A 141,032-nucleotide genomic window follows, 5' to 3' on the forward strand; every position below is an offset into this window, starting at 1 on the left:
ATCGTTATCATCAAACACTTCAAAACCTAAAAAAACCCAGAAAATTAATTCAACATGAAATCAAACAATAACACCATTGCCTCTTCTCCCTTCTACCCCTAACAAATCCAACTCCAATATCTACTATTCCTCTCAATCTACCTCTCTGTCACGACGTGGTCTCTTCGTCGTGACTAGGTTTACATAAAAACAAATCCATGTTCACTTTTCCACTAAGACAGAGGCGTTGTGTATGCCTATTAGACCCTTGGATTATGATCCTTTCAGACTTTGAGATCTCTAATTGACGGTGATGAATGACCTTTGAGTGGAGGTCCTATGTCAACAAAATCCTTTTTTTTTACGGAGGGGGTGGTGTACCTGCACACAATATGACAATCAAATCAACAAGTGGCGTGGGTGATTGAGATATCTAGGCTAAAGAGCGAGCTTTCCTGGATCAACCCCCATGAGTTAGTATTTATAGGAAAAGTTTAGGGTTTTGGTCCTTGAACCTTTACCTAAACCTTTGTGCTCAAGGGACATATGTGAGCAAATTATGAAAAGTCATCATTGAATTCAGAATGAACAATCCATATAATTGTTTGGGGCCTTGATCCAGTGATATCTAGGGTGAGGTCATGTTGAGGTCCAATGTTGTATAAGTTGTGAGAGACACCCGAATCCAATCATGGATTAGGCCTTGATTCAGTCCAGAACATATTCGATGTACATAAAACCTTAGCGCGTATGTGTGACAACAATTAACTATTGAGAAAACGTTGAATGTAACTACAAGGAGCATCACTTGTAAAAACTTAACCCCAAACTTGTCTCATGATAAAGGGCATTTATTGCAAAATTCTCATGTTATGTTGGTGAAAACTTAATCTCTCACTCCTTATATCACCCAAAATTCTCAATCTCTAACCCTTCACACTCCACTTTCTCAATTTTCTAAAATGAGTTTCACTCAATATGAAGATCAATCAACAAACTTAAACACCTGAAACCAAAACAAATTCGTACATTTCCAAATACAATCCAACTCTTTTCTTAATCATCCATATTGGGTTAGTTTGTCTTTGCATGTTCAACAATCTCTCAGGTTTATATGTATTTATTTAATTTTGTTGGAGATAGAGCTGTTAGGGGTAGAAGGAAGATTATGTAATGGTGTTATTGTTTGACTCCTTGTTGAATTAATTTTTTGGATTCCTTTTTAGGTTTAGATGTTTTGATGATGAATATGAGGAAGGAAAAGAGAAAGAAAATAAATTAATAATATATATTTAATTTAATTATTTTAAAAAATGTTGAGTCAAAATATTATTTTATGTTTGAATCTCCACATCAACGCCATATGTGATAAATATCAACTTTTACCAATAAGATGGGTGAAAATAACTAAGCTAACACAATTTAATCAAATTAAGGATTCATATGATTGTTTTTTTGTTAGGGACCAGTATGAACAGAGAACTTAAAATCAGAGACTACTGATGGTTACTCGGTAAAGGATGTTTATCATATTCTTACTCGGATCGAGTATCCCATCGTTGATATTTATTCATACATAATTTGGAATAAATCATACCCCTAAAAGTGTTTTTATTTGCGTGAAGACTTCCCAATAAAAGGATCCATACTATGAATGATCTAATTCGTCGTGGTGTGGTGCCTTCTGGTTCGTTACTTTGCTCTAAAGGGTGTGGTAAGGAAGAAACAATTAACATTTTTCTTGGTTGTGACTTCTTTGGTGGTATATGGAACTTGATTCGTTAGTGGGTGGACAATATTTTTGTTAATTTTGCTGTCATACGGGAACAAACTTTGTAGTTTGGTGGATCTCATTTGTTCGGGAAGGAGTAATGCTCTTGTATTCATGTTATCTGGATGATTTCTATTTGGATTATGTGGAAAGATCGTAATGCCATAATATTCGATAATAAAGACCTTTCGCCAGAGTAGTTACTTGGTCGTATAAAACTTCATTCTTAGTGGTAGTTGAAGATCCACAAACCTAATAATTTCGTCGATTTTTATACCTGGTGGTTGAATATACTGCAATGCTTTGGTTTAATCGCTATGTAATATGTAATTTGTTTTTAGCTTTTAACTTTTAGCTTTTTCTTTGAATTCTTGTAATATATCACTCTTTTTTCCCTTCTAGGTACTCCTTTTATGTCGAACGGAGGTTTATTAATCTATATTTCGATTTTGGTCTTAAAAAAAAACTAAAATGTGTTTGTGTCAAACTTGGTTTGATAGTTTTTTTTTTACTTTTGTTTCAAAAAGAAACATATATTTATTAAAGATTTTTTCTACCAATTAAAACTTCCATAAGAAGTCTTTTTTTCTACCAATTAAAACTTCCATAAGAAGTCTTTTTTTTTGGTAGTGGCCGAGGTTTGAACCCCAGACCTTGCATATTTTATGCATTGTCCCAACCAACTGAGCTAAGCTTACGAGGACAAGAAGTCTAAATTCATCTTCAAATTTATGTATTTTATATTAAAATACAGAATTTTAAAATAAATAATTATTGTTTTTACTAAAAAAAAAAAATTACCATTATTTTTAGGACAAAAAAATTACTACCATTTTTAATTGTCTTATTTATGCGCATATTGCTTGAATAGAATAGACAAACCCAACATTTTTTTCTTCCCAAAAGAAAAGTTTGTCTTGAATTTGATGTGAGCTTCTTCTTCACATTCACACATAAACACAATCTCACGTTACCTTCAATATTCCATTCCTTACAGAACCGACAAAAACATCACAAAAAGCACAATTCATTCTTAATCCATCCAAATTCCGCATCGCATTGGACACATACTATTGCCTACTCCGAACTTGCTCACAATCTCGCCATAAAGGTTTCTCCTTTTCATCAATCCCGTGATCCAAATTAATTTTTCATTCATTTATTTTTTTGGGTTTTTCAATTTCATCTAGATTTTATTCAAAAAATTTGTTTTTTCTTGATGGGTATCAAAATTTGTATGATGATTAACTTGTATATTATTGAATGTAACAGGGTTGATCTTGGTGATTGATCTCATCATCTCAGGAACCACTTACCTGAATCTCCTATGTGGTTTTGCTATGTTCTATAATTGACATTTAGATATTAGATATTTTTCTATGGTTTTGAAGATTACAGTGTTGAGTGTAGCTAGAGTTTGATTGAATGACATGAATTGGGGTACACCTAAAGATTCACCCAAAATGTCTTACCATCCAAGACCACTTTCTTGGATTGTTGTTTTAGTAGGAGCACTTGCAATTTTCTTAATCTATGCTTCATTTGTTCTTGTTTCATCGCCGATTGGTGCCACGTTTCATGGATATTTTTACGGTATAGGTAGTTCTGAGAAGTTAGATGTATCTGGATCTCCTATAAATGTTGCTTCTATTGATAATAAACCGTCTTTAGATTCACAATCTTCCACTGGTACTAGTGATAGCAATATAGAAAAAACCGATACCACTTCAAACTCGGAAGTAGACAATAGTAAGTCTAGTTCTGTGGAACTTCCAACGAGCGAGGATGTCAATAAAACTTCTGATGTGAAACTTCCACCAAAACCCACGACTTCGTTTGGCAATAGTGTAGATACGGCCAATACTAGTTTGCCTGCTCAAGCAAATTCACAAGTTGATTCAACTTCAAGTGCAACTGTTTCGGTTGAAGCAGGTGCCGGTTCTTCCAATTTGACGGGTGGTATTAGAACTGAAGAACCCCCTTCTACGGTTTCAAATGACCAGTCCGGTGGTGTGATTATAGCACCAAAGGAAACCTCCACGACTTCTGATAATTCCACATTAACAGCTGTTCCAGAATCAGTAAAGAAGCCTGACAACGCATCCAATGCCGGTTCAGTTAATTCAGGTTACTGTTGCAATCTTTCACCTACACTAGCTTGTTTTTTAAATGCTTCATGGTATAATATTTACCATTCTTGTTTTGTACTACTATAATATACAATAACATAAATTGTCTGTTTTTCTTTACTTCACTCTCTTTTGGAAGCACATTGTGTTTAGTAAAATAGTCTCATTTTATTAATCTTAACTCACTACTTGTTATATCCTAGAGAAACTGAAATGAACAGAAGATAGAAAAAAATAAAGAGAATAGAAGTGTATTATTGCAAACTGAACTGGAATTGTAGAAATGTAATTCAACCCAAGAGTTTTCCCTTTGTAAAGGATATCTCTTTTCACTTTCCATGTACAACTATCAAATTGACATCTCCTCCTTTCCATTCCCATATTCTCTTTTTAATTTTTATAACTCATTCTAACTATTACTACTAAATTTACAATTTTATTCTACCCCAACATTACTATTTTATCTAACTTCAAACTGTGATTAGGATTTAACCACCTAACAAAAAAACACTCATAGCTATTTGTCTAGTTAATGTATTACATGAAAAGTCTGAGGGAGGGATATATTTCGTCTTTAAACATGCATACATATGTCCTGCTTCATGCATTTGAAGGATTCAGGTTGAGAGAGAGATTTTTCTTACAGTAGACACTAATATAGCAAAGAGATGATGTTGTCTATATTTTTCTCCGAGGGCTTTAATGAGATTTCCTTGCATCCACCACTTTAGCTTGTTTTTAGTACAATTGTCGAGTAACCTCTATTTTATTTTGGTCTTTGTTTCAGTTATCAATTGGGCTAATTAAGTGGTTGTTAGACTTAAGCCCATGAGGATAGCCCAACTCAAAAGACCAGTCCATTAGGTTGGAGAGCCTCATGGCTTAGTACCACACTGAGCACTTTTATCTAGTTTATGTGGGACTCCAAACATTGCCATCACCCCCTTTAAGAGCCGACTTCTACGTCAGTTTCACTCTATCGGCACTGACCCAACGGTAGCCCTTTCCTCTTTGGCGGCTTCACTCACCAATCGGTATTTAGTTGAGTACCTTAATCGGTAGCCCTTTCTGTGACCCAACTCTCAATGACAGCATCATTTATTAGGACTTATGTCCATGAGGAGAGTCCAACCCAAAAGACTAGTTTATTAAGTGGGAGAGCATCATAGCTTAAGTACCGCACTCGGCCCTTTTATCTACTGGAATTTTGGTGTGTTTGTTTGGTAGGGTATCTGTTTGTTAACTCTCTAAATCATCAGAATTTTTTTTTTCTTTTTTCTTCCGAACCATTACTTCTGTCCTGGCCTTCTGGGATAGTTTGCACTCGAGTCTGGTGACTCTCTAATCACCATGACAGGAGTGGTATTGTCATGATGATGTTTGGTTGTTCACTGTTCCTTGTTTCTTGTTACTAAGCACATAATTGAGTTGTTAATTAGCAACTGAATCAACGGATTTAATTTTGCTTTTGTACTTCTGGGCAAGGATCTGAATTTCATTGTCAACAACACTAAATCGCTTATAAAGAATTGTAACAGAAAAAACCCACTTGAGTTGGTCTGGTGGTGTTGGCTTGGGACCTCGGAGTGTGCTCCTCTCAAGGTCTCAGGTTTGATTCTCTCCGGTGCCAATTTCGGTGGGCTAGTTTGGCTTATTCTAAAAAAAAAAATTGTAACTGAAATATTTCGTTGTAGTATATACAAAATGAATAAATTGAAACATGAAACCAATTATTCAAATTTTTAAAAAGTTGAATTCACAGTAGTTTCAGGTGTATGGATTACTGACTGCAAATATGATGTATAATTCAAAGTTTTGGTTGGCAGATATGACACAGCCTCACATATACATGCACTCACACGAGCCCGCACACATACATACTCACACTCACCGACACACTCACACTTGTGTTGCTATATATGTTTGGAAAATTCTCAAACATATGTAAATTATTAGTAGCTGTATCTTGTTACTAAAAATTTCTTATTGTAAACAGGTGACGGTTTTATAATAATATTGTTTGAAATTACTCTGTGTGAGGCTTTTAATTGGTATTGTCCATTCTGTTGTGTAGGCTGTGATCTGTACCATGGGAATTGGGTACATGATCCATTGGGACCACTTTACACAAACAATACATGTCCTGTATTGACACAGATGCAGAATTGCCAGGGTAATGGGAGGCCTGACAAAGATTATGAGAATTGGCGATGGAAGCCCTTTCAGTGTGACATCCCACGATTTGATCCTAGAAAATTTTTGGAGCTGATGAGAGGGAAGACCTTGGCTTTCATTGGAGATTCAGTAGCTCGAAACCAAATGGAATCAATGTTGTGTATTCTGTGGCAGGTTATTTCTTTATTTTATTCCTTATTGATCTGTTTTGCATGGAAAATAAAATGATTTAGAGATTATGGAAATATTATCAGTTTTACTGTCGTCATTGTTGCTGCATATTGTTTGTGATTATGAACTCTCTAACAATAGGGCTGGAAATATTTGAACTTTGAATTTGACTAGTTAAGATGTACGAGATTGTTTGTAAGTTTTATCCGAGACACGCATAATCGAATCATTTACAGTTTGCTTTGTTTGGTAGTAAATTAGTCCAATAAAGTAAATTCACATCTCAACAGAAAGACTTCAACATGATAAAGCTTTCAACCTGTTTGTATTTTATATTTGTTTGGTTTGGCTTCATCTAAATAAATAGAGTAACTCTTATTATTATTGTATTATGGATGCTTAATTTATTGACATTTATTTGAGAACCATAAATGTTAATAAAAAGAAAAATTGTTTTGCTTTGAAACAACTTCTGCAACATGTGGATTTATTATTATTATTATTAGGTAAAAGAGGATGGGGAGGTGATTTATTAGGTAAACCAGGAAGTAAATGAGAATGAAATCAGGAAACAAATTGATATGCATCCAGTACAACAATTTCTGCATTTATAATCTAGTTTCTCATATAAACATTTCTTTATTAGGTAAAAGAGGAACGTAATCAAATTGATTTGGCGAGAAACTAAGTATATTTTTCTCAACATTTCTTTTCTTAGTTTGGCTTTGAAATTTTATGCCTTTCCCAGCCAAAGTATATTCCAATAAAAAGAAAAATGCATGTTTTGCCTCTTGGCACTGCATCAAAAATTGTTTTATGTGGCTTTAATGCTGCATATGCACCATACCCGGTTCATAATGAAATGGTTTTTAGCCGTTCAACAGCATGCATTTGATTGCAAGTATTCATTTACACATACATAGGGTTTTCCATATCCATGCTTGTGTGTGCATGGTGCATGTGATTAAGCATCCATTTTATCATAGCTAGAAGCTTAACTGAAAATATGGTATTTTCAGGTAGAGGTACCAAAGAATCGGGGAAATCGTAATATGCAAAGATATTATTTTAGGTCCGCATCTGTAATGATAGTCCGGATATGGTCCTCATGGCTTGTCAAAGTGACGTCTGAACCATTTGATTATGCTCCAGCTGGTGTGGATAAGCTCCATCTTGATGCCCCTGACCCGAAGTTAATGGAACATATCCCAAATTTTGACGTGGTTGTCCTTTCTTCCGGTCATTGGTTTGCTAAGCAGTCTGTGTATATCTTGAATAACGAGATAGTGGGAGGACAGTTATGGTGGCCAGACAAGTCCAAGCAGATGAAGGTCAACAACATTCAAGCATATGCTATATCTGTAGAAACAATTCTTACTGCTCTTGCTACACATCCAACTTACAAAGGTGTCGCAATTGTTCGGTCCTATTCACCAGATCATTATGAGGGTGGAGCCTGGAACACCGGTGGGTCATGCACTGGGAAGGTTAAGCCTGTTGCACTTGGTGAACTGGTAGAAAACGGGCACACAAATACGATGCATGAGCAACAGGTTACAGGTTTTAACCGCGCCATGGAAAAGGCTACAAATAAATCGAAGTTGACGTTAATGGACATTACTCAAGCGTTTCAATACCGACATGATGGTCATCCTGGGCCTTACAGGAGCCCTGACCCAAATAAGATCACTAAACGTGGCCCAGATGGAAGGCCACCGCCACAGGATTGCTTGCACTGGTGCATGCCAGGTCCTGTCGATACCTGGAATGAACTTGTCTTGGAAATCATCAAGAGAGAATATGAAGGTGGAAGTGCATCATGAGATATTAAGCTCACCTCTCATGAGATATGATTAAATAGCGCAAACATCCCTTCTATTTTTCAAATGACCACTTACCCCCCCATATTTGTTGGGAGATTGCACTCACACCTTTGGTTCTGTTTACTTTACATGATAGATAGGATGTGTGTAATTAAGGGAAGTTCAAGGTCTTATACGGTATATAGAGGTGATGAATGTGTCATTTAAGAAAAGCATACTATAGAGGTGGGGGTGTAATATCCTCTTTATTTTATTTTGTTTCTGATGACATTCAAGCTGCATGTTGTGCTTCTGCACTCATGAGATTGACTTGTGTAGACTTTATAGAGAGAGGTAAAAATAGGTCTCGGCTGTATCTTTTATCACAGAATAATATTAGTATATCATAGAGAAATTTATTTATTTATTTTTAAGGACTGGGATGGTAAGCTGCTAGCTTATCAAATGTGTTCATGAGCAATTCCAGGTTTTTTAAATGTCATTTTACCAAGTATGTGATTGTGATTGTGTTTATCGCTTTTTAGCTAGCTAGTTCTGAATATATGTTTCTACTTTCTAGCATTAGCAAGCCAATTTGGTTCATCATTTGAAGTGTTTCTTTGTCATTAAGGTTATTGATAAACATGGAATTTCATGCTGTTTGAAGTTCAAGCCTAACATCTATCACTTTTTGGTATTTATGGTTTTATGATGGAAACTAGGACAGAACCTCTGTTTGAATGAAGGTGTGCTAAAAAATAGATAAAATGTTAGTTTGAAATTTTTTCACTGTTTTTATATCAAATTCATTTGAAATATTTTTTAACGAGTTAGATGACTTCAGTGATTCACAAAACTCATGCACCCTGGGTTCCACAAATCAAGTGTTAACTCGTAAACTCGGATGAATTGTGTTAACGAGCTGAGGTAAACTCTCGGGTTGTAACACCTTACAACCTATGAAGTTTAGATACATGATACGGTACGGATACGGGAAAATTTTAAAATTCAAGATACGATACGGCTGAGATACTTCAATAAAAAATTAAATTTAAACAACATATTAAAACTCAAAATACAAAATATAGACTAAAACTCAAGCAAAAAAATTGGCACAAAACCGAGACCAAACAGACATAGAAAAACGATAAGAACAACGATGAAATTGCTTTCATACAACAATCAACAATATCATTGTTCTCAAACAGACAGAGACACAAAACAGAAGACGGTAACAATAGAAATATAAATGTAAGTAATATTGATAATAAAGAAAGCGACAATTAGTCAATTACATATATGATATATCCTAAATTGAAAACATCATTACTTAGTCAATTACATATATACCAAATATAATAGAAACATCAGATAGCCCGCAAATATAGGTTTTCCACAACCTATCCTCACAATACCATATTAAAAGGCTCACAATTTTTTCTATCCTAACGAGTGAGACAATGATATGATTGGTAGCAATTGAAAAGAAAAAAAACAAGAGAAAACAAATATGAGTACCTCAAAACTCAACTCATTCATTCTCCTTTGTTTATGTTGAATGGGAATCAATGGTACCTGTCTTATGAGAATGAAGATGAATCATTCGTTTTTATTTCCAAAGGATGACAATGGTTGTTAGTATTTTGAGTGATTTTCAAATGTTAGTATCGAAGCCGTTTTATCAAAGTGGTGAAATTCTAATCATTATACTACTCGTTAAAAAACAAAAGTAAAATAACCTTTTTAATTATTTTTTAAATATATTTTTTGGTAGTAAAAACAACCTTTTTCAATTATCTGGCGTGGGTTTAATTAGTTATGTATTTTTAGAAAATGGATCTTTTACAGCAGTTTTATGGTGATATCATTTAATCAAATTGGTATTTTTTTTGAGGTACAAAGTTTATCCTAACTAGACCATCGACCCGTGCTAACGCATGGGTCATATGGAATGTAATATTTGACGGTAATAGGTAACAAAATAGTTTAGATGAATGTCATGATTGTCATATAGTATTTCATAATATTAAGAAGCATAGACGTTGGTACTGTACCATAACATAACATAATATATTTCCATGACATCGTTCGTGATATCGTAATGTAACATAATAAATTAAGTATAGCGAGACGAGTTCACATTTATAAGTAAGAGATTATGTTAAGTATAGCGAGACAGGTTAACAGTTATTCCTTTCCAAAAAGTAGCATATAATTAGGAACATAATTTTATTTTACTTTAGATAAACATTAAATGCAAAAGTGTGGAGGGAAAAATTATGTTAAAATTAGGTTAAATATAACGAGACGGGTTAATATTTATAAGTAAGAGATACATTTTTTTTTTAATAAAAGTTTATCCTAATACATACGTGTTTGTTTTAAGAGTAATGATATTTTAACATCCATTTGATGACAACCTTGTTTTTCTCACTTCTTATTGGTCAAAAACAATGGAGAGAGAAAAAGGAAGAGAGAGGATAACAACATCATGTGAGTAAGAGAGAGAAAGTTGTTAAAAAGTGGTTGTCAAAATATCATTTCTCTTGTTTTAACTCATAGTCACATGTTATGTCACTGACGTTTGTCTCTCTTGTAAATTTGAAATTTGAAAAGTTTGTTTCCAATTTTAGGACTATCTTACATCATCAATTCAAGGCTTTTTCTTTCATGATTCTGAAGGCCACCAATAGCCCAGCCTGGCCCGTCCGTACACCATTTTAATTAAAAAAAATAAAATAAATGTGAATCGAAATCAAATGGAGATCGAGCGGTTTTGAACGTCAACGGTAACCTTTTTCCTTAAAACTAAAACGGCTACATACATCTATTCTGAATTCAAAATTGAAAGTTCGAAATCACTTATTTCTCATCAAAAAGAAAAGTTCAAAATCACTTACTCTCAAAAATCAAGTGATTCTTCATTTCATTTCCTAAATAGGTCAGTACATTTCGCTCCTCAGATTCCCACGAATCTTAACTATATTCAATTTAATTTCTATTCCTTTTATACAAACTTTCTATTTTCTCTTGTAGCTATTTCCAGCTAAGATCTATGTTAGTACCATTTCTCTCAATCACACATTAATTCAATCAATTTCTCTACTGTTTCCCCCCAAATTTGAGTTACAATTCATTTTTTAACAATTTAGGGTTCGATGAATTTTAGTTAAATAAATTGAATTTAGGGTTTCAAGTAATTCAAATTATGTTTCTATGTTTGCACCTCTTTAATCGCTTAAATGTGTTGGTATTCTCTATATCTATGATGAGTAAATTTCCAGCTGAATTTTGAAGTGATTGTGTTTGGCAGATAATGTCTAATCCTCAAAACGATCCCCTTTCGCAAGCCGAAACAACTTGTGGATCTCTTCTGTATGAACTTCAGGTATTCATTAAGTTTTTCTTCAATCATCTTTTCTATAATTCTAAAAAAGTTCATGACTGAAAAACTTTGAGAATTCATTATTGTTTGTTACAACTTGTTTATTAGATAATTTGGGACGAAGTTGGCGAGGCTGAGCCTGATAGAGACAGAATGCTGTTTGAGCTTGAACAAGAGTGTCTTGAAGTGTACCGAAGGAAGGTCGATCAGGCGAATAAGTCTAGAGCTCAATTAAGGCAGGCGATTGCTGATTGTGAGGCGGAACTTGCAGCTATCTGTTCTGCAATGGGAGAGCGACCTGTGCACATTAGACAGGTTAGATATTTTAATAACTGCAATAATTTGCTCATTTTTGTGCATGTTTGTTCCCTGAATACAATGGAAGAAGTGCTTAATTTGAAAATAATTTGAAGTTACTAACAAGTTCCCTCAAGGCATTGTTTAAGTAGTGAAAAGTAGTATGTTTAATACTTTTTCATGTGATTTAATTGGTGTTTTCAAAACAAAATTTCTTTTTATGGATTCTTGAAACAATGCCCTTAGGTATTTTGTTAGAACGACCCTTTAAAAAATGAGCAGATTGCTACCCTATTCTAGCAGAACATATTTCACAATCCTGGGAGAGATAGCTCACTAATAACAGATCAAAGGGTAAGTTGTTCGATTCATCCACATTCACGTGGTAAACAATTGGACCATATACTATTACAAGGAGACATTGCCGTTGCTAATTCAAATGGAAAGTTGATATGTAATTGGTCTATTTTTGACATCATATCCATAGATAGCGAACTCACTGTAGTTATAAGATCCATATCCACATCAATGTTGCGTCTGATATAGTCACCCTATTTAATGCATAATTTGCTATTTTCGTGTGTCTTTTTTCTGCCAAGAGAACATGTTATTGAGTTAGAGTACTAATTGGATTGGTATTTTGTCTCATTCTCGTTTTTCTAGTCCGATCAAAATGCTGGAAGCCTGAAGGAAGAGTATGCAAGAATTCTTCCACAGCTGGAGGAGATGAAAAAGCATAAGTTGGAGCGGAGAAATCAATTTACAGAAGTTCAAGAGCAGATTCAAAGCCTCTCAATGGAAATTTATGGCCCCAAAGAGTACAGTCCTTCCCTTGTAGATGAAACTGATTTGTCCCTGAGAAAACTTGAAGATTTGCACAGACAGCTAAATGCACTTCAAAATGAAAAGGTCAATAATTTACCACTATCCATCATTTTTTCTGTTTCATCAAATTAACAACATATTTTTTTGTACTCTGTGTCTCTATAACTAATTACTTATTATGGTTGTTCGTTCTTTTCATGCAGATTGGGCGCCTAAAGACGGTTCAAGAGCACCTGTGTACTTTAAATTCTCTTTGTTTAGTGCTCGGTTTTGACTTTAAGCAGACAGTCCTTGGAATTCATCCCAGTTTAGGAGATGAAGGACCTAAGAGTGTAAGTAATGATACCATCCAGCAACTGGCTGCTGTTATACAACAACTACGGGAAATTAAATTACAGAGAATGCAGAAGGTAAACAATGATTAAAAAATAAATTCTGCCACTTTATTTTTTGAATTTTCTGTTCTTTCCCTTGGTTGATAGTTGTAAATCATTTATGTTTGGCAGCTCCAAGATCTTGCAACAACAATGCTGGAGCTCTGGAACCTGATGGATACACCTATTGAAGAGCAGCAGATGTTTCAGAATGTTACTTGTAATATTGCTGCCTCAGAAGATGAAATAACTGAACCAAACACCTTGTCCGAGGACTTCATCAATTGCGTGAGTTACAAGTTGCTTGAGTATAATATGGACTATATTTCTTTATTTTATACGGTTCAGAATTCACGAAGAAGTATTAATGCCATGCAGGTGGAGGTCGAAGTATCTAGGTTAGAAGAGTTAAAATCCAGCAAAATGAAGGAGCTTGTGCTAAAGAAGAGAACAGAGCTGGAGGAAATTTGTCGAAAGACTCATTTAGTTCCAGAAATAGATGGTGCAGTCGAATATGCCGTTGAAGCTATAGAATCTGGTAATATTCTATCTATTTTAATTTGCAAGGTTTTTCTGGACATGATTGCAATTATTTCTTTTGCACACTTCAAACTCTGCCTGTTCCTTGATGCAGGAATTGTGGACCCTGCATGTGTGCTTGAACAGTTTGAGCGCCAGGTTGCCCAAGTTAAAGAGGAAGCTTTGGGTCGAAAAGACATACTTGAAAAGGTTGAGAAATGGTTGGCAGCATGTAATGAAGAGTCTTGGCTTGAGGAATATAACAGGGTTAGTTGTTTGTATTCTCCATTTTGACTTCCATTTTTTCAGTCATACTCATACTTGCAAATAAGCTCAATGTTCATTTTGTTCATTTTCCAGGATGACAATCGATATAATGCTGGAAGAGGTGCTCATCTTACTCTCAAGCGAGCTGAGAAAGCACGTGGGTTGGTTAACAAAATTCCAGGTATTTTTATAGATCTTAATTGTTACGCATATGTTATGGCTCAACGATATGAACACATCAAACTGAATCATGAACCTGTATTCACAAGTGTCTGATTTAATAATTCTTAATATTCAGCAAAGGTGTCAATTTCAGTGTGTAGCGATAATTCTTAATAGTTCCAAAAGCAAGAATGGGATAATTAACAATAGTTTGGTTGTTTTCTTTGATCGATACCATTTTTCTTCAAAATTTTGTTCCACTGTGACTTCATTTGTAATCTGCCAAGCCATCTACACCATTATTTACGCATGGTTGTGATATCTCCCCCTTTTTATCTATAGGAATGGTAGATGCATTGACTTCAAAAACTATAGCATGGGAAAAGGAAAAAGGTTTCGAATTCACATATGATGGTGTAAGTTCTTTCTTTAAGATTTCTGTTAAGTCTCATACTAAAATTTTGATTTTTTACTTGTTAACTATTATTAGCTGGTTGCACAAGTGAATTTTCTTCAAAATGATTCCGTCCTTTTTTGGTTTTTTAGATTCGTCTACTCTCAATGATTGAAGAGTACAATATATTACGACAAGAGAAAGAGCAGGAACGTCGTAGGCAGCGGGTATAGTCCTCTTATTTCATTTGAATAGGCAATCAAAATGAATTCTAATTGCACAACCCTAGTATATTGTCTTAGACATTGGGTTTCGTAATCCAGGCAACATTTTATTTATCTGTATATTCACCAACAAATAGATGTTGTGTGTAATTTCTCCAAAACTTATTAAATGATACTTTTCTGTTGCAGGACCTGAAGAAGCTTCAGGGACAAATGATAGCAGAACAGGAGGCACTATATGGATCAAAACCAAGCCCATCAAAGCCCCAGAGTGTAAAGAAGGGACCTAGGATGTCAACCGGAGGGGCAGCTAGTCGAAGAGTCTCCATGGGAGGAGCAATGCTTCAAACTCCAAAACCTGATTCAAAAGCTACTCATTCACGTGCCGTGAGAAAGGTTGACAAAGTGCCTCAGTTTGATCAACTAAGTTACCCGGATGATGGTGTTTCTTGTTTATCATCAGGTAGTTTAACTCTGCTTTTGGTTATACTTTTGTGGTTGCAGATTCCTTGCTAAGTAATAAGAGTTTTAATTGTGTTTTTCCTGTTTGACTCAAAAAGATCATAGATCAATCAGGTCTCTTGGTTTGTGGCTAAAGTGGCAAGGGGTTGTTTGCTGGGGTGGGGATAGGTTTTCTCTAGGTCCAGACTATTGATTCAAAAGAAAATTGGTTAAAACCACATTTATTTTCTCTTCTTATTTCAATCTGTAAATTTTCTTTTCAAAATTAAGATGACACAAGAGTCTTGCTCAATGTAATTATGATGTCCAACTTTTGACTAGTGTATCTAGTTCCTCTGACATGAGCATGAGTGAATTACTTAAGACCATGTACAATGGGAAAACAATTTCAATACCCTTCAACACCCACTTTTTCAATTCCCAACACTCCACATCATTTTCTCTCTCTTAATTCAACACCCATTCAATTTTTACCACTCCAATGGTAAACATTCAACACCCTACCCCACCACTTTTTATTTCTTATTCTTATTTAATTTTTGTTTTTATAATTACATAAAATTATAATTATCGATTTAAATTAAATTAAAATAATACAATTAATTTTTTTAAAAAACAATATTTATTTAAATGGGTAATCAGAAGAATTTTGGGTGTTGAATTGATTGTTATTGGGATCCATTTCACTAATCAAAGACTAAAACTTTAAAAGAAAGACTAATAATGAGATTAAGAGAGTGAAAAACTTAATTTTTTTTCTGTGTCCAAATGAAATGATCCAAGTCTCATTTTATAGAGAAAAAAAAATGACGAATTTTGGTAAAAAAAAAAATAAAAAAAAATTATTTGCAATGAAATAATTGAGTCCAAATTATTAAGAAGATAAAAATTCAAGCAGCCAATCGTAGCAAGCCACGTGGCAATGTTTTTATCACTTCCTCTTTCTCTTTCCGCCTTTCCTGTTCCTCACACTCTCCTGTCGGCGCGTGCACGTCACGCGCCAGTTTTGGCCAATCTCGAGCTTCCACGTGGCAGGTCGGACAGCATTTCAACAAGTTGAATTAATTCACCCTCTCTTTCCTCAAAGTGATATTCAACAGGGGCATTGCAATGGCTTCAACATATTGAATATGGGATTCAATAACCCATTGTAAGTGGTCTAAGAGGAAAATGTTGGCCATATCAGTCATTGAGGAAGACATCAACTGCTGATATAGCTGGCATAGCTCTTTCCTAAATTGTACAAAGAGTCATATATATGATGTATAACTCCCAACTCATTCACACATTCACTCATACGCACATTCTCGTGTACCATATGGATTTAGAACTCTAACATGTTTTTTTTTCCTTTCTTTTTTTCCCATGTGAAGCTCGAAGAGGACTGGATATTGCTGGGATTCCTGCAAAAAAGCACTCACTTGGTGCTGCTAGTGCCTATGAATTAGAATCTCCTCTGACAAGGCAACCTTTTTCTCCCCTCTCATCTAATAATGTATCATCAAAAGCAAATGTAGCGAATGCTGCAAATGAGCATATCATACCGAGTGAAAAGTTGCCGAAAACAATGGCACTTAACAATATGCCCTTTGTTAGTCCCTGCAAGGCAATGACTGCGGCTGATCAAGAGAATAGAACTCCAAAGACAGTGCCTATTCCTATCCCTGCAACACCTTCAACAGCATCAATTCCTATGAATATGGCCATGACTCCAGTTCCGTCGTCAGTTTCTATGAATGTGGCCGTGACTCCAGTTCCGTCGTCAGCTACTGTTGGAGTATGCGACGGGATTCCAGTCCAAGAGATTGAATATTCCTTTGAGGAAAGACGGCTCGCTTATTATATGTTAGCATGATTACTTTGTTTGGCTGAGAGATTATGTTAAAGTGATGAATAATCATAAGTCAATTGTAATTGGCTTCCTGATTGTGTACATTGCAAGAAGTGAACCTAGACTAGGATGTGGAACAGACTTATTGATGAGATTTTTGTGGTTTAATGCGATTTAATTTTCTTACTTCTTTCTGATTGTTTCATCTGGAAATGGTCTTAGCTGTATTGGATCCCACCTATATGAAGAATTATTGTCGTTACTATTTTAAATGAATTTGAAATATTTTACCATGTACCAGCAAAACCATGCTTTTCATTATTGTAATCCTCCTTAAATTACTTTCAAATTAACTCATCATTCTCTCGCTTTTTCTCTTGCTCTTATAGAGCCACAATTGCTTTTAATTTTAATATATTATTATTAAGCTTTAATTACGATTAAAAAAATAAATTGATTGTTTTTTTGTCTTGTGTAGAGAATCATTTTTCTCTTCTGTGATTTTGTTCACATATTGACAACTAAGTCTACTGTTTTGAGAATGAGGAATATTAGGATGAGCAAATTAATAGCTGGCATTGATTTTGTGTATGTGTTTAACAGAGCATGAATATGTTAAAATAAATAACTCTTTTTTTTTTAGTCTCTATTCAGCAAGTATAGTCAAATCCATGATTACTTATAAAGCCCCATTTTTATCAAATTAACTAGAAAAAAGGAGATAAATATGATGAAGACAAAAAAAAAAACAGGTTTTGTGCATCATAATTAAGTTGAAGAATATAACAGGACTTGGTTGCTAAATTTCAACACAATTTCTTGAGAACCATGATATCATCTTCTACTTTTTCTGTCAAAAAAAAATCTACTTATATTTTATTTTCATGCGTTGATTAAAAGGACAAAGTGGGTTTTAGGACATAGTCCTTGTGGTCAAACACTCAACATAAGGCGTGAGCAATTAAAGGAAAATGGTACAAAAAGAAGACTTACGCGTTTACATTAGAGCAAACATTACTCCTTCCGTTCCATTTTAAATAACTTAAATTAAAAATGTGTACTATTTACGTTAGATACTTTTAAAGATTAAATAGACTATCCAAAATCAATTTGAAAACTAAAATGTCCATAAAAGAATTATTTGTAAATATGTTTATAATTTCGATACATTTAAAAATTACAATGACATCAACATTCAACACATATATTCAAAAATCAAAATAATTGTGTACAAGTTCACATTAGAATGGCATCCTATGTATATTCACCAAACAAAGAGGGCATTTCTAATTTTATTATTCTTTTTTTCTTTTAAATTTTTCTATTTGAGTTTCTTGGTCAACTTTAATTTAATTTAACTGAAAAGACAAAAGAACTTGTCAGTAGTTGGGAAAATGAAATGGTTCCATTCTTAACTTTACAGCTTTGAATATTTTTTTAAAAGAAAAACTTTAAATAAATAAATACCATTTACATTAAAAAATTGCCAATTTCTTTCCTTTTCAAAAATGCTACCTATTTTTTTAATGTATTCAAATTAAGTATCTGCATTCACAGTCATTTATTAAATCAACTTTATTAAATTTCCAAGACGGACGTGAACCATTTTATTAACCAAAATTTATACTTTCAATTTTACAATTAAAATATTAATTCATAATTAAAATCCGAATATTTAATTACTTTATTTTAATATTTATTTAATTTTCCTCATTTTTTTATCAACTTTATTTATTTACTCAACCTTTTCCACCAAAACCCTAAATTCACAAATCACACATGAGATTTTCTTAACCAAAGTTTGTATTATTTTCTTAGTAATTCTAGAATTTTTTCCAAAATTTCTGTGGTAATTTCAAAATTTTTTGTGTTCTTGCAATGGTGCTGATTTGAGCTCACAATACTGCGATTTTCTCGGAGATCAATTTCAACTGTTCCAATTCAATTTCTAGGTCTTCATCTTTCTACAATTTCATACAAAAATTTCTCACTTTTTATAGTTTAATCTCTGATTGTAAAATTTTCTGTACCAAACTCTGTTTTCTGAAGTAATTTTTTACCCCTTTTGAAAAAAATTCATTTTTCTCTGAAATTTTTAGTGTGATTACGGGTTGAAAACGTTTGAATCTTCAATGGGTAGGGTTTAAGCTAAATTTAGAATTTTGGGGTGTCTTAGTTTTCTTTGATTTGCATAAAAATGGAAGAAAGAGAGAATTTTGGTGCTGTGAATGTAGTGGGTGGTAATGAGGTTCCTGTGAGCTTTCAAGCTGCTCCAAGGATTGATAACAACTTGGATTTTTCCATGGCAACGGTGCCGGTGTCGTTGCCGGAGACAGCGTTGAAGAAGAAGAGGGGGAGACCAAGGAAGTATGGGCCAGATGGTAAGCCTGCTCCCGGAGCTGTGACTGCGCTTTCGCCTATGCCGATTTCATCGTCGATTCCGTTGACTGGAGAGTTCTCAGCTTGGAAAAGGGGTAGAGGGAAGCCTGTTGAATCTATGAAGAAATCATCTTTTAAGTTTGATTTTGAAAGTCCACCTGTGCAAGGTATTATTTATAGTTCTGTGATCTTTGAATTGTTTTTGAAATTTTCATTTTAGTTAGTATTTGTGTTTATTTTCCTTTTTTTTCTTATAATTTTCTTTGACTGTTACTATGTTTCTAAGGTTTTGTTTTTACTGTTACATTTGCAGTTTTTGAGAAATGAGAGTGGAATTCATTATTATTCAGGAAAATAAACAGTGAAATTTATAATGAATCAATTAATCCTCTTGTTATTTTTTCAACATAATTGATTTTTGTTTTCATTTTAATTTTTGTTTTTTGAGTTCTAATTGTTATGGAGGTAGTTATTTTCTCTGATCTGTGTTTATAGTGTGAATTTGTATTTTTGATTTTGTGATAGAGTTTATATTTAGGGGGTGGGGGGAGTGGACCCTTAGCTGAGATTCCTTTTCAGATCTGAATACAAAGTGTGAGGTGGATGTGGATATTTTTGTGGTTGAAAGTGAGGTTGTATTTGTTCTGTTTAGGGTAGCTTATGATGCTCCTTATTTTCCTTTATAAGAAGAAGAAAAGTATTGCATTATATGACAATGGAAATGGTTAGAGTAAATGAAGGGACCAACTAGAATGAGTCTAATAGTTATAGCTAGTTTGTCGTGTAGAACTGGTCTAAATCTAATCTAATAACAATAATTAATTTTAACATCTTACTAATCACCTTGTTGGTTGGTTTGAATAATAGGCTGCAAAATAGGAATTTCAGTCTGAAATATTTCCAAATTTTAACTTGTTCTTAATCATGGATATATTATTAAGAGCAATCTCCTAGGAACCCGATGATTAAGACAAAAAAATGTGATCTTCTTGTAAAAAATAGAGTGGTCTCTTAGAATGGTAGTATCCATCAGTATTTTAATCAAAGGCATTGATATATATTTTAAAGTTTGCAGAAGAGATTTTTGGTTGCATATAGTATAAGGTATGCTTGGATGAAGAGATTTATAGAACGTATTAGGTAGAAATTTCTGTGTGAAGAAGAGGACCAACAAAATGAGGGACTTTAATAAGATCATTTTAAAACGCTACCTTTGTTTTTTTTTTTTTTAACATTCACATGTTCTGCCATTTTTTTGGCATAGTTATTATCAATCCATGATAGCGACGCATAGTGGCTGACCCTAAACATGCTATATTCAGAGAACGTATTCTGAATTTCATATACATATTAAATTAAATTATTAATAATACAATATATACAAATGCCAATAATTTACATAATACTTAAAATTTAACAAATACTCTTTAAGTAACAATAATAAGTCATAGTTCTTAATCAAAACACTAGTAAATACCAAAAAACTCGTAAAACAAACAAGTTTAAGCATCTAAATGCTTAATGTAACTAAACATCAAAATTTGATGTTTATATCCCAATATTAGACGAATAAAACCCTAAAACATCCCTAATACCACATTTTTCTGAAACTTTTAGTTGCTGGAACCACTGCCATTTTGGCCTCTAAAGTGGGCACAACAGCGACAGAAGAAAACCGCTCTGCTACATACTTCCAATAGTGGCCAGTGGCCGGAGAAGGGACAAAGATCATTACTTAATACTGGCATTTTCTTCCCTTTTCTTTATCTTGCAACATCCAAGTAAGACGAATGCGGACATTGAATTGTGTGTTGTTTAACATGGTAGACAACATGCATATGTTACGTTTTGCATGCAAGTGAACATGCTGACTTGGTGACTTCTATATCTGAACAAGATCTGGGTTCTTTAATTGTTTAAGAGGGTTGGCACTCTGTCTTTGAAGGTTATGAATTAAGGCCCAGAAAGCCGTAAAGTATGGAACACAATTATTTATGGACTCGGTTATGTGGATACTGTTGTAATCGCTTCTGCACTATGTCATAGTATGTGGTTGTAAGTCAGAACTCTATAAGCAACATATAGAAGAGAAGACACTTAATTGTTTTGACTACACAATGTTGATCCAGGGCAGTAAAGAATCTTCTAAAATTAGGACCATAATAGGGTGGCCAATTTACTGCCATGTATTGTTGCGATGTGTGAGGATGTTGAGTTTGCTGTCTAATTAAATACATGAATTGAGCTGGAGTTAAGACTTTCAAATATGGTTATTGAATTTTTCATCGTTCTAAAAATTCTTTATGCTTAATTTGCTGTTTCTATTATTGAAGTCTCTTGGAAAATAAATCATTTTCCTTCAAATCTACCTCATCCTTTAAAAGATGGATCTGACCGAATGATACATAAGCTTCTTCTTTTCTTTATTTTTTATTTTATTTTTATATTTAATGGGTTGCTTTTATATAATGAATGAACTGGTTATTGTTTCTATTTTTGTGAACTATAAAGGAAGTTCCTCTCTAGAATTTCTTTATTACATTCTTGCATTTCCTGTCTTTCTCCATCAATTGATCTTGCTTATACGTATTTTATGTAGTTGTAGGTGGAGGTGTAAGTGAGGGAATTGCATACTCAGTAGGTGCCAACTTCACAGCTTATGTGCTTACAGTGAATTCTGGCGAGGTAATCTGTTCCTTTCCTTTTATCATATTTTATATGGTATGGATCAAGTGGTTGTGTATGTTGTCATTATTGAAGTAAATTATTGACTCTGGATTGTAGTTTTTGAATTTCATTTTTGGTGTTCCACATGCTCATTTTAGCATTTATGATTTTCTATGCTCTGTCTCAGGATGTTACCATGAAAATTATGTCCTCCCAACAAGGATCACGTGCAATATGTATTCTCTCTGCCACTGGCACAATTTCAAATGTTACACTTCGTCAATCGACTTCTTCAGGGGGTACCTTAACGTATGAGGTGAGTTTAATCTTGTTCATCTACATAAAAAAAATAGAGTTCAGTCATTTGTTTCTCTATCATATTGGAATATGTACCATAAAGTCCTTCGTTTATATGCAGCCATGTCTGTCTTGTATTATATGTATTGATGTGTTGACTCTACACATATCAAATATTAATTAATTTTGAGTTTCCCTTCTATGGAATCGACTCACTAACTCCATACTGAATCGGTGTTACATATATCTTTCAATTTCATTTATGCCCTTGTTGAATGGAATTACAGGGGCGGTTTGAGATTCTTTCCTTGTCTGGTTCCTTTATGCCAACTGAGAATGGAATTACAAGAAGCAGATCTGGTGGGATGAGTGTCTCTTTGGCAGGCCCAGATGGCCGAGTATTGGGTGGTGGACTCGCTGGTTTGCTTATAGCTTCCGGTCCCGTGCAGGTAAACTCTGGAGTAGGTTTTATAAAAAAAAATGTTAGCAACACTCAACAACACTCTCTTTCCAACACTCACTATGTTGTGCATTCATTAGGTCGTTGTGGGAAGTTTTCTTCCTGGTCACCATCTGGAGCAAAACAGCAAGAAGCAGAGGGTGGAGCATAATATATCGACTATTACACATAATAATCCTCCTCCGCATGTTAATCATCATGTGTCTAATGAAGTAAGTTTCGGTGGAGTGAAGCCTTTTATGACACCTGCTGCATTTCAAGAAGAGAATATTGTTTCTTTCAACAACAATGCTCAAGACTCTAGGAACACCTCATCTGCTGAAGACAGAGATCCTTTACCTGAAAAGGACTCTAATCATAGTCAATCAACTACTTGAGTTGAATGAACCTCATGCTTTTACTGATGCTGTCAAAATTAACTTACCAGGACAGAATTGTGGTTGTCTTGTATCAAAAGTTGCAATGTTTAGTGTTAGATGTTAGTTGGTTTGTTAGTTTTCCACGTGGTTGTTTTGTTCATCTCTAGTGATGTTTACTCATCATTGTAGCAAATAGATGTAGGGTACATGTGCTATTATTTTTGTCCTTGTTAAGAATTCTATTCTCTATATATATGGATGCTATAATTAAGTGTGATTGGATGTGATGTGAACTGTAACTTTAAATCAAGTTATTCTGTTGTGAATGGAGAATTTTCATGTCAGCTTCTTAGGCTTACCTTCTCTTGTTGATAAAAGGTCACTACATTTTTATAAATCATATACTAGTAGTATGTAGTTTTCAATCTAAATAATTAATTGATGGTTATAGCTGTTTCTGTAACTACAACTGTTGCCATCATCACTGTCACAATAATATTTTTTTTTGAAGCACCCTAAATTTAAAATAGAATAGTTAATTTAATTAATGTTTTTCTTTCTGAATGTTAAATTGAGAAAAGTTTTATAATTTAAATAGTTAAATGATGAGATATATATTATGCATGAGAGCTATGCATAATTTTTTTAGAGTTCTGCATGAGTCTCAAAGAAGTAGAAGATGCCTTCAATAAGAATTTGGGTCAAATAGAGACATTTTCAATGTAAAATTGCAGGCAGCAAGAATACTGTTACAATTTTATTATTGTTACACAATTGATATCATTATTTTAGTAGCAAATTAAACATTTTCATATGTTTGTATATTGTTTTATTGAATTTCTGAGTTCCTCATGCTCCGAATGTGTTAGTCTACCTTTTGTGTTTGGTGTAAAACAAGGGCATACTCCAAGTTAATCTACCTTTTAGAAAAATACTCTTTTATATAATTTAAACATTATCATTATTTTAGTAGCAAATTAAACATTTTCATATGTTTGTATATTGTTTTATTGAATTTCTGAGTTCCTCATGCTCCGAATGTGTTAGTCTACCTTTTGTGTTTGGTGTAAAACAAGGGCATACTCCAAGTTAATCTACCTTTTAGAAAAATACTCTTTTATATAATTTAAACATAATTTTAAAAAAATTGTTGTTGGATATATACCGCGAACACATATGGTTAATATTTTGATACCAAGTATTTTTTTTTTGTGGTGGTCGGGATTTGAACTCTGGATCTTGTATATTTTTATGCATTGTTCATACCAACTGAGCTATCACGAGGACTAATACCAAGTTATCATTACTCTAATCTAAATGATACACTTAAACTTCTTTTATTTAAGAAATAAAGAGGATTCAAACTCAAACAAACGGGCTCTTCATTTATAGCTTTCTCAATTTGTTTCATTTAGAGAGAAAAGACACGCAAAAAGTAAAAAATAATTAATGATGGTGTGACCTATTTAATGTTGGGACCCACCACCTATTTTTTATGTCTATCTCTTTCCAAATTGCATCTTCTATTTATTTTTTTATAAATGGAGAAGATCTTTACCTCAAACAAACCAAGAAGATAAATCAACAACTTCTACAGCTTCAAGATGCACATGTCCCACATAATGCTATGAAGAAGAGAGTAGTAATAAGGGTGTCCATTGTCCAACCCCACAAGCATTAGACATTCATATTAATTAAGGTCATAAGGGTGTACTATAGAATAGATAGACCAAACTCCTAAGGTCAATCATCTCATAGCCAAACAAAAACTCCCCATTTTCATTTCACGCAGCACTCCTTCTTTTCAAAGTGAAACCAACCACAAACCTCCTTCAATATTAAGGTATGCCACTCAATTCTATTTCTAGTATTATGCTATCCACATAAATAAATTATTAATAATACTCTAAAATATTGGACGTACACTTTTTAGTTTCAAATATCAAATTATTACACACCAGATAAATATTGTTTCCAATTCATCTAATAGCTCATAATAATATAAACCAATTTCATATCATTCATTTTCCTAAGATTAGTTCATAGGTTCATTTTAATGGAGAAAGTGAAACCGTTTATTATATTATCACCAACACAAACTCACAGGTGCTGGAGCCATTGGAATTGTATTCCTTCATCATCATCATCATCATTTCATTCACATTTTGTTTCTTTTACTCTTTCAACAACCTGCAGGGTTAACTCTCTGTTCCAACAACGTTGTATTCATCAATCAACACTAGCCAATCATCATTCCCAAATACTAGGTATCCCTTATATCATTAATGTTGTTATCATGATTATGTATATGCACGCGTGTTTGATTTTGCAGCGACAAAAATTCATTCTAGTTAAAAGTAAGTTGAACGGTCCCTTGAACATACCTCAGTTCAAAGGAACATTGTGATATGCAGGTCGGAGTTTGAACCCTGGATTCCCTGCTTATTCACCTCAAGTGGTGAATTTCTAGCACTAGGCTAATTGATAAAAAAAATAAAAAAAATAAAGTGAGTTGAACAATAAATTTGAATGTAGAGGGAAAAACTCCAAATTCTAGCTTCATGTTAGAATCAATATTGGAGGCGAAAATCAATTCTACTTGAGAACAATCAAACGTGTCAAAATCAATTCTACACCATTATAATTGATTTTGCCTCTTCCAAAAGTGAAACCAAACATACACTTCATATGTTAGTTAGTACGTATGCATGTATAATGTATGATAAAATGTCACATAAAAAGTGACAATTGGGTAAAGTTACTTAAGGATAGGATGTACAGTTGCACTTGTTTGCAGCCTTTTCTTAGGACTCTTACTTTATGAGTAAATTACATTGTAACTGAACTGAAATGTATATTTATATCAGAAGAAGAAGCAATGGCAAGTAGTAGATCACAGTTGGTGAGATTCCCTTTGTTGATGGATGATACTGGTACTACCAAATACTCAGCATGCACCATTCCTTGGAGGTTCCCTTCTGATGATCCACGTGTCGTCACTCCCACTGAGTTATCGTGGATTAATCTTCTACACAGTGGTATCCCCTCCTACAAGTAAGATCTCTCGAAACAAAATTGAGCATGTCGTTCAAGGATTTTATCATTTCAATGTCTCTTGTTTATATTAATTTTTAGCTTTTATTTGGTACAGGAAGCGTGCTGAGAGTGATACTTCTGTTCCTGATGCTGCAAATAAAGCCGAAATTTTTGCTCAAAGGTTAGGTGGTCTCTTATTACTTCATTCTTCCCTTTTCGTTTACTTTGAGAGGTTTTTTTTTGTATTTGAGACCTGTTTCTCATAAACATCAGGCTTGCACTGTCTTTATCCTAGGTAATTCAAATTGTTGTTAATTGCAATATTGCATTTTCTTTTGTGCATTCATTTCAAAAAGGTATGCTGAAATACTTGAAGATTTGAAGAAAGATCCTGCAAGTCATGGCGATCCTCTTGATATCCTTGTATGTTCTTTATCTGGACTCTATATGCAAATGAGAAAAATTACCAATACTAAAATGTTTGATATATGTATGTTTTCCCCTTCTGTGTTTTCCCTTATTCTCTTTATTCGTTGTGTTTTTGCTCTAGCTTCTATGTAGACTTCGTGAGGAAGTTCTTAAAGAACTGGGGTTCAGAGATATCTTCAAGAAAGTCAAGGTAAGATTAAGAAAACAATCTGCGGTTCTAAGTTATAATTGCTAATACTATTCAGCCAAATTTTGGAAGAATTGTATGTGTATATCTGGTTATTGAGGTTGAAACAATTTAACATCTTGCAGAAAGAATATGGGGAATTCAAATGCATTCTTTTCATGATTTGGCAAAAGTTGAACAAATTTAACACTGTTACTTTTCAATGTCATTAAGATAGGGGATGGAGTGGACTATCAATAAATCATATAGTTCCATTTTGCCAAGATTTATAATAATTCATATATGATTTGAATGCAACAGGCTGAAGAGAACGCAAAGGCAATCTCCCTATTTGAGAATGTTGTTCGTCTTAATGATGCTATTGAAGATGAAGGCAAGCGACTTGAGAATTTAGTTAGAGGAATTTTTGCAGGGAACGTATTTGATCTTGGTTCTCCCCAGGTAGTTTGATTTTCTCTATGTAATTTTGTTCAATTCTGGTGTTATGGTAGCTAACAGCCTAACACTTGCTTAAAAATCTGAACAAAATCGTACTCACAAACCGAGAAAGAGATGGTTATAAAATTAACCGGAACTATATGAATAGTTGATTCAGTACAACCATATACTGACAATTTGTAAGGAAACCTTTTCTCAAAATGAATTTATTTTCCTACTAGAAGACATTTATTTATTTATTACAATCATATGCCAATGTTTGGAGGATTATATATAAGTAGTTGTCGTTTATGTGTTACTTTTTTTTCCCCTCAATTTCTTGAAGCTTGCAGAAGCTTTCTCTAGGGATGGAATGTCGTTTTCGGCAACTTGTGAAAATCTTCTCCCTCGACCATGGATTATCGATGACCTTGACATTTTGAAAATCAGATGGAGTAAGAAGTCGTGGAAAAAGGCAAGTGTCATATGGTTAGAAATATATAATTCTTATAATGCACTTTATGTCTTCTGACGAATTTTGGCCAAGAGTAGTGTCATAATCAATTTATTTTTCATGGCAGGTTATCATATTTGTTGATAACTCGGGTGCAGATATAATTTTAGGTATTTTGCCATTTGCAAGGGAGTTCCTTCGGCGTGGGAGTCAGGTTTGCACGCATTAATTTATTTATCTTTCAAACGTATTTTCTGGTATGGAAGTTTGAGACCAACTGCCAAAACAAAGTTATATGTTCTTTTGTTGAAGTGTCTATATTTGTGGACAGAGGCAACAACTGTTGAACCACTTAAATTATGTGGCTTTTTTTGTCTGTTCCATATGACGTGTTTTGCACGTGCAATTTTGTGTTTTAGCAGTGGGGGAAGGATGAGGTGGATAATGGTAGCTTTTTTGTTATTGAACACAATAGATCAATGTGTTGCAGGCAATACCTGGAATTCATTTCGCTTTATAAAGAACTTAGAGGAACTTCAGATTTTTTAATTTGTTTTAAGTACTTTAATTTGATTCACTGAACTCTTATTTGTAAAAGACATGATTCATAGTCCACTTTTAAAGCTTTTTGAAATCTCGAATTGCTTTGAGTGCAGGTTGTTTTGGCTGCTAATGACTTACCTTCTATCAATGATGTGACTTACTCTGAGCTAATTGAAATTATATCAAAGGTAACAAAAATTAATATCAACAAATTTTTGGTATAACCAAAGTTTTTTCCTAACTCTGTCATGTTGATTGCCAGTTAAAGGATGAAGAAGGACGTCTCTTGGGTGTCAGCACTTCAAATCTTTTAATTGCCAACTCTGGAAATGATTTACCTGTAAGATTGTTTTTCAGAAACATTTTGTTTGCTATATTAGGAAGTTCTGGTTTCTTTATAGTTTATGGCCGATGCTGTCAAATAGTTGACTTGTATGATGATTACTTTCTTGCAGGTTATTGATCTTACAAAGGTGTCACAAGAGCTTGCTTCCCTTACCAGTGATGTAGATCTCGTCATTTTAGAAGGGATGGTATAAGTTCTTTCTTAGACATTGTATGCTTTTTCTATTTGGGATTAGACAATGAAGCATTCTCATATTTACTCCCTTTTTTCCCCTTTCTACAAAGCCTAGCGGCGAAATTCACACAACATATCCTTTCGTTCCTTTCTGTCACTTTTATAAATCAATATTGACTGTGGTTTTGTTAATAATACATGTAACTATTTACTTCTGAGAGAGAAATATGTGGATGATGTAATAAATAATTAAGTGTATTATAGTAAAAGGCAAATAATTCTATTAAAAGTACGAAGTTTATTGGTTTTCTTAGTATGTGTAAATAGCCTTAAAAGAAACTAGAAAGGAACAGAGGGAGTAGTTGATTGGGCAAGCTGTAAGCTGTAACTAAGCTCTATTGTTTAGTTCACATTTTCTCCAATTTTTCCTTCAATAGGTGTATTTAGTTATTCAATAATTCTTGTCAGAAATTGGTCTTTGAGTTTTAAACACTGACACATCTCTTATGACAGGGGCGCGGAATAGAAACAAATCTCTATGCTCAATTTAAATGTGATTCTATGAAGATTGCAATGGTAATTTTTTGTATCATTTTCAACTTCTTAAAATACGAGAAATTGAATACTGATGATGTTATTTTCTTATATTTTTCTGTCATTATTTTTCTTACAGGTGAAACATCCTGAGGTTGCAGAATTTCTTGAGTCACGGATGTATGACTGTGTAATCAAATACAATGAAGTTTAGAGCTTATAGTTAAGCCTGATTCTTTTACAAGGCAGAATTTTCATTCAAGATTTGTTCTCTAATACCATTTGATCATATACAGATTAGTGTTTTTAAATTGAATTGAGAATTTCATGGCCTCTGAGAATTAACTATTTGAGGTAATGTTGTTTTAGGAATAAGAGGGTTCTTGAATGTGTATATGAGTTGTATGTGTTTGTTCATTCTTTTGATGAATTTGTTTGATTATCAAGGGATTGACAGATTATTTTTGCTTAATTGTCTCCATATTTTATCCAATTAAGGTTTTTGATCCCTCCAGACTATAAATCCGAGATTTTAGTCTCCCAATTTTTCAAATCATTGACTTTTTTCTTTTTTGTGAAATTGGAATAGAAATATGGCAATGTGACAAATGATATGATATTGTGCAATAATTTCATGATCATTTTAAATGAAAATGAGCCAAAACTGAAAAGGAAAAAAAAAGTATTATAAATTGTTCGCAAATCATCATTTGGTAAATCATAATATCACTCATGAGTTCATCATCGTATCATTTCACTTGCCAAATTATCATACCACTCACCCGATCATCATATCACGTGTCACATCATCAAATTTCGGTCACAAAATTTTTAAACTAGACAAAATGACAAAGTTATAAAGAATTGGAGACTATAATAATGAACTTAAAACGAGGGGATCAAAATTCCGTATTAGAAAAACTGAGGATAAGGAAAAAAACTGCAATTAAATCAATTACTGTTTTAGTTAGAACGGGTAATTTTGTTTACAATAGAACAACTTTTCACAATTGCTTAAACACATGACAATACAACAGCTTGTTCAAGACTCTAGGAGCAACTCATCTGCTTAAGACAGAGATCCTTTACCTGAAAAGGACTCTACTTATAGCCAATCAAATAATGCTTGAGTTGAATGAACCTCATGCTTTTACTGTTGCTGTCAAAATTAACTTACCAGGACAGAATTGTGGTTGTCTTGTGTCAAAAGTTGCAATGTTTAGTGTTAGATGTTAGTTGGTTTGTTAGTTTTCCACGTGTTTGTTTTGTTCCCATGATGTATCTCTAGTGATGTTTATTCATCATTGTAGCAAATATATGTAGGGTACGTACATGTGCTATTATTTTTGTCCTTGTTATGAATTCTATTCTATATGTGTGATTGGATTACAATGTGATGTGAACTGTAACTTTAAATCAAGTTAGACATCCCACTTATTCATCTTTAAGGTGAATTTCTCTAGCCACTAGACTATTTGAGAAAAATAAAATAAAATAGGTCAGTCTACATTTTTATAAATCATATACAAATAGTATGTGGTTTTCAATCTAAATAAATAATTAATTGATGGTTATAGCTGTTTCTGTAACTACAACTGTTGCCATCATCACTGTCACTATAGTCTTTATTTTTGAAGCACCCTAAATTTAAAATATAATAGTTAATTGAGAAAAGTTTTATAATTTAAAATAGTTAAATAATAGGATATATATTATGCATGAGGGCTATTCATAAAATTTTAGAGTGCTGTATGAATCTAAAAACGAGTAGAAGATACCTTCAATAAGAATTTAGGTCAAATAGGGACATTTTCAAAGTACAATTGCAGGCAGCAAGAATATTGTTACAATTTAATTATTTTGTTATGCAATTGATACTATTATTTAAGTAACAAATGAAACATTTTAAGGTGTGTGTATATGGATTGTTTTATTAAATTTCTAAGTTCCTCATGCACCGAATGTGTTAGTCTACCATTTATTTTAGGTAAAAAAGAAGGGCATACCTCAAACAAAGAAATGAACAAGAGAAAAAGAATACAAGCCTCTAATGAGATAAAATTAGGGGCAACAACAAAACCAGCATATGAGACCCATCAAGAGTTGGTTTGAATACTCACACCCACCACAGCTTTGTATGGATGTCAACAACACTCACGTTGATATTGAGCTCGCATCGGTTTTTGTGCATGACCCACACACTTTGTCTCATCTTTGTTGTTGGATACGATGTCGACAATTGCTGTGTTCAAAGAGCACAACTTCTTTGGCTTCAAGGTGCACACCCAAGAACCTAATGAATGCCATGAAGAAGAGTGTAGAAATAATGGTGCCCAACCCCACATGCATAATGCATTAGATAGTAATTAACGTCATTCTAAAGGGGCCTCTATATATAGTCTATAGATAGACCTAACTTCTAAGGCCAGGCACAGCCAAACAAAAACTTCCCATTTTCATTTTACACAAGCAAGCAAGCACTCCGTCTTTTCCAAGTGAACTACAAACCTCCATCAACATTGAGAAACTAGATAGGTATTAAGGTATGCCACTCAAACTTGATATTAAATATCATATCATTCATTTTCCTAAGATTAGTTGATAGCTATATATGAAGCACAAACACTCTTTGAATTAGGCGTGTCATGTCCACAACCGACACATATAATTACACTAAATTATGTGATTTTATCAAATTATTAACGGTGTTAGCGTATCAATGTCCGTGTCATGTCCGATGTTTGTGTCCATATCCAGCTTCATTTTAATAGAGACAGTGAAACCATTTATTATAGGCTTAATTGCACTTTTGGCCCCCTATCTTTCCAAAACTTGCGGTTACAGCCCCCTAACTAATTTAAATACAAAACAGCCCCCTAAGTATTGAATCTTTGGTAGTTTTGGCCCCCAACGCTGACGTGGCACCCTAAATGAGGTGTCACGTGTCACTTTTTTATATTTTTTTTGGCATTGGGGGGCCAAAACTGCCAATGATTCAATACTTAGGGGGCTGTTTTGTATTTAAATTAGTTAGGGGGCTGTAACCGCAAGTTTTGGAAAGATAGGGGGCCAAAAGTGCAATTAAGCCTTTATTATATTATCACCAACTCAAACTCATAGATGCTGCAGCCATTGGAGTTATATTCCCTCATCATCATCATCATTTCATTCACATTTTGTTTCTTTTACTCTTTCAACAACCTGCAGGGTTAACTCTCTATCCCAACAACATTGCATTCATCAATCAGCACTAGCCAATCATCATTCCCAAACACTAGGTATCCCTTATATCATTAATGTTGTTATCATGGTTACATTATATGATTAATGTTATCATGGTTATGTTTATGCGCGTGTGTTTGAGTGTTGTTGTTCTTGATGCTGGTGAAGGTATAGTGATTAGATGATGTTGAATTGTTGATGCTGATGACGACGACGACGACAATGATGATGTGTTTTATGGTTGTTGTTTATGGATTTTTTTCCTTGGATTTTTATGAATGTTGATGAATGTGGTGTTAAAGATGATGAAGATAAAGATGAAGAAGAAATAGAAGGATGATGATGAAGAAAAGGAAAGAAAAATCAATGTTGGTGGTCTGTTACATTCATTGATTTTGCATGATTGAAGGGTTGGTTTTGTTTCAAAATGTTAAAATTAAATAAATTAATATGGTCGGACCACATACAATGTTGGTCCACCTTAAACATTTTAGGCTAAAATTAACATAGCTGACTAAATTGGTTGACGAAAACATATTTGAGCGACCAAAACGGAATTTTTAATAATCAAAGGACCAAAATGAAACTTAGAAATTGTTGAGGGGACCAAATGCCAATTAAGCCTAGTTATTTTTAGGGATCCAATCAAGCTAGTTAGTACCATATAGATATACTCCCTCCGTTTCAAAATGAGTGTCGTTTTAGGTGTTTACACACATATTAAGAAATGCAATGATTAAAAGAAAGAGAAAGGTTATTTTACCAAATTATCCTTATTAACTATTGGTTAGTTTAAAAGTAATACTTTGGAAGTAATGTGCTGAGTATTAATTGGAGGGTACAATTGAAAAGAAAAAGTTATTATTGCATTGGAAACTGAAAGTGACACTCATTTTAATTTTTTTTTTTTGCTAAAGCGACACTCATTATGAAACGGAGGGAGTATTTCTTTTTAACCTGCTTTGATTAATTCTATTGAAAAAATATAATTCTATTGAAAAATATTTTCAATATAATTAAAAAGAAAGACATTTTCTGACAAAAAAAAAAAGAAAGACATTCAAATAAGCCCAGTTAGTGCCATATAAATATATTTTTTTTTAACTCGTTTTGATTAATTCTATTGAAATCTTTTTAGAGAACCATTTGATTGAATGATTCTTCTGCAATAAAAAGAAAGGCATTCAAATAATTAAAGGGGCATAACTTTATTGATCCGAATAGAACACCAAAACTCTTTGATTATGCAGCAACAAAACATGATTTTAGTTAAAAGCGAATTGAATATAAAGTGATTTATATTTGGATATATTCATGTAAAAATGAGTTGAACAATAAATTTCACAATAAAAATAAAATTTAGAGGCAACAACTCCAAGTTCAGAATCAATTCTGAAGGCGAAATCAATTCTAATTAAGTATAATCAAACGTGTCAAAATATATTCTACACCATTATAATTAATTTTGCCTCTTCTAAATGTGAAACCAAACAAACATATGTTCATATTTATGTATGTATAATGTATGATAAGGATAGTATGTTCAGTTGCACTTATTTGCATGAGTGAATTACATTGTGGCTGAACTGAAATGTATATTTATCAGAAGAAGAAGCAATGGCAATTAGTACACCACAGTTGGTGAGATTCCCTTTGTTGATGGATGATACTGATACTACCAATTATTCAGCATGCACCATTCCTTGGAGGCTCCCTTCTGATGATCCAAAAGTCCCCACTCCCACCGAGTTACCTTGGATTAATCTCTTTTGCAGTGGTATCCCCTCCTACAAGTATGTTCTCTCAAAACAAAATTGGGGCATGTGGTTCACGTACGAATTTTATTATTTCAATGTTTCTTGTTTATTTATATTAATTTTTAGCTTTGATTTGGTACAGGAAGCGTGCTGAGAGTGATACTTCTGTTCCTGATGCTGCAAATAAAGCCGAAATTTATGCTCAAAGGTTAGGTGGTCTCTTATTATTTCATTGGTTAGGAAAGCCTAATGTTTCTATGAACATCAGGCTTGTAATGTCTGTCTTTATCCTAAGTAATTCAAATTGTTGTTAATTGTAATATGGAATCTTATTTTGGTTCATTTGTTTCAAAAAGGTATGCTAAAATACTTGAAGATATGAAGAAAGATCCTGCAAGTCATGAAAATCCTCTTGATATCCTTGTATGTTCTTTACCTGAACTTCATATGCAAAAGTGAAAAATAACAAAAATACAATGTTTGATATATGTCTAATTTCCCCTTATGTGATTTACCTCATTTTCTCCTTATTCTTTTGGTTTTTGTTCTAGCTTCTATGCAGACTTCGCGAGGAACTCCTTAAAGAACTAGGGTTTAGAGATATCTTCGAGAAAGTCAAGGTAAGTTAAAACGAACAATCTACGGTTCTATATGATAAATGCTATTCCGCTAAAATGTGGAAGAATGGTATGTGTATATCTGGTTATTGAGGTTGAAGCAATTTAACATCTTACAGCAAGAATAGGTGGAAGTTTAACTGCCTTCTTTTCATAATTTTGTTGGCCAAAGTTGAACAAATTTAACACCATTACCTATCAATCTCATTAAGATAGGAGATGGAGTGGACTATCAATAATCATTTTGACCAAGATTTGTAATAATTCGTATATGATTTGAATGCAACAGAATGAAGAGAATGCAAAGGCCATCTCCCTATTTGAGAAAGTTGTTCGTCATAATGATGCAATTAAAGATGAAGGCAAGCGACTTGAGAATTTAGTTAGAGGAATTTTTGCGGGGAACGTATTTGATCTTGGTTCTCCCCAGGTAGTTTGATTTTGTCCGTGTAATTTTGTTCACTTCTCGTGTTATGGTAGCTAACACTTTCTTAAAAATACAAACAAAATCGCGGTGAAATAATTCTCACAAAATGAGAATGAGGTTAGTTATAAAATCAAGCAAGATATATGAATAGTTGATTCAGTATGGAAACCTTAGCTCAAAATAAATTATTTGCTTACTAGAAGACAGTTATTTATTACAATCATTATGCCAATGTTTGAATGATTATATATAAGTAGCTGTAGTTATGTGTTACCTTTTTCTTCCCTCAATTTGTTGAAGCTTGCAGAAGCTTTCTCTAGGGTTGGGGGAATGTCGTTTTCAGCTACTTGTGAAAATCTCCAACCTCGACCATGGATTATCGATGACCTTGACACTTTGAAAATGAGCTGGAGCAAGAAGTCCTGGAAGAAGGCAAGTGTCATATGGCAAAAGAAATATAAGTCTTACGATGTATTTTGGCCAAGAGTAGTGCCATAATCAATTTCTTTTTCATGGCAGGTTATCATATTTGTTGATAACTCTGGTGCAGATATTATTTTAGGTGTTTTGCCATTTGCAAGGGAGCTCCTTCGGCGTGGGAGTCAGGTATGCACGCTTTAGTCTATTTCTATTTCAACCATGTTTTCTTATCTGGAAGTTTGAAACCAATTGCAAAAACAAAGTTATATGTTCTTTTGTGAAATTTCGAATTGCTTTGAATGCAGGTTATTTTGGCTGCTAATGACTTACCTTCTATCAATGATGTGACTTATTCTGAGTTAATTGAAATTGTATCAAAGGTAACAAAAATTAATTTCAACAAATTTTTGGTATAACCGAAGTTCTTTCCTAACTCTGTCAAGTTGGTTTCCAGTTAAAGGATGAAGAAGGACGTCTCTTGGGTGTCAGCACTTCAAATCTATTAATTACTAACTCTGGAAATGATTTACCTGTAAGATTTTTTTCAGAAACATTTTGTTTGTTATATTAGGAAATTCTGGTTTCTTTATAGTTTATGGCCTGTACTGTCAAATCATTGACTTGTATGATGATTACATTCTTGCATGTTTCTTTGTTGTTTTGTTCCTTGGATTGCAGGCTATTGATCTTACAAAGGTGTCACAAGAGCTTGCTTGCCTTGCCAGTGATGTAGATCTTGTCATTTTAGAAGGAATGGTATAAATTCTTTCCTTGACATTGCATGTTTTTTCTCTTGGGGTTAGAAAATGCAGCATTCTCCTATTTACTCCCTTTGTTTTTTTTGTTTTTGTTTTTGGGTTCTAAATGTTAAATGAGCGTGTTAAAAGGATGAAGGTGTCCAAACACATTTATATATCCAAATCCAACGATTTGGGAACCTGAGTAATGTAAGACTCCAATATAACTTCAATCAACCTCACGTCTATCATGGATCCTATGTTCAATTTTCACATTACAATCCTTTGGATTTGATACCGTGTTTAATGGAATTGAATCTCATCCCATAAGTTGGTTCAAAATATGAAGATGCACAAACACATTTATACATTCAACAACTCGGAAACCTGACCAATGTGAGACTCCAATACAACTTCAATACTAAAGAGCCTAGCAACGAAGTTCACACACCCCTTCATTGTTTTTTATTTATCGCTTTCATAAAATGAAAATTTGTTTAAATTAAGCAAAAGAAGCAAACAAATAGACAAGTTTCACCAAAAAGCACAAGTAGTGAGCACATACAAACTCGCTCAAAAAAGGGTGTAGTGAAAAGTAATCCCAAATATTTGTGATTAGAGGATTAGGATGGTTTGATACTCTAAGATTCCACATAACTGCTGTTGTGTCTGTTTAGATTTCTTTAGGGTATTCTTGCAGTCATTTGCTTTTTTGGCAGGCTCCTCTTTGCTTTTTGTTGCTTTAGGACAGCCTTAGGCTTCCCTTCTTTCTTGTGTAAATAGGTTCAGGCCTTAATCCTGGTTTGCATTTTATTTTCATTGCCTTGATCAAAAAAAAAAATTTGTCGATTTCAAAGTTTAATGCAATATTAAGTTATTAACTATGGTGTTGTCAATAATATCTTTAACTATTTACTGCTGAGAGAGAAATATGTGGATGAGATGATAAATATAGTATTATAGAAAGAAAAAAAGACAAATAATTTCATCAAAAGTACAATGCTTATTGGTTTTCTTAGCATGTGTAAATAAAATTAAGCGACAACTAAAAAGGTATCAAGGGAGTAGTTGATTGAACAAGTTGCAATACTAAGATCTATTGTTCGGATTGAGATTCGGTGATTATAAGGTGGAAAAGTCACAATGACTTTAATGTAATTTTGTATGTTTTACGGAAGATAGATGAAAGAGAAATAATAAAAAGATGACATAGAAAGTAATACAAGACTTTCCCACCTTAAAATCACGGGATTTCGATCCATATTGTTGAGTTCTCATTGTCTTTAGTTAATCCTCCAATGAGGCCTATACTAGTACAGTTATGCGCTAAACCTAGTCAGTTTTTCCTAGTGAAATTTAAACGCTGACACATTTATTATGACAGGGTCGTGGAATAGAAACAAATTTCTATGCTCAATTTAAATGTGATTCTATGAAGATTGCAATGGTAATTCTTTTTATCATATTTTAACTTGCTTCTTAAAATACGAGAAATTGGATACTGGTGATGTTATTTTTTTTTTATATTTTTCTTTGTTGTCGTTTTTCTTTTACAGGTGAAAAATACCGGAGTTGCAAAATTTCTTAAATCGCGGATGTATGACTGTGTAATTAAATACGATGCAGCTTAGAGCTTATAGTTAAGACTATTGTTGTTAAAATACCTATTAGAATCTTAAAATCCTACGATTTGCGATTTTGCTCTACCTTACTGATCTCAATCCTGAGTAGAATCCTAAAATATGCAAAATCCGTTCAAAATTGTTTATGTTTTAGTGATTTTTCTCTGCCTGATAATTGGCGTGTTCTTTATGTGATGTAGACTTGTAGCTATATGTTTTGGGAATTTTGTGAACTTTGTTTTATATTTAAGATTTGAGTCGTTTATTTTTAAGCTTTGTTATTAGTTTGTTTTATATTTAAGATTTGGAACTTTGAGTCTTTATGTTAAGAAGACTTGGTTATTTTATGTCTGCTTTAAGATTTCAAGTTTTAAGTAGTTTAAGTATTTTATTGTATATAATTTAATATTATGTGAGTTGAATCCTTCAATTTTGTTTGCGAAATTTGATTTTGTGAACTTGTTATCTCTATTCGATTCTACAAAATCAATCGAGTGGAATCATTTGATTTTGATTGCAATTTTAGGTTTTGCCATCTTACTATTCGATCTAAAGCTAAATCTCGATTTTGACAACCTTGGTTAAGACTGATTCTTTTACAAGACACAATTTTCATTCAAGAGGTTGTCGTCTAATACCATTTGATCATATACAAATTGAATTGAGAATTTCATGGCCATTGAGAATTAACTATTTGAGATATGTTGTCTCAGGAATAACATGATTAAACTAGACAAAATTTTGAATTTATAAAGATAGAATTGAGACTATAATAATGAATTTAAAAACGAGGGTATCAAAATTCTGTTAGAAAAACAAAGAACGTCAAAATTGCAATTAAATAAAGACTTTCTAGTTATACCCCAAAAATGTTTGGTTACACCCCAAATCAATTTAAACTTTAATCATAATACCAAAATTATCCTTCTTCATATTATTTTAATTTTTTTTTCCCTTCAATTGACAAAACATTTCATTCCTTGAATCAAACTCCAACTTGTTGGATCATATATATAGAGTGAGCTTTTTTACCACCGAACGTGATCCAAAACTAAAATCAATTCATTCACATGCATATTTTTACAATTGAATCAAACTCCAATTGCTCTTCATATTTATAATTCAAAATTCTTCAATTGTTCAATAACTAATTGAGATTATTATTAGGATATACGTGTACAAACTGATAAATTCACACAAAATGATCAACATCAATTTGAAGAGAACAAATCCAAAATCCCCAACAAAAAGGAAAATCAAAGTAAATAAAGGTATGTTAATTCTTTAAATAAAAGGGTTTGTTATTGGGGTTTATTATTATTGGTTTTTCATATTCGATATCCGATCTAAGAACCTACTAATTTAAGTGGACTAATCCTACCGTCTAATTGCAGAACTCCATTTTTATTCATTTTAATTAAATCTATTATAAAATCATACTACTTTACCCCTTGATAAAAACAAAATATTTAATTATGAACAAATAAAATATGTTAATTAAATAATATTGCAAAGTATTGTTCATTGTCTTTCATCAAGAAATAGAAGAATAGATCACCCATAAACAAAAAATAGTTTAAAGAAATTATTTTGAAATTATTATTATCTGCATTGCCACTAAAAGATTCCCCTAAGAGCTGTTTACGGAATTTAAAATGAGATAAAAATCTACTTAGAATTTCGAAGGAAAACATAAACATAATTAATTTTAATTCTTAACTTCAATTTTTATACATAATATTTTTTTGCGACAATACATAATTCTTGGTTTATTGGTAGATAGTTGAAAGGACAAATAATCGTTGAAACTCTCACACGCAAGTGGAGAGACCGAGAGGTACGAACCCCGTCACGGTGTTAGGCCTAACAATTTTAACATTTTTGTTAGTTGAGTTAGGACTTATAGACAATACATAGTTATGTTTTTTTTTTAAATAATAATTCTTTTTTTGTTGACAAAAGATAATTCTTGATTGCATTATAATTTTTTTTTTTTTGGTAGTAGCCGGAGTTTGAATCCCTGACCTTGCATATTTTTAAGCATTGTTCAACCAACTGAGTTAAACTCACGAGGACAGATTGCATTATAAATTGATAAACTTAATTTATTTCTAAGTTTATTTAACTAATTATAACTATCCTCTAACTCATTTAATTTTTTTTTCCAAGTCACCACTATTCATACAAAAGATACGATCAAATGTATATACTACATTTAAAAAAAAAATTCTAAATAGCCTAACGACGAAACTCACACATACTAAAGGCTAAGAAGTAGGTTTCTTCAATAAAGAAATGTTAAGAAATATGTAATTACATATTTGAACTCACAGTTCAACATATCAAATGTCCCTACAGTCTTTCATCATCGGAAATAGTTCCAGAAACTTAATATTAAAAAAAAAAAAATATAATGTCAATCCATAGTACTACTTAAATTCTTTATTATAACTCTATTCCTAAAAATATGGTATAAATTAGCATAAAACCTCATACATTACGACCTTAACTTATTCTTAATTTCTAGCTTATTTAACTCATTACTGTCAAAACTCAAGACAAAGATATAAGACACTATATCTTTCTCTCTCAAAAATTCAACAACTATAACAACATAATTTTTTTTCTTATCTTAAATAACATCTTCTAATCTACATTTTCATCTTTTTTAAATATCCAAATGTCTCAATCGGCAAAACAATATCAAAATGTGTCGATCGAATAGCGTTTATTCTTTCTTGCTGCCCATAATGTCTCAAAATAAAGACACTAGAGATACATGCATCCCATAAGTACACGACAATGGTACCAGACAAGGTACCATACTTAGCTTATAAATGAGGTATACTCACCCATACAATCACGTTCCTTTCATGCAAACACCCAAAAACAATTTCAACCACAGTTTCTATAGACCCATAACTTGTTTCTATTTTTAGTTAAATTCTACATTTTTTTTAGATAAATGTTGAATTGACCTTCATTTTTTTCTCTAATTTTTGTCACATTCTCAGGACCACATTCTCATATAGTCATATTCACTTCTATTTGCATTTTTTTTAATCTTATTAGATTCTTTGAATTCAATTTGGAACAAACCAGGAAAGGTGAAATGAATTTTTGCATATAGAAAAACAAAGAAATTTATACTTTTAACTAAACAATTAATATAAGGTCCACGTCCACCAATTATTTCCATCATCATCCCCCTATAGAATGAGACAGATGATGAGCATCTTGCGCTGCAAAGATGCCAGAGACAAGTGGACAGACAATTACTCGTGAATTAGCAATGTTCTTGGTAGGGGGAACAACACAGCTGGATGTGTTCTAGATCTTTGTTTGCTTTCCATATTGCATAAAGATTCAATCAACATTTCTTAAATTACCATAGCCAGCTTAATCTATCTTCTAAATATAGTATTGTTTGGTGTTGGCATGTCTCGAGGATTCCTTATCAATTTCATAATTTGTTTACATGTGCATGTTTTTCTTTAATATAAATGAGTCGATTTTGCTAATAAAAAGTTGGTGATTATGTGTGATAAAGTCATGAGGTTGTGACGATGCTTTGTAGTAGCTACTAGCTAGATAGAATATAGATTATAGATGATAGCATAATTATTCTAACGTGTGTATGCACCCTAAGCTTTTGGTTCGATTTGTCACATTTAAGTTTCTCAATATATTGGATTGGATACAACTAAAACGAGGTAAATGATCTGTCTGGTGAGGATGGATAGTGGCAACGGTGGCTGAAAGTGTTCCGGTACGGCGGTGAGGAGTCTTTACGGAGGAATGAAAGGTTCATGCAAGCACGTTAGCACTCCAACGCTGCCAGTAATGGAACTGAGAAAGAGTGTGTAGAAAGTGTTGTGTAAAATGAATCATACCTTGAGGGTAAAGCAATGTCACCCTTATATAGGCGCGTGTTGGGAATAACCGCCTCCAGGTTTTGCGGCGTGTGATTAGGAACGATTATAGAACACGTGTAGCGTGATCCTCACACGGGCGAGTGCTTGTATGCGATGTGGTGCATTAAAGTTGTCGTGTTCCTTCAGGTGCAAGGCCTTAAGGAGGTGCAAGTTTGAGCCACGTGTCAGCGTAGGATTGGTCTTCTGACCGGTCTAGAACAAAAATATTTTTAAGAAAAAAAAAACTAAAAAAAAAAATACTATTGATGATTTTATGTTATAAGTAAGTGCAACATGTAATAAAAACGTAAGTAATCCTTTAAGTAATCCTTATGCATATGGAGTTGTTCAATTTATAATAAAAATGAAAAAAAGAACAATTGTTAATAAAGAATTGAAATTTTCATAAATAAAATCAAATAAAAAATGTATTAACTCATGATGGAAAAGTTGGGCTCTTAAGTTGGCCGAGGTTGCAGAGTTTCTTGGGCTGCAGCGGATGTATGATGGAAAACTCCCACCTAAATGCAATTACTATTAGTAAGCTAGCTACTTACTCCAAATATGAACAAATATCGCATTCAATTATCCACTATCTTCCAATCTATTCAACTACAAATACATTTGATCCATCCATTATGTAATCAAATTGTTAATGCATCTATTTAACAAATTTTTTCGAAGGCAAGAGCATAATAACATCAAACATAATAGTATTTTCTAACGGAATAGTATTCTCTAATCCTCTGTTGGGGGGGGGGGGGGGTTCCCAAAAGAAAAGGACAGTAGAAATTATGTTATATGAACATCTAAAAATCAATAACTTTTGGACAATTAGTATAAAAATACATCAATTATAACTATTGATGTGACTATAAGAGAGAGAAGCAACTAATTAAAAAAATGATATAGCATCTATACAGTATAGATATACGATGTTGGACAACCAAAAGGTTGTCAATATATCATTTCTCCTCTAAATAAAGTTACAAATCCAAGTATCGATATGTCTAAGAAGGTGCACATGTCATTGCTAAATATGAAAGGAGTACACCATGCTATGTATAATAGATTTCACTAACCGGGTTTTACCCATTATGGATAAAAGTGATCATTTCCAATATGCCAGCTTAATTTTGTTTATGTCGACAATGGCTTGGAATTGAGTGATTCTCGATTTACCTTGAAAAATGTGACATCCCAAATAAGTGAAGGGAATTGCACCAATAGAGAACACAAGGGTTGCTACAATCTGATTCAAATGAACATGAGAAATGACGTCCTTTGTAGAACTTGCTTTTAGAGTTATTGATCAATTGACCGCAACCTGACCATATTCCTAAAAAATCTTCAAAATACATATAATGTTTGAATTTGTAGCCTTGTAAAAAATCATAATATCATCCGAGTACAAGACATGAGCTAGCATAAAAACCCCCACGAGAGTAATTCATTGGAGTGAGTTTACCTTGAGATAAAACAATGGAGATAACACGACTCAATACATCCTTTGCGATACAGAAAAGCATAGGTGATAAAGGGTCACCTTTCCTAACACCTCTCACACATCTAGAAAACCCAACAAGTTGTCATCAACAAGAATCAAAAGTGTGGCTAAGTGTAAGATTTCCTTAATCCAGTCCCAAAAAATGGGGCCAAAAGTAAAGCGAGCAAGCACATCAAGAAAGAAGTTCTAGTCCAAAGTATCAAAATCCTTTCTGATATCAATTTTAAATGTCAAATTACCAGCAAATCTCTTCTTGTTTATAACATTAATGGCCTCAGACACACAATACAATCAGAGATTTGTCTTCCTTAAATAAAAACCTATTTGCTGCTCAGACAAGATTTTGGGGGGCGGTAATAGTTAACATGTTTGCAAGCACTTTAGTGATAATTTTAAACTAGAAATCAGCCAAGACATTCTACCGCAAGTTACTCATCTCATCAACACCTAGAATATTTGAGATACCATCAAAAGATTTGAATTGAGTTTGTCTATCTTATACAATACTACATAGGTTAAATCAACTAAAAATTGACATTTTTTTTATCGAAAAAAATAATTATTTATTATAAAATTGTGTATTTAATATAAAGTGCAAAAGTTCTTAAATAGACTTACTATTTTTTATTTTATAGAGTGCAAGTTTGGAGCCTTTTTTTTTTATGAAGATCCAATTGATGACTTTTTTTTTTAAAGGAAATTGATAGCTTTTATATAAAAATAAAATAGCACGAGTGGTGTCATTTAAATACAACTTGATTTTTTTTTTTGAAGGATTAAATACAACTTGATTGGTAACCACAAGAACAATAATATGCAGAGGATTAAATTCAAACTAAGGTTTCCCACTTATCCATATTTAAGGCTTGTGAGTATGGTCCCTTAAAAATTACCACTAATGACCACTGCCACCTCAGTCCACCACCTGCTATTACCACCACTTCCAACATTTATTAAAATTATTAATAAATAAATTATATATTTAAATATTTTTTAAAATAATAAAAGTTATTTATTTCAATATAATTTTATGAATTAGATGAATATTCATCTATTAAAAAGAGGAAAATAGATATATTGGATAATTTTATGTTTATTGGATGAATTATATTGGATTATTTAATTTTTTAAAGAACTTTGTAGTAGATTGGAAATATATTTATGAATTATTTACCAACAATGGATTAATCTGACAGGTAAGAGACTTATGCCCCTTAAGCATGTGGTCTGACATTCATTCTTGAATCATGTGCAACGAAAAAATTCGGTTGAAAGGAGAGAGCCCACCTTGTATGTCGCACGAGTTCCGTGTCGGAGATCAATCACTGTTAAACCGTGGTGAAAACTTCAAATCAAAATGATAGAAAAAAAATATGAATTATTTTATCCATCTATTGCAATCCAATCTAATTTAAATTAATCCATTTTGCCATCCTTGTCCCAGCACTAAATGAAAATAGATTATGAAATTACCCACCTATTTGCTTAATAAATAGGAATATAGATTAAACTCCTAAAGAATCATAGAATGTCTATCTCATTTATTTTTAAATTATAAACCACACTCGTAATAAATTATTTTTATGTGCTTGGCCAATATCCAGGAAGCTCGCCTAAGTTATATTTTTGGTCAACAGAGAGATTGATGAAATCAATTGGTACTAGTATATCTATATAAATAATAAATAATAAATAATAATAACTTGTTTCCGTTTGGCATGAACAAAAGAATCTAATATACGTGTCACACTCATGTGTGCATTGTCATTATTTCCAAATCTCAGATCTTATTTAACAAAGAAGGGAATAACTTGGAGTATTATTTATTGAAAATTGAAAACTAAAAAAAAAAATTGAATATACCTACCATGTTGGTGTATGTTTTAGACACACATCATCATAAAAAAAAATGTTTTATATACACATGTCACATGGAACCGTGGAAGCTTTATTTTTCGGTATATAGATATAGATATTATTTTGCATTATCATATATTTTTCTGTAGTCTAAACTAGTTGGAATGACACATGACCCACCATAACTAGCAAGAGCCCCTAGTTGCTCCTCTCTATATATATAAGCTCAAGAACCAAAACCAAAGCATTCATCATTCATTTGTATTTTGTATCAACTCTCTGAAAATCCTCTAGATCTAAAAATATAACCATAAAGGAACCAAAAAAACCAAGAAACTGAACTATGGCTTGTTGGTCTGCAGAAAATGCCACAAAGGCCTATCTTAGCACTTTGAAAATGGTGAGCAATATTAACATGTCTCAAATATTTTTAGCCATCTTATTGGATTTCTATGTTTAGAATTTAATTTTAACATAATATAAAGTATGGTTTTTTGATCTAATTTTTTGTGTTATTTTCTTCAGGGTCAAAAAGCCAAAGAACCAAATGTAGCTGAATTTATATCAGCACTAGCTGCAGGAAACAATGCACAAATGATGATTGTAGCATGTGCTAATGTAGCAGATTCTACCACACTAGCTTTAATTGCTGCTGCTAATCAAACTGGTGGACAAGTAATTTGTATTGTCCCTAACCATAAAGATCTTATTGCATCCAAACATGCCTTAGGAATTGCTTCACATCAAGTCCAATTCATGGTTGGAAAAGCTCAAGAAGTGCTTCTATTGGACCAATATGAAGCAGCTGATTTTTTGCTCATTGATTGTAATATTAAGAATCATGAAGAGATTCTCAAAACAATTCAAGAGGGTAGAAATGTAAATGGTGGAACAATTGTTGTGGGGTACAATGGATTTAGTTGCAAAGGATCTTGGTTATCATGTGGATCAAAGACTCAACTTTTGCCAATTGGAGAAGGGCTTTTGGTGACAAGATTTGGAATAAGTGAGAATAATAGTCCAAGATATGGAACAAGTAGATCAATGGGAAAGATTAAAAGTCGTTGGGTTGTTAAGGTTGATAAATGCACGGGTGAGGAACATGTGTTTAGGGTCAGATTTCCTCACGGGAAAGTTATTCAAGCTTAATTAATTTTGTGGTTCATTTTGTACAAATTAGTAAAACTAAGATTAGATTCAGGGTTTTTGGAGATTTCGACAAAATAAAAAATCGTTATGTCGCAGTTTAGATCGCAGTTTCAGATCTTTAATTAAAACCCTGATTAGAATATTATCTCTTAGACTCGATCATCATTTTATTCCTTAGCAAAATGGGGTACTAAATTTTGCTTTTATTGAAAATTACTTGGAGTGAGTCATATTTTATCTTGTAAATACCAAATTATTTCTATGTCTTATATAAATTGATTTTAAGACGTTGTGTTTTGGATAGGTTCTAATGAAGAGGCCACGTATAATACAAATTATAGAATCTTGGTCAAGTCAAATTTACTTTATGCATGTAATTCATGGACTGGTCGTAGTCATAACTAAATACCGTGCCAAAAGTTCAAGTTCAAAACATGAAAGAACGCGTGATCAATCTTAGAAAACCCCTATTTGATTTTGTTAGACTTTGAATATAAAACCCACAAATATAGGAGGAGGAGATCCAATTATTTCATGAGTAAATAGTTTCAATTTTTATTCGATTTAGTTTTTATCCGATGAAAAAAGAATACGAATTTTACAAATTAAACTATTAAATTGGAAGTTCTAATTAGATAGGTCAAGTATGCGTTTGATATGCTAAAAAATAAAATACAAGACATAATAACTTCAGTTGTAGAGTATTTGATTCGTAAAACTATTTTAGGAATAGAATAAACTGAAAGCATAACAACTTCAGTTGTAGAGTGTTTGATTTGTACAATTATTTCAAGAACAGGATAAACTAAAAGCAAAGAGCATTACAACAACTAATCACTAAATCATACCACAACTTTTTGTCTCAGGTACAAGTTGTATAAAATATGAAAACCACAACATAACTTTTTGTTTCACGTACAAGTTTGTCTAAAAAACCAAAATAGTTTTTTTGTCCATAAAAAATGATATAAGACAAAAAATTATTCAATACCAAAAAAGTTTGTCTTGTGTTGTTCTGTCGTGTGTTATATATGTTGTTCTATATTGTGTTGTTTTGTTTGGTACTTACTGTTTAATAAATCAAACAAGTGTAATTTTTTTAACCCAATAGATTAAGTGCATTACACTTTATAAAAATTAAAATGATTATTGTTCAATCAAACAAACAAATATATATAAATATAGATTAAATATACATTCACAAAGGCCTAGCTTATAAAAAAAAAAATGAACGCAAACTATCATCATATAATTTTCCCAAACATTTCTATTTCTATCATACAAATTGAGAAATCATTCTTCCAATTCAGAAGTTTATATTGTCATTATTTATTGTCTTAATCACATCGCATATAACACTCAATGGGTGGCTTAGTTAGTTAAGCATCATTGAGTTTATGGTGGAAGATCAGAGTTCGATACCGGCATAACACATTATTGTGAAGGGACGAAGAACTTTCAAATATATTTTAAATACTTGAATGAAGATTAGTCTCATAGTCAGTTCAAAAAATTATATATAAGTGATGGAAGAAAATCTCTTAATAATTCCAACTGATTTAGAGACAAAAATATGTATATATGATCAAACTCAAATTGACAAATTGATAAGAGCAAATTTATAATTTTCTATGCAAAAATTGTTTGCGAATTATTTTTAATACATTACCACGAATTTTACCCTCTCAATTTAATTTTTCCAGTAGTGAATGAGATGGTTAATATACCACATACAATTCTTTCTATTTTTACCTTTTTTCGCAGTCACCTTATTGCTTTTATGTCCAAATACAAGGTCATGTCATAGGGACCTTCAATTTCATTTTTCATATAAACTAAGGGTTGATATTTTTTACTTAAAAGTAACACTATCAACTTATCTATGCAAAAATTGTACTTCTTTTTCTTATAAATTGTAGTATAAATATTTGAATATTTGATCAATTTGTGTTATTATATAAGAGAGTTGAACCCTTAGCAGAGTATCCACGTGAAAGAAAATAAAACCAAAACACAACAGACTGTATACTCGTAAGAGTACATTAAACTCATTGTTTTGTGCTACCCTAATTAAATTAAAACCACTTTGATCAGTCTGCTACTACCTCTAACGTGGGTCATTTGTGGGTTTGTCTATGTAATTGCAGCAGAAACCTTGAATAGTGCTGGTTGCTTAGTTGTATGTATTATATAGCATCATGTAATGTAAGAGTTAATAATTCATTAGCAAACACAAACAGTTTTAATTAGCACTCAAAAACAGCTAATTGTTGCATACATGTTTTAGGAATCACTGTCACTAGCATTAACGTTGCATGTGAGCTTCACAAGTATTGTCTTCAAATACTATAACAATTGCTTCTTATAATAATCTGCATCTAAAATTATAATAAATGGTATAGTTACTAATTTTACGTACCACTAGTACAACATTATCAACTCTTCCAACATTTATATGTTCCCGTACGGAGACAAACATGTTGGAGTTGGTTTGGTTGAAATTGAAGCATCTTAGAAAGTGTTATACATTGTCTAATATATTGCAAAAGAAGAGGAAGAATAATGCTATATATATATATATCGACTCTAATTAGAGAGAGGAGGGGAGAGGGAGAGAGAAAAGACAGAGATGTGGGAGATAGAATTTATATAAAAATGACCTAAGTTTGATTAAATGTGATGCAAATTGAAATATTGTTAAAAATATCACTTGTATAGGACACAAACTCAATAGACAAAGGAAGAAGCAATTTATCTAAGGCTTTGTGGGGGAGTAATTTGATGGGGTGAGGAAGGGAAGACTTTGAAGGGTTGGAAATATAGGAAGTTATGGTAAAATCTTTCACATTTTTTTTTTGTGCGTCAAGTAGCCTAGTGATTAGAATTCACCTTTTTCAAGGTGAATAACTGGGGTGTCCGGGGTTCGAACCCCGGCCCCTGCATATAACAATGCATGTCCTTGCCAACTGAGTTATGCTCACGGGAACTTTTTCAGATTTTTTTAGAAGAGTAGTTTTTTAGAAAATGATAAACTAGAACTTATTATTATTATATTTTTAATTTAAAAATATTATAACTACATACATTAAATTTAAAGAATTCATGTAAACCCTCTAAAAACTCCAAAAATCGTCCTCCAATACAATTTTCCAGTTTCCCAAATGAGAAGATTTTGTATTATGAAGAAAAATGAATCCTCAAAGTCTTCCTCTCTCAATGTCATCAATTTTTTCCACTTGCTCCTTCTTTTTTTCCCAAACCCATCTCCTCCCCTTCAAACTCGCAAACAAAGCCTTAAGGAACTTCTATGATGCAATCTTAAAAAGTTGGATTTAAATTGGCCCTTTTTATGAAAAAAACTTAAAATATATATGTCTTTTAGTTTTAAAGAAAATTAAAAATGAACTACAATAACACGGACTCCTTTTTGTAGATCTTAAAACCACTTTTAAATATTTGTTTGAATTTTTTTTTAAAAACTTTTTTTTTCTTTGAAAACTAGCATATTTATTTTAATACTATATAAGATGCTAAAGGAAAAAAAAATAATCAATATTTTTTATGAATTTAACTATAATATACATGCAGTATATTTGTAAGGGTCGGAGTTCGAACTCCAAATTTCCCACTTATTCACCTCAAAGGATTAATTTTTAGTCATTAAACTAATTGACTAAAAACATTAAAGGCCGACTAAAATAAAATTAAAGGCAGTTTAATGAGCCATAAACTTGATAGTTTTGTTGGTTTAATTCATTCTTAGTTTTCTACACTTAAAATATCTTTTTTTTTTTATTTTAAAAAAAGGTAGATTTAATCAGCACTTGTTTCTTTACCGTAAATTATTCAGTTTTCTTTGGCGGTTAGTTCGGTCTTAGATTGGCTTTTCCTCAGCCGAACCACAACTTATTTTAGACCTTTTTATTCAGTTTCCTCTCACTCAACAGGAGGTCATCGTGCTCATCGTAATTTCTTACATTTACTATGGCTCGCTTCACTGTGGGTTCTGTGGTCAAAACGAAATAATAGGTTTTTTAAGTTTAAAGAAAAGTCAATTATGCAACTGCTAGATAAAGTAAAAATGATATCTTTTTCGTGGCTGAAGGCTAAGTATGTTAATTTTCCTTTTGACTATCATATGTGGTGGCAAAGCCTCTTTGTTTGTTTGGGCATTGATTGATTTTATGTTTTTCTTGTAATATAGTAAACTTCTAGTGGTCTCTCTGGCACACCTTATGCTAGAGGGATTACTGTTTATATATATATATATATAAATATAATTTTGACTTGTTAAAAAAAAGGCAGATTTAAATTCATGCTTTAATGGACGACACCATATAATTTGCGTTTATGTAAATGTATTAGAAGGGAAAAGAAGCATCCCAAAACTTATTCTGATTTCTTTTCCCACCCCTACCAAAATTCATGCCAACTTGTGTGAGTCGATGAATTTTATGTAATGGGCTCATAGTGGTCTGCTTTTTTGAAGTTCGGGCTTTATTGGGCTGAATTGGTTTACATGTTAGTTCATAGAAAATTGTTTAGTATTTGCTTTTCCCACCTATGTTATTCTCGCGCGCCCTATAAAATTTTCGAAAATATCCTTTGTCTGGATTCAAAAATCCAAACCAGATGTTAGATATTTTCAGATTCTAATCTCCAATATTAAACAAACCTACATTTTATGTGTTATATTTGATGTCAAAGGTCTCTATTGATCATCATAGAATCCCCGTATAAACTGCAAAGCAATTGCAGGGATTCTATGAACGGTCAGCAGTGACCATGTCATCATAAATACTCTTAAAAAACAAAATGTTTAAGAAAAAGTAAGAAAAGGTGGAAAGAGAAGAATGTCACCAGTAAACCCCTCATCACACAAGCTAATGGTACTCATTATGATAGTGAGTGAATCTGGCATGGTCATGCTCAATGATATGCTCCTCATTAGCTTACCTATGAGGATCTCCATCGATAGGTGGCAGCACCTTTGGGTGAGACACCTGACATGACCATAAGATGTATCCAGTTCGTGTTGCCATGGAACCTCCACCGCCAGAACCCACTCTGCTTGAGTTATGGTGTGCACACGGAAGTGCAAGAAAGCTTGAACTACATGGGCAACACTGACAATAGGCACATATGATGGTGATTTAAGGATATCTTGTACATATTTGTATTCTCTCTTCACCCGCCCAGGTAAGTAGTGACACACTCTCCATCGACCGCACATAATCCATCTGTAACACCACAAATATTTTGCATATATAAGCACAAAATTTACAATGGGTGCGGTGCAAATATTGAACGTATTTGCATATAAAATAAAAGTTGTTTAATAGAAACACTACATTAATTTTGATATTTTGAAAATAGTCATGAGATATTCAAACCAGCAATTAAAAACTAGTTGTTATTCAAACTAGCCGTTAAAAGCCAGAAGTTATTCAAACCAGCCATTATTCAAACCAGCCATTATTCAAACCAGCAATTAAAAACTAGTTGTTATTCAAACTAGCTGTTAAAAGCTAAATGTTATTCAAACTAGCCGTTATTCAACTATAAATAATTTTGACATGCACAATAAGCATCATAAACCATCTCTACCATTTGTTAACATCTTATGTCCAATATCAAATTTTTCTTTACATGGATCCTTCCAATCCTTTCCACATACCAAAAAGGTTCATCGATTATATGTATGATGACATGAATGAAGAACTTTTGAGACTTTTCTTTGAAAGTTAAGCGCAAGAGGCCGCGAGCTCTAGCAGGCATAGGCGTCAAAGAAAGAAAATAGAGAAGAATCGTGAAGAGGGACATGATCGATTACTTAAATGATTATTTTTTAAGAATCTCTACTATACACATATGAGCAGTTTCGTCGAACGTATCGAATGCATAAACATATGTTTCTTCGTATTGTTGAAGCTCTTGTTCAACATGATGAATATTTTCGAATGAGGGTTGATGCATCTGGTAGATCAAGTCTTTCACCATTACAAAAATGCACGACTGTTATTCGTATGTTAGCATATGGATTATCTGCTGATAGCATGGATGACTATATCAGATTTTCTTCATACGCAATTGTCAAAGATCAAACGGTTGACTACTTGCCTTTTACCTTTGTACCCATCCATTGTTGCATAAGATTTTATTTTATTTTTTTGATATTTTTCAGAAACACTTTTATAAAGTTAAATAATAAATACCCAAGATAAATTTGATGAGATTGTAATGAATCTTTTCTAACCTAACCAAAGAATTAAGTTTGAATCCGATCCTTAGAATGTAACATTGTAAAATCTCAAAAGAGTTTTGTTACCTATTTACATTCACTCTCAATTCAAGAAACTAGTTTTTTAAAGTTGCATACATAGCATATTCGGTTACGAAGTTAAATAATGAATAAGTATATCAAAATAATACTAATATTTAATATATTTGATTTTGAAATAGTACGTATCAAAATACCTAAAATATTCCCTTCAAAAAATACCTAAAATATTTGGAATTTCACACTGTTTCTATAAATTCCAACCCAATTGCTGCAACGAGATTACTCGGCAACGCTTGAGTGGAGTTTAGAGATGGAGAAATTAGGAGTTGCCACAAGTACAACCGACAGGGTTTGCGATCACATATGTGATGATGTTGCTTTGGTTATTCTCTCAAAATTGCCTCTCAAATCTTTGTTTCGATTTTGTTGCATACGCAAATCATGGTCTCAATTGTATGAAAACCCTTTTTTCATGAACATGTTTCTCCTAAATTTCTTATCCAACGATCATTCATATTACAAAACGACACTTCTCTCCTCTTACATTATGATGTTCCCTTGGATGTCGATTTGAATCATGAATCTGGGTTGTATTCTCTTTCTGGTGAGAGGTTTGATAATAAGGTCAAATTAGATTGGCCAAATCGATTTGACGAGGAGTTTGAAATTGGTATTTATGGTTCTGTTAGTGTTAATGGAATTCTTTGTTTTGCAGCATGGAGTGTTGAGGAAGAAATTCAGAGAGTTGTATTGTGGAATCCCGCTACCAGTGAATTCCATGTTGCTCCTCTAAGACGGTTAGCATATGAAAGTCCTTATCAGATATTCGTGATTCGTCTTCATGGATTTGGTTATGACAAAGGTAGAGATGATTATAAGGTGATTCGACATGTATCATTTCATCATATAATGGATGAAGATGGTCGACGTTATCCCTTTTGGGAGATATATTGTCTAAAAAGTAACTATTGGAGACAACTTGATCTTGATCATATGCCTACACAATATAATAATGGCGTGGGAGTTCAAGTATACACGGATGGAGTGTGTCATTAGTGGGGCGAAACCAATACACATGATGAAGTTTATTTGGTGTCATTTTACTTGAGCAATGAAGTATTTGTTAAAACATCCATACCCTCAAACATGGGTGATATTGATATTGACTTTAATACTAGACTTGTGTTTAGACACTTAAACGTGTTAAACGGATCAATTGGATGGATCTCAAATTATGCAGGGACGACTACTTTTCACATATCAGTTTTAGGTGAAGTCGGCGTGAAGGAATCGTGGACCAAACTCTTCATTGTTGGACCATTGTCCTGCGTTGAGCATCCTATTGGAGTTGGTATGAAGGGCAATATATTCTTCAGAAAAAAGGATAATGAACTTGTTTGGTATAATTTAAGCACTCAAAGAATCGAAGAGCTTGGTGATAAAGGTGAAGACTTTAGTAGCCAGATAATGGTTTATAAGGAAAGCCTTCTACCAATTGGTGGAAGAAAAGAATTGAAAAAACAGGCTTGGCTGCAAGAAACAACAACACAACCTAGGTATGAAGTGAATTAAAGGTAAACGACCTTCTGCAGTTTTGGTTTTCCCCCCTCTAATAAACTACTTTTGTTATGTGATAAAATTTAAGGATGGAGAGTTTATTAAGATAAGTAGGAAGGCTTACGAAACTTCAAGGACGGTCTTATTGTGTTCTATAAAATATGTATTGAATGTTTTGTTAAATTTGGAGTTGATTTGGTTGATCAAATGATGCTTGTACTGACATATGCTTATTCAGTGCACAATCTCGTTCCCTCATATTTGCAGCACGAAATATGATTGTGATAATTAACACCGGAAGCAACTTGATGTCATTTTGTTTTACTCATAATTAAATACTTCTTTAGTATCTCTTTAATGTGGCTACTTTGTTTCATGTTTTATGAAATTTTACATTTTCAAGGGACTGTTAGACGCTGCACAGGTTTCACATTACCAACACCACTATTTGTATGTTTGACAGACGATTTTCATTATTTGTAGAGCCTTCTTTGGTTGGCTATGTGTGTCTATTTGGTTGTAATTATGCTTTATCTTGTGAACTACAGTTGATGCGTGCGATACAAAATTTTTCAATCGGTTTCAATTTCTTTTGGAAGAGAATAAGAAGGTGTAGAGATCATTTAAAATCGGTTTATCAGTTTTTTATGCCATAATGCATACTCTACTATAGAAGCTCTTTGAACTCTGATACTGATTCTTTGGTTATGATATGATCGAAGATCCAGTTACAATGAGAGTCATTGTCTATTTATAGACCTTACACACTGACTAGTGATAACTAGTTGCAAAGTGGACCTCACTGACACGTGTTGGCGAGAGGCAGTTACAAGGCAGTTACATTTGTTTTGAGTTAGTTGCAGAGGCTTTGAGTACGATGTAACATAAGTTGAAAAGTTGACTATTTTGCTATCAAAAAACCGCCCAAACTAATCTTTAGTCACACATTGAAATGCACAAATCTGACATGAACTACACAAATATGTTATAGTTCAAAGGTATCAAACAGGAATGCTAATATCAACCGCACACAGTTGTTTTCATTGCTTGGCTAGATAAAATTGAAAAAAAAGTTTTTCAGCATAATGTAGAAATTATTGTGCAGTTGGAATTTGAAATTGAGAAATTAACTTAGGTAGCATTTCCTATATATATGATGTCTATATACTATATTAATGATTAAAAACTTGGAGAAACTGGTTTGAAAATAAGTCTCATTGTAGATAGGCCAAAAGTCTTCATTTAGGCCTCTTTGTTCCCTTCAAACTTTTCTAATTAACATTATTTTTAGTAGAGAGGAACCTAATACCATAAGAACAGTGTGGTGTTGAATTCAAGATTAGACTCCCTTCTTATCATAAACTCAAATTCATAAGCATGTTAGGGGAGCTTATGAAAAATAACTTATGAGATCTCATAAGATCTTATGATATTTTTTTCCAAACAATTCTATAAGCCCTAATGTCAGTTGAGAAATTTAAGCTAGACTTATGTGGTTACTACTTACTAGCTGAAATTTAAGCTAAATCCCAAATGTAATGCATCAACTTTCCTTAAATTTGCACATGATCACACACTGAAGTCATATAAAATTCCAATGAACACAATAAACCCTTTTACAAATATGGAATAAAAAATGAACTAAAAAAAAAGTGAATCAATTAAGAGATAAGTACTCTGGCATTGGAGTTGGCCAAGGGCATAGGAAGAATGCCTTGTTGATTGGTGAAAATATTGTTAGGATCAATCAATGTCTTGGCCTTCACAAGTCTATCATAGTTACTCAAAAAGTACTTTTCACCCCAAGCCCTTACTTTTACCACATCATCATCCATACTAATCATCCCCATTATTCCAAGGTCGAAATCCACGTAATTAATATATGCAGCCCTTGGACCATATGAAACAAAAGGAGTCATTGAGGAATAGAATCCTCTTATCCAATCAATATAATCACTACTTTTGTCATTGTCTACTTCTTTCCAACAGATCTGGTACTGAATTGAAAAAATGTTTCCTTTTCTGTGGGGAAAAGCAATGGATTCATTGCTTATATTATGCATCATCCCACCATAAGGGTCCAAAATAACATACCCTTTAGGCTCATTTTCTAGAATATCCAATGCAGTTTCTATACCTACAAAAGGAACATGGTGCCTTACAAAATCTGATTTGGCCTTGAAATATTCTTTACCTTGCATATACCTATTCCTCAAGCCAGAAACATCATTTAGTCCAGAGAAGAAAACAACTGACTCAATCCAACTCATTTCTCTACATTCTTCTTCTACAACACCCAATTCAGGAAAAACATTATTCAACATAGATATGGCCTTGGATTTAGGACCAAGATAAAACCCTTTAAATGTTGTTGATAAGCCTGGTTTTTTAGCTTCAGCCACACCAGCACCAACAATGCATGATAAGTAGAACTTATCATCCAAATTTGGTGCCACATATTGCCATTTGTTCACTAGCTTTGCAATATGACTTTTTGTGCCTGTTCTTGATAGAATAAAACCAGTTACAATTTGTGGCACTTTCAACAATTGAATTTTCCATGCATATACAATTCCCCAAAGACCGCCACCTCCTCCTCTAATAGCCCAAAACACATCTTCTCCCATTGTTTCACGTTCTAATACTCGTCCATCAGCATCAACAAGAAGGGCATCGACCACATTATCGGCTGCAAGTCCATATTTTCTAGACAATAAACCAAATCCACCACCACCGATATGTCCGCCTACTCCTACAGTTGGACATGACCCTGCTGAGAATCCGTATGCATCACTTGCCTGAGAGATAGCATAGTAAGTTTCTCCCAATGTTGCACCGCCTTCAACCCATGCTGTTTTTGTCTCCATATCCACCCTAACATTGTTTAAATTCATCATGTCAATGATTACAAAAAGAGTTCCATAACCAGCAACAGAAGAAGTTCCCTCATAGCTATGTCCACCACTTCTCACTCTTATTTCTAAAGAAATTTTTCCACAGCATGCTACACTTTTCTGTAGCTGCTCCAAACTCTCTGGAAGTACAATTGCTAGTGGCTTAGGAGTCGCAGGTTCTGCAAACCGAAGGTTTTGAATTGAAAAATTGAGAATTTTGTAGTAATTATAAGCAGAGAATTGATCATGTTCTTTGTAAGGGAAAACAGTGAAGTTTTTTATGTTGTGATTATCTAAACAAAAAGCGAAGTTCCCAAGTGAAGAAAGTAAACACAGAGAAACATCAAAGGGTAGAAACAGGAAACATAGAAGGCATAATAATCTTTTGAAGAAGTGGAACATGGCTTAATCTTGTGAATTTGCTAATGAATTATTACACTCTAAATGACATGATGCTATAATAAGATATCCAACCTAGATTTAATTATAGAAATTTAACGTGGGCTAGTTCATGTTAATTGAAAAGTATTGATACTTTCCATAACACATTCAAATGTTTTTTTAAACTCAACTTGTATGTTGAAAGTCTTTGTCTAGTTTCTACCAAAAAAGAAGGCTTTGTCGCAGATATAGTAAATATAAACAATGTTGTTCCCTAAAATGTACTATGACCAATTATATTTAACACTAAATCTTAGTAATATAATAAGATGATGGATGAAGTAATTTAGTCATTGAAAATTGAAATCATAGACACCTAGTACAATTGCCTAATTCTTTAACAATTTCTTTCATGGATGCCTCTCGAGAGGAAACTCATGCATGCAAAGCAAAGCTACTCTTTGTCAATTTTACTGCATCACATTCAAAGAATCTTCCAAGAAGACCTGGATCAATAAATTCTTTGAATTTGAAAGACTTTGCAACAAGTCTTACTGAGATAGTTCTTGATCAAAGTAGTTTATATATTACCTTTCACCGTGTGTGTGACACATTAACCAAGTATGACTCTCATCCACGTTGATCTCACATCAATATCATCACCATTAGGGACTAATTTGCCAGTAATTAGAACATGCACAATTGCAACTATTAATAAATTTGTCTTTAAGATGTCCTAAATTTCATTCGCATGCTAGACCCTAGTGAGCTATTATTGAAGTGGGATCAATAGGCAATGTGGAAAGTCTAGTTAACATGTCACATGTCAATTGTCATACCTCGGAAGATAGAAGTTAACACATGGACTATTTTGAATGATATTTTACAATTTTAGAGATGTACTAATATCTGTTTGTTAACAGGCAAAACTGATAAACTACTTTGATCTGAGCTTATAATTTCACTTAATGAAAAACACAATAATTACATTGGTAAAGGAAAGATCAAAATTTCTAATCACTAGTAACTTGTAATTTTAGAAATATATGATCTTGTAGCACTTGAGATTAGGTTATGAAAGCCATAAAATTCTACGACTATACGAGTACAAACCTAATCTCCAACCTTAATGGCTAAAGAAACCACCATTCATTGAAGGTAAAGTATGCTTTTTTTTATAAAAATCATACTTAAAGGTAAGTTGTAGCCCTCTGTCGCAAACAAACTGACCTTTTTATAAAAAAAAAGTTTGTTTCAAAATAACTAAATTTTTCCGGTACAATATTAATAACTTTTTTTAAATTGTAGCCTTACATTAATATCACTCTCACCAATTCCAATTAAACATCTTTTACTTTACATACATATATATATATATATATATATATATATATATATATATATATATATATATATATATATATATATATATATAGGGTCATGTTAACTTGTGCCCTAAGGGCATATGTTAAAGAACCCAAAATGAGCAACTTTACATTGGAAAACATGATAATTTAATTTTTAAGAAGTTGATTACACGACTTTTGATACATATATTTCTATAATAAGTTCCTTAACATGTGTCTCAAGGGCACAAGTTAACATTTGCCATATATATATTAGTGTACAATTATTTAATGCATATATCCAATGATGTGTTGCCACATCAATTAATGAATTTGAATTATTATATTCATTAATTGACATGGTTACACATCATTATACACTGACAGAGTATATTAATTAAACTTTATATTTATATCTTTCAATTATACAAATTCTTTTTAGTGGGCAATCTTGTTAGTATATGTGTGAAATTATACTAAGTAGATCGGTTCGAGAGACATAAAAGTATTTTAAAAATGAAAAAAAAAGCTCAATAGTCATTTTAATTCTAGAACATGTAGTGAGTAGTTAAAATAGTTTCTTAATGCATCAAAATTAAAAAAAAGTCTCTAATTATGCGCTTTATTATTCAAAATAATATTTGACATCCTGACCAAAAAAAATAAAATAATATTTGACATTAAAATAGTCCTTTATTATTATCATTACCTCTCATATAGAGATTGATAGGATAATAACTACATATTCATAGAGATTGATATAATAATTAGTAAATATATTAAAAGACTGATATGATCATATTAACAAAATATTTTAATCGTAAGAGACTATTTTCACAAACAAAACGCAGAATCAAAAATTATTTTGAAATTTTGACAAAGGATTATTGTGTTTTTTAAGACATTAAGAGGATCTAAATAATGACTATTACCCGTGAAAAAAGGGGAACTGGGGATAAGGGTGGGAAGCGAGAATGATAGCTGCAAATGCAATGGCATGTTGGTCATGTTTGATGGCAGCAACAGCAACAACAGCAGCATCATGGAAATTGAAGTCACCACCGACCCTCAAATTCAAATGCTATGCCGCGACTCAGCCACAGCCACAGTCACAGTCACAGTGTTCTCTTGTGCACAACGACGACCTCCATGCTCTCTTACAGGTACTACTTCTCATTCCATTCTCAACCATTTCCTTTCTTACAACTTTCTTTTTTCTTCTTTTTGTAGATTCTTCCTTCAGATTTGCATCACAATCTAATCAACCAACCTAACCGCCCTCAACTTTTGGAGGTAGGTCCCTATTATTTATCTCTCTTTGTTCTCAGTATACTCTCTACATGTGTTTACTCGTCAATTAATGAACATGAAAACACCGCAACAACACATCATTGAATGCATGTGTAAAGTTATTGTATCGACATAGTATACTATACTAATTATTGAAATTGAACCTTCATTCTTCATCAGGTTATATTGGATTTGGGCCGTTTTCCTGAAGCGCGGTATCTAGGCAAACACGGAAACCATTATCTAAGAAATTCTGAGGTAAAAGTAGGCCGGATTAGAGTTTATGAAGAGCGACATTCCACATCTTAAAAAAGTCCGTTTTGTAATAATGAGTTAGATAAAATGTAAAGCTAATGTTCCAATGCATCACTTCTTTATTATTCAAATCAAACAGATTAATTTCCCACTTTTCTTATTTAGTTTTAGAATTTGCAAAAAAAAAAAAAAAAAAAAAAAAAAAGAATGCTCTGTTCAAAGGTATTTTGTGATATGATCTCATGTGTGGAGGAATGTGTAGCTAGGTAACAGTGAGAGAGTTGGAATATGCTGAAGGAGCAGTTGGAGATTTTGGGAAGGATAATAGAGCTGGTATTGAAGGTACTTTGCACAGAATATCAGCAATAAGGAGTAGGAATGGTGGCATTGTTGGTTTGACGTGTCGGATTGGGAGGGCTGTCACTGGCCATATTGACATGGTTTATGATCTGCTTCAATATGGCAAGAGCATTTTATTTCTTGGAAGGTATATAAAGATGTGCATCATTCATGGCCTAATTTCTAAAGCTTAGTTTATAATACTTCAAGTTCTAACCGGATACTTGAAATGAAATCGGTGTTATTCAACATATCAGATAAGAAATGATTGTCTTATCAATTTTATCATCTTATATTTGGTCTAAACATCAGGACATTTTTTGTGTGTGTTAAAGACTTGGTCGGTTCCATGTTTGGCGCTGTTAATTGTAATATATTTGGTCTGTTTGGATAAACATCTTATTTGCAACTTATAGCATAAGTGCTTATCATGATAAGCGCTTATGTATAAACTATTTCTGTACCACAAGATAAAACAGATTTAATTTTTTTTCATATAAGCTATAAGCTGTTTTCATAAGCTATCTTGAAGAACTTATGAAAATAAGCTGATAACAACTTATGAATATGTCATAAGCTGTTTTAACAAATTCTCGGAAATAGTTTCACAAAGCTTATGCAAGTAAATAAGTTCAATAAGTCAATCTAAGCAAGCCCATGATCTATTATAAATGGTAAAAGAACTTGTCATTGTGTGTTTCTTTTTTAATCCAATAACAAAATAGAATCATAAATTATTAAAAGGACTTATCATTGTGTGTTGCTTTCTTATGTATTTTTTTCTTTCTTTCTTGCATCGCTTATAATTTGGATTCTTCCAGGCCTGGGGTTGGCAAGACTACTGTTATGAGAGAGATTGCTCGTGTTCTGTCAGATGAATTTCACAAAAGAGTGGTAAACTTATTTTTCAGCATCTCACTGCAAGTTTTCTTCCTAAAAGTAGTGTTATAGATCAGTTCATGATAGAATGAATTCTTTCAAATTGGGTAGGTGATTGTTGATACCAGTAATGAAATTGGAGGTGATGGCAATATTCCTCATGCAGCAATAGGTGGTGCACGTAGAATGCAGGTATCCGAGCCATCAATGCAACATAGCGTGATGATTGAGGCAGTAGAAAATCATATGCCTGAGGTGATTATAGTAGATGAGATTGGCACAGAAGCTGAAGCTCATGCATGCCGGTCGATTGCTGAGCGAGGCATCATGCTTATAGGGACTGCTCATGGACAGCAAATTGAGAATGTCATGAAGAATCCTACGCTCTCTGACCTGGTTCGTTTTGATTATCATATTGATGTTCCAATAATCTATAAGATTTTTCCCCCCTTTTTAAAAAGTTGAGATCCCTAGCTTCATTGAGTCATTTATCTGACAGTCATTCATATCACTTTCTTGAGTGTCAGCTTCAACTGTGTTTAAAAGAAAAGGTAGTTGTATCGATTTTATGTGGCCAAAGTCAATATGTTGCTTATTTCAGGATCTAAAGGCCTGCTTATACCAGGGTCTAAAGGCCTTTACGAATTTATTATGGTTTAGACATGCTATTTCATTGATGAATTTAATAACTCTAGTCAGAGGATGCTGGTAACTATATCTTATTTTATGGTGTACTAGAAATTTCATCAGAATGTCTGAAGTATCCTGAAAATTTGTTTCACTCATTCAGTTGAGGTACAAATTGAGTAGAACGATATTTGATGTTAAAGACATGCTTGATGTGTGGAATTGAGTCATTATGTAATCTAATAAACTTTAATATTCAAAATTTCCTCTCCATTTGCTTTATTAGATTGGTGGAATTGAAAGTGTTACTCTGGGAGACTACGAAGCCAGAGCAAGAAAATGTCAGAAGACTATTCTTGAGAGGAAAGCTCCTCCAACATTTGATTTCTTGATTGAGATGAGAGATAGACACTACTGGGTTACACATCAGGTATGTTAATTGAGCTTTTATTACTTTATTCATGAATTTTTTTTTTTTTGAACTGCTTATTCATGAAATGTTTATATCTAGAGATTTCTAAATTCAATCAGTTGATAATTAGTAACAAAGAGACCGTGGTGAATAATTGGATAGTCCATTTTCATATTTGACATACATTTGGTGAAGGGCTTCTGGTAATAGCTAGTGAAGGTCACACATTATCACATTTTGAATTTTATTATTGTAACAGGCTTCTAGTTTTTTGTTTTTGAGATGTCATTAGTGTTTTTTTTTTTAAATAGACTGCAGCACCATCCATCATATTGTTATATGGCTGATTTTTTTTCCATATCATCCCACCGTTTTCTGTTAATAACATTGTCTATACCCTGATAATTGTACTAATTTTTAAAAAAAAGTGCTGCCACAATGGTTTGTCATCTATATCGGGCCAGTAAAAGGATGTAAATATGTCATTGGCTCAAAGCTCAATGTGGATTTGAATCTCCTGCATCATATTTTAGACGATTAGTTTTGTTGATTGTTTGGTTTCATCGCTTAAAAATTTAGTCTAGTGGAATTGTTTTGGTCCTGAACTAAAAAGTGAGGGTACTTTCTGTTAATGAGATGTTTATAAGCCAAAATATGAGTTGGTTTTATGTTTAACTTGTTTATATAATGTTATCTTTTTGTAGACCAACAAAAGCGTAGATATATTGCTTCGAGGCAAGACCCCACAAGTTGAGGTAATTCTTCAGTGTTATACTTCTCATTAGTATATTTCGTTAGAAGTCCTTATTTTCAAGAATGATATGCTTTTCTATTTATGTTATTATTTGTTGTTTTTGTCTGTAATACTTTTCATTTATTTTGGTTGTGGCTTGACATTATGCAGCGTATTACAATAAATTTTTCCAAATGAAATGACTATTTGATTTTTGGTTGAGGTTTAGATGAAAAGGTATTTTTATTCAGTTTCTTCACCATTTTCAGAAAATAGTTCATACCACAAAAGTATAAGTTTATACCTAGCATGGTTGGTCTTTTCCTCATGGATTTTGCCCGAATTCTCATTCTTCCCGTCCAAACTAGGATTACATTAGTGTGTGGCACAATGAATGTCCATCTATATTTCCTAGAACCCCAAATTTGCAATGACTGTAAAAGTTTTCTTGAGATATGAATTTTGCCACAAAACTTATTCCCTGATTTTACGGAAGTTACATATAACATCACACTTTTCTAGACCAAAACATGCAACATGTATGCTTTCATTAACTTCACATTGGGTTGCAAATGCATGAAGTAACTTCCTATTATATGAAGATTTATGCTCCAAGGTTTAGAGTTGGTGTGTGATAAATCGGCGTATGGATATTATTTCTCTTTTATGTTTGGTTCATAAATATGCTCTGGTCATATGGTGCACATTACTTGTTTCCTATCATAATATACCCAGAAAAGAGGCCCTAGAAAGTTAAAATTATAACATGTCTTCCCAATGTATTAATGATCAATTCAAGGTCACTCTCATATTAATCAGAATGCTTCTTATTATGACTCATGATGTCTCGTAACTTTTTTGCAGGTAAGAAAAAGAGATGAGAAATGCAAGGTTGTGATCGAAAAATCTAAAGCATATGATAAGTGTCAAATTTGATGTTCCTCCCTTTCCATAATATAATTTATAAACCCATTCATTTTGTAAATTGTGTTTTGTTGACATTACTATGTATATCTGTGTATATCTCTCACTTTATGTTCCATATATAAACAATTTAAAACATGATGACATCTAGTTAGAGCATACCATTACCATACTAACACCTAGGTTTGTCGGGACAAACAATTGTCTTCAATGTGTTTCGTCAAAATGCATCTCATAAAACTGTACCTCTGTGTGTGCATTATCTCTCTTCCTTCTGATTCTGAGACCATTAACTTTTCTTGATTGAGGATTATGATTGTAATGTAGCTTGGTAGTGTATTACCTACATTTGGTTATTTATTGTTCAGTCTAGATGCATAATATCATAGTTTTATCTAATTTGTGTTGCCGTCCGGATGTTCTAACCTCGGTTTGAAAATGCCTCTATTGGCCCCTACAATGCTGCAAAAAGTCCCCCATATATCGGAAGATAATTTCCGATAGCACAAGCATATCGGAATGCACCTTCCAATCAGCCATTTTTCCACTAAAATCTATGGGATTCTACTTTCAGATAGACCTTTATCCAGCTTCAGCAGCATGGGGGCCTATGGAGCAATAGCATAACATATGAATACTATCTAAACGCAAGCTTGTGCGGCTTCTAGCCCCGCTCATGAATGTTGACACTTAGATTTTAATTAAGTGTCAAAATCATGGTACTTATAGTTATACTAAGCAGTAAGAGATTTCGGTTCAGTATTCCCTGATAGAGGCTTTGGTTTTATGGGGTGCTCAAGTTTCACATAAATGAGATGATTGGTAAGGTATTTAAGTGGCTTGATTCTTCCTGTTAATGACTAGCTTTTGATGTATAGTTTTCCAAATACTTCAGATATTTGTCCGTTGGTATCAATCCCCACACCGAATAGTATGAGATGTTTAGTTTTCAGGATGGTGTTATGATACAGGGATTTGAATATGATGTTCAAGCCCCACATCGATTAGTATGAGATGTTTGGTGAAGTATTTAACCAGCTTAGTTCTTGGTTCTACCCCCTTAGTAGCAAGGGAGTGTTCTTCAAGTGCTTAGGTACTTATCGTACCCTTTGTTCATGGCCTAAACATGAAGATAGTTTGGGTTTCTTTGACTGTTCATGGCCTAAACATGAAGATAGTTTGGGTTTCTTTGACTGCTATTCCTTTTTAAACAAATTTATAAAACTATTTCCAGAAGAAAAAATAGTAGTATTATTTGAAGAGTTTTTGAGACGTAATAAAAAAGGTTTGATAAATTTGGTTTCAGAAATTTTTTTAAAGTGGAGGAAGGGTTCTGATGACTATGTGGGATGACGTTGGGGCATCAGTAGTGATGGGTGGCAGTGGTGATAATGGTGTCTAGCGTCCACAGTTGTGGTACATAGTGTTGATAACAACACTGGTTATGGAGATTGTTAAATTATGGCAACATTGGTGGAAAGTACTAGGACATAATGGCGGCGGCAATGAAGGGTGTCATCTCGTGGTGGTGATTATGACAATGGTTGAGCTTGAAGGTATCATATAGCATTGGTGATTGTGCAGTATCAGGTGGTAGTAGTGGTGTGGTGATGGATGGTGTTGAGTTGCATTGATAGTTAAGTGTCAAACAAAAATGACAAAGATTGAAGGGTCAAGTGGTAGTGGTGGTGATGACTATGAAAATCGTTGAGTGACAATGATGACAACAATGATCAGCAGTGAAGGATTTTTTTTATGGTAGTGGTGGAATTGTGAAAAAAACAAAACAAGGTTATATGTCATGCTCCTTCACAGTGGTTGAAGCAAATCCCTCATATGCAATCCCACACCAGAATCATTCTTTGCTTCATTGGTGTTGGGTGCCTTCAATGTCTTTACATGAGCACTTCACTCATTGACAACCCTAAATGGAATTGTTGTAGGCTAATTTATAAACTCCTATTCACATCTCACATGTCACATCATCGATCTCATCTTTTTTATCCATGATTTTGTGTATGTCTAAAGTTTTCAACCAAATACTAATCATTGTGTAGTACTTATTGTCGTTGGTCAAACACTATGTTTGACACTATCGAGAATCAAACCCTAAGAGCACTAAGTTGACTCAGAGTCTTGCAATCATTAGGCCAAGAAGTTTGGTCGTTGATGGATCTCATTTACTCCCTCCGTCCCTATATATAAGCACCCATTTATTAGAGACAAATGGTGCTTACATATGGGGACGGAGGGAGTAACACTTAACAACAAGAACTATTACTATTAACAGTCAAAACAAATTGGATGAAAAATTCAAAACTAATATGGAAGGACTAGAACCAAAAGCAAATGTATTTTAAGTGGCTAAAAACAAATTTAAGCCTTGTAATAATAATATAATATTATCTTATCTTATTTTACTTTTATTTACATCTATATAATAGTAATAAATTAATAATTAATGTAATAATATAAGATAATATCGACTAGTATTATCTTATATTACTTAGCCGGCAACTCTTCTATATATCCATATATGTAGATCCACTTCCCCCACTCAAATTGCATACACTTCGATTTTTTATTTTTTTACTAAATGCAGGTGTTCTATAGTTTTTGTGATTCTATTTTTGTCTGTTTTCTATGGGAGGTGATTCCACGACAGTGTTCAACTTCACTCTTCCAACCTTCCAAACTCCAATATTAAACTATGGCCGGCCACAAATATGCATGGTTTCTACGTATCTCCATCTTTTTTGTCTTAAACATTTTGGAGTCATTCTCCAATCCTCATGAACTTAAACATGTCTTATACCAATCAAAAACGTCCACCATGCTCCTCACTCTTCACATTTACAACCTTAAACCATGTTCAACTTCTTCAAAAGATTATACCTCCTAATATTTTTCCTCTTTCTATCCTTTGATGTTTCTGTGTGTTTATCTTCTTCACTTGGGAACTTCAAGTTTTGTTTGGATTATAACAAAATAAAAAACTTTACTGTTTTCCCTTACAAAGAACATGATCAATCCTATGCTAATGACTACTACAAAATTCTCAATTTTTCAGTTCAAAACCTTCGGTTCACAGAACCAAATATTCCTAAGCCAATAGCAATTGTCCTTCCAGAGACTTTGGTGCAGCTACAGAACAGTGTATCATGCTGCAGAGAATTCTCTTTGGAAATAAGAGTGAGAAGTGGTGGACATAGCTATGAAGGAACTTCCTCTGTTGCTGATGATGGAACTCTTTTTGTCATCATTGACATGATGAATTTGAACCATGTTAGGGTGGATATGGAGACAAAAACAGCATGGGTTGAAGGCGGTGCAACATTGGGAGAAACTTACTATGCTGTCTCTCAGGCTAGTGATGCATATGGATTCTCAGCTGGGTCATGTCCAACTGTAGGAGTTGGCGGACATATCGGTGGTGGTGGATTTGGTTTATTGTCTAGAAAATATGGACTTGCAGCTGATAATGTGGTCGATGCCCTTCTTGTTGATGCTGATGGACAAGTATTAGAACGTGCAACCATGGGAGAAGATGTGTTTTGGGCTATTAGAGGAGGAGGTGGTGGTCTTTGGGGAATTGTATATGCCTGGAAAATTCAATTGTTGAAAGTGCCACAAGTTGTAACCAGTTTCATTGCTTCCAGAACAGGCACAAAAAATCATATTGCAAAGCTAGTGAACAAATGGCAACATGTGGCACCGAATTTGGAAGATGAGTTCTACTTGTCATGCTTTGTTGGTGCTGGTTTGCCTGAAGCTAAAAGAATAGGCTTATCAACAACATTTAAAGGGTTTTATCTTGGTCCCAAGTCCAAGGCCATGTCTATATTGAATCATGCTTTTCCTGAATTGGGTGTTGTGGAAGAAGAATGTAAAGAAATGAGTTGGATTGAGTCAGTTGTATTCTTCTCTGGACTAAATGATGGAGCTTCTGTTTCTGACTTGAGGAATAGGTATATGCAAGATAAAGAATATTTCAAGGCAAAATCAGATTTTGTAAGGAGCTATGTTCCTCTTGTTGGTATAGAAACTGCATTAGATATTCTAGAAAAGGAGCCTAAAGGGTTTGTTATTTTGGACCCTTATGGTGGGATGATGCATAATATAAGCAGTGAATCTATTGCTTTTCCCCACAGAAAAGGAAATATTTTTACAATTCAGTACCTGATATATTGGAAAGAAGTAGACAATGACAAAAGTAGTGATTATATTGATTGGATAAGAGGATTCTATTCTTCAACGACTCCTTTTGTTTCATATGGTCCAAGGGCTGCATACATTAATTACATGGATTTTGACCTTGGAGTAATGGAGCTAATTAGTTTTGATGATGATTTGGTAAAAGCAAGAGTTTGGGGTGAAAAGTACTTTTTGAGTAACTATGACAGACTTGTTAGGGCAAAGACTTTGATTGATCCTGACAATGTTTTCACCAATCAACAAGGCATTCTTCCTATGTCATTTGCTAGTTCAAATGCCCAAGTACTATTTAGTTCATAAATGATCTATATTTGTAAAAGGGTTTACTGTGTTCATTTGAATCATATGGCTTCAAAAGAAAATTAATGCATTACAGTTTGGATCGAGCTTAAATTTCAGTTTGTAATCAAATCACTCTAGCATTTAACCAGATTGAAAGTTGAATATGCATATGCAAACACAATAAACTAGCTCATAAACTAAATTGTTTCTGTACCTTTTATTTAAGGTTAGAGCAAGGCCTGCCATAAGCCGGCAAAATACTTCACTGTCAATCATCTACATGAGTATAATATGAAGTTTAGTTAAAAACAGAATACTAAAGCTACTACTGCATACTTTCTTCTATCTCAATAATTTTTCTATAAATCAATTTAATAATAAGTTCATGTTAACCTTTTCTTTTTGACAAGTAGTTCATGTTAACCTGTTCCTTTTGTTTTGTGGCGGAGCTAACTAATAAGTTATACAAGTCTGATGTAGACAAAGTTTAAGGTATTTAATTATTTGAGTTAAGATGTATATTGATACGTGAACGTAGTTCAATTGGTAGGGTCATTTCATTATATAGGCAGAGGACCAGAGTTCGAACCTTAGATTTTCCACTTATTTACTTTATAATGTGGAATTGAACCTTAGATTTTCCACTTATTTACTTTATAATGTGGAATTGTGGAATTCTAGCTAATAGATTATTACTTGACAAAAAAGTCAAGTAATAATCTATTAGCTAGAATTCCACAATTCCACATTATAAAGTAAATAAGTGGAAAATCTAAGGTTCAATTCCACATTATAAAGTAAATAAGTGGAAAATCTAAGGTTCGAACTCTGGTCCTCTGCCTATTAGCTAATAGATTATTACTTGACAAAAAAACAAGATATTGGTCTTGATAAAAACATACTTTTGAGGAGTCTTTTTGAATATAAGGTAAGATTGCAATGGGTGACAAAATTCTATCTTAAGAGATTTAACATTGTTGTATTTTCATGGATGAATTCGAATCCAGAACCTCTGATTAAGTTGAAAGTAAACCTTTACCATATCATTCAAGTGTTCTTGGGTGAATATCTGAATTTTATATCGTTTAATTTTTTTTTTATATACATCAACAATTTAAAACTTTTTTACACATACATCCAATTAAATCATGTCATATAGAATTTTGTAGAGATATTTTAGGAATCAATTTATAAAAGTGACGTTATGATATAATTTGATTGAATCTATCTGTAAAAAAATTTCGACCATCAATTCATAAAAATTAATCTCTTAAAAATTCACGTCTGGGTAAAACATGTCATCTAAAAATATTTTGAAAGTATATATAGCTTTTAAAAAATGTAGGATGAATTTGTCAAAAAATAAAAAAATGTAGGTTGAAGAAAGTTGCTCCCAAACATGGATCACTCATGATGATTATTTTTGGTTGGATAAATTGTCAATATTTTAAATTTCCTAGTTAATAAAATAAAAATTAGCGAATAAAACAAATTATTTTTTAGGGAAATGTTAACTAGTGCTCCCGAAACACTGGTTAAGGACTTTAAACAGTAATTTATTTATTTTTAAAAAATTTTGTGTAATAAATTGCATTGGTAAGCATTGAAAATTGAACACTTTGACATTTTTAAAGAATAATTACTTAATTTAGAATGTTTAAAGAGTGTCTCGGGGACACTCGTAAACAAGACCCTTATTTTTAAATATACCGGATGATTTCTTTAATAATAATTTATATGTCTTTCTTTAAAGTTTTCATTTCTAAATATACTCGATGAATAAATGAAGTATTAAGATTTAAAACTTTACTTCTATGTGACCAAAAAAACCAAAATCATCTTGGATAAAGTTAATGGAACTTTATTAATTCCTCCCTCTAGAACATTCTTTAATTTGTTTGCTTTGTCTAGACTCTAGAAAGGACAAAAGATGAGAAATGAGTGAACCAAAAACAAAGATAAACTTAACATATCACTTGTCATGATTCTTTTTCTAACTCCAAATCCTTCATTCTGTTGCAATTTACAATGGCATCATCATCATGTGTAGGAACTCTATTTTCCTCACAAACCAAACATTTAACTGCTACCAAGCCCAAGGTAAGTGTAACTTTGCCTTCAACAAGGAGAAGAGTTGTAAGAGCAGCTGTCACAGAGAAACTTGGCATCAAGATTGAGAGCAACCCTCCTGAGTCCAAGCTCACTCAACTTGGTGTTAGGCAGTGGCCCAAGTAATAAATACCACATTTCTTCATTATCTTGTTACTTTTTACCTCATCATGTCTATTATTCTAATGAAACTTTTTTCTTACATTTTTTTAATTGATTCATGCTATGTGCCTATGCTAGTTGCTCTTTTAGTCAACCAGATTAATACACCGTCGGTGTTAAAAAATGTACGCCGTCAACAAATTACACTGAACCATATATGTGATTTTAAAAGTAGTTAAGAGAAAATCCAAACGTTTTATTTTTATGATTTGACAGTTATGATTGATTAACGACATTAAAAATCTTTGACGGTGTGCATGAATTAAATCATAATATTAATTAGTTGTGTGATATTTATATATTTTCATTCCTCAAATTTCTTGTTTTTTTATTTTTTATGTGAATCTGTTTCTGACTGTGTACATACATTTCTGGTGTAAATAAAAACAGATGGGGTTGTCCTCCAAGTAATTTTCCATGGACATATGATGCAACAGAGACATGCTATCTTTTGGAAGGAAAAGTGAAGGTCACTCCTAGTGGGGCTAATGAGGCAGTTGAAATTTCTGCTGGTGATTTGGTTGTTTTCCCAAAAGGGATGAGTTGTACTTGGGATGTTTCTGTTGGTGTGGATAAGCACTATAAATTTGAATAAAATCTCACAACTACATGCCTAATGTATGAAGATGAAGGACTTTGATTAATTGAATAAATAGGTCAGATTTTATTTGTAATAATGTATGTAAGTATGTTAAATAAATTTTTACTACTTCCATATTAAAAAAACTGTAAGTTATATGCTTGTAATTATTTTACTATTTTAAGGCCATAAAAATAGGTTCCCTAAATAAGTGGGACCAGTGTGAACCCAAATTTAAGGTACCACTGGATAAGTTTTTGTGGTGTTTTTACTGTTCCCTTACAAAAGCATTCATTCTCGGATCAAGCACTGTTCTAAAAGAAATTAGTGGTGTCTCTGCTTTTTCTAATCCATGAGACCAAGCAGCGCGCAATTTTTGGTCAAGGACCATTACATACCTTATAATTATATTTCAAACATACGTCCAATATATGATTGAATGCTTAGAATTTGTTTACACTAGTAGTTATCAAGTCATAAAGCTATTAGAGATTTTGAAACAATACACTACCAACTATAAGAACAAACACAAATATATGGTTCTAATCCATCGTTGAATATTTATATGCTACACTTATTACATTGTTGATTTTTATCCTTAAACTATATTTGTGAGACACAAGACATCATCAACAACAACAAAAACAATAGTAACAGAAAAGGAAGAAGAAGAACAAAATGTCAGGCTCAAAAGATCCATTAGTGATATCTTTCGGCGAGATGCTCATAGATTTTGTTCCAGACACATCTGGTGTATCCTTGGCTGAATCTTATGCTTTCATCAAAGCCCCTGGTGGTGCTCCTGCCAATGTGGCTTGTGCTGTGTCCAAACTTGGTGGCAATGCTGCCTTCATCGGCAAGGTTCTTAGTTACTAGCATTTCCCATTTTACTATCACGTTTATCGATTATTTTCTTTTTCATATATACTTAAAATGAATGCGGATGGGAGCTGACAAATCTAGTTAGACCTTCCACTTACATTAGCTGCGATTTAGGTTTAGAGCCAGAGTTTCCCCATTGATAGACTATACGTAAATATTCACTGAGGTTATGGCTTGATGTGGTATTATATGAGGACGTGTCTAATCTAATATACGTTTTTCTGAGTAAATATCCAATATGGTCATTGAAATTTATAGGACATCATCAACTTAGACTCGACATCATCAATATTCCAAAATGATTTCTAGAATTGTAAAATGTTGATTAGTATTACGATTCTTGATAGAACTCATAATTGTGATTTGTCCCTCAGTTGTGATCTGTTATCAAATGTATTTCAGATTGACCTTATTTACTCAATTTCAAATACATCCTTACATTATCAACTTAACGTCATTATAAATAGTCTCCGTAAAATATCAACGGCTCGACGAATTTGATTACCATCTTGCAATTTCAAATATCAGATGGACTAGATCGATACATGATATCTACTCAAATATTTCCTAACAAAATAAATGCAATGATTGCAATGTGACAGGTAGGGGATGATGAGTTTGGAAGGATGCTAGCAGACATCTTGAAGAAAAATGGAGTGAATACAGATGGTGTTTGTTTTGACACAGAGGCAAGAACTGCATTGGCATTTGTGACATTGAGGAAAGATGGAGAGAGGGAGTTCATGTTTTATAGAAACCCTAGTGCTGATATGTTACTGAAAGAATCTGAATTGAACATGGATATGATTAAGAATACAAAGATATTCCATTATGGATCCATTAGTCTTATTTCAGAACCATGCAGATCTGCTCATATGGCTGCCATGAAAGCTGCTAGAGAAGGTGGTGCTTTGTTGTCCTATGATCCAAATGTTAGGCTTCCTTTGTGGCCTTCTGCTGAGGCTGCTAGGTCTGGAATCAAAAGCATTTGGAATGAGGCTGATTTCATTAAGGTACAATAATTGTTTGAATTTGAAAATTATTTATGGAAGTCTATTAAATGATGGAGGATATAACAGAAACAATGGTAATTTGATCTTGAACATGTTCTAGAGTCAGTTTGGAAAATTTCACAAGTACTTAAGAAAATCAACTTGTAATTCCCTATGGTCATTTTTATTTCAAAGAATGCAGTTTTTGCCGGAATCTGTTAAAGCGGTTTCGTATTGAAAAACTAACCATTTTCTATATAGGTAAGTGATGATGAAGTTCAATTTCTTACACAAAAAGATCCTGAGAATGAAGAAGCTGTTATGTCTCTGTGGCATGACAGGTTGAAGCTGCTTATTATCACTGATGGAGAGAAGGGTTGTAGATATGTCACTAAGGTATTGTCCATCTAATCCATATTTTGAAAACATTTCTTTTGATTTTTGGATAAATCAATTCGATAAAGCATTTAGTTAATTGAGCATTAGTGGTTGATTTACAACTTATGATTTTGAGTATACATTTGAATTGACTTGTTTGAGCTTATCCACTGACATAAGTCCTTGTAAGACTGTTTCGGACAATTTATATAAACAACTTACTAGATGTCCATAAGTTGCTTTCATCCTATTTTCGTAAACTCTCCATAGTAGCTTATGAAAACAGTTTATAACTAGCTTGACTTAATTTTATCTTTGTTACAGATCTAACTTATAAGTATTTTATATGACAAAAGCTTATACTAAAAGTGCTTAATTAAACTGTTTATTGTAACGTGGCCGATATTTGAGCTACAATTCCTATTGTAATCTAAACTATTCATCCATCTTCGGAAATATTGTTTGAATGCAGAATTTTAAAGGAAGGGTAAGTGGATTCTCAGTGAAGGCAATTGACACAACTGGTGCTGGTGATTCTTTTGTGGGTGCACTTCTCAGAGATGTAGCAAGAGACCCTTCTATATTTGAGGTATGCTTTCTCTCTCAAACACAATCTAAGATCCACTCTAGTGACAGAAAAATACTAATTTTGAGTCTAGGCTTTGTAAAAATAATTCTCATTGGTTGACATTTTTCTTTGCTTTATGGAATTCAACATGAAGGATGAACCAAAATTGAGAGAGACTTTGACATTTGCAAATGCTTGTGGAGCAATGTGCACAACACAGAAGGGAGCCATTCCTGCACTTCCAACTGCTGAAGAGGCTCAGAAATTTATTTCCAGCTCTAAAGCCAACTAAACTTTCCTTTGAAATTTGATGATAGTCCAGAGGACTAGCTATATTCATTCTCATTTGAGAGTTTTTCCTTTAATAAGACCTTCATACAATGACTGATAAAGTGTTGTTTCTATTTATGAATAATAAACAACTTATTTTTGTTTCTTATGATAGTTGGCACTAATAACATACCACATTTTATTGTATTGTGCAAGTTAATGAAACAGGTTAGACTTTAGAGACTAATATATATAAAATAAAACAGGTTAGAGTTCATTCATTACTGTGGAAAATCTTGGAACTATTAGGGTGATTGGTCATATATTTTATCAAGACAAAATGACAAATAATATTATAGTTCAAGGTGGTAAAGACTAAAGAGTGAAGACAATATAATACTTTCAACAAATTTCAAATATAAAAAGACGAAGTCTTATAGAGACACAAAAAGCCATCACAAGACCCATTACAACACTAGACACACTAAAAAAAACATCTAGACACACTAAAAGAGTGAAGACTACATCCATCACAACAACAACAACAACAACAACAACAAAAAGACACATTACAATACCGACACACTAAAAAGAAAACTAGACGCGCTCATTCATCATCGAACAAGTGACTACATCCACAACAACAACAACAACAATCAAGATTTCGGTGAAATCTCTTTATTAAAACAAAGACGAAATTAAAAAGCAATTTTCTTTCTATGACAGCAATATTGATGATATTTCAAAGCTCATTGTTGTTAGCGCCATCATTGTTGACCTTGGGTGATTTCTCATTCTCCTCGTCAATGCTAACAACTCTAGTACTTTTAATCTGATCAAGTGACAACTTATTAAGTGTCAAAATCAGAACACCATTTTCCACCTTAGCCTTCACAGAATCCAAATCAGCATTTTCAGGCAATCTAAATTGCCGCCAGAATTTCCCATATGATCTTTCAACTCTATGCCAACGATCGCCTTTCTTCTCATCTTCTTTCTTCCTTTCTCCAATCACTCTCAGCACGCTATTCTCTTCCACTTCTATCTTTATCTCATCTTTTCTCAACCCTGGCACGTCCATCATTATAACATGTCCTTCTGGAGTTTCCTTCCAATCTACTTTAGCTGGTGACAGTGTCATGGCTGGTTTGTCTTTCTCAACTCCAAAGGAGGTTTGTTTCATGACGCAAAATGGATCTGGGAAATGATCGGATAAGAGAGAAATGGGGAGATCCATGGATGGTATTGGTGAACCTTTGGTTTTGGTAGAAAAACCACCAGCAAGAACAAGCAAAAAAAATGGTACTAGTAACATCTTGAGTTGTTGTAGCCTCATTTCTAGTATATTAAGGTAGTGATATATGTTTGTTTGTTCAATTTGGTGGAAACATCGTTAGTGGTCTTGTTGCATATATAGATTGTAATGTGGCATGGTTCATAGGCAGTTGCAACTGCTGGATAGACGAGTGAGAAAATTGATGTGAGTTGAAATTCATGCAAAATTACTGAGTGGAAATGGTTGTTTGGTACCACATACAATAAAAGAGGCATGTCAAGCATACGAAAATGGTGAGGCACACATTAACACACTATTTATTTTATAATAACTTTGTCCTCACCTTACCTTCTATTTTCTTGTTGAATTAAGAACCAAGTAATTATTATCGGTTATAAGATAAGGGGTCTATTTAGGTTCAATTAGTTAATAGATATAAAATTACAATATTTTTTGTCTCTAAAAGTTAATTAAGAGACTTAACAACTTTTATATATAAGATAAGATAAGATAGTAAATTTAGGTTCGATTAGTTAAAATAGATAATAAACTACAATATTAGCCTTATTTTTGGATGCAAAATTGCTCAAGAGACGTAAGAACTTTATATATAAGATATGTAAGATCATGTTTAAAAAAGAAAAGGCAAAAGTTATAGGAAGTTTTCAACAATTTTTTTGGGTCCAAAAGTTGCTTAAGAAACTTAACAACTTTATATATCTATATAAGATAAGATACGAGTTCATTTTTTCAAAAAATTAAAAGGCAAAAAATTAGGAAATTTGCTCCAACTTTTTTGCCTCTAAAAAGTTTCTTAAGAGACTTAACAACAATTATATATAAGATAAATGATATGTAAGATCATTTTTTTGCAACTTTTTTTATTCCAAAAAGTTGCTTACATATAAGATATGAGTTCTTTTTTAAAAAATATCAAAAAAAAAAAAATTCAGGAAATTTGCAAGAACTTCTTTTTTTTTTTTTTTTTGCCTCCAAGAAGTTGCTTACGATTAGATCAATTAAAAGTTTTTGGATCCAAAATTTTAGAAAATTTATAACAATATTTTTGCCTCCAAAAATTTGTTTAAAAGAGTTAACAACTATTATATATAAGACTTTTAATCTGTTTTAAAATATAGAGTCGTGAAAAAAGTTGTTGAGAGAAAAATTATAAGCCATATGGAAAATGAGAAGGATGTTATAAGTTATTTTTACAAATTTAAAGATTTCACAAATAGTAAATATTAATTGAGAAAAAATAATTTTTAATCTTTTTAAAAATAAATTGATACAATTTTTAATACATAATTTCTATATATATCGTGGATTAACTTGTTCTTTAAGGGTACATGTAAGAATTTCCTTAAAATATACCCCCTTTGTCCCAAATTATTAGTCGTTTTGGAGAAAAAAATTATCCCAAATTATAAGTTGCTTTACAATATAAATGAAGCATTCAATGCTATTTTTCCTATTATACCCTCATGTTTGTTACTCTCTCTTCTTTCAATTCTTTAATTTATTTTTCATATACCATTAATGAAGAATAACTTTGTCAAATGACTTATAATTTCTCTGTCTCATACGACATTAATTATACTTCTTAATTTGTGTGAAATAGACAAAACATCATGATGGGTTTTTGGAGAGACGGAGTTTTGGAGTGGGACTTGAGATGGCGTAGAGTTTTTTTTTTTTTGTGGGAGCAGGCACTGGTGGTTGATCTGTTGGATATTCTAGAGGGGGGTTGTGCTTTCGTGGGCATGGCGGTATAGTTCAGATGGGATCTATTTGGTCAAAACTACCTATGAAGTCTTGTCGAAAAAGGAGCTGGTGCCAGGTCCGAGGTTTTGGTCAGCACTTTGAACTTGGTGTGGAAAAGTTTGGCACCTTTTAAAGTTCAATTGTTTTCTTGGCAAACGTCGGGTGCTACTTGCTCATGGAGACGCCCTCTGTAGGGTTTGTGGGGAGCATGATGAGTCGGTCGATCATTTGTTTGTTAGGTGTGTGTTTATATCTAGGGTTTGATATTTGGTTTGTAGGTGGTTAGGTCGGGAGTGGGTCTTGCCAGGGAGATTGGTGGGGTTATTTCAAGTTTTTGCTTCATTAGGGGCTAGGTGGCGGTCTAGGCTAAGATTTGGTCTGGCATGCAACTGTGAGGTACATCTAGAAAACTCGTAATGATTTGTTCTTATTTGGTATGATCATAGAGGTTGAGCACCTTGTCGAGAGGATCCAATTCCAGTCCTGGATGTGGTTATTATGTAAACACCCTAGGCATCATTGTTCACTCTATGAGTGGAAGGTGGAACCTATCCTCTGCTGGAGCCGACAGTTTTCGGTGTTCAAACAAAAACAGATCTGACTTGTGCTTTACGGATTTGGGTGGGGTTCTGATTCTTGAGGGTTGATGTGGCTAGCTTGGAATGATCCTGGCTCTTATGTCTTCTTGGGCGTCGAGGCGGGGCAGACTGGGTGGTTTGGTTTTACATGTGTAGTGGATTCCCCAACCTTTTTTGGGAGGTGTTGTCTTTCTTGGGGTTTCCCTCTTTGGTGTTTTGGTGGGATGAGGTTATGTATCTTCCGACCTTGTTTTGTATTCTATTTGGTGATTTTTGCCCCTCCTTTATTTATTTATTTATATATTTTCAGTTTGCCATTCAAAAAAAAAATAAAAATAAAAATAATAATAATAATAATAATAATAATAATAATAATAATAATAATAATAATAATAATAATAATAATAATAATAATAATAATAATAATAATAATAATAATAATAATAATAATAATAATAATAATAATAATAATAATAATAATAATAATAATAATAATAATAATAATAATAATAATAATAATAATAATAATAATAATAAGGGTCATGTTAACTTGTGCTCTTAGGGCACATGTTAAGCAACCTAAATAGAGCAATTTTGCATTGGAAAACACAATATAGCAACCTTTAAGAAGTTGAATGCACGCCTTTTGATATGTGTATTTCTATAATAAGTATCTTAACATGTGTCTTGAGGGCACAAGTTAACATTAGCCTAATAACAACAACAACAACAACAACAACAACAACAACACCATCGTATAATTTAGGATGGAGTGAATAATATTTCCTCACTTTTAGTCATTGGTGTCATTTATTCATCAAAAATTTATGATGCGGTAAAGAGAGTCAACATTTTTTTAATAAGCAAGCATTTTCTATGTATGTGATTCATCATTGTTTTTATTAGTTCTTAGTTCCAAATCAAAAAAATGAAACTAAATGAATTCTCTCTCCGTCCCAAACTATAAGTCGCTTTGGAAAAAAAATTGGCCTAAATTATATGTCGCATTACAATATCAATGAAGCAATAAATGCTGAGTAAATCGTCACTTTAGTCTATGTCTCTGCACCTTGCTGTCACAAAGGTTTCTGACTCATGATTAAATACAAGGTAGTCCCTGAATGTGCACTTCTGTTATCAGTTTAGTCTCTGACGTTGAAAACTTCAGTTTTTTTTTTTAAGTGTTAAAACTTCTGTTAATTGCTGAGTTGCTATATGACGTGTCACATGGACTAAAGTGAAATTAAAAAATGGTCTCTTAACCGAAAATCAATATCCTCAAATTGAATCTCAAATCCCTAAATCTCGAATTTAATCCCCAAACCCCTAAATTCATAAATCTCAAATCCCTAAATCTCATATAATTTTATCTTTTGTTCAAAATCAAATCTTTCGTTAAACACTAAAATCGAATCACATGATGATTGATGTTGGTGCAAACTCGTCCCAATCATTCATCAAGAACTGAGTCATCTTCCTCAATGTTACTTTGTGACAGCGAGGTGCAGAGACAGAGACTAAAGTGAACATTTACTCATTAAATGTTAATTTTCCTACTATACCTATTAACTATTTTTTACTCACTTTTTTCAACTCTTGAATTTATCTTTCATATACCATTAATGGAGGATAATTTTGTAAAATTATTTATAATTTCTCTTTCCTATGCAATATTAATTACATTTCTTAATTTGTGTGAAATAACCAAAATATCATATAATTTAGGACTGAAGAAGTATTGTATCACGACATACTTGTTCCAAAACATAATTATCCCAAAACTATTATAATAAGCAATATAACTTATTCCACCCCAAATAAAATAAAAAACAATACACACACACATAACATGATACGTTTAAAAGTTCAGATTTCAAATCTTCAAGCAGTGCTCTTCCATCCAAGACACAAGACCTTCTCTAGTTCAGTCAATATTGCTTAATTGTCTTTCTTAAGCGTAACTTCTATTCCTTCTAGAAAGAAATTTCCCATCTTCTTGCCACTCTCAAATTTCTCGACAACACTCATTTGGACTTCTTCATCTTCAAGGTTTGAATTGAAAAACTCTCCCGTCTCAATCTCCAACCAGGCCCGGCCCTGAGGGGGTGCAAATAGCTCAACAGAGCTGGGCCTCCCTCAACCATGGGCCTCAAAAAAAAAATTGATGCCCACTACTGCCCTCCAATTTTTTTTAATACCCCCAGCCATTTTCTGTCCCCTTGTTTTAGCCTTTTAGGCCTATTAAAATTAGGTCCTCTTTCTTTTGGTGTTAGGTGGGGGTTCCTCATGTATAAGGTAGTCATTTTCACCTTTGGGTGTACCGCATATATACGGCACCTTATATTTATCTTTTAAAAAATATAAATAGAACATTGTTCTTTTAAAAAAAATATGTTTTGATTTTATCACTGGCCTCTTTTCATTCCCAAAGCCGAGCCTCCGAATTCTTAGGGACGGCCCTGTCTCCAACCACCCATCACTTCTCACACTAGGACACTGCAATCCTAATACTCTGTCATGCGGGCTCCTCGCATGATGGAGGCCACCACATTTACAACTTTCTTGCCTAAAACGACCGTACAGGTAGCTGTACGGCCTCCTCGCATGATGGTGGCCTATTAGTTCTCGGTTTTGGGACCTATTTTTCACGTTTGGATCCAAACAGACAGATTTAGTGCTGCTACGTCCGCCTTCAACACCAACGGATAAATCCATAGGATCATTCTCAAATCCGTAGGTATTAATCATCTTGAATATTTAGATTTTAAGATGTCTTTCACTTTTTGATATACAATGGTACAATTTTTGTAATCTTTAACTTCTTCTTGATGATAATGATATTATCATTTTATCTCTTATGCATTATATATTTTTTTTAAAAATATTGATGATAAATGACATTGACCCCGCTTATCGAAATTTCTGGATCCGTCCCTGACTTGGCTGTTACAAAAATCAATAGCTTTTTTGCATAGCAATCAATTCAAATTTTTAACTAAAATAAGCCCTAATTTTTTAGAAAATAGCGGTTGTGAAGAATACCTTTCGACCATGATCGATGATGATAGGGCGATCAGAGAAAGCAAGATACAGAGCCTTTTTGGTGGGAGTGTTGGCAAGGGAAGGAGACTTTGAGATGATAGAGTCAATGAAACGGGAATCAGAAGGGAGAAAGTGGTTCCGAACAACGTCAGAATCAGCAGCAGAAAGGAAAGTCTTAGAAACAAGGGAGTGCCTGCAAACGTCAATAGGAGCAGTACGAGACAGAATGGCAGAGATGCATCCTTCCGTCAATTCATGAAACGCTGCTGCGGCTGTCATTCTTTTGCTGGAGTATTTATAATAGTTTTTTTAGGGTTAGATAGCGTTGAATGTTGATGTGATATATATGAGAGCGATGCTAATATATAAGGGAATTAGGGTTTTTTGTTAGGCTTTTCATTTACCGATTTTACCCCTTACCTCAACAAATATATTACACATACAAAGATAACTTACCATCAGTTAAGTAACCAAAAGGCAGCAGTTACGAAATGGAAAAGAAATCACAAAGCATAGGCGATTCTCTGTGCAGATGAAAGGAAATATAAGTTCACATTCACATGCATCTCATCGTCAACTCAAAACAAGAAGTCCTCAATCTTGGCATGGTAAATTCTCTTGCATTCCACCTAGCTATATTTCATTGATACTATAGCAATTTCCATATTATAATTATCTGTGGTAGAATATACGGGGATGATATGATTATTTGTGCACAACATTTATGAAGGTGCATAAAATAATCTTGTATACGGGGATGATATGATAATTTGGTATTCTCTTTCAAATTTTAATATGATTATAAGTAGTTTTCTACAAATCGAGTGTTAACTCGTAAGTTTATGTTTTTAGGTGTCATTTAATATGATTATAAGTAGTTTTCTACAAATCGAGTGTTAACTCGTAAGTTTATGTTTTTAGGTGTCAAAATCATATTAACTCGGAGGTAAAATTGTTTTTTGTTGAAATCAGAATGTTTGATGAGTCTGAGCGAGTTAACACATGGTGAACTCAGTAAACTTGGGTAAAATCGTCCGAATTTACGGGTTAATAACATTTAAAAAACACATCTTTTTAGTTTTAGGTCATGTACCGCGAAACACAACCCTTTGAGATCGTATAAGGAAATTGAAGCAATCATGTACTGTGAAATGCAACCCTTCGACATCGTATAAGGCAAAATTACTCAATCTTTTTGGGGGAAAATTCCTGAAAAAAGTTTGATAGAAAAGAGTTGCAGGAATGACTAGATCAAGAGAAGCAGAACAAAGGATCTCATGTTGTGATGAAGACGATGAATGGAATAATTTGTACATGACATACATGGCATATAACTTTTGTCCTTAAGGTTCTTGGATAGAAAGTGAGTATCAAACTCTTGGAGAATAATCTAAAAAGAAGATGGGTTATCAGAGGAAGCATCAAGATTTTGGATATGGTTGATGGATTCCTTTTAGTCTATTTCTCATCAGAGGAGGATTATAATCATGTTATTTATGTGGGACCTTGTGTTGAAGGAGAAATAGTTTAGTCGAGGTTCTCTTTGCTTCAAGGGAAGAAACTATATATGTGCCTTAATTAGTTGTTGGTTCCTTAACTTCTCCGTTAGAGTGTTAGTGATGGTTGATTTTGGGTTTTATGAGTTACATGAAGAAATGCATAAAGTAATTAAAGATCAAGGCATAAAGGTAAAGAGATATAAATTAAAAAAAAAGTTATTTTTTTTTATTGATTAGATGTGTGATGTGTCAATTATAACAAACGGATTATGTATTTATAGAAGAAAACAAATACTTGTTAGCCAAACAATGCGGCTTGTAGTGATGAGTCCATGTCTAATTGTGCGGGTAGTGCGTGAATTTCCCTTGTTCACGGGGTTGTAGTGCCCCACATTTGGATATGGTTTCTTTCTTCACGACATTCCTCGTTGACATTGTCTTTAGTACATAGCTCTGTAACGATTGTGCCTCTTCTTCCATCATCCCCATTTATAGTTAGTGCCATTGTGAACATGGAACATGGGTTTCATGCATCATTGTCTCGTCCTACAACGTTTTGACCTAGTTTGAAGTCTTCATGGGATCACTTTAGACATGAACATAAACATGTTGGTGATTTCCAAAATAATGGAATCACTTTAGAACCAAAAGTTGTAACTCTTCACCAAAAGTTGTAACTCTTCATGGGAATCATTCATATGCATTGGAACATTATTATTTATTGATAGATAATGAACCATAACATTGATTCAAGTCAAGAATCTGATGTACATGATCATAACCTTTGGCGAAGGGGTGCTTAATGAACCATATCATTTATTCAAGTCAAAAATATGATGTATATGATCATAACCTTTGGCAAAGTGGTGTTTTCTCTCATGTGAATGGTCATATAATGCACTATACTATAAATGCTTGACATTTGGGCATTAGTTTAGACATGAATTTTGTTACATTAACAACATAATTCTCCCTCGTTCTCCTACTCTAAATCATCCATCAATTATCTAATTCATGAGTGAATTGCTGGAACCATAAATATATAAAATATTGTTAAGAGATACGCTTGGTGTGATTGTGCAGTATCAGAAACCTCTGATTTGTTTCTAGATTACTTGCTTTATTTTAAATTTGAAAAGAAAAAATGAGAGACCTTAAAAGACCACACAAAAATATTCAAATGGATAGGACCATATGCAGAACACACGTATTCATGTATGCGATGAAATAACAACCTTATTGATTTCAAATATTGATTCACAGAAATAGCCTACGGATAATGAAACAGATGAGACAGAATTCAAAAACAAAAACATTTCAGCATCAAACAAGTGTATTTATAATCACAATCTTTAGGTTCAATTTCTTTGTTTGCTTCATTGAAAGAAATGACTTCTAACTTTGTTAAGTTAGAAAAGTTTGATGAGGTAAACTTCATCCGCTGGCAGAAGAATATGAAGTTTCTTCTTACAACGCTAAAAGTGGCATACATTTTGAACATGGCAAGGCATGTGGAGAAGGATGGTGAAACTGTTGCTCAAACAAGAGACAGACCGAAATGGGTCAACGATGATTACATTTGCTTGGGACATATCCTGAATGGTATGTCTGACTCTCTGTTCGACATCTACCAGAGCAGACCTTCTGCAAAGGACTTGTGGGACAAACTGGAGACCAGATACATGCGTGTAAGAAATTCTTTGTCTCACATTTTAATAATTACAAAATAGTAGATGATAAGTCTGTTATGGAACAATTATATGAGATTGGACGTATTCTTAACAACTACAAACAACATAACATGAATATGGATGAAAAAAATCATTGTATCATCCATAATTGACAAACTTCTTCCTTCATGGAGAGATTTCAAACGATCCATGAAGCATAAGAAGGAAGACATTTCTCTTGAGAAACTTGACAATCACCTTCGTTTAGAAGAAGAATACCAAAAACAAGAAGGTATTAAGAACCATGTTACTCAAGAGAAGGTTCATGTTATGGAAGAAGGAAATTCAAGCAAAACTTCCAAAATGATAAATGGATAAATTTATCCTCTCAAATGGGGGTGTGTTTGTTAGAAAGGGATATTTGTTTGAGAATATGTTCAAATGTAATGTTGCAAATATTAATAATATTGATATGATTTCTTCTTAATTTGCAACATTACATTTGAACATATTCTCAAACAAATATCCCTTTCTTGCAAACACACCCCCATTTGAGAGGATAAATTTATCCATTTATCATTTTGGCAGTTTTGCTTGAATTTCCTTCTTCCATAACTTGAACCTTCTACTGAGTAACATGATTCTTAATACCTTCTTGTTTTCGGTTTTCTTCTTCTAAACGAAGGTGATTACCAAGTTGCTCAAGAGAAATGTCTTCCTTCTTATGCTTCATGGATTGTTTGAAATCTTTCCATGAAGGAGGAAGTTTGTTATGGATGATACAATGATTGTTTCATCCATATTCATGTTATGTTGTTTGTAGTTGTTAAGAATATGTTCAATCTCATATAATTGTTCTATAACAGACTTATCATTTACTATTGCATTTTGTAATTATTCAAATGTGAAACAAGGAATTTCTTACTTGTTGCGTCTTCATGCATATATTTGGTCTCCACTTTGTCCCACAAGTCCTTTGCAGAAGGGCTGCTCTGGTAGATATCGAACAGAGAGTCAGACATACCATTCAGGATATGTCCCAAGCAGATGTAATCATCGTTGTCCCATTTCTATTTGTCTCTTGTTTCAGTGACAATTTCACCATCCTTTTCCACAGGCCTTGCCATGTTCAGAATGTATGCCACTTTCAGCGTTGTAAGAAGAAACTTCATCTTCTTTTGCCTGCGAATGAAGTTTACCCATCAAACTTTTTCAATTTAACAAAGTCAGAAGTCATTTATTTCAATGAAGCAGCCAATGAAATTGAACCTAAAGATTGTTATTTAACGGAGGTTGAAAGATTTTAGACATATCTCTTTGGTGGGAAGCTTGTATAAGGTGCTTGCTAAATTATTGGCAAATAGATTACAAAAAGCTGTTGGAAGTGTAATCTTGAATTCTCCGTCAGCATTTTTGAAGGAAAGATAGATTCTTGATGGGATCCTGGTTGCGAATAAGGTGGTCGATGAGGATAGAATTCTCTAAAAAGGAGTTGTTATTTAAAGTAGATTTTGAAAAAGCGTATGATTTTGTTAATTGAGCAAACCTTGTTTCCAAACCTTTAGAGGATGTGGATAAAGGCGTGCATAGTTACGACAATAACATCTATTTTGGTGACTGGAAGCCCTACGGAGGAATTTCGGCTGAAAAGGGGACGAAAGCAGGGTGATCCCCCTATATCCTTTTTTATACCTCATGGAAGCTGAAGGTTTTCATGTTATGATGGAGTCATGGTTGGTAATGACATTTTTACTGGTTACAATATGTGTAGGGAGACGCCTTTATCCCTTTCACACCTTCATTTGCCTGACGATACTCTTAATTTTGGGAGAAAAAAAGTTTGGCCATTGTTCGAGCTATGCACATCGTTCTTCATATTTTTACGGCTATGTCAAGGTTGATGTTTAATTTTAATAAAAGCATGTAGGTGGGTGTAAATGTTAATGTGTCTTGGCTAAATGAAGTTGTAGAGGTGACATATGCCTTTTTTGTACTTGAGTCTCTCTATAGGAGGTGATGTGTGTCGGTTGAAGTTATGGGAGTCGTTGATTAACCGCATTAAATCTAGACTGTCAGGTTGGAAGACATTTATCATTTGGCGATCGTCTTGTCCTCCTTAAGTTTGTCATGAATTTTCTCCCTGTTTAAGCTCTTTCCTTCTTTAAGGCTCCTTCAGGTAACACTTCCTTTATTGAATCTCATTTAAATTGTTTTTTTTGGGGGGGGGGGGGGGGGGGGAAGTGAGGATCTTAGAAAAATTTCTTAGGTTGATTAGAACTTAATTTGTTTGGATAAGAGCACGAGTTTTATGGGTTAGGAGGATTGGGGAGTTTAATGTTGCTTTGTTGGGTAGGTGGTGTTAGAGGATGGGGACTAAGAGGGGTGTATTGTTTGTTTGGCGTGTTGTCAACGAGGTATGGAGTCGAGGTGGATCATTTGAAAGTGGGAGGAAGGAAGGGGTCGATTTGGTGAAAAGAGTTGGTTTTGAGGCTTGGGGCTGGTTTGAGGACAATTTACTGCGTAAGGTTGGTAACGGGGATGATACTTTATTATGGACGGATAGGTGGTTAGGGAACATGTCTTTACGTGATAGGTTTCATAGACTGTTGGATTTGGCTACAAACTAGTGGATGACTAATAAAGACATGTTTGATCTAGTTTGGGAAGAAAGGTGAGACTTGGAAGTGGTGGCATAGATTGTTAATGTGGAGAAGGAGCTTGTAGGGAAGAGTAGGACTTTGATTCTCACTATACTTTGTAGGTTGATATTCAAGATCACCAACTTTGGATTTTGAAACCAGACGAAGGTTGTACCGTTCACAATACGTATTGTGAACGGTATAAATTTATAATAAAAAATTGTATTTTTATAAACCGTTTTGAAGAACTTTATAAAAATAAATTGGAAACATAAACTCTCTCAAATAATCTCACAAGTGATTGTCTCGGTGATTAACTTCACATTAATTAATCCAAACGTGTAATAAAAACAAAAGGACCAGGTCTTTTATATGGACACAAAATACAACATATTGAATTAATTAAGATTACTAACTTACTAAAGCCTCTACTACAACAATAGAAACACACTCATTCATCGTCATCAACAAGTGACTAATTCCATCACAACAAGTTAACAACCAAGACCTTGAAACCTCTTTACTCACAAATAAAATAACACATAATTAAAAAAACATCTTTACGACTACAATACTTTTTTTAACAACAAATACAGTTACTACATAAGACGAACAGGGACAAGTAAATAGAAACTACAAAATGAAAGTGCTAATCACAATCACATTATTATTTCAAAGCTCTTGCTTAGATGGTTGCTCATTCTCCTCCGCAATGCTAACCATTCTAGGACCTTTAATCTTATCTTGTGACAACTTATTAAGTGTCAATGTAAGAACACCATTTTCCATCTTAGCTCTCACTGAATCCAAATCAACATTTTCTGGCAATCTAAATTGCCTCCAGAATTTTCCATAAGATCTTTCAACTCTATGCCAATGATCACCTTTTTTCTCTTCTTCTTTCTTCCTTTCACCACTCACTCTCAGCACCCTATTTTCCTCAACTTCTATCTTTATCTCATCTTTCCTTAACCCTGGCACGTCGAGCATTATAACATGTCCCTCTGGAGTTTCCTTCCAATCTACTCTAGCTGGTGAGAGTGACATGGTTGGTTCGTTTTTTTCGACTCCAAATGGGATTTGTTCTAGGACACGAAAAGGATCTGGGAATCGATCCGACCAGAGATCGGATAAGAGGGTGTTGGGTGAATCTATGTATGGTAGTAGTGACCCTTTTGCATTTGAAGGAAAATTACCAACAAGAATAAGGATAAGGAAGAGAAATGGTACAAGTAACATGTTGAGTTGTTGTGGCCTCATTTTCATTATACTTGAAAGAAAATGTGTGTTGTTTTCGTACTTGTTTCTTCAATTTTGGTGTTGGAACAGAAATGCTGGTGTGTTGTATATATAGGTTGTAAAATGTTGTAAGCATGGTTCTTGAAGATTCTATAAATGATATATATGGATGGTAAAGAGTGAAATGGAAGTGATAAGTGTAGATAAATTGAGAAAGTTCGAGATTAGTAAAGAGGGAAAGGTGTGCATGAGTTTTCTAACCTCTTCCAGATGCTTCGTGTGTGTAATGAGCATTGTTCTGCCAATTGCTATATTTAATTTTTTTTTTTATATTACTCCCCCTCCGTCCCAAATTATATGACGTTTTGGGCATTTCACACGTATTAAGAAATGTAATTAATATTGTGTGGTAAAGAGATATTATGAGTTGTTTTACAAAATTGTCCTTAATAAATGATATGGGAAAGATAAATGAAAGAATTGAAAGAAGAGAGAGAGTAATAAATAGTTAAGGATATAATAGAAAAAATAACATTAATGTTACATTGATATTGTAAAGCGACATATAATTTGGGACAAATATTTTTTCAAAGCGACATACAATTTGGGACGGAGGGAGTATATTTTATGCAATTTAAACTCACAAATATTCTCATACAACTATTCACATTTTTTCACAAACGGAATTGATTAAATTGTCAAAATTCGTTAATCCAAATTATAATTTTCACTCAAAATCACAAAATTATTTATCATCTCTTAAAATTCTAAAATCACATTTTACAAAGCTCTTTCAATTTCTTAAAAATTTTATAAAATTTTATTTTTTAAACTTTGCGAAATGTATTTTATATCTCAAATCAATCATAGACCTATAATATTGTGTTAAAATTGAAAATTTCAAGAGTTTGTGTTGAAATTATTTGGCTCCAACAAAATTGAGAGCTAAACTACGTGGTTTAAATTAGATTGATCAAAGGGGAGGGATATTTTGACTCCAAGAGTAACTCTAAAGAGTTACTCCACATCCCCACCATTAATTTTATCTTAATCTAATGGACTATATTTATGTCTTATTAATAATCATGTGCATCATCATACTTGATCATTCTAACAATATTTAATTTTCCTTTTTCATACTCAATCAACATTTATGTTTTACTAACACAAATTTTTTTGGTCAAGATGTTTTATTGAGACAATCAGTTATTGGTGAAAAAAATATATATTATTTTTCATCATGTTTTATTAACACAATTGTTTTTTGGTCAAGATGTCTTATTAAGACAATCAGTTATTGGTGAAAAAAAATATTCTTATATTTTATCTAATGTTTATTTAGAACAGAGCTTCGGTCCACCCTTATATATAAATAAACTATATTAAATAAATTGTTTTCAAGTATATATATTTGTACAAATATAAATTGACAAAAAAATAATTAATACAATTATATATACACTTTTTTCTTTAAAAAAAGTATATATATTTTTATTAATTTTTATTTTATCGCTGTATTAAAAAAAGTTGTATTTAAATATAAGTGTAATGTTTTGTCAAAATAAAAATAAAAATAAGTGTGATGTTTTTTACCAGCGAGCTTCTTTATTTTTTTTAAGAACTTTAATCATAGTTTAATATTTGAAATTTATTCTAAAAAAACATTCGATGAAACATAAAAATAATTTCTTGTTATCAATTATTAATTGTGTTAATGAAACATAAATATCGATTCAAAGCAAAAAAGGAAACCTAATATTGTTAAAATGATCAAGAATGGTGAGACACATGATTATTGATAAGACTTAAATGTAATCCATTAGATTAAGATAAAATTAAAGGTGGAGATGTGGAGTAACTCCTTAGAGTTACTCTTGGAGTCAATATATCTCTCCCCTTGATCAAAATTATAATCTAATCTTTTTTTAATGATGTTATGAAACTAAGTAAATAGAAACAATAATAGAGAGAAGGAGAAGAAGAGAGAATATAGAGAAGTATTATTATTCTTTGATGTAGTTGATAATGTTACAAATGAGCTCTATTTATAGGGAAATAGAATAGCTTATGGACTAAGCCCAATGATCTAGTAGTATAGCCCATTAACCCATTTGCTATTTGGACATCCACTATAATATTTATAACACTCCCTCTTGGATGTCCATCGAGGATATGCCTCATTAAAACCTTACTAAAATAAAACCCAGTGGGAAAAAATTATAGTGAAGGAAAAAGAGTACAATATCCTTTTGAGTGCGAACTGCCTCGTTAAAAACCTTACCAGAAAAACCCAATGGGACAAAACCTTGGTGAAGGAAAAAAAAGTGCAGGACACATTTATTTCTCCCCCTCATGAAGACAAATATACGGAGAAGACCAATTCTTAATACAAGTTTCTCAAAAACTTTACTTGGGAGTGACTTTGTAAAATCATCTGCAAGATTATCACACGAACAAACTTGTTGAATGCATATCACCATTCTTCTGAAGATCACGGGCGAAAAAGAATTTGGGAGAAATATGTTTTGTTTGGTCTCCTTTAATGTATCATTCTTTCAACTGAGCAATACATGATGTATTATCTTCATAAATGATTGTTGCATCCATTCTTCCAGAAGATAAACCACAATTATTTTGTATATGTTGAATCAATGACCTTAATCAAACACATTCTCTACTTGCCTCGTGAAGTGCTAAAAGTTTTGCATGATTTGATGATGTTGCTGTTATGGTCTGATATACAGATCTCCATGAAATGGTTGTATCTCCACTTGTAAACAAGTAACCCGTTTGTGATCTACCATGATGAGGATTTGACAAATAACTTGCATCTCGAAGCTAACGAAGTACATGTTTGACTCCATTCCAATGTCTTCGTGTAGGTGAAGAACTATATCTTGATAATAAATTGACAGAAAATGATATATTAGTACGTGTATAATTAGCAAGATACATCAATGCTTCTATTGCATTGAGATATGGTACTTCAGGACCAAGTAGTTCTTCTCCCGTCTTCTTGAGGTCTGAAAGGATCTTTCTCCACATCTATGGATCTTACAACCATTGGAGTAGACAATGGATGAGATTTGTCCATATCAACCTTTATATAACAAAATTTAAAATCTCTTCAGGAGTTCTAATAATATTTATACCATTATCATAAATTCAATTATAACAAGTTCATTTTCAAATCCTTAAGATGGCCAAATGATGTCATCTTTTCAATAGTTTTGATGGTATGTTTTATGCAAATGAAATCCTTCAGGGAGTTTCATATAATCATCACTATTAAGTGAGTGATACAAATAAATTGTAGTGCATCATTCATATAATTTGATCCTTTCAGCATTTTGATCAAAAATCACTCATTATTCAATTACAAATGCGAGTAATTTTTCAAAAATATTTTTGAAGATAACACAACAAGAGAACAATAGAGAATGAGATTAAACTTTCAAAACAAATAAGGAATAAATCATTAATTTATAGTGGCAGATAGTGATTATATAAGGACTAATTAGTCATTAAATAATCATTATCTAATTCAATTTAATTTCTAAAGTATATAACAAGTAGTACATTTCCTTAAAAATAAAATAAAAACAAGTAGTACATAAACAACATTGGGACGCCATAAAGGCAATGATATTGTAAATCCAAACATCGGCTTGCTATTTTTATCCAAAAAAGATTGCATTTCAAATTTTAACGACTTAAATATGTGCAATTCTCTATGATTCAACATATTCTTCAAGTACAGATATTTGAGGTGAAAAAAATAATCTTGTTTTTGGTTTGAAAGAACCTAGTAACAAAACTCACACACTAAATAGTGGCAAGAGACGAATTGTAGATTTAAGCTGTGTTTAAGCATATTAGACGATTTTCTGTCCATTTTTTTTAATAGCAAAATTTATTAATATCCAAGTCTCTGCATAAGACGAACAGAGATCCGTTAAGACATAAACAACAAGAAAAAACGTCGTATATAAACGGAACATCCAAAAAAAATTCATACATCTTGGATTATCAAAATATCAATCAAGACACCATCCAACCGAGAGCTACCACCAAAAACCAATACAAAACTAACCACCAAAACCAATTATTTGTCCAATTATTTGTCTTTTTTCACTTGTTATTTTTGATCATGTTATAGTAGTAGCATTGTTTGGAAGAGGAAATATTCAAAAGATAGGAAAAAGAGAACTTTGATTTTTGACATAAATGGAGAGGAGTCAGTTCACTCCACTGCCATCGTCCTTCTAACAACATGAAAAGATAAAGATAAGACACAAAACCCAACTAGCTATAGAGAATTCTAAACCCTCTACAACACTAATCATCGAACAAGTGATTAATTTCATCACACACTAACAACTAAATCTTAGGTGAAATCCCTTTATTCAATTTCAAACCAAACATAGAATTAAAAAGCTTATTTCAAAGTTCAGTGGTATTAGCCCCATCATTATTGACCTTGCCTGATTTCTCATCCTCCTCATCAATGCTAACAACTCTATAAAATTTGATCTTACCATGTGACAACTTATTAAATGTCAAAGTAAGAACTCCATTTTCCATCTTAGCCTTAATCGAATCTAAATCAGCATTTTCTGGCAATCTAAGCTGTCTCCCAAATTTTCCATACATCCTTTCAACTCTATGCCAACGATCACCTTTCTTCTCCTCTTCTTTCTTCCTTTCTCCAATCACACTCAGCATGCTGTTCTCTACCACTTCTATCTTTATCTCATCTTTTCTCAACCCTGGCACATCAATCGTTATAACATGTTCATCTGAAGTTTCCTTCCAATCTACCTTAGCTGTCATGGCTGATTGGTCTTCCTCATCTTCAAAGGGGATTTCTTCCGTGACGCAAAATCGGTCTGGGAAATGATCAGCTAAGAGAGGATTGGGAGAACCCATGGAAGGTTGTAATAAACCTTTTGCTTTGGTAGGAAAACCACAGACAAGAACAAGCAAGAAAAGTGGTAATAGTAACATGTTGAGTTGTTCTAGCCTCATTTTTAGTATATTAAGGTAGTGATGTTTGTTTCTTCAATTTTGTGGAAACAGAATTAGTGATCTTGTTTCATATATAGGTTGTAATGTGGCATGGTTCATAGGCAGTTGCAAGTTGCAACTGCTGGATAGACGAGTAAGAAGAAGATTAATGTGACTTGTGATTGATCATGCTAAATTACCAAGCAGAAGTGCTTGTGTTGGTACCACACACAAGAGGAGTGACCAGCACACAATGATTGTGAGTGTTTGGTTGAGACACAAATATTAGCACTATATACCAAAGCTCGATCTGCAGTTCATTTTTTGTACTCATCTTTTTTTATATTAAATTTTGTATCATATATTGCCTATCTTTTTTGATTTCATATACTCGGATTTATCAGGATTGGTTCAAGAGTAAGACCATTAAAGAATCATTTTGGACCTACAATTTGTTTTTTTTTTTATTTTACTTGAGAAAAATGTCTTTTTTTCCTGAAATAAAAAGACCTCATGTTATACCATTTTCAAAATTAAAATTAATAAAATTTTATTTAATTTTGAAAAAAAATAAAATTTTATTTGAAATTAGTATTGTCTCAACAAATATTAAGAATAAATCACTTGACATGGTTGTCAATTTAAAATAACAAAATCGATTACATTACTTTTTTAAATGATTTTTATATTAACAACTTATATAAAAGTTATTTAAACAATTACATTACTTTTTTAAATGATTTTTATATTAACAACTCATATAAAAGTTATTTAAACAAAATTAATATTATGAACTTTAAAAAGATATCATCTTTGATTTTGTCCTAGACCTCCTGATGTGTTAGGTCTGCCGCATTTTAATACTTATACATCAATAAAATAAAAACAAATTCATGGTAATTTTATATATTTCATGGTAATTTTATTTTACATGAAGCATGTATCCATGCACGAGGTGTAAAAATACTAAAAACTTATCGAAGGTACTCCATATATACGCTTAACTAGCTACAAAGAATGATCATTTTACACAAAACATGTATCCAAGCAGGAGGTGTAAAATTATTAGAAACTTACCGAAGGTACTACATATATACGGTAACTAACTGCAAAGAATTACCATTTTACATTAAGCATGTACTCATGCAGGACATGTAAAAATACTAAACTTACCGAAGGTACTTCATATAGACGGTTAACTTACCACAAAGAAAGACATTTTACACGAAACATGTATCCAAGCAGGAGGTGTAAAAATACTAGAAACTTGCCGAATGTACTACATATATACAGTTAACTAACTGCAAAGAATGACCATTTTACATGAAGCATGTATCCATGCAGAAAGCGTAAAAATACTAAAAGCTTACAAAAAGTAGTCCATATATACGGTTATGACCATTAGGTGTAAAAATACTAGAAACTTACCAAAAGTACTACATATAGACGGTTAACTATAACTACAAAGAATGATCATTTTACTCAAAGCATATATCCAAGTAGAAGGTATAAAAATACCAAAATTTCGAAGGCACTACATATATACGTTGACTCACTGTAAAGAATGACCATTGTTCTACTATAACAAATTGTATCTTAACTATAGAAGAAATGAGAAGTTTTAATACCATAAATAAACTATGTCGTTGGATCCATCACTAAAGTATATGATCAGGTGCCATGTTCACTACTAAAATATGTAAGTAAATTAAAATATGATATGATTTTTCCACAATTCACACACACACACACACACATATACATAAAGAAGAAGTATATTACTAGTTTCATGCATGACTAATAAAGAGATAACAAGCATTTACAACACTAGAAGTGACTCATCATCAAGAAGTGACTCACAAGTCACAACAAGCAAGACCTCATATGAAATCCCTTTATTCACTAATCAAACACAGAACTGAAAAGCATTTTCATGACTACGATGATATCAAAATATTTCAAAGCTCCTGCTTAGATGGTTGCTCATTCTCCTCAGCAATGCTAACCATTCTAGGACCTTTAATCTTATCTTGTGACAACTTATTAAGTGTCAAAGTAAGAACACCATTTTCCATCTTAGCCTTCACTGAATCCAAATCAACATTATCTGGCAATCTAAATTGCCTCCAGAATTTCCCATAAGATCTTTCAACTCTGTGCCAATGATCACCTTTTTTCTCTTCTTCTTTCTTCCTTTCACCACTCACTCTCAGCACCCTATTTTCCTCCACTTCTATCTTTATCTCGTCTTTCCTCAACCCCGGCACGTCCAGCATTATAACATGTCCCTCTGGAGTTTCCTTCCAATCTACTCTAGCTGGTGAGAGTGACATGGTTGGTTCATTTTTTTCGACTCCAAATGGGATTTGTTCTAGGACACGAAAAGGATCTGGGAATCGATCCGACCAGAGATCGGATAAGAGAGTGTTGGGAGAATCTATGAATGGTAGTAGTGACCCTATTGCTTTTGATGGAAAACTACCAACAAGAATAAGAAAGAGAAATGGGAAAAATAACATGTTGAGTTGTTGTAGCCTCATTTTCATATGTTGTTTGTGATTTCGTAAGTTGGGAAAAAGTAGCCAGTTATATTATATAGTACTGATTTTGTTTCTTCAATTTTGGTGGAAGCAGAAATACTTATGTGTTCTATTTATAGGCTGTAAAATGTTGCATGCATGGTTCTTGAAGATTCTATAAATGACATATGGATGGTAAAGAGTGAAATGGAAGTGACAAATTTTAGATAGATTGAGAATGTTCAAGATTAGTAAAGAGGGAAAGGTGTGCATGAGTTTTCTAATCTCTTCCGGATGCTTCGTGTGTGTAATGAACAATGTTCTGCCAAATGCACATTCGAACATAGATTCTTTTTTTTCCAATTGCTATATTTAATTTTTTTTTTATCATATTTTATGCAATTTAATCTCTCAAATATTATCATACAAACTATTCACATTTTTTCACAAACTGAATTGATTAAATTGTCAAAATTAATAAATCCAAATAATAATTTTCACTCAAAATCACAAAATTATTTATCATCCCTTAAAATTCTAAAATCGCATTTTACAAAGCTCTTTCAATTTCTTCAAAATTTTTATAAAATTTTATTTTTTAAACTTTGCAAAATGTATTTTATATCTCAAATCAATCATATATAGACCTATAATATTGTGGTAAAATTGAAAATTTCAAGAGTTTGTGTTGAAGAACTTATTTGGCTCCAACAAAATTGAGAGCTAATTAAACTACGTGGTTTAAATTAGATGGATCAAAATTATAATCTAGTCTATTTTTAATCAATCTTTGAAAACTTTTTGTTTTAAAATCTTTTTGACAACACAACAAGAGAACAATAGAGAATGAGATTAAACTTTCAAAACAAATAAGGAATAAATCATTAATTTATAGTGCCAGATAGTGATTATTTAACGACTCATTAGTCCTTAAATAATCGTTATCTATTCAATTTAATTTCTAAGGTATATTACAAATAGTATATGAACTATATAAAATTCATCAATTTAATCCAAATTATTACGATGTTAATAACTAATATGATTGATTTGCATATATTTATCGACTACGGTGACATATGTCATTTACCTTATGACTACTTACTGGGTGTTTGGAACCCCGGTCATATTGCTTTGATGTGCGTCTAACCACAAGCTACTATTTGTAGCTTCACCATTTTCCCATCCTAAACAACTTTTGGACGCCATAAAGTCTGTGTTTGGATACCCGGTGAAAACAATCAAAAGCGCGTCCTACCCATCAAACGTGGGTTCAACATGTTTGGTTCTCCGCCGTCACTCCACCGCCGTCGTACGTTTTCATCTTCAGAATCGATTTTTAGAGAAGCTGCTATTCCTACCTTCTAGAAATCGAGTTTCTCTGCCGTGAAAGTACATGGTACCGATTGTCTCTTTTACCCTTGAGTTTCATCTTTTCAGTTCACATACTTTTTTATATTTGACAAATCCTTTAACCTACCTGCGAAATCTATGGCTCCATCTCACTGCCGATTGTTGTCTGCGTGATTTTTTTGTTGCTGTGAAGGTTTTTTATTATGTTGCAGAGATCTCAAAAACAAAGTTGAAGAACAGAATAAGACACTATCGTGGAAGGAAATAGTGGTTTTCGGACTCTTTTGTTTTCTTGCTCCATGAAGCCCATCAAAAAGCATTTTTAATCGGCCCAATAGTTTATAGAAAAAGTCTATACAGTTGTATAATTAATAATGAAAGGTAAAATTAAATAACTAACTAAAAATGTTCATTAAAAAAAACTAAAAATGTGTAAAAAAAAATAACTAACTAAAAATGGAAATGAAATTTGCAAAAGAAAATAAATGAAATCTTTTTTTAAAAAAATGAAATCTATTTTAAATGCACCATATAAGAAACCCATTTTGGTCATTTACACAACGAAAAGCAATTTTAACACAAAATATCCAAACAATATATTTCATACAAATCACTTCTATCATAAAGATATCCAAACATAAATCACTTTTCATTCAACTCACTTTTAACCATAATCAATTTTATAAAATCAATTCAACCAAAATCAATTCCCGTCACCGCATAACCAAACACACGCAAAGGCAATGATAGCGTAAATCTAAACATTGGCTTACTATTTTAATCTAATTTAGAGAACAAATATGAAAAAGAGTTTAGTTTAAAAATTAAATTGAAGATTTATTCAACCAATAAGTGATCATGTAAAATTCGAGAGGCCTACGAGATCGCATTTCAAATTTTAACCACTTAAATGTGTGCAATTCTCTATATTAACATATCCTTCAAGTAGAGATTTGAGGTAAAAAAAAAATTACTCTTTTTTTCTTTGACAAAAACAAAATACTCATTTGTTTTTGGGTTTCAAAGAACCTAGCAATCATAATATGAATATTGAATTGTAATAATTAAATGTTATTTAAGGGGAAAAAATACTCTTTTGTTTTTGGGTTTCAAATAACCTAACAACAAAATTCACACACTATATTGAGAAGAGAAGAATAGTTGAGCATAACAAACGATTTTCTAATAATTTTAGCTTGGTATTTTTTACTATGTTTTAGCTTGTTATTTTTTACTATGTTATAGTAGCATTGTTTGGAAGAGGAAATATACAAAAGATAGGATAAAGACAACTTTGATTTTTGACATAAGTGGAGAGGAGTCAGTTGACGCCACTGCCATTGTCCTTTTATCTTTATTTTTATGTTCTTTTTTTATGTTTTGTATTTTAAAATTTGGCTGTAAGTGGGCCAATATAAGTGATAAGTCTAAAATACTTTTTTTTTTTTGAAGGAAAAGTCTAAAATACATGTTTACTCAACAAAAAAAAAAGGTCTAAAATACATGCATAGACCTTATATGGTCTATTTTTTATTTTAATTTGGTTGTAATCAAATTAAATATTAAAACAAAAATGCACACCAAAGTGTAAAAATGCAAGACAAATAAAATTGGGTTACAACAATTCTATCAGCTAATGTGTGAAGGTTACTACCCAAAACAAAACAATGTGTAAAAGGTAGTTTATATAAAAGTGTTGAGAATGATTTTTGCCTTTGTGGAACATCACCTTGGAGCTAATTTTATCATGGGTCGTATAAAAATAATGAAGACAAAATGACAAATAATAGCATAATTCAAAGAGTCTTAGATTAAAGACAATATTCTTTGACCAAAAAAAACAAAAGACCATTCAATTCAAGAAGTATCAAACATCAAAAGATAAAGCTACAGAGACACAAAACCCAACCAACTATAGCTATAGAGATTTCTAAACCCTCTACAACACTAATCATCAAACAAGTAATTAATTTCATCACACTAACAACCAAATCTTAGATGAAATCCCTTTATTCAAACCAAACATAAAATTAAAAAGCTTATTTCAAAGTTCAGTGGTATTGGCCCCATCATTATTGATCTTGCCTGATTTCTCATCCTCCTCATCAATGCTAACAACTCTAGAAAATTTGATCTTACCATGTGACTTATTAAATGTCAAAGTAAGAACTCCATTTTCCATCTTAGCCTTAATCGAATCCAAATCAACATTTTCTGGCAATCTAAGCTGTCTCCCGAATTTTCCATACATCCTCTCAACTCTATGCCAACGATCACCTTTCTTCTCCTCTTCTTTCTTCCTTTCTCCAATCACACTCAGCACGCTGTTCTCTGCCACTTCTATTTTTATCTCATCTTTTCTCAGCCCTGGCACGTCCATCGTTATAACATGTTCATCTGAAGTTTCCTTCCAATCTACCTTAGCTGTCATGGCTGATTGGTCTTCCTCATCTCCAAAGGGGATTTCTTCCGTGACGCAAAATCGGTCTGGGAAATGATCAGCTAAGAGAGGATTGGGAGAACCCATGGAAGGTGGTAGAAAACCTTTTGCTTTGGTAGGAAAACCACCAGCAAGAACAAGCAAGAAAAGCGGTACTAGTAACATGTTGAGTTGTTGTAGCCTCATTTCTAGTATATTAAGGTACTGATGTTTATTTCTTCAATTTGGTGGAAACATCGTTACTGGTCATGTTGCATATATAGATAGGTTGTAATGTAGAATGGTTCATAGGCAGTTGCAACTGCTGGATAGACGAGTAAGAAGAAGATTAATGTGACTTGTGATTGATCATGCTAAATTACCAAGCAGAAGTGCTTGTGTTGGTACCACACACAAGAGGAGTGACCAGCACACAATGATTGTGAGTGTTTGGTTGAGACACAAATATTAGCACTATATACCAAAGCTCGATCTGCAGTTCATTTTTTGTACTCACCTTTTTTTATATTAAATTTTGTATCATATACTACAAGAAAACTGCCTTTTAGAGACCGAATATTCGGTCGCTACATCAGCTAAATCGGTCTCTGATAGATATGGTGACTGAATCAGCGACCAAAAATAAGAGTGGCTAAAACGCTGGTTGCTGATCCTTAGTCACTAGTCTAGCGACTGATTTTTCGCGACTGCTTTTGTGACTACATGTAGAAACTGATTTTGTCACCGAATTTTGAGACAAAATCAGAGACTGAATTTAGACACCGATTTAGACACCCTTTTCTTGGCAGAAATCAGCTTATTTAGTGACTTATCTTGTGACTATGTTTGCCACTTAATTAGCCACCGAGTTTAGAGACCGAATTTGATACGGATATTATTTAACAATTTTATAAGTTTTAGTCGCTATTTCGGTCTCTATATGGATTTTTTTAAAATTTATTGCTACCTGATCACTGTCTTGGCTGTTACTGGAACAATTACAATTTTTTTTAATATTGTAATTTTTTAACTCACAATTTTATTAGATTCCATACAAAAGATGAAAATAATTCAATGTCACATGATGAAAGAAATATCATACATACATAAACTAGTCAAAATACATAATACTAACAAACAGAGGAGTTTTGGGTATTCACAAAAGCCTTTGCACATGGTAGTCTTAACAAAATACATATTACTGACAAAAAGAGATTTGTATATTAACAAAATACACAAAAGCTTTTGCACTTGGTAGTCTTAACAAAATACATAATACTAACCAAGAAAAAGTTGCAAGTGGTAGGCTTAACATAATACTAATCTAAAGAGATTTGTGTATTATCAAAACACATCAAATTGGATGGGTTGGAAGTTCATGGTTGCCATCATTTGTTTTATCAGCTCGTATTGGTGTTCAACAGCCTTATTAGTTTTTGCCAATTCTTCCCGAAGTTGGTCACTTTCATTTCTCAATAGAGATTAGAGTCGGCACACCAACACAAATGAATTAGAAGTTACCTTCGTATTGGTGTTCAACGGCCTTATTTGTTTTTGCCAATTCTTCCCGAAGTTGGTCTCTTTCATTTCTCAATAGAGATCAGAGTCGGCACACTAACACAAATGAATTAGAAGCTACCTTCCCACGGTGTAATTTTCTGTTGGCAAAATTATCCGTGCATTCACACAGTCAAATACCCATTGCGGTTGAACATATTCTCTTGAGAGGAATCTATGTCCTTGAGCTTCCCTATCAACGATCTAAAGAAATGAAAGCAATAGTTAAGCAAACATTAAAGGAAGTTCAATAAAGTTTTGTCATATAAATCACACAAACTTGATGAGTAATGCTCTGGTCAGATTCTGCAAAGGGAGCCCCTTCTCCCTCCCATGAAACTGTACCACCAAAAGCAGGAATAACAAAAAGTAAGGATTCCCTTGGTGCCTGAATAATTAAACCAAAACAGATGCAATCATTAGAAAAATTCCAAAATAAATGCAAGTTTAAACAGCACATACACACAATTTTAATATGAAAAGTACTCAAGTGTCTCATTGAGAAGTGATTTTTATGTATGTTTCTAGTACTTCTAAGTATGATTCTTTAAGAAATGGTGCCCATTTATAACATCACTAGTCCATATATGAACTCTTCACAAGTTCTTACATTTTATATTCAAAATTTTACAAAACTTTAACTCGGCAAATGCTATAAGGTCATACCTCTCTGCTCAAGAAGATTGACATTTTGAAAGAGATTTTTGCATTCTCGTGTCTATTGATCATATTCCTCTTCACCTTCGCCTGCAACTTTTTCAACAAGCTGCATTAGTGCACCAGGTTCATTAGAAGGAAGTTGATGTTGAAGTTGAGCAAGTCTTAGTTCAGATTTTTCATTTTGGGTTTGTGCCCCATCTTGCTTGGACTCCATTTGCTTAGATTCAACTAATTGGGAAGCTTCAGAATTCAGTATAGCAGGTCAGGTGTTGCCATTTAAATATCTTGACAATGCATATATATCTACAAAGTTTGATAAGAAAATTAATCAGGAGATAATTCCAAGCTTTGCAGCAATTCAAGTATATAAAGTTTGATATAAGTTAATCAAACAGTACCTACTGCCAAGGCCTCCAAGCGAGGATCACACATGGGAGGATACTTCAAATTAATGGAATGATAGAGGTGAAAATTGACAAGACAAAGAAGAGGCTGCATCAATTCATTATATATGTTTAAGAAATTAGTATATGGATGTCAGTTGTAATTGAATAACTAAATTTGGTTTATACATGAATGACATGACGTGATTTAAATATGAAATTAAACTGACCTCATAGAGTTGCAGAAAGTTTAGCATAGTGGGGATGTCAACATCCTCGGACACAACCTGCTGCAATGAATGAGGAGTTAACCATGTTATTTTCTGACCCTCAACTTCAGCCTGCACAAACAACGTAATAAATTTATAAATGTACAATTATGATTAATAATTAACATAATCAATGGCTACAAACGGTACCTGGTAGTATATGCCTTTAACAGATACAAATGTTTTTCTTAACTTGTGAGTATGAGATATGAATGCTTGCCATTCATGCGCCAATCTAGAACATAGGCAGACAATAACAAATGAGATAAGTATTATTGCAGCATAATAGGTTGCACTTTTGTTTTTAAAATGCATGAAAATGCCAACGAGATGTTAATACTAATATAAATTATCTTACAAAAAAAAAAATACTAAGAGCCAAATGCGGAAACAGAACCTGAAACGAATCAGAAGATACACAACAACACCGCAAAAAACACATAAAAGAACAGTACAGCGATCCACCACAGGTCCATACAACAGAAATGGAAGAAAAACCATCAACACCTCCCAGGGAACCAAAAAGCAACAGAGCACAGCAGAAACAAGAAGTTTGATACACATGGTTGTCATCGTTGTTTGATATACCCTCTTAATAAATGTTCCATCTTTGTTTGGGTATTATAATAAGTTCCCAGCTCCCACTACAGATTTACGGTTAACAAAATACAGTATTTCTTTGAATTATGCAACGAGCTTGTTATTCAACAAAACAAAAACAGAAAAGTAAGCAAATCTAGCAAATTAAAAATGATTAATCTGCAATAGTTAACTCTTAAAGACACTATACTACGTTAGTTGATAGAAAACCAGTTCAGTATAAGTAATTCATTTTGCTCAACACTCCTATAACTTCGTCGTTCTTTATATACCCATTGTGACCATCGTGATATCTCAATTCATAATTGACTAAGCAAGATTTGTAGCAAACATTATATAAAATTTGTGCATCCTTGAGCATACATTGCAAAAAATAAATATTACAGTTGTTTGAAAAACATCAAAATCATAATTAGAATCATAGAAAACCAAACGAAGAACCATATAATGCAATGCATAATTGTGAAATATATCAAATGTAATGTATGAAGAGAGAACAAAAACCTGTAACAAACAAATAATATATATGAAAAAACAAATAATATAAACGAAAATGACTATGCACGGACAACAGACCACACCAGAACAACACCGAAAAACCACCAACAGCCCAAACAAAAAAACACACCCCACTACCCACCTATCTCTTTAAACAATCCCCCGGATCCCAACACCATTCATAATAGAGACAAGTTAAAATACATGATGTAAGAAGCTCCAACAAAAACATCATAAGTTTAGTAAGAAAAAATCCCAAATCATTGCCTACCAAACATCATAAAATGGACTCAAAAAACAGCTGAACCAAGGAACAAAGATGCACTAAAAAATCACAAGTTTTGTAACATTCTAAATACCGCCTATTTGAGCAAAAATCCCAAATCATTGCCTACCAAACTAACTAATTAAGGATTTTAGAATGTCAATACACAAAATGTTAGCATTTTAAAAAACAAAGTAACTATTAAGTTATTCTTACCAATCAACAACCAACTTAACTATACACATAAAATTCAAGAAACTCATATTTAGAGAATCAAAACACACCCATATAGGTTCTAATAAAAAATGAACAAACCTGAAGACACCCAAGAGTGTAGATCATCGAACCGTCGAGACTGGAAAACAACAAAGTCGCTAATGATTCTTCGTCGCGTCGTTTACTTTTCTTCACTGCTGTGTTCGATTTTGGATTAAAAAAAATGGAAACACAAAAGAAAAACAAGAATATCGATGGGTTAGAATGAAGTAGTTTTTCATCTATTAGAAAACTGTCCTGTTCCTTCTAAGTGGTTTTTTCACTAAATAATTTAGTGGGTAGTGTTTGAATTGAGTGATTCAAAACATGAACAGGAACACCAATTTCAAAATTGAGACTATAAATAAATGAACAGGAACAAGACAAGAAGATGAAATCATGTGATTGAATGAAAGTAAACTAACATGAGAAGAAGATGAACAAACCTAGTGAGATGAGAAGAAGAACAGGTTGTATTCGATTTGAAACAACAACACAGCGAGAACGGCGAGAACAACAGCAACAACACGGTGAGATGAGAACAACAACAACAGCAACACGTGAGATGAGAACAGGAATAGGAACAGCTGGAACTTCAATATTGGGGTTCAATTTCATTCATGATGATGAGTTTTGATTTCAATGAAAAAGGATAAAAGGGGAAAATTTTGTTTTTGGGTTTAGGGTTAATATGTTCTTCTGGGTTTAAATGAAAAGAGTGAAAAAATGAAAAGGGGGAAATTAGGGTTTAATTTTTGATGAAAAGAAGAAGAGGGAAATTCATGGGGGAAAATTTTGGGTTTCATTTTTGGTGAAATTGTGAAAGGGTGAATTTTTTAAGAACACCCGCTCAAATGAATGTGAAATGGGGGAATTTTTTACAGCTTATGTTGGTATAATAATAATAAATAATAAAATAAAAATTTAGATTTTTTTTTGTGACTGATAATTCGGTGGCTGAATATCATAAATAATTTTTCTTTTAAATATTGAGAAATAAAAAGAGAGTAAAGAGGCTGATATTTCGATGGCTAAAAATCAGTTTTTAAATTAGTCGCTAAATATACTTTGCCACCGATTTAGAGACCAGCATCTTTTTTGTTACTTGTTTAAAATAATTAGTTGTTATATCGGTCTCTACTGTGACCAATTTATTTCAGTCTCTGAATCAGTCTCTAAACGACAGTTTTCTAGTAGTTTGCCTATCTTTTTTGGTTTCATATACTCGGATTTATCAGGATCGGTTCAAGAGTAAGACCATTAAAGAATCGTTTTGGACCTACAATTTGTTTTTTTTTATTTTACTTGATAAAAATGTCTTTTTTTTTCTGAAATAAAAAGACCTCATGTTATACCATTTTCAAAATTAAAATTAATAAAATTTTATTTAATTTTGCAAAAAAATAAAATTTTATTTAAAATTAGTAGTGTCTCAACAAATATTAAGAATAAATCACTTGACATAGTTGTCAATTTAAAATAAACAAAATCGATTACATTACTTCTTTAAATGATTTTTATATTAACAACTCATATAAAAGATATTTAAAAAAATTAATATTATGAACTTTAAAAAGACATCATCTTTGATTTTGTCTTAGACACCTAATGTGTTAGGTCTGCCGCATTTTAATACTTATACATCAATAAAATAAAAACATTTCATGGTAATTTTATATATTATATTTTTAAGTTAAGAAAACAACTAAAAATAAGAACAAGAATTTCATCTTACAAACCAGTTTTATAGGGTTGTGTTAGTCACAACCACAATTTCATTCAATCTAAATATCGTTATATTGATATTTGTGAGAATGTTTTGTTACTTATATGCATTATTTATGTAGGTAATTTTACATTGACATTCAATCTAAATATTATCTTGATATTTGTGAGAATGTTTTATAAAAGCAAGATAGCATAGTAGTATTACAGTGAGGATGTTTTAACTATTTAACTATCGAATTCCATTATTTAAATTCATGTTTTAGATGTCCCTGTTTTTCTTTTTCTAAATAGTATAAGCCATTTTAACGAATTCGAAAATTTTATCTTCCTAGTAAAAGAACAAAGGAACGGGAAGTTTAACTATACAAGAGAGAACTTCGTTTTTCTTGATTTCAATTGACAATGGGTAGAATGACCCCTGTTTATACTAGTTTGGGAGGCATTAAAAATTAATTTACTTCCAAATTGCTTTCTGTTTATATTTGTTTAACTAACTACAAACAATGACCATTTTACACGAAACATGTATCCAAGTACGAGGTGTAAAAATACTACAAACATACCAAAGGTACTACATATATATATACGGTTAATTAACTACAAAGAATGACCATTTTACATGAAACATGTATCCAAGCAGGAGGTGTAAAAATACTAGAAACTTATCGAAGGTACTACATATATACGGTTAACTAACTACAAACAGGGGCGTCCCTGAGGGGGTGCAAACAGCTCAAACGAGCTGGGCCTCCCTCAAGGATGGGCCTCAAATTTTTTTATACCCAGAAGTAATAGTATCTCCAATAAAAAAATAGTATTGCTTTTTAGGCCCCCTTAATATCTCCATTCCAGCAACTTCCATTCCAATCATAGATGGCTGGAAAAAGACTTCTAGGCAACAGAACCTCTCAGCCCCAATTATGATAACTTGTCCATTAGGAAGTTCATAGTTTTTCTACTCTAGAAGCATTAGTTTTGCCACATTATCTACTCTAGATAATTATCACCAAATTGACCTCTTAATAATCTTACATGTCTAACCTCACCAAATATACAATACGAAGAGTTGATTGATGAATTTGCTTCAGTAAATACACCTAGGAAGTCTCTTTTTGGTGCGAATGAATACTCTTTTTGAAGGTATTCGCCTAAACTCGTTTTATATTATCTATTGCTCTTTTAAAAAAAATACTTTTGATTTTATCACTGGCCTCTTTTCATTCCCTGAGCCGAGCCTCCGAATTCTCAGCGACGGCCCTGACTACAAAGAATGACCATTTTACATGAAGGATGTATCCATGCACGAGGTGTAAAAATACTAGAAATTTACACGACAAAGAATGGTCATTTTACATGAAGCATGTATCCATGCAAGAGGTGTAAAAATACTAAAAACTTAGCAGAGGTACTCCATATATACGGTTAACTAACTACAAGGAATGACCATTTTACACGAAGCATGTATCCAAGCAGAAGGTGTAAAAATACTAGAAACTTAGCAGAGGTACTCCATATATACGGTTAACTAACTACAAGGAATGACCATTTTACACGAAGCATGTATCCAAGCAGGAGGTGTAAAAATACTAGAAACTTATCGAAGGTACTACATATATATGGTTAACTCACTACAAAGAATGAACATTTACATGAAGCATGTATCCATGCAGGAGGTGTAAAAATACTAGAAACTTACCGAAGGTACTTCATATATTTGATTAACTAACTTCAAAGAATGACCTTTTACTCTTGTCAAAAAAAAAAAAAAGAATGATACCTTTTACACAAAACATGTATGCAAGTAAAAATGCTAGAAACTTATCATAGGTACTACGTATATACGTTTAACTAACTACATAAAATGATCATTTTACTTCTGTCAAAAAAAAAAAAGAATGATCATTTTACACGAAACATATATCCAAACAAAAGGTATAAAAATACTAAAAACTTACCGAAAGTACTACATATATGCACGGTTAACTAACCGTAAAGAATGACCATTGTTCTACTATAACCAATTGTATCTTTACCATAGAAGAAATAATAATTTTTAATACCATAAACTATATCGTTTTTTTATAGTAATCAATGTAAAAGAATTCCTTCATAGATAATGTCGTTGGATCTATCACTAAAGAAAGTATATGATCAAGTGCCTTAAAATCTCACCACTATTATTAAAACACGTATAATCTTATAATGATTAATGTACATTTATTTTAATTTTATTTCATAATAATACACTGTAGATTTCTGTTCGAATATGTTCTGAAAATCAACGAAATTGTGATGATAAATTTATTTTATTTTATAATAATACACGATAAATTTCTGTTTGAATAGTTTCAAAAATTAAAGAATAAATAGTGACAAAAAATGTCCCCATGAACTTAGTTCAATTGGTAAGGGATAAGGCACAATATGTGCAGAGGCTGGAGTTCGAACTCCGGACACCCCATTTATTCATCTTTAAGATGAATTTCTCTAGCTACTAGATTACTTGAAGAAAAAACAAATAGTAACAAAAGATTAACGAATCAATAGTGACAAAGAAACCCGTAAAGCCAAATTTATATGTATGACAATATCGATCTTGTCAAATTAAATACATTCATTCAGGTTCAAGCCGGAATCTCATAATTGGATTTTTCATATGATATTTGCCTCTCTTAACCCTTTTGCGGAATGCACAACTCTTCATCTTTTTGCAGTTCACACCAGTCTACTTTCATGCAATGCAACCACTAGATTATAGCAACTTAAAATATGATATGATTTTTTTTCCACAATTCAAACACACACACATATACATAAAGTTTATTACTAATAAAGAGATAATAAGCCTTTACAACACTAGAAGTGACTCATCATCACAACAAGCAAGACCTCATATGAAAACCCTTTATTCACTAATCAAACACAGAATTGAAAAGCATTTTCATGACTACGATGATCAAAATATTTCAAAGCTCCTGCTTAGATGGTTGCTCATTATTCTCCTCAGCAATGCTAACCATTCTAGGACCTTTAATCTTATCTTGTGACAACTTATTAAGTGTCAAAGTAAGAACACCATTTTCCATCTTAGCCTTCACTGAATCCAAATCAACATTATCTGGCAATCTAAATTGCCTCCAGAATTTCCCATAAGATCTTTCAACTCTGTGCCAATGATCCCCTTGTTTCTCTTCTTCTTTCTTCCTTTCACCACTCACTCTTAACACTCTATTCTCTTCCACTTCAATCTTTATATCATCTTTTTTCATCCCTGGAACGTCCAACATTATAACATGTCCCTCTGGAGTTTCCTTCCAGTCTACTCTAGCGGGTGACAATGACATGGATGGTTCGTTTTTTTCAACTCCAAAGGGGATTTGTTCTAAGACACGAAAAGGATCTGGGAAACGATCCGACAAGAGATCGGACAAGAGAGTGTTGGGTGGATCTATGAATGGTAGCAATGACCCTTTTGCTTTGGAAGGAAAATTACCAGCAAGAATAAGGAAGAGAAATAGTAAAAGTAACATGTTGAGTTGTTGTAGCCTCATATTTTTGTTATACTTGAAAATGTGTGTGTAGCTTATGATTTGAAACTTGCGGAAGTTGTAAAATATATTTTTTTTGCTTCAATTTGGTGGAAGTAGAAATGCTGATGTGTTCTATTTATAGGTTGTAAAATGTTGCATGCATGGTTCTTGAAGATTCTAAATGACATATGGATGGTAAAGAGTGAAATGGAAGTGACATAATTGTCGATAGATTGAGAATGTTCGAGACTATAGTATGTTGTTTTGGAGAAAGGAAAGGTGGTTGGTTGGTTCAAATTAGTGCAAGAGTTTTCCAACCTCTTCCAGAGGCTTCGTGTGTATAACAAACATGGTTATGCCAAGTGCCATATATTGACTAACTAACCTCTTTTAAAAATGATTGGAAAATTGAAATTTTAAGAAATTTAAATGTTTCATATGAACTTCCTTTATTTCTAAATTTATGTTTAAATAGGTTAATAAAACTGTTCATTCTTAAACTTTGAGGGACTGTTTTCATGAATTTTTAAAAAATTTATCATTCAAACAATAAAATTTACATAGAAAATTCATAATTACCCTCTAAAATTATATTAACTAATTTTTTTATACAAATATACTATTAGCTTATTTGTGTTGTACCTGCATTTATTTAACACTATTACCTTTTTGATCCTATATATTTTTCTCACGCCCTATTTATTTTACAAAAATGTCTGTGATTTTTGAATTCTATAATCCGAAATGAGTTTTCTTCCTTTTTTTGGGTGGAAATTTAGTATTTCACCAAATCAAAATATACAATCTGAACAGTCCCTAAGTAGGGCGCGTTTTATGTTGTTTTCGGATTACAAAATCCGACCACCCCTAAATACCTTTTTTGTGCCAAGAATTCATGGGAAAATAGCTCGGATTATATAATTTAAACTGAATCAGTACAAAGATTGAGCTTTGGATAGCAAGTTTAAGAACCATCCTAACCTCCTACCTGTGTTTCAGGTCATTGTTAGTTGTTCTCGTCGAGTACCAATCAAAAATTTGGTTTTCGGGTAATTTGATCGGATTGTTCTACCTCTCAAAATCCAAAATTTCATCATTTATACCCATTTTTCCAAAAAAAAAAATTAACTGTTCATATTCTCAAAAAAATCTAGAAAAGATTTGCATTAGCTTTATTTGATTTTTATAATTTTTTTTGGTGGTATTTTTATATTTTTCTGATTTTATTTTATAGGTTTAATCATTTTTTTACTTTGTTTTTTTTGTTATTTTTGTTATTTTTAAAAGCAAAGTTCAAAACTGCTGAAATTGTAGAGATTTTGATTCCTCGTTATATATAAGCATATTTCAGAATATATCATCGGAACACATATGAAGTGCGTTCGAATTATAGGATCTGTAATCCATGGACATTTTTGTAAAAATAATAGGGCGCGCGAGGAATAGATAGGGAGAAAAAGTAATTGTCTTTATTTAAAGTCTAATTCTATTTTTTTTTTACAAATGTATCTGGTTAAGATAAGTCAAAAATATAACTGCTTAATAAAGTTCACAAGCACACATATATAGGGTCCATAGGAGCTGCAAATTGCTCTTTAAACTCCCAACATTTGGTATTAGACACCTCAAAATAAGGTTATTATTGTTAGTGGCAATTAAATATCGTTTGTTGTTTATGGTAGTTAACTGTCGCTCGCTCAATATCAACTACAGTTAACTGTCGTTGCATTCTGGTTATATTGAACAAATACAACAACTTCCACTTTTAATTAAAACACAAACACAAACCAACTCACTCAAACTCCCACAAACCAACTTACTCAAAGATATGACAAACCAACTCAATCGAAACTCTCATAAACCAACCTCCATTCCATTTTTTCAAAGTCAAGCAACTCATCAATCTAATAAACAAGTGTTCATAATCTCTTGGTATTCACATTCTTAGTTTTATATGTTTGGTTTTTTGTTTAAATTAGTCATATGTTAGTATTTAGGGTTTAGGAATTGATGCTTTTTTTTAGGTAGTTTATGATCAAATGTTTGTATGTTTTGACTGTTAATGTAGTTTAAACTAAGTTTAAATGCAATGTGCTAGTTTAAAAATTGAAATAACATAATAAACAAAGTATGCATATTTTATGCTCCAAATGCTTGATGAAATGTCTTATAGAGTTCTGGTTGACTTTATCATACACATTATAATGCAATTATGGATTTCATTAGTTTCTTATTTTCATTTATTAAACTTATTTATGTGTTTTGAAACCCGACTAGTTGAGTCAAATAACAAAAAGGAAAATTCAAACTTTGAATTAAAAAAAGGGAAATGCTAACTGGTGTCCCTGGGGCACCGGTTAAACATATTAAAAAGGAAATTATATAGTAGGTAATGCATTGAAATTGCGTAATTAATTTTTAAAAAAGTCAAAAACAGTTTTCTTTTATGGTAATAATTTCCTTTTTTTGTATGTTTAACCAGTGCTCCAGATGCACCGGTTAGCATGACCCTTAAAAAAATGGTGTTGCTAAGGAGTGCTCTCTAGACACTTTTTAAAGTCAAATTCTACAAATTTCAATGCATTGAATACATAGATTTTCATAAAAAAAATACTATTAAAGATCTTTAAAGAGTGTCATGGAATACTCAAAAAATATCACGGACACTCGTTAACATTTCTCTAAAAAAAACAATAATAAATAATCATACAAACACTCGAAAATCACTTGAAATATAAGAATGATAGTAGGCTTACATTTTTAAAGAACGACGTTGATATATCACCACCAAAAATCACCACCAAAAACTACTCCCTTCGTCCCTTAATGTAACCACCCATTTGATTTTATTTTTGTCCCTAAATGTAACCCCCTTTTCAAATTACTAGATGCATTTATTACTTTTTTCCTAAACATACCCCTAATTAATACTACTAATTTGTCTTGAAATATGAATAGTCAAATTTAATACACATACAAACAAAGGACAATTTGGTAATATTAATACACAAAACAGACACATTAATTACACTGACAACTTTTCTTAAGAAATGTGAAAAATACAAAGGGGGGTTACATTAAGGGACGGAGGGAGTATATATGAATGTCGCTCTTTAGAAATATAACCTAACAGACATCCTTGTTCTTATAAGTGAAACGGTGACATGGTTGGGGTCAAAACCACCAAAGTAAAGAGAAATGAATGAGTTGAGTTTTGAGATACTCATGTCTTTTTCCTTGTTTGATCGAACTTATACCAATCAAGTCATTATCCCAATGGTTAGAACAAAGAGGACTGCAAGCATAGAATTTCGGACAAACATTGTGGACAATCTATCAATCCAATGTAGAATTTGTCATCCTTTATAGGCCTTTTTTTAACATTTTTGTTTATAGGCTTTTTCTTTTACATTTAATTTATAGGCTTCTTGATACAACGTATTTGGGATTTAATATAAAATGTTTTAAATGTAAGTTCTCTCACCATGTTTTCCCAAGAACTCTGAACGTAACCTTTCTTCCTTCCAATAGACATGGTGGTGTAAATGAATGCATACAATTTATAATCAACATAATCTATACATGTGGAATATATGTGACAGTTTTTCATGAGGTTTGAGTCACCAATTACAAACTATAAAAGGTTTGTATAGTACTGCATGTGTGTGTTCCTATGAATTTTAAAGAGTTGCCAACCATGGAAGCAATTTTTCATGGACTAATTCAGGCCTGTCATCATGGGGACAATGTCCAACCCCTTCAAGCATGAACAGTTGAACATTTTCTTGTTGAGAAGGCAATGAAGAAAAGTACTTTCCAACAGGTCCATCAATTGGAGTAAAGGGATCTTCATCTCCCCATAAAAGTAAAATAGGCAATGATATTTTTGGCACCAATTGCACCGGATTAGGCCCCGGCGGCCCTGTTACAATTGATACAAATGCATCTAAGGCTCCTTCAGCATTCGCCGGTTCCCTAATGATCTGAGGAACCAAAATATGAATTCTTATAAGTAAATGTTGTTTAAGAAGAAAAAAATTAATACTCCTTCCGGTGATTCCATTGAACTTTGAAAACGACAAATAAATAACAATTTTTGTCTACAAAACCAACGGTTAAAAAGGAACGAAGAGAGTAATAAACAGCAATCATAGCCTTAATTTACCTCCACGAGTTCATCATCCACAGCCTCCTTATTTCCATACACTGAACTCAAGATGTTCCTCAAATTCTCTCTGCATTTAATCGATACAGTTTTATGTTTCCTATCAAAAAATTTAGGGAAATTATGGCCTAATCTAAAGAGATTACCTTTGTTTAACACGCTCAAAAATTGCAGAAGCAATTCCCTTTTGGTTCAATAAAAAATCAATCAGCCAAAGCAAGGGAAGGAGTAACTTGATTCTCCAATCATCAACAATTGCTTTGTTGTTCATGCCACCAGAACAATTTAATAGCACAATTCCTCTAACTAGAGTTTCACTTGAATCTGGTCGAATACTACATTATAAGAAGAACAAAAATAAGAAGTTTCAGATATTTAAGATTACATCTTCAGCTACAAGTAGATTGTAACAAACATACATGCCTGAAGCAGCAGCAATGAGACAAGCAAGACTTCCAACAGAGTTTCCTATTAGTACTGTTGGCTTCTGAACAACTTCATCCAAGAAATCCAAGATCAACTGTTTGTATTGAATATTATACCGTATAAGTTAAATTTGTTATGCTAGAGTGTAAATCACAGTTCTTAATCGCAGTTGCGGTCTTAGTTGCAGTTGTGATGCAAACCTTGATATTTAGGCAAATGTGGCCGCAATTACAGTTACAATGCAGTTGCAGAAATCTCTAAAATAGTTATATTGCGGCTGCAATTGTAGTTTGGACTGCAAATTGGAACTAAGATTTTAATGATGTCGAACTAAAAGGTCCTTAGACAAATACCTCAGCCCATGTTTCCATGGTATACGAAAAGCCTGGAGGCTTATCTGATGCTCCAAAACCAAGAAGATCAATAGCATAAACCGTATAATTCTCAGACAGTGTCTTGATATTCCTGTCAGATAAATGATGATGCCTTTACAACCCAATTTTGAGAAAAATAGTTGAACTCAGTGACTAATTTGTCAGAGTATAAAATTGTGACATTTTAGAGGCATCGGTTGCATATGTCAACCTTGTTTTAACTACATGGACGTACATGATTGAGAAGAAAGGACATGTTTTTTCACTCTATTTCTCAATCATAAAGGCCATGTAGTTAAAATAACAGCCTTGTTGATAATATTGGATCTATATTCTTTTACTCTCAATTTGAAGTTTTCTGTTTTGATTTTCACTTCAACTAATAACATAAGAGAATATAGATTTTGTATATTCCTCATCAGTTTCTTTTACAATTTTTTAAACAAAATTATCATTTTCAGAAACTATAGAATTTGTCAAAACAATGTTTTAATTGTTTCTTAAAATACATTATTTCTGAATACATGGACGTGATTATGCACCACTTAGGCACTAATTCATTTCCTAGTATAATTAACTTCCGCTTAGGCACTAAAATGCACATTATTTTTTCATAATTTTCATGTGATAGCAACATAACACTATACAAAAGAATATAAAGTGACAAACAAGGATAATGATATCTTTTAGCAAAAAAAATGAGTGGATGAGAATTGTGGAAAAAAATATGAGTTATTGACAGTGGCAAACATACCTACGCCAGTGAGGAATGGAAGCACCAAAGCCATGGACAAGTAACAGAGGAGGGTTATTGGACTTTGCAGAATCTGAAGAAACAAAATAATTTATGGAATATTCACCTTTCCACTTCCACTTAAGACATTTCTGCTTTATCTTTTCAACTTCAGATAATGATCCTGAAGTTTCTATGGAAGCAGCAGAAGAAGAAGTTGAGTTGATGATCACACTTTTACTGTTTCTACCACCATTGTTTTGGATGCTTAAGTGGTTTGGATGAAGATAACAATGAAGAAGAGTGTTCTTTGGTGTAGTGGTTTTTGTGGATAGGAACAAGGATCCATTGATGCTGTTGAACCTTTCAAGTTGTTTGAGAAACCCAAGTGAATGAACAGCACTCGTCACTTCCATTTCTTTCTACGATGTCTGTGTCTTGTCTTCCCTGTTTAGTAATAACTCCTAGAAATTTGCTTTTCTAACATGTGTTTTTTCTTAAAAACACTTGGAAAATACGTAAATACCCCCGACGGTACGTAGTTAACTACTATTACGATAAATTCCAACGGTAGTTAACTACAATTGCGATATTTCCCAAAACCAGTATAGACCCACACTCTACCTCTTATTCATTCATCATCTTCCATCACCATACCTCAAAAAAATAATACTTAAAAGTAATTTTTTTCCCCAAATTTTGGTTTCAAATCATTGGAGAAGGATTGCTAGAAAGTTTCTCTACACATTTGACGTAAGAAATAAGTAATGCATCTCTTAACACGTTTACATTTGTTGATTTTTCTACAATTTTTTTTTAGTTTTCTGACGTGCAGGGCAACGATGGTTAACTACCGCTGAGATTAGAATTCAGTTGTAGTTAACTACCGTTGTGGCCTTCAAATTTTCAAAATTTGATCATTGTCTTTTTTTTCGTTCTAATTATTTTTTATATTAGATAGATATTAATTAAATGTATTTGCAATTATATGTTGATTATTTATCGTTATGGTTGCAAATGCGGATGATGATCCGATTGAGACAAAACCTAGTTTTGTTGATTATTCCGTCCATATCAAACCGCCTAAGGTTGAAGTATCGGTTGATGTGAAACCAAATACGGATGAAGCTTCCATTAAAGTTGAAGCTTCCGTGAACGTTGAGGCTTTGCATGTTAATTTCGGGTGTCTGAACATGGTGACAACAAAGTGGACACGACTCAATTCTTTTTAAGCCAAGACACATGGAAAGATAAAGATGATCAATCATTAAGAATAGCAAACTTCCAAGCATTTAATTCCTTACTAACATATCCACGCACCTTGAACAAACAGCCACATTTTCTTGATCTTGTTGCTTCATGCATCAAAAAAAAATCCAGTTTTTTGTGATCATCACTCCTTTCACAAACCAACTTCAACATTGGATTACTTATTGCACTTGATCTTTTTATGACAACCGCAAATTCAGCCATATTTGTTTGTCGACGTAGCCAACATGATGCCAAATCTCCCACCCTACTCCTCAAATATTTTTTCAACTTTCCATGAGCCGATTCAACAATGTTGGTGGTTCTGCATCCTAGATGCAAGACTTTATTTGTTCATGCCCTCATAAATTTTTCCTTAACATTGTTCAATATTGTGGTTTCAACATGCAAGAAACATTAGAAATGATTTGCATACATCTTTGAATCGCTTTACCCATAAACCACTTTATTCTCGCTCCTATCTCACTATATATATATATGTGTGTGTATGTCAACAACCATATGTTTTCTATTCTCATATTATCAATGGTATCCATAAACCTCCACTACCATTTTTGTTCAATTTTTAAGGAAATAAAAATCAACTTTACCCGGCTCTCACGTTTTTAAGAGATACATGCTGTTTATTCTTCTTTTGCTCCATTGCTAGCCGCACCAAAGGAAAAATAATTGGTAGAGGAGGGATATTTACTATTGTTAGAGACAAGAAATAAAGGAAAATAAGATAATTATGTTGGGTCACGAGGAGAGCATGAGGGACCACCCACATCTAGGCTAGAGCAACCATATAAGTGATAAAGACATACACTCTTACCCAAATTACTTTAAGACAATGAGTTTATGAGTCTTTTCACTTATAAAATGTTCAATCTGTACTTTTCTATCCGAAGTGGGACATATAACTCACACTTACACACAACAAATTCCTCTCAATAATTAATTTGATTACTTTTAAAATTCTATTTAAAGCTTTGTTGTTGTCGCTAACATTTCTTCTCTTTTGCAGGTTCACCATTCTTTCACAGTTTCCTGTCAATAATTAATTGTTAGAGACTGAGATTCTTATTTCATTAAAATGGCAGCTAAAGTATCCCGTGGCTTTAAATTTCAAGCAACTTCTAGCTGTTTTAGAAGCAAGCCTAAAGTATCCCGTGGCTTTATTAATTGCATGAATTTTGCTACGTTTATAGCTGATTTTTCATGTCAGATTCGTTGATTTTATTGATGGTCATCAATTTAGTATTTTAGTTCGTGTTTTTTATAGGTAGGTAAATCTTCTGATTTTTTTTCTTTGAAAAAATGATTTGGTTGTTTTTAATCAGAACTTCTGGACTATTGTCAACAGTGTCGGCTTAAAGAAGGAAATGTAGTGCATAACAATGGTTTCACAGTAATAAATGTATTGCGAAAAATTGTTAGTTTATGAACTTTTTTTTTGGTGTATTCTAGACCTAGTTAATTTCCAAAACACGTTACCGAAATGATTTTACAATTTGGTGTTATGGTGAGGGATTTTTTCATTTTTACTTATTTTAGATTGATGGTCATTTCAATTATGTATAGTAATATGTTTTCTGCTCTTCTATTTAATCACAACTTAATCAATTGAAATAGTTCACAATCTATCAACATACTTTATAATACCGATATGTATTAAACTTATTATTTATCGAGTTTTTTTTTCTGAAGGAATTTATTGATTTTTTTTTTAAAAAAAATTACTGAGTTGACAGCTCAGAAATGTATATAATTTAAATTAATTAAAGACTCGTGCATTTGCAATGATCGATCGTAACATTGCGGTAAATATATGAAAAATATATATAAAGTTCGTTAAATTATCTTCCCACCTCGTTGTTGATTTCATTTGTTTTTAAATGTTTATACATACTTTGTTCCACCTTGAATACAAATTGACTATTTGTTTATTTTATATGTTAAACTATCGCTCCACCCGCATTGCAAATTTTATGCTCTTATGAATTCGGGTACCAATCTTTTTGCCACCTTCATCTAATAATTTTATAAAATAATTATTTCTTTGATATGCAAAATTCTTTAAACTATCGTTCCACCTTCGTTGTAGATTTTATGTACTTGTATGATAATTGCAAATAAAATACTAATACAAAATAAAAGACATCCGAAAAGACTTTATTCTTTAACAAATAAACGAAAATCGTAAGCTTCAAACTCTAGTTTTCTCTCTCTTCTCTCCTTCTCAAACTTTAGTCGTCACCCCTTTCTTCTTCTTCTTGTCACAGAGGGGTGATTTATGGTCAATTTTGACCCAAAAATCACTCCTTCGAGTTGTTTTTCCTTCTATCATAATTGAATAAGTGATTTAACATATTTTCTCGTTTGTTTTTGTGATTTCGTCGTCTCTGTACGACTCTGTTTGTTTTGATTTCCCGTCTTTGTGCGATGTGTTTTTTATTTCCCGTCTTAGTGCGGTGTTTATTTGATTTAGGTTGAAAGATTAGCTTTGAGCAAGTGTAGATCCGATCAATGGCAGTGACTTTGGCGTCGTCAACGTTGCAGATCCGGAGACATGAGTATTCCGGTGACTTGAATATAGTCATATTTGTAGGCATATGTACTTTTTCGTTTTATGCTATTAACATGGATGCTGTGAGTTTGTTCACAAATTCATTATTTTTGTTTTTAGCGAATTTGGATTTATATTGTATCAATGTACTCTATCAATTTGAATGACTGAATATCGTTTATTTTTGTCAAAAAAAAAAAAAGTCGTAAGCTTCCACCAAAAATTTAATACCAAACCAAAAACAATGTTTTTTGTTGACAATGTTTTTTTAGTTTGTCAACGTAAACCTTTTTAGTTTGTACCAAACTCTTTTATTTTGTCAACGTAACCTAGTTTTTAATTTTTTTTGAAGAAGTCAACTTAACTTAGATGTCTTCTGATTATACACTACAATGTATGGGATCCTGTCAAAAAAACTACAATGAGCCATGCGTCATCCTTAGAATATGCTGGTGTAAAAATACTATAAATAAGACAAACTATATGCAACTCATGGAAACAAATCAAATCAAACCCTAGTTTAAAAATAAGGCATATCAATTCTAGGACTATGGTATCAACAAAGGACCAATTAGAAGCACTTGAACTCTTTCAAGGTCAATCTCTCTTATACACACACATGTATGCCTCTCTAACACCCATGTCTCTCAAATGTGCTGTTCAACTAAACATTCCAGAAATAATATATAACCATGGAAAACCTATTACTCTCCCTGACTTAGTTTCAACACTAAAAGTTCCACTAGCTAAGTCTAGTCTTGTCATGAGACTCATGCGATTTCTAGCACACATTGGAGTCTTTGCAATCCATGGGAAAGGAGAAGATGATCATGATCAAACATATGCTTTGACTCCTGCATCAAAGCTCCTTTCAAAATCTTGCAGCAAAGACCATTGTTTAACACCAATGGTTCTTATGTGTACTGATCCAATTTTTATGAGTTTATTTCATCAATTGGGTGATTTGATTCGTGGGGAAGTTCCAAATTTATCTGAGGCAGCCTTAGGAACAACTTTGTGGGAATTTTTGGAGGAAAAACCTGCATATAGTAGTCTCTTCAATGAGGCCATGGCAAGTAATTCTCAAATGGTAAGCTTGGCTTTGAAAAATTGTAGTGAGGTAGGGATTGATTCTATTGTGGATGTTGGTGGTGGAAATGGAACAACAGCAAAAATTATATGTGAGGCTTTTCCTAAGGTCAAATGTGTTGTTTTTGACCTTCCACATGTTGTTGCAAACTTGTCATGTGAAAGTCAAAATGTGAGTTATGTTGGTGGGGACATGTTCAACTCTATCCCAGAAGCTGATGCAATTATGCTAAAGGTAGACATGCATGCTCTATACGTCTCAAAATAATTGTTTTTAAGGTTATGTTAACTTGTGTCCTTAGTTAAGGATTTAAAAAAAGAATTAAAATATAATTGTTGTATTGAAAAAATAAGTTTTCAACTTTTTAAGATATTGAATGCACAATTTTCAAAAATAAGTTTTTATGTTTAGCTTCTAAACTTGTGTCTTAAGGGCACAAATTAGCATTTCCCTTGTTTTTATAGTATTTTTTTTGTTTGTTTTAAAATGATTGTCATTTAGAATGTCAATACAGAATTTATTTATTTTCTTATCATTATACCTTATTTATTCAATTTCATCTAACTTAACTATTTCAATAACTATAATTAATAAGAGTGTTTTAGTACTCCCTTTTATTCCTATATAAAAGTCTCTTTGTCTTTTTCACATTTTTTTTAAAAAAATTGTTAGTATAATTAATGTGTCTATTTTATGTGTGAGTAGTCCTAAATTATCCTTTGTATGTATGTGTATTAAATTTGATTTTTCATATTTCAAGATAAGTTAGTAGTATTAATTAGGGGTATGTTTAAGAAAAAATAATAAATGCATATAATACTCCCCCTGTTCCTTTTTAAGTGTATATTGGATCAACGATGTGTATTTTTGCACATTTTATTCATATTATACCCTTATTTTAATCCACCAATAAATTCTTATTTTATTTGCACACACTTTATCTTTACAAAAAATTTAATATGTTATCTTTCTCTCGTAACAAACAATTGTCGGTTATTATCTTTTTCTCCAACGAATTCCTTTTTTTTTGCACACTCTCTCGTAAAAAGCAATTGTCAATTTTCAAAATATTGTGCATATCTTTTTAATTACTTTAAGTCACTATAAAAATTTTCAAATTCACATTAATCAAAAGCTAAGAGAAAATTAATTTTCTTCCAACTCCTTTAATCAAAGTTAAGGCTTCAACTATAACTTCAACCAATGCTAGATTCACCTCTCATCAGCAGTTTCAATGAGTCTTCCACTTTTTCTTTTATTTTTCTTGTTTTACATATCAGTTTACATGTTATCTACTACCTCCGGCCCTAATTATAAGACTCTTTTGAGGAAAAAAATTATCTATTTTCATAGGACACTTTTGTTATTTCCAGTTACATTAATTATTTCCTTACCTACATACATTTATTTATTATACATGTTTTTCTTCAATCAACAATAAATAGTTCGTTGAAAACATAAACTAACATTCTCTCTTAAAAGATAAAATTGTAAAAATAATAGTAGTGATTACAAACAACTTTAATACAAATATCAATTTTCTTAATTCCTGTAATTTTAACAAAAGGGTCTTACATTTTGATAGCAAACACTTCATTCGCTCAAATCCGAAGAAATTGACCTCCAATATATTATTAAACTGCAATATTTATTATTTGACTTTGACAAAGAAGAAAAGTTCAGACTTACTACATCCGGTCACTATTATAAGCAAATTTCTACTTTTTAGATTCATTCAATAAATGATGTATGTGGTCTACATATAGAACACATACATCATTTATTGAATGAATCTAAAAAGTCAAAATTTGCTTATAATAATGACCGGAGGGAGTATCCTATATATTGATGATTTTTATTATCTGACTTTGACCAAAAAGAAAATTTGACCTCCAATATATTATTAAGGGAAATGCTAAATTGTGTCTCCTTAAGACACAAGTTAATGATTCAAATATAGAAATAATTTATTGGAATGCGTGCATTGCATTTAATCTTTAACTTTTTAATCAATTAAATGCACAAAATTTTAACATGTGCCCTAAGAGCACAAGTTAGCACTACCATTATTAAACTCCAATGTTCATGATTTTATGTCTAAGTCGGTCCAACTTGGCGCATGTATATATTCATTTGCACTACTAAGTTGAATTACATGCGAAAATTAAAATGTCCATCTTTAATTTTATCACTTATGAGCTAAAAAAACGTCTAAATTTGACAGTTATTTTGTCTCAACCTTTCACACTAGTTCATTTTTTTAAACAATGTTGATTAGTTTGATTGTCGAGGAATTTAATTCAATATTTCATAACATGTATATACATGAAGACATATTATACTCCATCAAAAAAAAATGAACACATACCATATAATATGACCCTCCGTTTTATTATTGTTGTATGACCCTCAATTTTATTATTATTGCAGTCAATTTTACATGATTGGAGTGATGAAAATTGCATAAAGATTCTGAAAACTTGTAAGGATTCTGTTTCAAGCAAGGGCAGAAAAGGAAAAGTGGTTATTATAGATATAATAATAAATGAAAAGGATGAGAAAGATATTACTCAATCAAATCTGTGCATGGATATAAGTATGATGGCATATTTTGATGGTGGAAAAGAGAGAACTGAAAAAGAATGGATGCAGCTCTTCGTTGAAGCAGGGTTCAAAGACTATAAAATATTTCCATTATTTGCCTATGAATCTCTTATTGAAGTCTATCCTTAGATGTCCTGATATGATGATAAATAAGTGATGGACTACTGCGTTCGCACGTCTTAACAGTCTGATCTTGGTTGAAAAGTTCAGATTTTAAGTTTGAAATTGAGATTTAAAAACAATTGAAATTCAACTTAAAATCTAAGTCGTTTGATCAAGATTAGAGAGTTAAGATGTATTGACTGCATGTATTCAAATTGCACTAAATCCAAATCATATGAGTTTACATGTTATCCATATCTATATAATAAACAAATGTGTTACACAAATTCTCAAGTATATTTGACAACTTCACATTTCTAAAGAGCATTAAATTATAATCCACCTCGTAAAAAAATTTACACATCAACCTAAATATTACATGCAATTGGTGCACATCATAGTTATATTATATATAGATTACATGATCATGATTGTCTAAAGGGCTCATGATAAAAGGAATAAATTATTGGTTAGAGACACGTAAATTTATAACAATATCATGGCATATAGGGAAATTAGAGGTAAAATCATGCCCATGAAATTATCATATAATTTTTAAAAAAAATGAAAGCCATTTATTTAACAACGATTTTTCTATCAATATTATTGTTTGATTTTAAACCAATCAATGTTTTTTTTATAAAAATAAACGATATTCATTCGTTCAAATTGATAAAGTATATTGATATAATACAAATTTAAAGTCGCTAAAAACAAAAAGAATGAACATGCAAACAAATTCACAACATCTATGTTTTTTGAAACGGTCACAACATCTATGTTAATAGCATAAAACAATAGAGTACTTATGTCTACAAATATGATTATATTCAAGTCTTCGAAATACTCATGTTTCCATACTTGCAACGTTGACGATGTCAAAATCATTGATTAAACATGCATTGCTCAAAGCTCTTCTTTTAACCTGAATCAAATAAACAATGCACTAAGACGAGAAATAAAAAACACATCGCACAAAGATGGGAAATCAAAACAAACAAAGTCGTGCAAAGACGACGAAATCACAAAAACAAACGAAATAAATTTGAAAATATGTAGAAGTCACTTATTTAACTAAAAGAAAGAAAGAAAGAAAAACCATTTGAATGAGGTGATTTTGGGTCAAAGTTGATTTTAAATCACTCATTCGATATATCTAGAAGAAGAAAAATGGTGACGACTGGGATTTAAGAAGGAGAAAAGAGATAGATTATGACATCACTCAAAGTTAGCAACGAATTTTTATATCAGGATTATTGCTTTGATTTTGAACTAATCAAGGTTAGTCATTTAATTATCAACCAAAGCGATTGACAAGAGCAGAGGAGGGTGATAGGACTTTGCAAAATCTGAAGAGACAGAAGAAACAAAATACTTTATGGAATATTCACCCTTGCACAAGAAATAAATTAAGAAAATTGCTCTTCTCCCAGCATGAATTACTCACTTCCACCCGAACTTCCCAAAATGTCCCTATTTGACTTAACTCATGTTGGTGTATAATCTACGTGACTTAAGTACGTTGGAATACAACCTACGTGACTTAAGTCACGTCCAGTACATCCAACATGAGTTAAGTCACGTGGCGTGTATTTAAAGGTCATATAGTACCTCATTTCCTCATTCTTCCTCATTTCACATCTAAAATCACTAAAAACTCTTTCAAATCATCCAAATCCCCAATTTCTTATAGTTCAAATCAACCAACACTCCAACAACAAGTAAGTTTTCATAATCAAATACCATTAACATTTTATGTTTATATGCTACATTCTTCCTCTTAAATTAGAAATTTTATAGTTTTAGTGTTTGTTTAAATTTGATTTTTTTTCTTTTTTGCAAGTAATGATGCAATGTTTACATGTAAATGGGTTATGTTGCTTAAATGTTTAGATGTGTGCATGTTTATGTTGTAGTTTTTAGTTATAGGGTTTATGTATAATTTGCACTCCAAGTGTTTGATGAAATGTTTGAATGAGTTTTTCATTAATTGTTTAATTTCTTATGGTGTAGATCTGAAAAAATAGACAATTTGTTCAACGCTCAAGTATGCTTCAACAATGGAAACTCTTATTTGTTCAAGGTTTGGGACGATGTCACATTAAAAGATCTGAAGGATCAACTGAATGAAATCAATCAAGTATACTTGTGATGCACATTTAAATCCTTTTGAATGACGTCAACAACAGCATAGTTGAATCAGAGAGACACATCACTTGCTTGAAGCAGTATCCCAACACAACTTTAAATCGTGGTATAAATCCAAAATCGCAACATGAAGAACCAAAGGTCTACTAATTTTTCCGAAGAAACCATGCAAAAAAGAACATGTATGATCATGGATAAGACCATCAAAATCCCCAAGTTAAAATCGAAGAACACATTACCATCAATATTAATAGAAACCGAATTCATACTAGATCTTAGCCGGGTGACAATACGAGCAGGCTACTGAACAATGTGAGAGGTAGGATAAATAAAAACTTTCAAGACATGATGCAAAAGAGATAACACTTGAGTGTTAATTTCTTGGACATAATGCTTGATATCCTCAAAGATACATTTGTTGAGAGAACACTAAATCTTCCACATGATAATGTGTCCAATGGAGCCAATATTTGAAGTGAATTCTTTCATCGAAGTAGGCAAAATATCTTGATCTGGAGGATTGACCGGCCGGTGGAGGCAAAAGGATCACACGTCCTTGGCACACGGAGAGGAAAATAAAGCGTATACCATATATTCACTATCTTCATTCCAAAGAGGGCATAAGTTAGAATACATAAAGATTATGGGACAATAAAACGGACCTGAAAGGAACAAAATTGTGGCACAACTGTCAATAGCAAAAGTAAATATTTAAAGGAACCCATAATCGTCAAATCCAATTCCAACTTTCTTCCGCAAACAACGAAGTATGGGCTCCCATTAACCACCAATAGCCTTGTCAAACAAAACATATGCCAGATCCACACATTAGGAATGTCATGCACAAGAAAAGGATGAGTCAAATTAATCTTATTAATAATACTGGTTGGAAGTATGGAATATAGATGAGAAAGTTGCCAATCATTCCTATCAACGAGGTCCTTGATACTCCCATTCATATCGAGGTAGTAAAAGTAAGGCACATGACTACATAGAGGTTCCTTATCTACCCAAGCTCTACCAAAAATTAGAATTGTCATTCCCCAAATTGAATTGAAACTCTTCTTTAAAGAGCTCAATACTTCTAACAATAGAGTTTCATGTAGGAGATTGTCATCCCCCACGTAACTATTCAATAAATCGATAATTCATAAAGATATATTTTGATTTTGTAAAAAAAAAAAAAGGATATATTTTGATAAATGAAACTCTTTACAGGAATAAAATAACAAATGTTGTTTGTACAAACAGAAAAAAAAATTGTTGAATCCTTACACATTTTGTGTGTGTTTGGTTCAGCTTTGAATATAATTGATTCGGACAGAATTGATTCTGATAGAATTGATTCTGACAGAATTGATTATGAGAGAATTGATTTATGTTTGGATACAATTATGTAGAATTGATTAAACAAACTGATTTATGTTTGGATACAATTATGTAGAATTGCTTTTGAATGTATAATTACTAAAATAGACATAGCTAAAGGAGAATTGATAAAGAAGGAGAATTGATAAAGGACAATAAAGGAAAATAATAGGTTGTAATAATAAAATATAATATTTACTGTTTATAATTGATTCTAGAAAAGCTAGAAGCTAGGATTTGTAGCTTCATGGAGAATTGCTTTTGGAGGATAAAAGCAATTCTGAAAAGTCAAACCAAACACGTTGTTTTTGGCTAGAATTGCTTTTGGCACTGTAGAGAATTGCTTTTGGCTGGGCAGAAGCTGAACCAAACAGGCCCACTAACGAATTTATAATTTTTAATGTACATCATTACTTATTGACGAAATCATTGTCATGTAGCTTTAAAAAAAATATTGCGTTCGACCTCAAATATCTTTTTTTTTTTTTGAAGGAGACCTCAAATATCTAAACTATTTGAATTTATAGATAAAGATATTCTTAAACTTACTCAAAAATATCTGAACCGTTAGAGGATGTTATAAAAATCGAATGATGTCGATCCTCGAATTAGAGATAATTTAATTTGTTCCATAAATCATAGTTTAACCGCTAAAAATATCATAGTTTAATTCGTCTATCGATTAAAAAAAAATATTAATTTGCTCAAAAAAAAAAAAATTAATTAATTTGTGTCGGTTTAACTATTTTAAACCCTTGAAGTGAGATAAAGATGTGATCAAAACACTCAAATTGCTAACTATGACTAATGTTTATTCACTGTTCAACTCATTGACCAATTTGGTTTAAGGGCATTTGGGATCATGTTTGAGAGGAGACATCCAACATCAATATTTTGTATGTATATATGGTTTTCGACTTATAATTTTTCTTTCTTTTTCACGGGTTTTAACATTACATATTCAAATTGTATTTTATAGGATATTTGGTGCAAGATTTTTGTGTGTCTGATTTCTAAATACCATATCTCTTGCGCAAATTGCTTGAACCCTTAAAACATCATTGTAGTTTTTTTTTTTAAGAAACATCACTGTAGTTAAAAAGTCAAGAAATAAAAACCTTTGTTTAAGGTTTCTTTAAAATAAAATAAAAAAACCTTTGTTTAAGGTGAAAGTTAAAATCGTCTATCTCGTTTCATGCCGCCCTCTTAATAAAACCAAGTTGATAATAAGAAACTCAGCAACTAGAAAATATTTAATGTTAAAGAGAGATAAAAATATATATTTCCTAGTGTTTTGTGTTTTGATCGGAAGAAACAGCAAATAACTTGTAAAACGAACGCACAAGCGATTGATTTCATCATTTTGTCCTAACTCTAGTTAAACTTTCTAGATTAGTAATCTTGCACATACAAGGCAATGTGAGCAGTTTTTTAAATTGGTATATTTTCCGCGTAATGTCGGTGACTAATCCTGTGAGCTTTGTGGAAATAAATAGGTGACAAACTCTTTAAAAGAGTTTTTAACGTTGCTACATGTTTAAACTCAGATTCAAAGTTGAAATCTTAGTTAAACAAAAAGAGACAATGTATTTATGTCATCTCATCTAAGTGTTATTCGTACAACGTAGTAGTTTATTCCCTTTAACTTGACTACAAATTTGAACATAAACATAGAATATATTGTGTGTTTTTGACACGTACAATTGATCTTTGAATTAGCTACGAAAATGGGCGTAGCAAATCACATATTTTCTTGTAGTGTAAGTTGTTATTTAATATATTGTGTGTGTTTTGGTACAATTGATCTTTGAATCAATAGGTTAAATAAGTTGTTATTTAATAGAAACTATTTAATACTCCCTCCATCTTAAACAAATTTTTTCTATAATAATTTTATATCGTGGGTGTTATTAAAAAGATAAGAATTTTAGTTATAATTGTTATATTATTGTGGTCATTAAAAAAGATAAATATGGTTTGTTGAGTTTATTACATTTGAAAGTCACAGATATATATATATATATATATATATATATATATATATATACTTATAATTTTAATCTATACCAAAAAATTTATATAAAATATCGTTTGTAATTTACATTCAAAATTTCTTTAAAATATTGTTGATAATCTTCACACGTTAGCGCAATAAGAAATGCAGACAGCCCGCCTTTTCTCTGGTTACTAATAATAGTGATATGTTGAATATTTTTTTAGAAAAAATATAGAAAATATAAATTAGCATAATATTTATAAACAATGGAGTGATATTTTCTTATAAATAATTGTTTCAAAGTACCAAATTTACAAGTAACTCTTTATAAATTTACAGCAGTCAACAGTAATCAATATATTAGTTTTAAAAAATAATTGAACCAAAAACTCTTGAATTTTTCAACATATCATAAAACCTAGTATATTATGGAAAGAAAAGTCAAAGAGCCTGCATCATCATCCTTAAAATATGCTAGTGGAAAAATACTATAAAGCAAAGCAAATGCAACCCATACAAACAAACCAAATCAAACCAATTTAAACATAACTAAATATCAATTGTGTATTATGTCTTCAACAAATAACCAGTTAGAAGCAACTGAACTCTTTGAAGGCCAATCTCTCTTATACATGCACATGTTTGGTTTTCTAAAATCCATGGCTCTTAAATGGGCTATTCAACTAAACATTCCAGACATAATTTACAACCATGGAAAACCTATTACTCTCTCTGACTTAGTTTCAACTCTACAAGTTCCACTATCTAAAGCAACTCTTGTGGAAAGACTCATGCGTTTTCTAGCACATAATGGAATCTTTGTAATCCAAGAGAAAGGAGAAAATGATGATGATGATGATGATAAAGCATATGCTTTGACTCCAGCATCAAAACTCCTTTCAAAATCATGTTGCAAAGACCATTGTTTAACACCAATGGTTCTTATGTCTACTGATCCAATTTTGATGGGTAAATTTCATCAATTGGGTGATTGGATTTGTGGAGAAATTCCAACTTTATATGAGGCAGCTTTAGGATCAACTGTGTGGGAATTTCTTGAGGGAAAACCTGAATATTTGAGTCTATTTAATCAGGCTATGGCTAGTGATTCTCAAATGGTGAATTTGGCTTTGAAAAATTGTAGGGAGGTGTTTGAAGGGATTGATACTATTGTGGATGTTGGTGGTGGAACTGGAACCACAGCTAGAATTATATGTGAGGCTTTTCCTAAGTTGAAATGTGTTGTTTATGATCTTCCACAGGTTGTAGCAAACCTAACATCAGGATGTGATAATTTAAGCTATGTTGGTGGGGACATGTTCAAATCTATCCCTGAAGCTGATGCAATTATGCTAAAGGTACAAATAAAATTTTTATGAAATTTTGATCTTGATTAAAATTATTTTTGATTTTGATTAAAATTATAGGTATAAATATCTTGCACTTTTATATTGTAACAAATTATGTTTTTTTTTTAATGACACTAACAATAGAGAAAATATAATATAAATTCTAATTTTTTTTAACAAAAATATAGTATTCTTATAGACAAATTTGTTTAAGGTTATAATTGAAAGTGAAAAAGTCAACACAAAATAATGTATTCCTTTTATATATGGTAAAGATATTTTATATTGTGGTAAATCACTTGCTAGCATTTTCAATAACTTAACCATACTCACTTATATAAATTTTTGACATATTTAAATATCTATATTATTGCAAAACAATTTCTCAAAAAGGTCATGTCATCAAAAAAAGATTTATATCACATGAACAAATCAAAATCAGAAATAGACCTTGTAAAATTTAGCTATGTTGATGTGAAATATAGAGCCTAAATATACTTTAAAAAGAAGAGACCAAGTTTAAAGAATGAGAGAAACTTATTTTATGACCCTCAAAGTCGCTTTTGAAGTAAGCATCTAAAAAAAGCATATTGTATTTACGGCAGAAAACTTGCTAACGAGTGTTTCATGGACCGTCTTTTTTTCTTTTTTTTTTTTGTGGTGGCCGGCGTTCGAACCCCAACCTTGCATATTTTATGCATTGTCTCTACCAACTGAGCTAAGCTCACGAGGACTCATGGACCGTCTTTAATAATTATAAATTAAAAGTATTCTTTTAAATAGTCAAATATTTAAATTTTCGACGCATTGAACATATAAATTTTCATAAAAACTAACTATTTTTATTGTGCCTTCGTATTTTCCTTCTTATAAGTATAGAGGATGGGTATTGTTGCTCCCTTAAAAAAAATAAGTTTTTGACCGATGACCACTCGAGCATGAGCCTTGTATATTTTTGTACAAATTAAACCAATTTATTCAATGTCTAAGTCGGTATTCACTCATGTTTTATATTCATTTTCACTACTTAGTTCAATTGCATATGGAAAGGATGGAAAAAAAATCCATTTTATCACTTATGTGTAAAAAATGTCTAAATTTAAGATTAACTTATTTCTTGTCTCAACTTTTCGTATTAATTGATTTTTTTTTAAACACTTGATTAATTCGATTGATGGGTCATCTAATGGAATTTAGTATTTCATAAATATATATATTTATACATGAAGAAATATATAATATAACCCTCAGTTTTATTGTTGTTGTATGTATGTATATTTTGCAGTGGATTTTACATGACTGGACTGATGAAATATGCATAAAGATTCTGAAAACTTGTAAAGAGTCTGTTTCAACCAACGGCAAAAAAGGAAAAGTGATTATTATGGATATAATAATAAATGAAGAGGATGATGAGAAAGATATGACTGAAACAAAGCTATGTTTGGATTTAATCATGATGGGGATTAATGGAAAAGAGAGAACTGGAAAAGAATGGAAGCACCTCTTCGTTGAAGCAGGGTTCAAAGACTATAAAATATTTCCATTATTTGGCTTTAGATCTCTTATTGAAGCTTATCCTTAGGCATATTGATACGGTCGTATGGATTTGGTAGTTTACATGTTATGAATTGAATAATGTTTTTTTGTTAGGGTTACATGTTATGAATTGAATAATGTTTTTTTGTTAGGGTTACCAATAGTATTTGGCAACACTTTTATGATGACAAAAAATTTATAATGTAAAGAAAGAGGGATTAAATGGGTCAATCTGGCATGTTCCAACCCATTTTACCACCCCTTTTTATCATGTTTTGAAAAATTAAGTGTGGTTTCATTTGGTGGGAGATGTATTGACCAACAACACTAGCAACATGACATAGATCATTTTTACATGTAGAATTAATTTTTCAAAAGACAATTTTTTAAGGGAAAAAATGTATTTGAAAAATTAATTTATCAAATACATGTCAACATAATAAATAAACCAATCTTTAATTATAAAAGTAAAAGATAAGTTCCTTCAAAAAAAAAAGTAAAAGATAAGTGGCGCTAGCTATATAATTAAAACTTAAAAGGTTAGTCCAAGCTTATTCTGGCATTAGATTCTATAATGAAATCCTACTTTGACCTCATTTTTATTGTATATAGGATCAAATGAAATTTACCTCTAGATTACTACTTGGGTTAGGTAGCGTCAACAGATAAGCCAGGTCAACATTGTTATTTAACAATCCCATCAAAAACATTGTTTTATAACAATGAGATTTAGCTCTAGATTCCTCTAGTTAGGAACAATATTTTTTAAATCAAATTCAACAAGAACATAGTTCATAAACAACCAACATAAATTAAACACCGAAAAAACTATGGATGAGTCAAACTAGTTGCATTCTTGTAACATGACATGCTTTTTTTCTTTCGGGCCCAACTAGGTACGCCGTAACTTCTTCAAATGGTCTATGACGAATCAAGCTTGTTTGAATAACATGAACAAATATCATCACGGTAACATCTAACTAATTGGTCCGTTGGAACTATATTGATTAAATATAAAGAACACAATTCTCATATTAACGTGGTTTTGAAGTTTCATCTTAGTGAAATGAACATGATCATCTAAGCTGATTGACCGACGTTGTTAATCAACATTGATCACCCTTATCGTGTTGCCATAGTTGAGAAGACCATTCAGGTTTCTAGTTGATCCTTCAAATTACATTGTCTAACATCATCGTTGATCCCGAACAAATTGAGTTTCCTTTTATTGTAGTAAATTGCAACAATGTTATATATAGTTTATTTCCATTGATTAGGGTGTTTCGTGCCGTGAATGAAAATGAATCAAGCAAACCAATTTATACAAATTTTTGTACACTGTAGATAACAAAACCGTAATTGTCTTATAGTCCACACAAATTATATGTGTTGTAATCCATGTATCAGCAATTAATGTGTTTTAAGTCAACTGATCATGTATCTTCGAAAGGAAAAAAAAATGAATGAGTTTTTGCGAGAATGATTAGAATATTGTAAGAATATCTTCTAAAAATAGTAATTTTTTTTTAACAAGACGTGAATTAAATATGAAATTTCAAGCATCAAAAACATAAAAAGTTATATTTGATTTGTTTTGTTAAAAAATTATAATTTTTTTGGAGAGATTCTTATAATACTCTAAACATGATTGCAAATAGAAAAAGTAAAATGTTCAATGATACACATGAGCTGACTTAAAAGTATGGACCGAAAGTGATGATTGAAACTTTTTGGGGGACTAAAAGTCGAAGAAAAATTTTATGAGGACTAAAATAAAAATTTGAAATATTTAATGGAAATAAAAACATATTTAACCCTTGTATTTTATTCTATAAAATACAAAGTTAAATTCTTTGATGTTTAAACATGAGTCGTATGATCATGATGTGAAAGTTTACATCGAAGAATATGTGTAATGAATCCAATTATTTAAAAGTTATGTATCTCAAATATTTGTAATGGTTTTTGTTTTGTTTGGGACTAGATTATGTTGAGAAAGATAGTGAAATTCACATTGTGGGCGGATTGGTAGAAGAACGTGCTCCGTTGGCAAAGAATTTGTCGAAAACCATGGATGAAGCCTCGTAGCCGGTGGAACAGCGCGGGGGGGGGGGGGGGGGGGGGTGTACCTACACAAATGCTCTGACGCCCAAGTCTGAAGGAAAATTAGGGGGTTGAGAGGTTTGGAGGGAAAGAATCATGAACTTACCTTGTTTGGAAGAGGAGCTTTCCTTATATAGACGTAAGGGAGAGTGTTGGGGTTGGAGCTTTATTGAGTCTTACCTTATAATTAGGGGTGTTCAAATTCAAACTGATCCAAAATAAAAGCGTTAACCAATTCAAAAAAAACGAATCTTTTTTAATGCATTTGGATGTTGTTTTGTAAAACCGCTAGAATAGGATTGGAGTTCAGATCACTTTCTCAAAACTAAACTGAACTGCAAAAGTACATATTAATACTTATTTATTTTACTTATTTATTATATATTGCATTATAATGTTGTTTTTCTTTTTTAATCTTATATATTTCACTAATTTAATCTATATTATTATTACTTCATATGCTTAAAAAATAATTGATAATTTTCATACTCTAATTTTAATTTTTTTTAATATATTTTACTATGTTTGTGTAATATTAATATTAATAAAAAATATATTCTTAAGGGGGGGGGGGGGGGTGGTGTACCTACACAAATGCTCTGACGCCCAAGTCTGAAGGAAAATGAGGGGGTTGAGAGGTTTGGAGGGAAAGAATCATGAACTTACCTTGTTTGGAAGAGGAGCTTTCCTTATATAGACGTAAGGGAGAGTGTTGGGGTTGGCGCTTTATTGAGTCTTACCTTATAATTAGGGGTGTTCAAATTCAAACTGATCCAAAATAAAAGCGTTAACCAATTCAAAAAAAAACGAATCTTTTTTAATGCATTTGGATGTTGTTTTGTAAAACCGCTAGAATAGGATTGGAGTTCAGATCACTTTCTCAAAACTAAACTGAACTGCAAAAGTACATATTAATACTTATTTATTATATATTGCATTATAATGTTGTTTTTCTTTTTTAATCTTATATATTTCACTAATTTAATCTATATTATTATTACTTCATATGCTTAAAAAATAATTGATAATTTTCAAACTCTAATTTTAATTTTTTTAATATATTTTACTATGTTTGTGTAATATTAATATTAATAAAAAATATATTCTTAAAAAAAGTAAATAAAAAAAATATTTTGCATTTTGGATATCTGAAAACCGATCCAAATCAAACCGCATATATTTAAATCGAATCGGTTTGGAATTTTTTAGAATAGCCATCTAAACCGAAGTGAATCACATGTGATTTTTATTTTGGATCGGATGACATCTTGTCTCAAAACCGATCCAAACCACATCGTGAACACCACCATAAGTTGTAAATGGCCCTTTCCAAGTGAGTTTAACCAAGAGTCCGGTCCAGAACAATTTTAGGTTTTTGTTCCCAAACATTTGAACGAATTTTGGTTTTCGTCTCTTGATTTTGTTTTCTTCAATTTTGTTCCATGTTTACGATTTTCATTGTTTTAGTCCATTTTAAATTTTCTCATCGAATTTATAACATGTGGCGTGTTGACAAGGTGCACCACATCAAATTTTGGTGCCGCATGGCACCGAATAGCCACATCATTAGTGTCATGTCATCATATAGCGGGTGATGGCCACAAGGTTATGTTATACCCTAATTTTGGACCTAAAAATACTAACTCAATTCTTCTTTTCTTGTATTTCAAGTCATTTGAACTGTCTCTAATCAATTACATCTTTCTCTGTATTTTATTTCAGTATTACTTGCAAAATTCACATAGAAGGGTATTTTAGTCATTTCCTATGTCAGAATTTCTTTCAGTCTTTTAAAAATTTGTTTGAGTCCTTTCAAGTAGTTTGAATGAGTCCTTATTTCAATTCTATGTCGAAATCCATTCCAAAAATTGTATTTGAAGTCATTTTGAGTCAGTTTTGCCTCTAGGGGCATTTTAGTCTTTTCATGTGTCAAAACTCTGTTTAAACTCTTAAATTTGTCTCTGAGTCTTTTAAGTTGCTTGTATAAATTCTTGCTTTAATTCCCTGTTAAAAATCCGTTTTTAAATTTGCATCTGAGTCATTTTCAGTCGTTTTAGCCCCAGGGGCATTTTGGTCATTTCACACGAAATTTCGGCAGAGAGAGGTTACTTTAAAGTACCTCATTTAAGCCATTGGTTCGTTTTAGTCCGTTTTGTCAATTTTAATCGTTTCACTTTACGTTATTTTCCGGTTACCAATTTTAATTCATTTTATTTTTATTTTTATTTTAAGTCCTAAAATTCTAAAAAATTGCATTTTAGTCCATATTGTCCAAGTCATTAGTCCAGTGCCATGTGTCAATTTTTCATTGGTCCAGTTAGTCACAAGCCCAGTCCACGTGTTAATTTTGCATTGGTCCAGTCAGTTACAAGTCTAGTCCATGTGTCACTATTCTATTGGCCCAGCCTGTCCAAGTGTCAGTCTATAAAAGGGGCCTAATCATCACATATCCATTCAGAATATGCCAACTCACCAAAAACACAATCACAATCTCTCTCTTCACCAAAACAGAATCAAAACAGAAAAACTGCAAGAACAATGATGAAGGTTTGAAGAACCTTCAAACCCTAATCATCCCAGAATATCAATTTCGCAACAAATCATCATCAATTCGACCTTGAAGCATCCAATTCATACAAATTTCAACATCACAGAATCATCACCACATCGAAATTCATTTCAATTTCACGAAAATTTACAAAAAAACCAGTGCGAATTTGCAAGAAGAAAACTCTCAGATTCCCAAAACATCATCATCATTGAGTTTACCCTCGCAATTCAAACGCAGATTCATCACCAACGGCGACAAATCCGACGTGATCACGAGGGATTTGGTGAGAAGAGAAGAAGAGAAATTGAATTCGAAACTGAACCAGAGAAGAAGAAAGATCAGATTCGAAGTTGAACGAGAGAAGAAGAAGAACGTGTTCATCTGTTCGAAGCAACAAGGAGACATTCACCAGAAACGAAGAACGAAGCTCCACTTCAAGCTTCTCTGTTCGAATCTCCGAATCACACAGAGGTAAAGTCCTAGCTCATCTTCCTCTTTCCAAATCCTCTGTTACTAGTTTGAATGGCGTAGATCGAGAGATGTAAAACGTTTTCCTCCAAGAAAAATTTTTTAGAACGATAAAGAGTCAAAAAGTCGTAAATTCCTTTCCCGATCTACGTCAATCCAAAGATCTTTTTAGAAATCTAGCTTCGGAATCGAATAGAAGAGAGAAAGAGCGTCAGAAACATGTGATTAGGTCGTAGATCTGGGTGGCTTGAGGCTCCAACGCGGCGGCGCCACCGCCGGCCACCGCGTCGGAGAAAGGTTGAAGATGACCGGTGTTAGGTCGGAGAAGAGAGAGTTTGCAGACTCTCTCTCTAAGAACATTGTAGAGAGAGAAATGGTTAAGGTTTGTGTGATGTTTCCCTTTGTTTGAGCTTATATACCAGCGTGTTAATCACACGCGCGCGCATGCACCACCATAGTGTGTTCCCCTGTGTTCTGAGCCATTGGATCTAGGGTTTTTCCTCCCTGGATCAATCCAACGCTCCAGGATCTTCCCTGTGATCCAAGATCCACCTTTAGTTTGGGCCTGGTTTTTGTTTCTTTGCAGATTTTCGTTTTTACCTGTTTCTTGCTATTTTGTACCTTATTTTTGATAATGACGCCTCTGTTGAACTTTAAATTTTCCATAAAAGTGCCATTAAAATTCATAGAGTTTTCTTGATAGTTTTGTGATGTTTTTTTGATAGTTTTATACTGGAAAAATTGATAGGGAATGTTGATGCTACTTCTTGTTTCATTTCTTGAATTTCATGTTAAAATTGATGAAAATTGGCTTAATTTTGTTTCTAATTCTTGATTTACACTTGTGATTCATGATATGTGATTTTGTGAAGAGTTTACCTCAGTTTGAATGTGTTTTTTACTGGTCATGTGCATATGTTGCTTACTTGCTTGCTTTGCAAGTAATGTTGGTGAATAAATAGTGTAAATAGGCCTAAATTCACATTAAAATGTAAGGCTTGCTATAATTCTTAGATTCTCATTTTTTAAACCTGGATTTCATGCCTTGAGAATATGTTGAACCATGAGAATTATAAGTCATAGTTAAGCCTTGCTTTAGTGAGAAATTTTAGGTCTATTATGCATTACTCTTGCTTATTTTATATATCCTTTTTGTCCTTTTGGTTATGATAGTTTTACTTACCTATATCTCCATTCTCTATGCCTTATATTACTAACAATTTCCTCTATTGAATTTCATACATCATGAGCATTTCATCTCCCATCTCACATCTTCATCCTTTTATTTTTCTACACTTTAAGATTCATGCAAAAATTAGAATGTAAAGACTTAGGAGTTCTTGTAATATTTTATTTTCATGCAATTTAAATTTCTTGCAAGACCATAGAATGTATCTAGGCCAATGATGTAATAAGGACAATGAACTCTAATAATGTACACCGACACAAGCACCGACACATGCACACACTTCACTTTAGGGACATAGCTAGAATATGCATGTTTAGATGTATGTTTAGGATTGTATGTTTAGATGAATGTTTAGGCTTTATACTTAGAAAAATCAATTTCAAAAAAAAACTTGAATAAATTTCACTCAAATCTTTTTCACAATAAACCTTGGGATCAAAATCCCATTGAATTTTCCCTTTTCTTTTCTTAATAAAAACTTAATGAATTTTAATCATACTTAGACCACATTTTGCAAATAACTAATTCCACCTCACCTTTTCTAAATCTCATGCCCTCGAGGCCTCTTTCTATTCTTCAAAATCCCATTTTCAAACTTAAAATCAACCAACAAAAACAAAAACATTTTTGGAAGAGAACTACGGTGGATTTGATCCCTTAAACGGGTACGTAGGCAAGGAATCAAAATTCCTTCAATTCAAATAAAATAAAAATTCAAACATTCTTCTCCCTCCAATTCTTCACTTAGAATACCTTTAGGCTTAATAAACACTTTCAAATAGCATTTAAAAATAAAGCGCGCGCGTAGAAATTAAAGACGGTTCCTATAGGATACTATAGTCGTTATGGGAGCCTAACACCTTCCCGTAGCGAAAACAACTCCCGGACCTCGATTCTCAAGGGTTTTGCTTACTTTTTCCCTTCCCAAGAAAAAATAAGATATCACCGGTTTAAAAGGTTCAAACGTAATCAATGTTTGACACCCGAAAACCAAGATAAAACAGCTGGCGACTTCACTGGGGAGATTCGAGAGTTACGCCTAGTCTTTATTTCCACGCTTGCGCTCTTTTTACTTGTTTCTTTTACTTGCTTTCCTATGTGAATAAATGTTTAATTTCTTGCAAACGTGTGGGGTGAGAATATCAAAAGTCCTGCACCCGGGCTGAGTGAACTTAGGATTTAGGAGGGATATAGTCGACAATTCATTCCGGGGGTTGCCTCGTGTTTTGGATTATGCGATCAATCCCACATAGCTGAGGCATTTTGGGGGTGATGTTGTCGGCGCGTGTTGTCGCGTTTAGGCACTTTACTTCTAATTGTTCTATGACGCTATGAACCGTAGATAACCGAACCCATCCATGGCCATTTTCTAGGATGTAGTGCGGAGACTAAACCGAGTGTTGTCTCGAGTTTTAGTTGTCACGCGATACTACACTCAAGTTAGACCTTCCACATATAATCATGGAGCGAGTGTTGTCTCGTGGCACCATGATATACGTCGGAGAGGTTGCAACTTGGGAACCTTTTTAGAACCCGGTTACTATTGTCCTAAAGCCCTAGTTTCACCGGACACCGTGTCCACCCATGACTCCTCGACTTTGAACTTTAACCCACCATGTTTTCTCCGAACTTGAACATAATCATGCATTCATGCATACATGCATACATGCATAAACTTTTTCCATGCATTGTTATCGAAGGGCTTAGACAAGTTGAATTTGTAAACATTGTAGGAATGGGGAAGACTAAGTCCTACAAGTTCAAGGAAGTGGATTTGGCTAGTTTGAGAGATTTGGCACTCAAGGTTGAGGATCCGACTGGTTTCCGACATCGTTACGGGGCTTTACTTACCATTCTCCAGACTAATGTAGATGAGAAGCTTGTGCACACTCTAGTGCAATTCTATGATCAGGAGTATCGGTGCTTTACTTTTCCCGACTTTCAGTTGGTGCCTACCCTAGAGGCTTATTCTCACTTGATGGGTCTATCTATTGCCAAGGGGGTACCTTTCTCAGGACCTGAAAACCCTCCTACTCCATTGGTTATTGCTAAAGATCTCTATCTCAAGACCACCGATGTCTCCAAAAATCTTGTCACTAAGGCTCGCATCCGAGGGTTCACTTCAGAGTATCTTCTTGGGAAAGCCAACCTCAATACCACTTGTCAGGACACTCTTGAGGCTATTCTTGCACTTCTCATCTATGGGCTTATTCTCTTTTCGAATCTTGATGACTTCGTGGACATGAATGCTATTATGATCTTCCACTCCAAGAATCCGGTTCCTACTTTGCTAGCTGACACATACCATGCTATTCACGATCGTTCCGGCAAGGGTCGTGGATACATTCTTTGTTGTGTACCTCTTCTCTATAGGTGGTTTATTTCGCACCTTCCGAAGTGTTTCCACGACAATCCGGAGAATTGGTCTATTTCACAGAGGATTATGGCTCTCACTCCTAATGAAGTGGTTTGGCTCACTCCCGCTTCTAGGGTTAAGGAAATCATCTTTGGTGGTGGGAAGTTTCTTAATGTACCTCTTCTTGGTACCCGGGGTGGAATCAACTATAACCCGGAGCTCGCCTTGCGACAATTTGGTTTCCCGATGAAAGAAAAGCCCATCAATCTTGCTACAGCTCCTTACTTCTTCCACTACTCCAATGCTCCCACAGGAATAAGAGAGGATTTCATGGAAGCTTGGTCTAAACTTCGAAAGAAAGAGGTGAAGCATATGGGCGTAAGGTCCGGTGTTGCTCATGAGGCCTATACACAGTGGGTGATAAACCAAGCTGTGGAGATTGGTATGCCTTACCCCTCTATGAGATATGTGTCTGCATCTATTCCTACCATGCCTTTGCCTCTACTCCCACCTACTCAGGAGATGTATCAGGAGCATCTAGCTATGGAGAGTCGGGAGAAGCATCAGTGGAGGACTAGGTACTATGAGGCTGAGAACTTGATTATGACTTTGGATGGAAAGGATGAGCAGCAGACTCATGAAGTCTTGACACTGAAGAAAGAGTTAGCCAAGGCTAGGAGAGAGATCGAAGAGAAAGATAGGTTGCTTATGAGAGACTCCAAGAGGGCTAGGGGGCCCGTGACTTCTATGCACGATACTGCAGCTATGAGTCTGAGTCTGAGGATGATGCTTCCACTTCCTATGCTTGAGGATTTCTACTTCCTGTTGTTATTTTCAGTTGTTTATGTTGTTTTACACTTCAAAGTCCATCCCTTGGCTCCTGTAAAACTATATGTTGGTTGTTTGCTTCCCGTTTATGTTAATTGATGTTTAGTAATGTTTACAAGTTTCTGATTTGTCTAAAACCCTTCGATAACACGAAAAAGGGTCTTTTTGCATATGCATTAACACATTTCATGCATCATATGCATTCATTGGTCACAAAAAACTTCTCTCGTGCTCATTGCCTCCTGGTTTTGTCCGCCGCAGTCTGAAAAGTGGCTCGTGTTCGCAAAGTTTATCAACCAGATAGAGTTCATCAAACAAGATTTCACAAGAGAAGAATTATGGCTAACTTTGAAGAAGAAAATGTTCAGCTCCGTGCCGAATTGGCTGCTATGAAAGAAGACTTGGCTAAGGCTCATGACGCTATGTCCGCTATGATGGCT

General features: G+C 32.7%; 20 protein-coding genes and 3 pseudogenes across 30 annotated transcripts; 13 read left to right on the forward strand and 10 right to left on the reverse strand.

The window, feature by feature from the left end:
• The first annotated feature begins 2,699 nt into the window (after window positions 1–2,699).
• Window positions 2,700–8,454, forward strand: LOC146956833 (protein trichome birefringence-like 18). Its single transcript, XM_085731804.1, has 4 exons — window positions 2,700–2,861; window positions 3,023–3,877; window positions 5,954–6,228; window positions 7,245–8,454. The coding sequence occupies exons 2-4, from the start codon at window positions 3,181–3,183 to the stop codon at window positions 8,046–8,048; spliced, it is 1,776 nt and encodes a 591-aa protein (XP_085587930.1). The 5' UTR covers window positions 2,700–2,861; window positions 3,023–3,180; the 3' UTR covers window positions 8,049–8,454.
• Window positions 8,455–10,861: 2,407 nt separating this feature from the next.
• Window positions 10,862–17,073, forward strand: PLE (Microtubule associated protein (MAP65/ASE1) family protein). The gene is made up of 13 exons (XM_085731814.1): window positions 10,862–10,968; window positions 11,341–11,415; window positions 11,521–11,727; window positions 12,373–12,618; window positions 12,738–12,944; window positions 13,041–13,196; window positions 13,287–13,446; window positions 13,543–13,694; window positions 13,788–13,875; window positions 14,199–14,272; window positions 14,403–14,477; window positions 14,664–14,937; window positions 16,310–17,073. Exons 2-13 carry the CDS (start codon window positions 11,344–11,346, stop codon window positions 16,789–16,791), a joined length of 2,193 nt encoding a protein of 730 aa, XP_085587940.1. The 5' UTR covers window positions 10,862–10,968; window positions 11,341–11,343; the 3' UTR covers window positions 16,792–17,073.
• Window positions 17,074–18,529: 1,456 nt separating this feature from the next.
• On the forward strand, window positions 18,530–23,287 carry LOC146956835 (AT-hook motif nuclear-localized protein 6-like). 2 transcript variants are annotated; one of them, XM_085731859.1, is made up of 5 exons: window positions 18,530–19,313; window positions 21,746–21,831; window positions 22,001–22,129; window positions 22,398–22,559; window positions 22,651–23,287. In XM_085731859.1, exons 1-5 carry the CDS (start codon window positions 18,965–18,967, stop codon window positions 22,945–22,947), a joined length of 1,023 nt encoding a protein of 340 aa, XP_085587985.1. In that variant the 5' UTR covers window positions 18,530–18,964; the 3' UTR covers window positions 22,948–23,287. The 2 variants fall into 2 exon arrangements, with proteins under 2 accessions (XP_085587985.1, XP_085587992.1); XM_085731866.1 differs by having other exon boundaries at window positions 21,752–21,831.
• Window positions 23,288–24,632: 1,345 nt separating this feature from the next.
• Window positions 24,633–29,521, forward strand: LOC146956836 (damage-control phosphatase At2g17340-like). Of its 4 annotated transcripts, none has more exons than XM_085731888.1 (14): window positions 24,633–24,772; window positions 25,126–25,196; window positions 25,797–25,983; window positions 26,081–26,146; window positions 26,322–26,388; window positions 26,516–26,584; window positions 26,882–27,022; window positions 27,345–27,473; window positions 27,580–27,666; window positions 28,109–28,183; window positions 28,258–28,335; window positions 28,451–28,528; window positions 29,029–29,091; window positions 29,189–29,521. In XM_085731888.1, exons 3-14 carry the CDS (start codon window positions 25,808–25,810, stop codon window positions 29,261–29,263), a joined length of 1,104 nt encoding a protein of 367 aa, XP_085588014.1. In that variant the 5' UTR covers window positions 24,633–24,772; window positions 25,126–25,196; window positions 25,797–25,807; the 3' UTR covers window positions 29,264–29,521. The 4 variants fall into 4 exon arrangements, with proteins under 4 accessions (XP_085588014.1, XP_085588021.1, XP_085587998.1 ...); XM_085731895.1 differs by having other exon boundaries at window positions 25,800–25,983; XM_085731872.1 differs by lacking the exon at window positions 24,633–24,772 and having other exon boundaries at window positions 24,944–25,196.
• LOC146956837 (damage-control phosphatase At2g17340-like) lies at window positions 24,655–38,120 on the forward strand. 5 transcript variants are annotated; one of them, XM_085731941.1, is made up of 14 exons: window positions 24,655–24,772; window positions 32,257–32,327; window positions 33,878–34,064; window positions 34,171–34,236; window positions 34,385–34,451; window positions 34,580–34,648; window positions 34,935–35,075; window positions 35,373–35,504; window positions 35,592–35,678; window positions 35,798–35,872; window positions 35,947–36,024; window positions 36,171–36,248; window positions 37,614–37,676; window positions 37,786–38,120. In XM_085731941.1, the coding sequence occupies exons 3-14, from the start codon at window positions 33,889–33,891 to the stop codon at window positions 37,858–37,860; spliced, it is 1,107 nt and encodes a 368-aa protein (XP_085588067.1). In that variant the 5' UTR covers window positions 24,655–24,772; window positions 32,257–32,327; window positions 33,878–33,888; the 3' UTR covers window positions 37,861–38,120. The 5 variants fall into 5 exon arrangements, with proteins under 5 accessions (XP_085588067.1, XP_085588027.1, XP_085588060.1 ...); XM_085731901.1 differs by lacking the exon at window positions 24,655–24,772 and adding an exon at window positions 31,450–31,592; XM_085731912.1 differs by lacking the exon at window positions 24,655–24,772 and adding an exon at window positions 31,455–31,584.
• Window positions 38,121–45,293: 7,173 nt separating this feature from the next.
• On the forward strand, window positions 45,294–46,565 carry LOC146956838 (uncharacterized). The gene is made up of 2 exons (XM_085731824.1): window positions 45,294–45,529; window positions 45,655–46,565. Exons 1-2 carry the CDS (start codon window positions 45,473–45,475, stop codon window positions 46,276–46,278), a joined length of 681 nt encoding a protein of 226 aa, XP_085587950.1. The 5' UTR covers window positions 45,294–45,472; the 3' UTR covers window positions 46,279–46,565.
• Window positions 46,566–52,824: 6,259 nt separating this feature from the next.
• LOC146956839 (F-box only protein 8-like) lies at window positions 52,825–54,326 on the forward strand (annotated as a pseudogene). Its single transcript, XR_015021295.1, has one exon. The product of XR_015021295.1 is annotated as an F-box only protein 8-like (transcript).
• Window positions 54,327–55,715: 1,389 nt separating this feature from the next.
• LOC146956840 (berberine bridge enzyme-like D-2 pseudogene) lies at window positions 55,716–57,478 on the reverse strand (annotated as a pseudogene).
• Window positions 57,479–59,666: 2,188 nt separating this feature from the next.
• LOC146956841 (P-loop containing nucleoside triphosphate hydrolases superfamily protein) lies at window positions 59,667–64,554 on the forward strand. Its single transcript, XM_085731979.1, has 9 exons — window positions 59,667–59,902; window positions 59,970–60,032; window positions 60,210–60,287; window positions 60,551–60,771; window positions 61,445–61,517; window positions 61,614–61,898; window positions 62,416–62,559; window positions 63,246–63,296; window positions 64,139–64,554. Exons 1-9 carry the CDS (start codon window positions 59,714–59,716, stop codon window positions 64,208–64,210), a joined length of 1,176 nt encoding a protein of 391 aa, XP_085588105.1. The 5' UTR covers window positions 59,667–59,713; the 3' UTR covers window positions 64,211–64,554.
• Window positions 64,555–66,931: 2,377 nt separating this feature from the next.
• Window positions 66,932–68,824, forward strand: LOC146956842 (berberine bridge enzyme-like D-2). The gene has a single exon (XM_085731951.1). The coding sequence runs from the start codon at window positions 67,067–67,069 to the stop codon at window positions 68,711–68,713; it is 1,647 nt and encodes a 548-aa protein (XP_085588077.1). The 5' UTR covers window positions 66,932–67,066; the 3' UTR covers window positions 68,714–68,824.
• Window positions 68,825–70,702: 1,878 nt separating this feature from the next.
• On the forward strand, window positions 70,703–71,692 carry LOC146956843 (uncharacterized). The gene is made up of 2 exons (XM_085732011.1): window positions 70,703–70,926; window positions 71,357–71,692. Exons 1-2 carry the CDS (start codon window positions 70,724–70,726, stop codon window positions 71,559–71,561), a joined length of 408 nt encoding a protein of 135 aa, XP_085588137.1. The 5' UTR covers window positions 70,703–70,723; the 3' UTR covers window positions 71,562–71,692.
• Window positions 71,693–71,838: 146 nt separating this feature from the next.
• LOC146956844 (pfkB-like carbohydrate kinase family protein) lies at window positions 71,839–74,805 on the forward strand. Its single transcript, XM_085731989.1, has 5 exons — window positions 71,839–72,407; window positions 73,031–73,441; window positions 73,682–73,816; window positions 74,271–74,387; window positions 74,521–74,805. Exons 1-5 carry the CDS (start codon window positions 72,225–72,227, stop codon window positions 74,656–74,658), a joined length of 984 nt encoding a protein of 327 aa, XP_085588115.1. The 5' UTR covers window positions 71,839–72,224; the 3' UTR covers window positions 74,659–74,805.
• Window positions 74,806–75,128: 323 nt separating this feature from the next.
• LOC146956845 (22.7 kDa class IV heat shock protein-like) lies at window positions 75,129–76,037 on the reverse strand. Its single transcript, XM_085732002.1, has one exon. It carries the CDS (start codon window positions 75,970–75,972, stop codon window positions 75,379–75,381), a length of 594 nt encoding a protein of 197 aa, XP_085588128.1. The 5' UTR covers window positions 75,973–76,037; the 3' UTR covers window positions 75,129–75,378.
• A 4,155-nt stretch (window positions 76,038–80,192) lies between these two features.
• Window positions 80,193–81,575, reverse strand: LOC146956846 (putative F-box protein PP2-B12). Its single transcript, XM_085749778.1, has 2 exons — window positions 81,297–81,575; window positions 80,193–80,351 (listed from the first exon to the last, which is right to left on the reverse strand). Exons 1-2 carry the CDS (start codon window positions 81,573–81,575, stop codon window positions 80,193–80,195), a joined length of 438 nt encoding a protein of 145 aa, XP_085605904.1.
• Window positions 81,576–87,470: 5,895 nt separating this feature from the next.
• LOC146956847 (22.7 kDa class IV heat shock protein-like) lies at window positions 87,471–88,442 on the reverse strand. Its single transcript, XM_085732023.1, has one exon. The coding sequence runs from the start codon at window positions 88,368–88,370 to the stop codon at window positions 87,777–87,779; it is 594 nt and encodes a 197-aa protein (XP_085588149.1). The 5' UTR covers window positions 88,371–88,442; the 3' UTR covers window positions 87,471–87,776.
• A 4,087-nt stretch (window positions 88,443–92,529) lies between these two features.
• LOC146956848 (22.7 kDa class IV heat shock protein-like) lies at window positions 92,530–93,598 on the reverse strand. Its single transcript, XM_085732029.1, has one exon. It carries the CDS (start codon window positions 93,369–93,371, stop codon window positions 92,787–92,789), a length of 585 nt encoding a protein of 194 aa, XP_085588155.1. The 5' UTR covers window positions 93,372–93,598; the 3' UTR covers window positions 92,530–92,786.
• A 1,511-nt stretch (window positions 93,599–95,109) lies between these two features.
• Window positions 95,110–95,956, reverse strand: LOC146956849 (22.7 kDa class IV heat shock protein-like). The gene has a single exon (XM_085732042.1). The coding sequence runs from the start codon at window positions 95,894–95,896 to the stop codon at window positions 95,309–95,311; it is 588 nt and encodes a 195-aa protein (XP_085588168.1). The 5' UTR covers window positions 95,897–95,956; the 3' UTR covers window positions 95,110–95,308.
• A 3,032-nt stretch (window positions 95,957–98,988) lies between these two features.
• Window positions 98,989–100,118, reverse strand: LOC146956850 (22.7 kDa class IV heat shock protein-like). The gene has a single exon (XM_085732053.1). It carries the CDS (start codon window positions 99,846–99,848, stop codon window positions 99,267–99,269), a length of 582 nt encoding a protein of 193 aa, XP_085588179.1. The 5' UTR covers window positions 99,849–100,118; the 3' UTR covers window positions 98,989–99,266.
• A 1,025-nt stretch (window positions 100,119–101,143) lies between these two features.
• Window positions 101,144–103,207, reverse strand: LOC146956851 (pescadillo homolog; annotated as a pseudogene). Its single transcript, XR_015021317.1, has 7 exons — window positions 102,908–103,207; window positions 102,661–102,745; window positions 102,472–102,582; window positions 102,257–102,350; window positions 101,865–102,161; window positions 101,479–101,586; window positions 101,144–101,402 (listed from the first exon to the last, which is right to left on the reverse strand). The product of XR_015021317.1 is annotated as a pescadillo homolog (transcript).
• Window positions 103,208–108,666: 5,459 nt separating this feature from the next.
• On the reverse strand, window positions 108,667–109,496 carry LOC146956852 (22.7 kDa class IV heat shock protein-like). The gene has a single exon (XM_085731836.1). The coding sequence runs from the start codon at window positions 109,405–109,407 to the stop codon at window positions 108,823–108,825; it is 585 nt and encodes a 194-aa protein (XP_085587962.1). The 5' UTR covers window positions 109,408–109,496; the 3' UTR covers window positions 108,667–108,822.
• A 3,427-nt stretch (window positions 109,497–112,923) lies between these two features.
• LOC146956853 (alpha/beta-Hydrolases superfamily protein) lies at window positions 112,924–115,513 on the reverse strand. Its single transcript, XM_085731847.1, has 6 exons — window positions 115,106–115,513; window positions 114,331–114,442; window positions 113,971–114,071; window positions 113,698–113,886; window positions 113,552–113,621; window positions 112,924–113,369 (listed from the first exon to the last, which is right to left on the reverse strand). The coding sequence occupies exons 1-6, from the start codon at window positions 115,498–115,500 to the stop codon at window positions 113,067–113,069; spliced, it is 1,170 nt and encodes a 389-aa protein (XP_085587973.1). The 5' UTR covers window positions 115,501–115,513; the 3' UTR covers window positions 112,924–113,066.
• A 3,903-nt stretch (window positions 115,514–119,416) lies between these two features.
• Window positions 119,417–122,982, forward strand: LOC146956854 (isoflavone-7-O-methyltransferase 9-like). The gene is made up of 2 exons (XM_085732073.1): window positions 119,417–120,225; window positions 122,422–122,982. The coding sequence occupies exons 1-2, from the start codon at window positions 119,452–119,454 to the stop codon at window positions 122,722–122,724; spliced, it is 1,077 nt and encodes a 358-aa protein (XP_085588199.1). The 5' UTR covers window positions 119,417–119,451; the 3' UTR covers window positions 122,725–122,982.
• A 5,758-nt stretch (window positions 122,983–128,740) lies between these two features.
• Window positions 128,741–131,405, forward strand: LOC146956855 (isoflavone-7-O-methyltransferase 9-like). The gene is made up of 3 exons (XM_085732080.1): window positions 128,741–129,567; window positions 130,844–131,173; window positions 131,212–131,405. Exons 1-2 carry the CDS (start codon window positions 128,779–128,781, stop codon window positions 131,141–131,143), a joined length of 1,089 nt encoding a protein of 362 aa, XP_085588206.1. The 5' UTR covers window positions 128,741–128,778; the 3' UTR covers window positions 131,144–131,173; window positions 131,212–131,405.
• Window positions 131,406–141,032: the final 9,627 nt, after the last annotated feature.

Source organism: Medicago sativa, chromosome 1 (assembly GCF_051527215.1).
Source record: "Medicago sativa cultivar Bolivia chromosome 1, Bolivia_mono, whole genome shotgun sequence".
Lineage (NCBI taxonomy): Eukaryota > Viridiplantae > Streptophyta > Magnoliopsida > Fabales > Fabaceae > Medicago > Medicago sativa.

Bases quoted from the DNA above. Each gene is read 5' to 3' on its own strand.
- LOC146956855 (XM_085732080.1), top strand. From the start codon at position 128,779: ATGTCTTCAACAAATAACCAGTTAGAAGCAACTGAACTCTTTGAAGGC. The intron at 129,568-130,843 runs GTACAAATAAAA...TATATTTTGCAG, and splicing joins CTGATGCAATTATGCTAAAG to TGGATTTTACATGACTGGAC.
- LOC146956854 (XM_085732073.1), top strand. From the start codon at position 119,452: ATGGTATCAACAAAGGACCAATTAGAAGCACTTGAACTCTTTCAAGGT. The intron at 120,226-122,421 runs GTAGACATGCAT...TTATTATTGCAG, and splicing joins CTGATGCAATTATGCTAAAG to TCAATTTTACATGATTGGAG.
- LOC146956842 (XM_085731951.1), top strand. From the start codon at position 67,067: ATGTTCAACTTCTTCAAAAGATTATACCTCCTAATATTTTTCCTCTTT.
- LOC146956844 (XM_085731989.1), top strand. From the start codon at position 72,225: ATGTCAGGCTCAAAAGATCCATTAGTGATATCTTTCGGCGAGATGCTC. The intron at 72,408-73,030 runs GTTCTTAGTTAC...GCAATGTGACAG, and splicing joins ATGCTGCCTTCATCGGCAAG to GTAGGGGATGATGAGTTTGG. The intron at 73,817-74,270 runs GTATTGTCCATC...GTTTGAATGCAG, and splicing joins GTTGTAGATATGTCACTAAG to AATTTTAAAGGAAGGGTAAG.
- LOC146956841 (XM_085731979.1), top strand. From the start codon at position 59,714: ATGATAGCTGCAAATGCAATGGCATGTTGGTCATGTTTGATGGCAGCA. The intron at 60,772-61,444 runs GTATATAAAGAT...GGATTCTTCCAG, and splicing joins AGCATTTTATTTCTTGGAAG to GCCTGGGGTTGGCAAGACTA. The intron at 62,560-63,245 runs GTATGTTAATTG...ATCTTTTTGTAG, and splicing joins ACTACTGGGTTACACATCAG to ACCAACAAAAGCGTAGATAT.
- LOC146956845 (XM_085732002.1), bottom strand. From the start codon at position 75,972: ATGAGGCTACAACAACTCAAGATGTTACTAGTACCATTTTTTTTGCTT.
- LOC146956852 (XM_085731836.1), bottom strand. From the start codon at position 109,407: ATGAGGCTACAACAACTCAACATGTTACTTTTACTATTTCTCTTCCTT.
- LOC146956853 (XM_085731847.1), bottom strand. From the start codon at position 115,500: ATGGAAGTGACGAGTGCTGTTCATTCACTTGGGTTTCTCAAACAACTT. The intron at 114,072-114,330 runs GTATTTGTCTAA...CAATACAAACAG, and splicing joins CCATGGAAACATGGGCTGAG to TTGATCTTGGATTTCTTGGA. The intron at 113,370-113,551 runs GTAAATTAAGGC...TTGGTTCCTCAG, and splicing joins TGGATGATGAACTCGTGGAG to ATCATTAGGGAACCGGCGAA.
- LOC146956843 (XM_085732011.1), top strand. From the start codon at position 70,724: ATGGCATCATCATCATGTGTAGGAACTCTATTTTCCTCACAAACCAAA. The intron at 70,927-71,356 runs GTAATAAATACC...AAATAAAAACAG, and splicing joins GGTGTTAGGCAGTGGCCCAA to ATGGGGTTGTCCTCCAAGTA.
- LOC146956836 (XM_085731872.1), top strand. From the start codon at position 24,986: ATGGAGAAAGTGAAACCGTTTATTATATTATCACCAACACAAACTCAC. The intron at 25,984-26,080 runs GTAAGATCTCTC...TATTTGGTACAG, and splicing joins AGTGGTATCCCCTCCTACAA to GAAGCGTGCTGAGAGTGATA. The intron at 28,529-29,028 runs GTATAAGTTCTT...CTCTTATGACAG, and splicing joins TCGTCATTTTAGAAGGGATG to GGGCGCGGAATAGAAACAAA.
- LOC146956848 (XM_085732029.1), bottom strand. From the start codon at position 93,371: ATGAGGCTAGAACAACTCAACATGTTACTATTACCACTTTTCTTGCTT.
- LOC146956833 (XM_085731804.1), top strand. From the start codon at position 3,181: ATGAATTGGGGTACACCTAAAGATTCACCCAAAATGTCTTACCATCCA. The intron at 3,878-5,953 runs GTTACTGTTGCA...TCTGTTGTGTAG, and splicing joins TGCCGGTTCAGTTAATTCAG to GCTGTGATCTGTACCATGGG. The intron at 6,229-7,244 runs GTTATTTCTTTA...TGGTATTTTCAG, and splicing joins TGTTGTGTATTCTGTGGCAG to GTAGAGGTACCAAAGAATCG.
- LOC146956850 (XM_085732053.1), bottom strand. From the start codon at position 99,848: ATGAGGCTACAACAACTCAACATGTTACTAGTACCGCTTTTCTTGCTT.
- LOC146956838 (XM_085731824.1), top strand. From the start codon at position 45,473: ATGGCTTGTTGGTCTGCAGAAAATGCCACAAAGGCCTATCTTAGCACT. The intron at 45,530-45,654 runs GTGAGCAATATT...TATTTTCTTCAG, and splicing joins ATCTTAGCACTTTGAAAATG to GGTCAAAAAGCCAAAGAACC.
- PLE (XM_085731814.1), top strand. From the start codon at position 11,344: ATGTCTAATCCTCAAAACGATCCCCTTTCGCAAGCCGAAACAACTTGT. The intron at 12,945-13,040 runs GTAAACAATGAT...TATGTTTGGCAG, and splicing joins AATTACAGAGAATGCAGAAG to CTCCAAGATCTTGCAACAAC. The intron at 13,447-13,542 runs GTAATATTCTAT...TCCTTGATGCAG, and splicing joins CGTTGAAGCTATAGAATCTG to GAATTGTGGACCCTGCATGT.
- LOC146956846 (XM_085749778.1), bottom strand. From the start codon at position 81,575: ATGACAGCCGCAGCAGCGTTTCATGAATTGACGGAAGGATGCATCTCT. The intron at 80,352-81,296 runs GTATTCTTCACA...GCACCCCCTCAG, and splicing joins TCATCGATCATGGTCGAAAG to GGCCGGGCCTGGTTGGAGAT.
- LOC146956837 (XM_085731941.1), top strand. From the start codon at position 33,889: ATGGCAATTAGTACACCACAGTTGGTGAGATTCCCTTTGTTGATGGAT. The intron at 35,076-35,372 runs GTAGTTTGATTT...AATTTGTTGAAG, and splicing joins TTGATCTTGGTTCTCCCCAG to CTTGCAGAAGCTTTCTCTAG. The intron at 36,025-36,170 runs GTAAGATTTTTT...CTTGGATTGCAG, and splicing joins ACTCTGGAAATGATTTACCT to GCTATTGATCTTACAAAGGT.
- LOC146956849 (XM_085732042.1), bottom strand. From the start codon at position 95,896: ATGAAAATGAGGCTACAACAACTCAACATGTTATTTTTCCCATTTCTC.
- LOC146956835 (XM_085731859.1), top strand. From the start codon at position 18,965: ATGGAAGAAAGAGAGAATTTTGGTGCTGTGAATGTAGTGGGTGGTAAT. The intron at 21,832-22,000 runs GTAATCTGTTCC...GCTCTGTCTCAG, and splicing joins TTACAGTGAATTCTGGCGAG to GATGTTACCATGAAAATTAT. The intron at 22,560-22,650 runs GTAAACTCTGGA...TGCATTCATTAG, and splicing joins TAGCTTCCGGTCCCGTGCAG to GTCGTTGTGGGAAGTTTTCT.
- LOC146956847 (XM_085732023.1), bottom strand. From the start codon at position 88,370: ATGAAAATGAGGCCACAACAACTCAACATGTTACTTGTACCATTTCTC.